This window comes from Eumetopias jubatus, unplaced genomic scaffold (genome assembly GCF_037043125.1).
Source record: "Eumetopias jubatus isolate StellerSeaLion01/CBP00866 unplaced genomic scaffold, mEumJub1_p1.0 scaffold_4, whole genome shotgun sequence".
Taxonomy (NCBI): domain Eukaryota; kingdom Metazoa; phylum Chordata; class Mammalia; order Carnivora; family Otariidae; genus Eumetopias; species Eumetopias jubatus.
In genome coordinates this window covers 76,314,072-76,457,705 of record NW_028274810.1, presented here as the reverse complement: position 1 = coordinate 76,457,705, position 143,634 = coordinate 76,314,072, and the positions used below count along the sequence as shown (strand labels likewise).

The window sequence follows — 143,634 nt, the reverse complement described above, 5'->3', positions numbered from 1 at the left end:
ACAGCAGTCCCCTGGCCCCCAGTACTGGCCCCTGGCCTTGGCGCCCCGACGCCATCTGCGGCTCCTCGGAGGCAGCCAGTTTGAACTCTCAGCTGGTTCTTTCGGTTTTTATCTCCGTTTTGGTAGATAAGAGATTTATGTTGCTATTTCCTGGTTTTTTTGTTTTAGACATCTGTTGGCTTCTCACTTCAGGAGATAAGGAATCAGCTGTTTAAATCCCTTTAGCTGCCCCTTCATCTTCCTCATAGAGTTACCATAAGTTTGCTTAGTCCAGAGGTTATTCTGACTATGTAAGCATCATACTAGGGTAACCTCCTTTCACGCACAGCATTTTGCCTTCCTGGGATTCGTAATTGTCTTGTTTTCACACAAGCTTAGTCTTCGGTGCATTTATTCCTGATGCTCACCCTAATTCTGCTGCCTGTGTAAATATCTCATCATGTTCACACACCCCAGATATTCTGTCAGTTTCCCTCTCCTGTAGAAGTTCCTCTTTGGAGCCTCTGACTCTTCTGCCTGGACCACGGCTTTCCAGGCCCACTGCACAGCGAGTGTCGTAGGGTCTCTTGTGTTCACCTCTTAGGTTGGACTCTGTTATCTTCTTTTTTGGTGCATTCCCTCATTTTAGTAGAAGACATCCTTCTGTAGCTTCTGCAGCAAAGAACTTGGGAAGTAAGTTTTTTGAGAGTGAAGACTAAATATATGTACCTTCCCACTTGATGGATAGTTGGGGTATAGAATTCTAGAGAAGTCGAATGTCATTCTGATTCTTGATCCTTTATATAAAACTTTTCTGTCTAGTCCTGAGGTGTCTAGTATAGTAGCCACTCACCATATGTGACTATTGAAATTTAAATTAAATAAAATTAAAATTCATTTACTCAGTTACACTAGCCAGGTGCTTAGGAGCTATTCCCAGCCCTGCCTAGATAGAGGCTTGCAGGGTATCTGTCCTGTGTCCTGAAACTGTATGCCTTTGGATAGACCTTACATGGATCTGGATATTCAGTGGGCCTCACTGTATTCGTTTTCTCTTGCTGTTGTCACAGATTACCACGAACTTAGTGGCTTATGACAACACAAATTTATTATCTCCCAATCTGCAGGCCAGAAGTCCTGTAGGCTACAATGAAGATGGTGGCCGGGTCACTGCCTTCCCTACTGGAAGCTCTAAGGGAGGATGTTTCCGGGGATATTCATGTTGTTGGCAGAATTCAGTTCCCTGTATCTGTAGGACTGAGGTACCCCATTTCCCTGCTGCTGTCAGCTGAGGGCTATTCCCAGCTTCTGGAGGCTCGCAGCCCCCCTTTTCCTCCACCTTCAGAGCCAACAGTGGTGGATCCAGTCTCTCCCACATTTTGAATCTCTCTTTCTAACCCTAGCTGGGAAAAATTCTGTCACAGGCTCATGATTATATTAGACCCATCTGGATAATTGGGGCTGCTTTCCCCATCTCGAGGTCCATCCATACCCCTAATCACGTCTGCAACAGCAAGGACGTCTTTAGGGGGCCGTTACTCTGTGTACCACACTCACAGGACAGTGTTTTATCCTCTGGTTGGGAAAATTTCTTTCAATTATTTCTTCACTTTTGTCCCCTCTTGATTTCTCTCTTCTTTCTGGAACCTTCCTAAGTGTTCTTTTTCTATAACACTCTGTGCTTATTTCCCAGAGGTAATATCATTTTATCTTTCCAGGGACATTAGTAAAGTTTTTTCTTCCTATAGTTTATGTCTCAAATCACTTTTTCCTGAGTTAGTTATGTTTTGCTTTGTGTTTGGTCTGTTTGTTTTGGTCTTTGCTTTTCACATTAGATGCTTTCCTCACCTAAGCAATGGTAAGGCTTGCTGGCTGTGGCTTCCGCGGTGGGGTGATTCGTTGGGGTCTTTCTCTGTCAGACCCCAGATGTCCGTTTCCCTGACTTCCCTTCTCTTGGACAGCTTGGAGTCCTCCGAGAAGAGTCTAGCCTCCTGCTGGAGGCTCTGCATCCAGTTATTAGCCATCGTGGCGGCGGTGGGAGTTGGGGGCAGTGTATAAACTTTCACTTAATCTCTGTTTGTCATTATGGTACCTCAGCCCCCGGCTATGTCTAGTATATCCCAGTCCAGAGACCTCTGCTTTAACCTACCAGAGAGCAGACCTCCAGCCGGCTGCCCGCGGGGGTCAGGGGAGGATCTGGGGGTTGGCTATTTTCTTAAATAGGCTTTCAACCAACTTTACTGTTTTTAGAACTACTTTCACCCTTGTACCTGAGCTTTTGGCATTTCTGCAACATAAAGTGAGTTGCTTCTCAGCTCTACCAGCTTAAGATTTAGCTTTCTTTTCTTTTGTCTTAAATGTTTCAAGTTTTTATTTAAATTCTAGTTAGTTAACATACAGTATAATAGTGGTTTCGGGAGTAGAATTTAGTGATTCATCACTTACGGTTTGCTTCCCTCTCTTTTTTTTTTTCTTTCCCCTTTGCTCATCTGTTTTGTTTTTTAAATTCCACATATGAGTGAAATCATGTGGTATTTGTCTTTCTCTGACTGACTTATTCTGCTTAGCGTAATACCCTCTAGTTCCATCCACGTCATTGCAGATGCAAGATTTCATTCCTTTCTATGAATGAGTGATATTCCATTGTATATATACACCACATCTTCTTTATCCATGCATCAGTCGGTGGACATCTGGGCTCCTTCCATAATTTGGCTATTGTTTTTTTTTTTTTTTTTTAAGATTTTATTTATTAGAGAGAGAGAATGAGAGATAGCAAGCATGAGAGGGAAGAGGGTCAGAGGGAGAAGCAGACTCCCTGCTGAGCAGGGAGCCCGACACGGGACTCGATCCCGGGACTCCAGGATCATGACCTGAGCCGAAGGCAGTCGCTTAACCAACTGAGCCACCCAGGCGCCCTTGGCTATTGTTGATAATGCTGCTGTAAGCATCAGGGTGTAGCTGCCGAGATTCAGCTTTCTCAAGTCTGCTACATCGCGTATGATTCATCTGTTTGTTTTCTAGCTTTCCAAACTTGTGTTGCTGTTGTATCCCCTCTCTCTTGCTCTCTTTTTTTCTGGCCTTTTTAACCTTTTTTTTTTTTTTAAGATTTTATTTATTTGAGTCAATTCCTGTCTCCCATCCTCCTGCCCGTCAGCACAGTTCAAATAGAGCAGTTCCTTGAGTCCTACTCAGCCTGTGGCAGAACAGAATTGCGGAGTTTTTAATCATTCAGAGGGAATCCTCCAGCTGGCCCTGCTTCTCCCTGAAGAGGGGACCCAGGACCAACAGTTAAGTGGGAAGACCCACTCCCTGGCGCCGCTCGTGGGGCGCCCAAGTCCTTCTGATCGAGGCCCAAAGGAAAAAAAAAGAAGAAAAGCTTGGTGTGAAGCAGGAGAGAGTGAGGATTAACTGGACATATACCAGGGTCTCACTGCCTACAATCTTGATGACATTAGATGAACAACAGAGGAAGCTAGTGTGCTTTCCTGCTGAATTTTACATATATCTGGCCCAGGAAGTGGAGAATAAAATAAAGGAAATCCAGTGTATGGAGACTCAACAGCATTAGTAGCTCTACTGAGAAGCCTGCAAATTGAGAGAATGAAACCTCTGGTCATAAACCACGTTAAGGAACTTGGAAGCAGATCCATCAATCCTTAAATGCAAAGACTGTTGTCTGGACTGACAGCTTGATTGAAACTTCATAAAAGACCCTGGAACAGAACCATCCAACTAAGCATCCACTCCCAGAATCTTGACCCTTAGAACTTGAGTAAATAAACGTTTGTTTTTTCAATCTGAAAAAGTATGGGATAGATTTTAATGCAGCACTAGTTGACTAGTATCAATGTTAGTATCTGGAAGTAGAGTGCTGTCACAACTACAACCTAAAATGAGGGAATGGTCTTGGAATGGACCGTGGGCTTTGAGGAGAATTTAGTGAAAACTTAGAGTACCTTTAACTTACCACCTGTAGAGGTTTGGACTTGGAGCGTGCTGTAGATAAGAACTCTCCAGAAGGTGAAGAATATTTTATTGGAAACTGGAGAAAAGGATATCTTTGTTATGTAGTGGCAGAAAGTTTAGCAATTCTGTTGCGTACAGAATTGGAAAGTAGAAAATATATATGCTATATGGAAAGTAGAAAATTAATAAACTGGGTGATCTGGGTAAGAAGATTTACAACCAAAGAAGTGCCACCTATTGTAGTCTTTTTTTTCTTGCTCTTTAGAGTGAAATGCAAGAGGACAGTGACAAACTGTTAAGAATGAACAAAGGAAAACTGTTAAACAGAAAGGGGTCAAAACATCACGATTTTGAAGTTTCTCAGCCTCTTCAGCAGGCAAATGATACTAAAATTAAGAAATTATTATGGAGCAAAGATTAAATCTAGGTTTAGCAAGACAAATAGGGTCTAAAGATGAAGCTGAGAGTATGATTACAAAATTTTTTATTAAGCCCTCAAAAAATTAAAGGTAATATCTTAGGGTACCTTTACATAAAACAAAAGCCCTTGTAAGGAAATTAAGTATACACCGCATAGATCCTCTCAATCAAATAATAGTGTTCCTAAGTAGCTTAAGGGTGTTCTATCATAACAGTCTCAGCAGTAGCCCAAGGAACAGAAGGGCTTAATCTTGAAGAGATATATGGTTTTACCCTTTGTCAAGGGAACTAACACCTAAAATGATCTAGAGGACACCCAAAATGTTTTTAGAGTTATATTGGAAGTACTGTCATTTTGGATTGAAACGGACAAGGAATACAAAGTGAAGGGTTTATTCCAATGCTAAAACTTTATCAGCGGGAAGCAAATAGAAAACTACTCAGATGTCAACATGTGATTGTTACCCTTCATGAAAAAGGCGGTGCAGAGGGCAGAGCCATGAGAACAGAGCACAGAACGAATGGTGAAATATTTCTATAAAGGAAACTTCCCCTGATCTACTATTTTATTACTCAGTATAGCTTATATAGGAAATACAGGATGAATGCATCACTCTTTCCCTCTACTTTCTAATTTTTTTAAAGAATGAGTTTATTCCCAATATGCAACAATTTCTGCATATTCTTCCTGAGCAGCATCATACGCTTCTTAAGTTCTTTCAATTTTTTTTCAGCGAGGTCATTGAAATGAGGAGTAAAGATCTCTGTTTTAGGAGTGTTTATTGGGCCTTGATCTACCCTTTGAATGTTTTAATATCAAATAGCAAGTCAGAATGTTCAAATCTACTTCCTGTTGTACTTTCCTCTACCCCCTCTCTGCCTCACATCCTGATTTTCAGCTGCCTTGTTGGAAAGAGAAGAGCCCTTCCTGCTGGTTGACAGTTCTGATAAATCATATAACTCTGCTGATAATGGTAAAAGTTTTAAGTTTAAGACTATGAGATCTGGTTTTCCTCATGAAAATGGGAATTTGGAAATTTGCAAAACCCTTTTTTCCCAATAAAGCTTGGATTTTGAAATAAAAAAAAAAAAGATTTTATTTATTTGACAGCACAAGCAGGCAGAGCGGCAGGCAGAGGGAGAGGGAGAAGCAGGCTCCCCATGGAGCAGGGAGCCCGATGTGGGGCTCGATCCCAGGACTCTGGGACCGTGACCTGAGCCGAAGGCAGATGCTTAACGACTGAGCCACCCAGGCGCCCCACTTTTTAACCAGTTTTAAGTGTATAGTCCAGCGGTGTTGATTGCATTCACAACACTGTACAACCATCACTGCTGTCTTCAGAATGTGCCCACCCCATACCGAGCTGTGGAGCCCATTAACCCTCTCCTCATTGTCTCCCTCCCGCCCTGGTGGCCTCTAATCTACTCCCCACCTCTGGATTTGCCTGTTCTAGACATGTCCTAGAAATAGAATCATACAATATGTGGCCTTTCCTTTGTAACTGGCTTTTTTTACTTAGTGTGTTTCAAGGTTCATCCGTGTTATAGTGTGTGTTGGGGTTCCACCCCTTTTTTATGGCTGAATAATATCCCATCGTCTGGATATGTGACATGTTGTTCGTTCATTTGTTGATGGATACGAGCATTGTTTCCACTTTCTGGCTATCATGAATAATGCTGCTGTGGACATTCGTGTACAAGTATGTGTTTGAATGCCTTTTGTCAGCTCTTTTGCATACATACCTAGGGGTGGAAATGTACTCACCTGGCAGTTCTGTGTTTACCTTTTTGAGAAATTGCCGAACTCTTTTCTAACGTGGCTGCACATTACATTCCCACCTCCAATGTATGAGGGTCTCAGTTTCTTCATATTCCTGCCAACACTCATTATTGTCTGTTGGTGATGGCCATCCTAATGGGTATGAAGCGGTATCTAATTAGGGAAATTGCATTTCCCTAATGACCAGTGGTGTTGAACATTGTTTCGTGTGCTTATGGGTCATTTGTAGCTCTTTGGAGAAATGTCTGTTCAAGTCTTTACCTATTTATCAACTGGGTTGTTCGTCTTTCTCTTACCGAGTTATAGGAGTTCATTGTTTATTCTGGATATTGAACTCTCACCAGATAAGATTTGCAAATACTTTCTCCTGTTCTGTGGGTTGCCTGTCTGTTGAGTGTCCTCTGATGCCCAAAGGTTTTTAGTTTTGATGAGGTCATTTATTTTTTCTCTTTTGTTATCTGTGCTTTGGGTGTCATATTTAAGAAACTGTTACCAAATCCAGAGTCGTGAAGATTTGCCCCTGTGTTCTTCTAAGGGATCTTCTAAGATCCTGTTTGGTTTTTCTTTAAAAAAAAAATCAGTTGCCCTCCATTTAGAGTGGAGCAGAGCTGGAATGCAGGTATTCAGTTTTCCTTCTTAATCAGAGTCCCTCTGGTCCTTCACAGTGTAAGGATCACAAAGGTTTGGAATACCCAGCATACTTTTCATTGAAGATACAAACACTAAACAAATATAGTTTATCAGAATCTAGCTACAGAGGTTTTGGGTTTTTTTGTTTTTTGGGGGGGGAGGGGTTGTTTTTGTTTTGTTGTTTGCTCAAAGACTTTTGTGTTATTAGAGTACATGGGCTAGGAGTGACGGGAGGGGGTAGCTCGTGGGCAGCCACTGTCCTGACCAGTATCAGATGCCCATCCCGATGGCCACCAATGTGCCAGAGGTGCCGCCACACTGCACGGCCTCACGGTTTTCCCGCCGCGGCCCACCAGCTCCCAGCCCTGCATCCCGATCCCGGCCCACATGCCCACTGTGCGGCCCATCCCAGAGCCCGTCTTCACATGGTCGAAACAGCTCGGTCGGGACTGTCCGTGGGGATCCACGGCCCCTGGCATCTCGCTCATGGCTTCAGTGGCTCCCTTCCATGTCTCCCGTGGCACACGAGGCAGAGCGTACCCACGGCCCGAGGAACGGCTGTTTTGTTTTCTGACCTCCGCACCTTTTCCTTTCTCCATGCCAGAGAATTTCCGATGCCTGTGCACCCACGAGAAGGGCTTCGGCTTTAAGGGAAGTAGCTTCCACCGCATCATCCCTCAGTTCATGTGCCAGGGCGGTGATTTCACGAACCACAACGGCACGGGGGGCAAGTCCATCTACGGGAAGAAGTTCGACGATGAGAACTTTATCCTCAAACACACGGGACCAGGTGGGAGCCGATGGGGTGCGGTGGTGGGGGGGGGGGGGGGGCGGGGAGACGGTGGCTCGGGTCTGCAGGCGAGCCAGCCGGTGAGCCAGCGGCAGCGTGCGGCGTGGCCGGAGTCGGGGAAGCAGCTTCCATCTGTCCACTCCTCACCCCCTGCACACCCCCTGGGGTCTAGCTCTAGTTCTGGGGCCTGCCATGGTGAGCTGGGTCCCTCAGCCCTGCTGCCTCGTCCTGTCAGACATACCCCTTTGTGAGTGGTCAGTTCCCCCCACGACTAGAGAAAGCTCTGTGCTGAGTGGTCATCTTGAAGTTTAGGATGCATTTCTTCTGGGGCCTGGCAGTGTTACTAGAGCCCCTCAGTTAATCATGCTCCGTCCCCGTCAGACGACGGTTGCTCGCTCCCTCCCTCCCGAAGCCTCCACGTCGCCCTCCAAGCTGATGCATGGCCCCCTGCGTCCCCCGCCACGTGCCCGCTCTGCCTTCCCTCCAAGGACAGGGCATGAGCTGTCTCCCTGCGGCCGGCCCTTCTGCTCGTGGCCTGGACCCCATCCCGTCTCTCCCACCTAGGAGTGTGGCTTCTGTAGCTGTCCCCCTGCTGCCTTGTGGCCGCATGCTCTGCTAGATCAGCCCAGTGGAGTAAAAGTGTGCGGTATCGATCTTTAAAAAAAAAAAATCATCCTTTGTGTGAGCTATCATCCATGCCTCTAACCCCTGGTAAGGAAAAGTTGTGTAGACTCCCCTGCCTTCTGTTCGGTCTGTCCCCCTTCAGCCAGACTTCGAGCCCCAGCCTGGCACTGAAGCCAGTCCTATCATTCATGGCAAGATGGATGCTGATGTGCCAACAGCATCTATCTTCCAGTGGCCAGTTCTCGGCCCGCATCCTGGGCTGGCTTCCGGCAGCATCTCCCTGGCTCCATCTCCGGCGCAGATGTCCCCCTGGGGGCCGGGAGCCGGCAGGAGGGGCTGACGTGCTCCTTCTCTCCCTCAGGCCTGCTCTCCATGGCCAACTCCGGCCCAAATACCAACGGCTCTCAGTTCTTCCTGACGTGTGACAAGACGGATTGGCTGGATGGCAAGCACGTGGTGTTTGGGGAGGTCACGGAAGGCCTGGATGTCCTGCAGCAGATTGAGGTGGGTGGCTGCCCAGGCCCTGGGTGCGCAGCCCTGCGGGAGAGCTGGAGGGGGGCCGCAGCTGCTCCTGGGCAGGGCTGCTTCTGCTCAGGTGGGGGCGGGCACCTGGGGAGGGTGTCCCTGAGCCGCTCCTTCCTTCCCACCCTCTTCCTCTTCTGTCCCCGCAAAGGCCCAGGGCAGCAAGGACGGGAAGCCAAAGCAGAAGGTGATCATCGCCGACTGCGGGGAGTACGTGTGAGTCTGCACACGCCGTCTCTGCACTGCCCCTGCCTATCCAGGAGCCGTCAGCCTGGGAACCAGCATGTGAGGGTGTCTGTCCCCTTTGTGGCAAGCAGCGGTGTGTGTCGTGGCCCTTCTTGGGGGTCAGCTTGGAGCAGCTCTTCTGCAGACACGGCCCGGGCTCCCTCTGGCTCTCTCCCAGGTGTGGCTGTGGGCCCAGGAGCTCGCAGAGGTCCCCACTGTGGACGGGCTGTGCGTGACCTTTTCCAGGCCTTTGCTGCCACGGCTTCTCCTGGGCCCACCAGCAGGGCTCCTGGACATCGCTTCTGGCAAAATAAATCCTAGTTCTTCTACTGTGAGTCCAGCTAGTTCCTAGGAGTTGTGCGAGATTGCATCTCTGCTGAATTAGGCTGGCAGAGGGATAGGGCATAGCTTTTCTTTCCTCCCTTGGGTGGATTCCCTGAGATGCCAGGTGGTATATCTTCAAGCCAGGTATGCTTGTCAGACCATGGTCAGGACAATGGAAATCAAAAATATCAAAGAAGTCTGTCTCCTGCTGCCTTCTACTCCTGAACTCCTGCTGGTCAGTCTTCGAGGCAGCAAGTGTACTTTATCACTCACAACGATTCATTTGTTTCTTCATATTCGTTCTACCGAATTTTTTTTAAGTAAGCTCTGTGCCCACTGTGGGGCTTGAACTCCTGACCCTGAGATCAAGAGTCGCATGCTCTACTGAGCCAGCCAGGCGCCCCCATTCTACAGAATTTGTAAATGCTGTTTTATAACTCAGAGTGCCTTCTCTGTGCCAGGTACTGTGCTTATTTGTCCGGAGGCAGGAGGTCACCCAGCTCTGTGGGCCTAATCCAACCTGCTGCTTTTTTTGTGAGTAAAAAGTTATTGGAATACAGCCACATCCATCCGTTTACATATCATCTGTGGCTGCTTCCATACCGCAGGGACAGATACTGTATGGTCCCTATGTTAGAGCTGTCCAGAGAAACAGAACCAGTAGGATGGGTGTAGATATGTATATAGAGAGAGATTTATTTTAAGGAGTTGGCTCCGTGATTGTGGGGGCTAGCAAGTTGGAATTCTGTAGGGCTGGCAGGCTGGAGACCCAGGGAAGAGTTGATATTGCAGTTCGGGTCCGAAGGCTGTCTGGAGGCAGAATTCCTCCTCCCTCGTGCAGTCTCAGTCTTCTCTCTCTTAACAGCCTTCCACTGATTGGATGAGGCCCACGCACATTGTGGAGGGTAATCTGCGCTACTTCCAGTCTGCTGCTTTACACATTAATCACATCTGAAAAGTACCTTCTCAGCAACATCTAGACTGGTGTTTGACCAAAAACCGGCTATCATGGCCTAGCTAAGTTGACACATAAAATGAACCAATACAGTCTCAAAGCCTAAAATACTACTTGAACCTTTGCAGGACGAGTTTGCTGATGGCTGAAACACATGGTCCCACCCTGTGCTGAGCTTGGTCCTTCTAATGCAGCCACTGCTCAAGTCAAGCTGGCTCCTCTTCTCCATTCCCTCTCCACATACTGCTCAGCCAGGTGGTTTTCAAGAATCCCTCACCTGCTGAAGGCCCTGAGCAGGGGCTGAGCCCCATGGTCACTAGACACCTCTCTGTGGTTGGGTTACCAGGACCATTCAGAATCCTTCGGGATGGGCTTTTTCATCTTGAGATCTGGACAAGCCAGACGTAGGAGAGGCCTGATGCCTCCTGGCCCTGGTGACCCCAGGAGCACTCCTGTGAGGGATGATAGCATTCTGCCCCTACCTCTGGCTTCTGTACCCAATGGACTCCCAGCCCTTGGCTGAGCTCCTGCTCAGGGTTCCTGTCTCCTTGTGGCTAGGATGTACCACATGGTTACCCTTGACCCTGTGGAGCTCCCAAAAGAGACCTTCCCTCAAAGCACAGGCCCCCACTCTGAGGGCAGACTCTGGCCATCACGGGTCAGTCACCAGGAAAGGAGGTGTAGAAAGGGTGTAGCATGGCCACCTCCCAAGAGGGGCCTGACTTCTGTGACAATGACCTTGTTACTTTCTGTTCTTCCCTGGTAGCACCCACTGGGCACCACTGCCCCTCCCGGTGCTCACAGGTGTTATCACTGTATCCACAGCAGAACCCTATACAGAGGGAAACCATGGCCCGGGTGACACGGCACAAAGTCACCCAGAATATGGCAGAGCTGGGACAGGAAGCTCGGCCTGCCTGCCCCTAGTTTAGTGGGGTCCTGGGAGGTTTACTGGGCTCTAGCCTCAGTCTATGGCAGGGGGCCCAAGGCCCTGGGGGAAGACACGGTCATGGTCCCTATAATTAGCCTGGACCCTTTGGGGAGACCCAAGGAAGCCAGGCTCTTCTCTGCCAGGCAGGAGGGGCCCAGAGCCCGGGGAGCAGTGGCCTGGCTGCCTGGTTCAGCTGTCACAGCACCAAACCTCTGTTGCATACGAGGACTGCACCGTTGGAAGTGGACCGGAGGGTGCCATGCGGCCTTTGCTGTGGCCCAAGGACAGAGTGCCTGCCTCAGTTGCCTGGCTCCCATCCAAGGTGGCCTCCTGGTCTGTGTGCGTGTTGCTCCGTTGCAGCAAACAGGGCTGGGTTTTGCCGGTGCGCAGACTCCTTTAGGCTGTGGCCCTGAGGTCAGTCCTGCGGCTGCTGGAGCTCCCTGTCGGATTCAGGCGCTGCGAGCTCTAGGCCCCTGTCACAACAGCCTGCAGCAACCCTCCCAGGAAGGCATTAGGGACCTACTTTTTAGTTGTGAACACTGAGTCTCATAGGCTTCGGGGGTTAAAAACCTAGAAGGCCATGTTTTCAAAAAATATTTATTAACAGGAAAATTTCTACTGCATAATAAAGTGGGAAAAGCATATTTCAAAGCAATTTATATGACAGTATGATCCTAATTTTGTAAAAATATCTGATATGTAAACATCTGTATGTGTATATCCTAAGATAAAGGCCTAGAAATAAATTCACCAAAATATTGTGTTTATGAGTCATACAACTATGGTGATTTCAGTTGTATTTTTCCAGTTTTTCCTCCAAAACTGCATTCTTTTTGTAATAAATGAAAAACCCATTTTTTAAAAGGGTGGGTGAAGCTTTGTACCTTCAGCAGGCTGGTGGGATCCCCTCGCCTCTGGGAACACAGGGAAAGCTTCATAGCCCTGGCCATAACCAGGCACTTTCCTTAGGCCTTGAAAGCAGGTGAGAATACAACGTTCTCCCTCCACGGATTGCAGGGTGTAGGTTTTTCAGGAAAAACCTCAGCTCTGAAATAAACACTCCCATCACCTACAGAACACTTCCTAGGAGGAGGTTTAGTGGACAAGTGTGGAAAGGACTAAGCAGATCAGCAAATTCTTTTGTAATAATGCCAACAGGTACCTGCTGCAAAGTGTTTATATGGCAGACGTTGTCCTACATGTGAATGTCCCTACTGATCTTTGTAATAGCTTGGAAGGAAAGAAGCAATATCCTGCTCCAGAGAAGAAAAACCAAGATTCAAACCCATTTGACTTCAAAATTCCTCTTGCTATGCTGCTTTCCTATTTCTTAGGGATTTTTCCAGAAGGGGTCACTTTACCACCTTAGAAAACCGTGAACACTAACGTGCTGCTTGGCCTCGAGGCCAGCCTTGCACTGCCCAAACCAAGGCTGACTGTCATGCGTCTGCCCTCAGCCCTTACCCACATGCCCTCCCTTCCTGGCAAGTCACTGACTCCTCGTCGCTCTCGGGTCTGACCAACTGCCCGTATTTATCCTTCCAGTCCCGTGCAACCAGATAAACAAGCCATGCCCTGAGTGAGAGAAAGGGAAACGGTGCCATCTGGGCCGCTCCCTGCAGCTGCCGTGCTTGGCTCAGCAAACTGATAACTGGGAATACAACACATGAAGCAAGTGCGTGCAATATCATGCATAAATGGGATAAAATGCATGGGCCTCATACCCATTCACAATTGTTTCGCTGCTCAGGGCTTTTTCTATGCGATCTCATTCAGTGACTGCGTGGATGGCAAAGGCTGCTGGAAGTCTGACCCAGGTAGGAAGGCAAAGGCTTATTTTTCAGCTGTTGGGCATGCAAAAGGAAGGTTATGACCTCCCGGCATCCGTGCCATGCTCAGCCTGACAGGTGAGGTGCGCTCCCAGTCTATAAACCTTGGGAGTGATTTGACAGACATTCCTGGTGCACCCCTAATTGTGCCAGGCTGTTGGCTGGGTACCAAAGGTACCAGGTGAATTTAAAAATTGTTCAAATAACTGGCTAATGTTAAATTTATACTTGCCCAAAAGACAGTCCTCGATGTTAGGAAGACAGTAGTGTCAAAGGATTAGAATGGCAAAGAGGTTCCCTATTACATACCAACTCTTACCTGTGACTGCCACCTGAACCGAGTTTGGGGTGCCGAGGCTGGATCTGGCTGGGCACAGTGTGAAAAAGTGCTGACAGACAGATTCCTGGCAGGAGGCTCTCTGGAGACCCGAAAAGCTCATTGCCTTCAGGTTCGGAAGGAAAATGAGGCCCAGACGGGGAAGCGACCTACAAATCCGGTCTCCTAACATCTACGCCAGAGTTCAGATCCCTGCACTGATGGGGAACTCTCCACCTTGCAGACAGTCTGGGCCCACCCTCTGTGTACCCGGGGAGGGTCTCTCCCTCTGCGCTCGCTCCAGAGTCCCTTCCCGGTCCCTGCAGAGGGGCCGCTGTCCTGCACCAGGGCCCCAGCATCCACACTCGCTGTCCCACCTGCTGTCCCGGGGCCCCTCCTCGGGGTGCCGAGTGACTGCTGAGAGGCGCATCCTGGGGCACATGGGGGGAGCGGGCCCCCAAGGTGCTTTGAATGACACAGTATTTCAGGGTTCAGGCAGCAGGACTCTGCCCCAGCAGGTAACTTACAGGCTTAGCGAGTCAGAAATCAAATGCTCCAGCGGCCTGTGGCGGTTTCCAGGACCCTCCTCACCCGGGGCCAGCCTGATTACTGCCTGTCACTCCCCAGGGACAGGTGACCTTGTCTCGGGCTCACAGGTCTTGCTCCCGGGCACACAGGGCGATGCAGATTATGACAGCCTGTTTCTGACAACTTCTGGACATGAGCGGGTGCTGGGAGGCCCTAGCCCCGGCCACAGGCTGCCCAGGGTCACAGAGGCACTGCTGTGGGTGAAGTGGGTTGCTCCTTAGCACGGCAGAAGATGGCAAACAGTTTTCACTTCACGTGTCAACTCTGATCTCTTGGCTGTGGCGGCGTGGAGTTCTAATATGGATTATTTTGAAATTCTATACAGATTTGGAAGGAAAAAATATCAAGATGGATGATTAATTTTTGCCATGCCAAAGGGAAAGGGAAAAGATGTCATCTCTGCTGAGCACTGTCATCCTGGGCCACCCAATGTATCCACCATGCTAGGCTCAAGAAAAAGATAACTTTTCCATGGAGCTGAGCTCCTCATGGTTCAATATGGTGACAGATAGATAGGCAAGTGAAACCTTCCAAATTTTTTGTTTCTACAAAGGCCAAATGTCCATGCCCTGCACCTCTCCTCCAGACAGCAGAGGCAGATCAAGGCAGGAAGATGGGGGGAAGATGGAAGGAGACGGATGCATTGCCCTTGGCCCTACATCATGTTGTTCATTCAGCTCGTTCTTGAGTTGACCCACATGCCTACCAGCAGGTTGATAATTCAGATCCACAACGACACAACGAGTGCGAGTTCACATTCTAACAAAAGTGCCCAGAAAATGCCTGGGAGGGGCAGGCAACCGAAAGTAGACCAGACCCTGTGTACACATATCCACGCCCTGGAATGCACAGCAAAGAGCCCGAGGGAGCCATTTTGGGCCCTAGGTGCCTCTCAGTTCACCCCATATTACCCCAGGCCTGGGCCAGCAATGGTCACGGATAGATCCTCAGACAGGACTTTTGTTCCAAACCCAAAATGTTGGTCAGCACATGCTTCTGGAGGAGGAGGCTGGGAGAGAACCTGCTTGATGACTCAGACACGAGGCCTGGAGGAAAGACTGTCACAAACCTCAGGCAGGGAAGGGGGCGGAGGGGCCTGGAGAAGACCCAGCCCTGGCAGGAAGGAGAGAGGAGCATAGATACATTGATCTCTGAGAGCCAACCCGGCTGAGGTCAGGCTGGGTTGGAGGGTTTCCTGCCTCTGGCAGCGGCGGGGGCAGGGCCTCAGTGGCAGCCGCAGGCCCTGACCACCATGTTGCGGTGCTTCCGCAGGATGACGTTGTTGCTGCTGTCATAGTAGAGCACGGAGGTGGCACTCAGCTTGGTGGGGGCGCAGCACGCCTTGGGGACCACATCTGGCTTCATCAGGTGCACCTGGCGGGGGGCAGAGGCGTGAACACGTGGCCTTCCCCTGGAACCCCTGCCTGCTCCATCCTCCCCCTGCAGCCCAGGCAGGTGCTCCCACGGAGACCCACCCCACCCCGTCCCCCTGCACCCCTGCCCCACCCCACTGCCCTCAGGGCACACCCGCTGCGCTCAGACGGGACGCCCCAGCACACGGTGTGCCCAGGAGCCCTCCAGGGTCCCCTCTGCTCCTCTCTGTGCTTCTGTGATGTCCCTGCTCATCTCTTGTCCCCGTTGGCCGTTTGCGGTCTGTCTCCCCTCCCAAATGTGGGCCGGTGAATGTTCACAGAACCGGACAAAGCCTAGAACTCTAGGCCCACCCTTGGGGTGTCCGATGCTGTTATTCCTCAAAGCACTTCCCACCCCTGGTAACAAGCTCTAAGGCAGTTCCTGTTCTGGGCAGACCGAGAACAAGGGCACAGAGGCCACGCGTGGTGCCGAGTCACGGGGCTGTCCACGGCGGGCCAGGGAACAGGTGCGGGGACCTGCGACCCTCCTAACCGCTGACTGCCAGCAAAGAGCCTGCCTGAGGGAGCGGCCTGTTCTCAGCCTCCTAAAAATAGTTCTCCCGAGCTGTGGCAGGAGGGGCTGCACTACCCGTGACTCCGGGTCTGGGGCCCCAACATGGAGGAGGCCAAGGTGGGGGGAGGCAGGAGAGAAGAGGAAGCCTACCATACCTGGGTACCTGGGGGTGGAGGTCGCCCCGCAGCCCAGGACTCCTGGCCCTCTTGGAGGCTGCCGAGTGGGACCAGACGAAGCTGGCTGGTGGGGGAACCTGTCTGGTAGCCTGGCCCCTGCCCTCCAGGGCCTGCCTTGTCCCTGCTGCCCCAGCTCTGAGCTAGCCTGCTGGAAGGACAATGGGTGGCTGGGGCCCTACAGCCTCTCAGAGGCCCAGGGGGAGGCTGAGGCCTCCATGCAGATGTCCAGCCAGGCGGGGACGTGGGTGCCGCTGCCCCCAGCTTCCCCAGCTCCACGTGTGGGGGCAGGGCTTGGTGTTTGTGGGCCCACGTAAAAGAAACCGGGGCCACCACTAACCTGTACCGGGCCATGGGACTCTATGTGGCTGGAAACCGGGGAGGGCCTTTCCTACATTGGGATGCTGGGGAGAAGTTGGGCACCACAGGGGTGCAGCCTGAGACAACCCCCACAGGAGAGCTTTGTCAGCTGAGTGACAGAAAGAAGGCCTTTTACCCTATCTGGCACCAAACAGAATGACCTGTGGAGGTTAATGTGCCATTCCATTCAGCTTGTCTTTGAGCTCCTGGGAGACCAAATTGGAGGGTCACTTACTGGCTGTGCATCAAATCACGCATCTGTGGGCCTCATTTTCTCCTCTGCCAAATGGGTATGATGGTTCTTTTCTCATTTCCAACATAAACATTATCTAGGGCACGTGCCTTGTGCCAGCCCTGGCAGGACAGGGCACAGAAATGTCCCAGACACGCTCGCTGCTCTCACAGACTCAGTGGGGAGGGAAGGGGAGACGGGGGACATTGCAGTAGACAAACAGGACCCACGGGCGGTGGCACAGCAAACAGGCCCTCAGCACTGGGAGCATAAGCATGGTGACTGCCCCTGGCAGGGAAGGGACACAGGCATGAGGCGTGCAAGTGAGCAGTGGTGGCTGGGCCCGAAGCAAAAGAGTAGGCCCTCCAGGTGGAGGGAACAGCAAGTGCAAAGGCAGAAAGGTGGGAAGGTCAGCCCATCCTGGCACTGAGCCTGCGCAGGGAAATAAGGGCACTGGGGTGAGTGGGGACGCTGGCGAGGTCGGCAGGGTGGCTCATGAGGGGTCCTGTGTCCCAGGCCAAGGTCTCAGCCTTCATCTGAGGAACGAAGGGAGGCAAGGCAAGTTTCTCAGCTGAGAACAAGGTGCTCAGTTGTGCTTTAGTGGGACCCCTGGCTGCTGCATGGAGAAGGGCTGGGGGGAGTGAGCCCAGAGGGAAACGTTTCCTTCTCTTGGCCCCCAGGACACCGCAAGACCCCCATCACTGCCCTGGCCTCCCAGGTGTAGCCACCTCTCCGGTGTCTGCGGTCTCCCCAGAGAAGCTCATCTGTTCTCAGGACTCGAAGCTCGGCCACATGCCACTCTCTCACAGAGCTTCGGCCTGACCAATCCTCTGACCTCAGACCTGTCGGTTCGGTTTACCACCGGTGGCCCCGCTTGAAGTCTAACTGGGCCTCAAACTTACGGTGCAGCTGGTGCAGAACTGCTGTTTCCCCCGTTCCACCACATCCCCCGGCAACAACTCTGCCCCTAGACAAGGCTCCCCATCCCTGTCCTCACGTGGCCCTCACCTGCAGCTTCCTGGGTTCCTACCACCCCGCAACCACACCCACAAGGAACCCGGCAGCCGGCCACCGCCCTCCACCAGGTGCCCCGACCCCTTGTCAGGGGACCTCAGCAGCCTCTCACTTGGCCCCGTCCATCTGTGCAATGCAGCCAGGCAGATACTTCTAGAGTAGATCATTGACCTACTATTGAAAAAACTCTACACCAGCTTCTCAGTTTCCTTAGAAATCAATCACCCACCTGGCACCTTAGGTGGGACCCTAAGGCCCTGCAAGCCGGCCCCTGCCCCAACCCCAGCATCACCTTCCCGGCCTCCCTGTACTGCCCTGCAGCCCAAGCCCATCCAGCCATCCTGACGTGGGAGCTGCAGCTGTGACCATCAGTCCACATGCCCTCCTGGGCCAGAGGAAGCACACGCATCTCATTGCTCCTGAGCTTCTCCCAAGAAAGGGGCTCCTAGGGGCAGCAAATCCCACTTGATCTGAGAAAGGCAGTGTTACCACAGGGTCAAAGCTGCTGTTGGTGATATGTTTACTCTTGTTCAGAGGCATCACTTAACCTATTACTAGATTAACATAGGGGCAGATTCTACCTAAATGTTCTAGAAAAAAATCTCAACCCTAGAATCAATAAACATTTAAAACACTAAGCGATTTTTCAGCATTTGAAGGTACCCCAGCCACAGCACTGGGAGCCATACCATCTGGGGAAAGCACAAAGGGCTAAAGAGCCAGGAAAGAGCGCCAACAGGGAGGTGAACAGAAGGGGAGACTGAAGCCCAGCAGCTCAGCTGGGCACACCTGCGCCCCGCCCCGTGCACACACGCAGCGGGCGGCTGAATGCACATGCGTGTCACTCACCCCACAGTCATCTGTGTCCCGGGAGCCAAGCGTGCCCGCGCACACGGTATGTGTGTGTTCAGAGCGCACGGGTCCCAGGAGGGACACACGTCTGCTACGTGTGTGCCGTGTGTCTGACCGCGAGCATGTCTTGTCAGTCTGGGGACCCACATACCGTCCGTGAAGGCCTTGCACATGCTTGTGCAGTGCACAGAGGGGGGCGTGCACCAGCAGTCAGGGTAAGTCGGGTACATGTGGGTACAGGCGCAGAGGAGTCTACACATCCAGCGAGCCATACAGGCACCAGTTTCTGTACTAGCGCCGGCCGTCACTGCTCGTGCGTGCAGGGAAGGTTCTGGGCAGAGAGAGCCCCCTGATCCCCAGCAGGGGCTTCCATCCCCCTGGCTGTGCCAAGCCCCTATCCCCATGGGCCCGGACCGACGGACGCAGTACTGACCAGGGACTGCAGGATGGCGTGGTTGGTGGCGTTCATGCACGAGTCCAGCGGGAAGGAACACTCTCCCTCACAGTAATAGGCTGAGTAGCCTTGGGGGGCAATGACCCAGTCCTGGGGGGGGTAATGGGAGAAGGTGAGTCCCATCCAGACACCCCCTCCTGAGCCCCTGAATCTAGCACCCGGCACAGGATGGCACAGGATGGCACAGGGCGGCCCCTCCCCCTCCCCCAACCCCAGGCCAGTCAGCACCCCCAGGGTCCCTCCAGGCAGACTCCCCCAAGAGGCTGGGCACCGCCGGGAGACCCTCAGCAGGGGGGGCTGGGCACAGCTCTGTCCCCCTCACGGGCAGTTGGCACTGGGCAGTGTCCTCCCCACCTGCCCCCACTGCCCACGTCTCCTAGAGTCGCAGGCCCAGCAGATGAGCATGAGTACTGCCCGCCCAGCCTCCCTTTCCCTGTTGCAGATCTGATGTGTTAGGGCTGAGGATTCAGACTATCCTATTTTCATGGTTGTTACCAAAAAGCACCTTCTCACAGGAAAAGTAAGACATTCTCCCTTCAAAAAACACAGAAGAACCTGATGCATGAGAAAATGAAAGTCACCCATAAATCTACCTCCTCCTGGAACTACACTTAGAACCTCTGGATGGGACTGTTATTTAAGAAGAAGGGGGAGAGTCAGAAATTACCAGCCAGCCGAGGTCCTGGAAGCTGACGTAGAGCTCATGCCGCCGGCAAACGTGCCGGCCGTTGGCACCGTGAACATCATCTGCATGGACAGAAGCAGGTCTTTTCTGGGGTTCCTGCTCAGGCAGCTACCCCAGGGAGCTCCCAGGGCAGGGACACCCCACTGGGCACATGTGTTGAACAAATGAATGAAGTGAAACTAACGCATCTGGTGTCATAAAGCCCATCCTACAGCTCTGCTGGTGCCATGACCCAGCTCGAGAAATGTCAATGGCTCCAGGTGGCTCCCGATAGCTACAGAGTAACCCTGCACTCAGCCCAGCCTCCCCTGACTTCCAGCCTGTGGCCCCCGATGCTCCAGTACACAGCCATGGGACCCTGGGCCATCAGGTGGCTCCTCCCTTTCTGCAGAGACACCTCCTGATCTCACCCCACCTCTCCTGCTGCACCCATTCCACCGGATTGAGTGGCTCCACGGAGGCCAAAGGGCTGACTCCCCGTGGAGGAATGGAGGGCAGGCGGGCAGGGCAGGCCCACCCCTGATCCTGAGGGGCTCAGTCTGGTGGGGAGACCCTCACATAAACAACTGTGGATCCTCAGTCCCCAGGGGAGACCTGAGAGGCACCAGTGCCTCGAGGAAGGGGCACCTGATGTTGACAGAGGCTTCTGGAAAAAGCCCTGGTGAGCCAGGGGAGGGCCGCGAAGGCGCTTCTGGGTGGCAGGGACGGAGAGGGCAGTGGCTGGTCCTCAGGGCACACGAGACAAAGGAGGGTGTCAGAAAAGTGCTGGAGGGTGAGCACAGGCTTGAAGATGCCCCGGATGGTTCTGTCCCCTGGAGCTGTTCTCGGGCCCAGCCCCAGGCCCGCCCCGGACCTCACCAAAGATCCCTGGGAGTCTGTTTGTGTGCGGCAGCTCATTGGTTTTCTTCGGCGGCCTCCTCTTCAGGGGCCTGGCTGCCCGAGGGGCTCGGACGGGACTGGGGCTCGCCCTGAAAAAAGTGACCAGGAAAGGCTGCTTGGAGCGCGGCGCCCGTCGCCCCAGCAGACCGGCCAGGCCAGGATCCACGCTGTGCCCTGGGACGGAGAGAGGAGAGAGGGCGGTCACTGGGGCACGGGGGACAGCGGGGACCCTTCTGACAGAGCCTGCGCGGGCCCCGGTGCACGGAGGCGGAGGGCCTCAGTCTCCTCATCTGGAGACCCGAGGGAGATGGTCTGAGGGAGACGGGGAGGGAGCCTTGCCAACACAGGGTCATCATTCGTGACAATGGTGAACACTGCCATCCTTGAAGCCCCTTACAGGTTCGAGCGACTCCCACTCGTGACCTCGTGTGTCTCCACAGTAACCTGGACCACACGCTTCACGGAGAAACTTCGGAGCCACACAGTCAGGGTCGCACAGAATGGTGGTTCCCACCCCCGTCTGAGGGCTCTGAGGCCCGAGTTCTCCCACCCCCCCCAAACTTTTGGGGAACTTGATGGATCGTTCCCCAGTGGATGGGAGCAGCCGCCAGGACGTAGCGAGGGCTTGTTCTGCCCACCACTGCCAAGAGTAGGGCCCTAAGTGTCCCCCGATGCCCACAAACAGGACACCGGGGGCAGTGGGGCAGAGACATCCGGACAAAGTCCCAGAGCTAGGGTTCAGCCCACGTCTAATTCCAGACCCCAAGTTCTTACTTAAGGCATTAACTCCAGGTTTGTGGGTCAAAAAAGAGAGAAAAGGCCATGGCCAGGGACCCATGGGGGCCTCTGGCTAGGAAGAGGAGCGCCCGTGAAAATGGGATTTGACCCCGAAGCTGCTTAAAGATGAGGATGTCTTGGGAAACACGCTCATGATCCCTGGAAATGTCGAGTCCACCAGTAAAACTAACTTCCTGTACTTCTTTGTATTTCCAAATGACCTCCTGATTTTTTAAAGATTTATTTATTTGAGGGGAGTGAAGGGCAGAGGGTGACGGAGAGAGAATCTCAAGCAGACTCCACGTTGAGCTCAGAGACCGACGCAGGGCTCGATCCCATGAGCCTGAGATCATGACCTGGGCTGAAACCAAGAGTGGGCCGTTCAACTGACTGAGCCACCCAGGCTCCCTGCCTCCTGATTTTTTAATTGTCAAAGTAATACAATAGCAACTATGACATTTGAGGAAAAAAAACATCACTCAGAAATCTCTCCACGCTCCAACACAGCATTTTCATTTTTCTGGAATATTTTCACGTCAGTTGAAGTTTTACACAATGGTGACCATAAGTGTCTGTATCTTTTCCAACTTTTTCATACAAACATGTTCACTGCTGTTAAAATGTCTCCACTATGAGCATTTCAAATGTATAAAATTCCTTTGAGAGAACACCGCATGGTACTTAGATATTAGCTTCACTTTAAACACGTCGGTTATTTCCCAGCTTTCTCTGTAAAGACGAGAACGCCGCAGACCCCTTCATGTTCTCTTCCTGTGGAATTTTCTTAAACGACGGAGAGGATTGGTAACTCAATTTTATGTTTCGTAACACACAGAGCCACCGTTCCCCTTCAGTGTCCATGTCCCCTCAGTGTGGCCACCCTGACGCAAGCACGCACACGTGTGTATAGAAACACATGCATTTATCTTACAGTATACAGACGCCCACATGTACAAATACCTATGTTTGCTCCGTTAGCGGGTCTACTATGACTCACTGGGACACACCACAGGTCAAGGGCACTGCCCGTCCCACCCACAGTCCTGCTCGGCTGGTAAAGGTCAGCCCTTAAACAGCTGTGCTGTAGGCCCGTGTCCTTGGGCCAAGTTGACTGAAGACAAGTCAATCCAGAGACTAAACTCTGACCTATGACGTCACCTGCCACACACAAATGCACTGGACCCATCGGAGGCTCCACTGGGGAACGATCCGGCTGGGACAGGAGGTCGTCAGCTGCAGGAGCGGACCCTGGAAGGAGCCCAGAGAGAAGCCACTCGGGAGAGTTTGGGTCATAGCAAGTCAGTCATGAGGAAGCAGCAGACCCATGAGGACCCCGAGCCACGAGCCACATACAAGCCCTGTGAGCAGAGCGACAAGGCCAGTGAGGCCACGAGGAGGACAGAGTGGATGGGAGCAGGAGGGTGACTGTCGTCCACAGGGCGCTGGAGTGCAACACCATGACCCTGGGCTGGGCAGCCCTCCACCCCTGCGGGTGCCGCTGCCCCACCCCTGTTCCCCGGAGAGAACCGTCCACCGAGGAGCCAGGGAGAGCCATCTGTCACCTGAGGCAGTGTTCACTGTTCGCTCTCCTTGTGCACCCGTCTGATCAAGGATCTTGCTGGGGTCTCCCGGGGGCAGAGAGAAGGGGCTGCAGGGAAGGCCCGAGCGGTCTAGGGGGTGGGGCCCGAGGCTGCCCGGCTCTGGAAGGCTGCTTTCTAGAAAGGCAGAGGTGGGCGTCTCTGGGGCCCAGGGTCCCTGGCTCTATACCTGACCCTGTGGGGTGCTGGCAGGCATGCCGTCCCCTTTGCACCTGATGGGGTACGTGCAGCCATGCCTTGAGAATGTGGGCCACACTGTGGCCTCTCCCCTTTGCCCTGGATGGAACATGCTGCTTCTCTGGGCCAGGGGGGACCCATGAAACCTCCAGCCTCACCCCACTTCTCAGTCTGCTCCATCAGTGCCCAGAGGTCTTGGCAGCTCACCTGCCACATCCTGTGCCAGGGCAGGTGGTCAAGGCCCAACTCACACCCCCACCCAACTGGGCCAGGCCAAGATCACTCCCGCCTCTCCCCCAGGCCTCCTCTTGCTCTGGGCACCACCTGACTCTTCCCCACAGACCCAGCCCCACCTCAGCCTGCGGCCATGGGTGTGACCCTGGTGCCACGCTGAAGGACCATCAGGGTGCCTGGCTGAACCCTCGGAGAGTCCAGCTGTGGACCCGGTCTGCCTTTGTCCCTGTGGCTAGGTTACTTCAGCCCATGAGAAGGAGGGACTCACCCTTCCTCCTGCTTCCTAGGTCTTATGCACCTCTCACTCTCTGCTCCTGGAAGCTCTGCCTGCCTCATGCTGGGAACTGACACCCAGGGCCGATCAGAGCCGCTCCCCAGAAGCCCCAGAAGGTGCCCCGCTATCCATCCACTTGATGACTTCCATTCTACCCCCAACCTGGTCATGGTCCCTGGCCACTTACCCCCAAACCCCAGGCTGCCCCCTCAGGGAGCAGTGTCTCCATCTCTCCGTTCCAGGACCTGGCCCTTCCTTCAGGGTGAAGCCCCAAGGAGGCCTCTCTGAAAGGCCTTCCTTCACAGCTAGAATCTCCAGTTCCTGCCCACGTGCTCCTGATGGTTGTGTGCCCCTCGAGCACTACACTGAGAGCGTGCATCGTGCTCCGTGTCAGGCTTTGTTTTTACCATCACACATACGCACACATTTGGACACGCACACATAACTCATTTTGTTCTTTTAAGGCTGTGAGACTGTGGGTTCAGGATGAAACACCTCACAGCCTCTCCTGTATTATAACAGAGTAGTGACAACAGGCCAGTCTAGGGCTCCACGACAGGCAGAAAGGGTCTGAGTGTCCTGGGAGACACAGGAACCCATGTCTGAAGATGAGAAAACCCATTAAGTCCGTCTTGGTTTCTAGAACCCTTCCTACCACAAGCCGCCACCTTTGACAGCACACGGGAGACTGTTTATCTACAGAGGAACCTCTCTCCCCGCCTATCACTGTGTTACCAGTGCTCTGGCCCAGCTAGACAGCCTTGCTGTCCTTCCAGACACATCTATTTAGCCATGAGAAGGAGGCCGTGCAGGGAGGAAGAGGGGAGGCTACAGAATTTAGCCCCAAGATGGAAGGCCCCAGAGGAAAAGTCAGAGGGGCCGCAGGAAGACAAGCACATGCAGACAGCATTCCTCCGGTCACGGTGCATGTTTGGCTTGTATATTTTTCACGGTGCTGGCAAAGTGGAGCCTTGGGTGTACGGAGGTGGTCACGTCTTCCTCCCACATTTCTTGGCTCATTCACGAGGGAAGGCCCTTCCGTGAAAGCTGTCCTGTGGGTTCATCCGAGCTGCAGAGAATTTCATGTAAACAGCACAGTGAGGAGGGTGTCCGTGTGCCCGACGATGGTACCAGACCGGTCTCAGGACGCACAGAACACAGAAGATAAATGGCTACATTCTCCTTTGGTTTTTAATTAAAGCCATATCCCTCTTGAGAGAATAGTCTGTCTGGCGGTAGGAAAGCTGGTCAGGCGGCCAGCACCTCGGACAGAGGTGATCACACCTCCTGTGGGTTCCAATGAAACCCACCCTCTGGGACCAGGGCTTCCTTCCCCACTCAGGCTGCCAGGGGCTGCATGGGTCTGAGGGTCGGTGACACGGCGAAGGGGGGCTGCCTGTGCTCTTTTTGACGTTGTCCTCCGTCAGGCTGTCCCAGAGCTCCATCCGTGTCAGGCCTCTCTTGTGCATGTCATCGAACCCGGCCTTCTCGGGGATGATTCGGTCCACACAGCGCTTCCCGGTCAGTGGCATGGTGCATTTCTCCACGATTTTGGGATCCTTGTCCTTGGTGCAGTGTTGCATGGTGACCACCACTCTGGTCTTGACGCTGGACCCCAAATCCATGGCTCCCCCCGTGCCTTTCACCTTCTTTCTGGGATCATCCAGTTAGCCAGGTACCGTACTGGGAAACCTGCATGACTCCCATCATGGTGAGGTGCGGGTGTCCCCCTCGAATTATGGCAGACGAGTCATGGCAGGAGAAAAAACAGCTCCCGGGGAAAACGGTGACCGTCTGCTCGTCTGCATTGATGAGATCCGCATCCACCTCCTCTTTTAATGGAAACAGACCCAAGCCCAGGATCCCATTTCACTGTGAAGATGAACAGTTATATCAGGGCTGACGTAGTTGCTGGCCAGGAGAGGGGATCCTATGCCCAAATCGGTGTACATGCCATCGTCAAATTCAAGAGCTGCCCGCGTGATGATCCGGGCCTTGAGGTCACCCACAGACTTGGCTTTTTCACCTTCCTCTGTCTGCACGGTTAGACACTCAATTCTTTTCTCATATTTTTCCCCCTGGATTATGGGGTCCACATCAATGTTAGGAATGTGGACGTCCTCGGGGGCAAACGTCCCCACATCCACAATGTCTTCGCCTCCACCACTGAGGTTTCTGCTGCTTTGCACATGGGCACGTTGAAATTCCTGGTGCTTCTTCTGAAGATGACGTTTCCTGCGCAGTTGGCCTTCCACCCTTTCACCAAAGCAAAGCGGGCCGAGCTGGCCTGCTCCAGAAGATAGTGGTCCCCCTGAAACTCCCTCACTTCTCGGGGCTGGCTCATGATGAGCGCGTGGCCATCAGCCGCCGGCGCCTCCCTCCTGCGCCAGGATCCCACAGGCCGTGGGCATGGAGAATGAGGGCACCCCAGCGCCCCCGCACGGATGTGATCGGCCAGGGTGGACTGGGGTGGCAGCTCCGGCTCCAGCTTGCCCGACAGATAGTGGTGCCCGCACAGCACGTTCCCCCCCACATGGGAGCCAATGATGTAGGGGATCTGCTTGGTCTCCAGTAAAAGGTCCAGCCCGAAGTTGTCCACCCCCACGTTGTTGCTGACCACGGTCAAGTCCTTGACATGTGTCTCCAGCAGCGCCTTTATCAGGTTCTCTGGAATCCCACAGAGCCCAAAGCTGCCGACCATGATCTTGGCCCTGTCAGAGATATCTTTCACAGCCTCCATGGAATCCATGTAGAATTTGGCGCAGGCACGAGTGTTGGTGGCCAGGCTGCGCACACTGCCCTGGGCCTCGGCCAGCACAGGCCCCGAATGGCCGGCAGGGATGCAGTGCCCAAGCACCATCACCAGCCACTGGAGGGCTGCCATTGTGCGTTCTGCCTCCAGGTTCCGGACCCGGTGGGGACAGACCGCTGTAGCCACCGTGTCCAGAACAGGGAGGGCATGCGGGTCTGTGATGCGGGGACCAGGTGGCCCCCCACAGCCTGGCCTCTCCACGCTCCAAGGGGCTCCAGAAGCACCACACCACCCGGCCCAGGGGACCCAAACCCTGTGACTGGATGGGGAAGGAGCAGTGCCCACAGAGGCCCCATGGTGGCATCACTGAGGGGAAGACCGACCCTGGGTGCAGGGGTTGGCGGGAAGGCCACTGTCTCCAGCCCCAAACCCCGTGGGTGGGAAGGATAGATCCTCCACAAAACCCCTCCTGTGCAGCCTTTTCCATATGGGAGGCCCCGGGGTTCTCGGTCGTCCCCTTCCTTCTCCACTGACACCTCCTGCCCGGGTGACCTGCTCAGGTCCCATGGCTCTCAAGCCACTTAGATGTCAGCTCTTCCCACGCCTGCGCCCCAGCAGTCACCTGTCCAAGCTGACATTCCATCTGGACGTCAACCAGGGCTCTCAATAACATCGTGGCCAAAAAAGGGACTCTTGGCTTGCTCTCTCAAGTCCTCCCCTCCTCTACTTTTACTTGGGCAGGAAAAAAAAGATTCTATTAAAAATGGCCACTGGCTCAATCTACGTTTTCCATGATTCCTCCACTACCCACTTTTCTCCATTTCTGCTGCTATCAACAAGCACCTCCCCACTCTCCCCTGCAGGCTGTGTGGCTCCCGGGCTTCTCTGACTTCGCTCTCGCCCCCACCCCAGACTACTGTCCCTGCTGATGTCAGGGGGCACGGCCTTTGTTGGATACATATGCTAAGTTTTTATTTTACAATAGTTGACATTTACAACAGAAAAACTGCAAGGACAGTACAGAGTTCCCAGACACCGAGGGCCAGTTTTCCTGGGAAATGTTAACATTGAAGTGAGCGCCGGACACTTGTCACAACCAATGAACCAACACTGGTGTCTGATGATAAACTAAACAGATGTATTCGGATCGCACGGGTCTTCCCCAATGTCCTTTTTCTCCTCCATGGTCCCATCCGGGATCCCACATCCCGTTGCTACAACTGCTTAGGCTCCTCTGGGCTGTTACAGTATCTCAGACTTTCTTTGTATTTGATGACCTGGACAGTTTTGAGCCGTCTTGTCAGGCATTCTGTAGCATGTCCTTCAATTTGGGTTTGTCTGATGTTTTCCTCATGGTTAGATGGGGTTCTGGGTTTTGGGGGGAAGATGACGAGATGAAGGGCCCTTCCCACCACAGCATGTACAGGGCATTCATATGAGCCTTGATCACCTGAGGTCATGCGGTCAGCTCTCTCCTCCGTGAACTTACCTCCCCCACCCCGTCCCCACTGTACTTTTGGGGAGCATAAGTCACTACGTGTAGTCACACCGGGGGTGAGTGTTGCCCTCCTTGAGGGGTGGCTCAGAGGGCTCTTTTCTAGAAACCTGACTCGGATCCTGACATCCTCCATTGCTATGCACTACAGGGAGCTACCCTCAACACTCCGACACCGGGCCCGGGTTCACCCACACTCAAGAGTGTGCCCTGCAGCTCTCAGTCTCCTCTGCCACCTCGCCTTGGCCTGCCCAGCTCCAGCCACAGCGGCCCCTTGCTGTAGCTCAGATCCACCCATCCTGTGCCCACCTTCGGCCTCTCCCTCCCCACTGCCTACCATGAAGGAGGCTCTCCCCCAGCTACCTGGGGAATGAACGAAGGTGTGAATCCTCTTCCTACAGAGGAGGACACTGAGGGTTAGAAGGTAAATATCCTGCCAAGGTCACTGGGTTAGAGTGCTGCCGAGCTGGGATTCAAACCCAGGCCTCCCTCTCTGATCTGAGTCTGAGGGTGTAACCATCTCCCCTCGGCCCTGCCCAGTATGGAAACACCCCACATACACAGCTGCTCTTGGGGAGGGACAACGCGGACTCCCTCTTAGTGACTGAAATGTTGGTTCTGCAAAAGGAGAGGAGGGAGACCACCATGGTAGGGGGCCTCCCGCTATGGGAACCTCGCCCTCTGCACCCCACTGAGCCCCCAAAGTGGGTAGGGGGTTATCGCTCCAGCCCCTGGGCTGACAGAGGCCAGGCCTCCAGGGCCAAATGAGGGGACTGTCGCTGGCTCTGTGCCAGCAGCGTGGAGGAGCCCCCAGGAGAAGGCCTGCTGCGCAACCCTGAGCCTTACCGTCTTCAGTCTCTACATAGAGGCGGAGCTCCAGGTCCTTGTTCCGGCTCAACAACCAGCGGTCACTGGCCGTTGTCACGTCCAGCACCAGCCAGCCCTCGTCCCCAGCTCGGAGCGTCTGAAGATCCAAAAAGAACAAGTCAGACTCCCTGTGGACACGAAAAAACAATTAACTGAGGGCTGGCACAGCTGCCTTTGTTTCCAGTGCCCGCCTGGGGGAGCACGTGTGGGGCACCTACCCCGCCTGGCTCGGCCTGGGCGCCCCGTGTGCCTTCTCTCACTGTATCTACTGTACAAAGGTGTTAACTGTGCCCAGTACAGATGTGGAAACTGAGTCCTGGGAACTCAGTGACCCGCCCAAGGTCCCACAGCCAGGACAGCAGGGCAGGGAGTGAGGCAGAACCGATGCTGGGCCTCTCCCCGCAGTGACACAAGGCCTCGGTCAAGTATCCTTCTGCCTCTGAGGGTGTGCTCCCCAGGGAGCTCCCCTTCTGTCCTCTGGGAAGTGTCCCCTCCCCGGCCAGGCTTCCTCGGGGGGCGGGGTGCAGGGTAGGCACCTGTTGGACTGCTCCCTGACCACCTGGAACATGCTGACGTGCAGGGTCCTGTTGAGCAGATGGGCGCTGGCCAGCTTGTAAATCCGGAACTCAGCGGCCGTGACCGCCTCGCCCTCCGGGATCTGGGCCAGGTCGAAGCTGAACTCCTTCCAGTGGGGCTCCTGGTGGCCCAGGGTGCGGTCACGCTCCACTACAAGACAGAGTGGGGCCGCCGGTCACTAATGCTCTGGGCAGAACCAGGGGGGAGCTGGGGGCCAAGGCAGCCTGGGTGGGGACGGCTCCGTCCTCTGCAAAGGGGCTTGCTCCCAGGCTCTGCCTCCTGGGTGCTGAGAGGGTGCGGCAGGGCCGTGTGCTGAGGTGTCCGGCACAGGGCCCGGCACACTGTGGTGTCAGCAAGAGCAGCCTCCGCTTCTGGCCCCCAAGCCCCAAACCCAGCCTGCCCCACCCATCCCCTGCTGGCTCTGGGACCCAAGGATGAGGCAGAGGGCAGGTCCCTCCTCTGGGAAGATTGACATCAGACCCAAGGCAGAAACGGGCCACGGGGGTGGGCAGGGACAGAACCGAGTACAGTCTGAGGCCAGGGCTGTCCAGAGTCTGCCAATGTGTCTGCTCAGGATCCTGGGGGAGAGGAAGCGTTTGCAGCTGACACTGGGGCTGGGCCTCGAGGGGTGAGAGTGGATGTGCCCCCATATCAAGGGAGGACACTGCAGAAGAAGGGCCAGCGTGAACAAAGGTCTAGGGTTGAGGGACAGATGGCACAGGCAGGGGAAACAACAGCCATAAAGACAGCAAAAGGTGAAAGGATGGCAGGTCCTGTTTGGGGACAAAGTGGAGGAGGAAGGAGGTCAGAGGGAGACTTGGAAAGGAATAAGAGGGAGCAAGGTAGCAGTGACAGCACCTGGTGACACCTGGTCAGGTCCCAGGGAAGCTGGACGATCCCGTGATGGGGTGCGATCTGAGCAGGCTTCCCAGGGGAGGTGCCACCTGAACTGGCCTTGAAGGATGGGAAACTGTCCTCTGGGGGGTGGGGGGGAGAAGGTGGCAGGGAAGCCATTCTAGGCAGAGGGGACCTCGGAGGCACAGGTGTGCAGTGCAGGGGCATCCACAGATCACCGCTGTGGGGGACTGGGGGGGAGTCTGGCTGTGGTCTGACTCTGGAGAGCGGAATTCTGGCCTAGGAGCGCGGGCTGTGCCTCTGGCCAGTGGGGTTCAGGGTTCTGGGCAGCAGGGGCGCGATGTGGTTTTGGGGGGGTGGAGGATAGGCGCGGAGGGGAAGATGATGCACAGGCTGGAGGGGGAGCTGAGGCGGGCCGGTGGCCGGGCCGGTCTGTCTGGGCAGGAGGCTGGGGTGGCGAATCAATCCCACATTTCCCCCGCTGCCCGGAAACGCCCAGGACAGTATATTTAGTACCGTCTCACTTTAGCCTCCTGTCACTTTCAAACGCCGCAAATCTGTGTTTCCGGAAAGCAGGGGCGGGAGCCGCCCAGCACCTTCCCCAAAACCCAACACTGAGATTTTAATTACATGTTTGTGAGTCTTTTTAAAAACTCTCTCTGGCTACTGGGCTCAGTGACCACAAGTCACCAGGCTGGTGGCGGAGGCGGATGTGGGGAGCGCTTCCTGTCCTCGCAGTGGGGACCGGGTCCAGCGAGGAACAGGCAAACAGCTGGGCTGGGCGGGGCCGGTGGACACACGCGCTGACAGGAGGAGGTGGGCTTTTCCTCCCCAGACCGCCGAGGAGAAATAGAACGTCCATGCGCTGACCAGGTGCTGGACACGCAGCGCATGCGCAGCCGGGAGCCAGGCTGCTTGGGAGGCAGTGTCGCGGGTGGGAGCCGTGTCCTCCCGCGCACGCGCAGAGAGCATGGGGGGGGGGGGCTCTGGACCCGCACCCAGGGATACGTGCCATGAATACTGACACGCACGTCCCCCTCCTCCCCACAGACACACTCCCACTCCCACACGCACAGCTTTGGTGACAATTTCTGTGGATTCAGGGGCCGCACAGACCACCTCTGTTCCGTGGCCGTGTAAGAATCCCGGATGTGCAGGACGCCATAGGTCTAGGCTGGTGGCTGTGACAGGGTTTGGCCCAGAGCATGAAGAAGAGTGGCTCAGAGCACAGAACACGGATCCGCACACATGGATCTGCTCCCAAGGCTGTGGGGCTGACGGGCCGGTAGTGGGGCCGCGGGCAATCTCTGTCTGCAGGTCTGCCGCTGATTTCCTGTCGGATCTGGGGGCCGAGGGAACAACCCACGAACCCGCCATCTCCACGGGAGGACCACGCTCTGCGGCCTCCCTCCCTTGCTGACCTGGGGGGCCCACGTGCGTGGGGTCAGGAGAGCCCTGTGCACCTGAACTGACCCCGGGTCCAAGCTTAGCCCCTGTGGGTTTGTGAATTCGATGAGCCACCCAGTAGAGCTCAGCACAGGAAACTACCCATCCTGCTGTTCCAGGCAAGCACTAGAAAGTGAGACACTGTTAGGAAAGTGATGCTTTTCATCAGAAATTAGTGATATTTCCTACAGTGTGGAACTGAGTAAAGAAAGCTCCTTCATCTGAGAGTCAGTTTCGGGAGGATGGGAAGAGGTAACCTAAAGATTTGCCCTCTTTTCAGTGGTTGTTGCTCTGAGTTAGGAGAAAGACGTTCTAAAAGTTGATGTTCTGGGAAAGCATTTTCTGGCACCTCTATGTCCTTGTTAACCAAGTGAAGGCCAAGCCTACTTCAGTCAAAGAGGCAGTTCAGGGCAGCACAGGGAGCTGTGGCAGTGGTCAGGCCAGACTCTGCACCAACCAGGTATGTACTTACCCTCGGCCTCATCTCCTTCTGGGGAGTAAGGGTGCGGTCCAGCCTTCCTCACAGGGCCATGGAAGGGCTTTGTAAACAGCCAGGCAATGGACTGGGAGGAGTAGCCATTCAACATGAGTTCTGGAGGAGCCTGACTTGCAATCTCCCTACATTGTGCCAAGATGTGATACCCTCAGAAGACCATGTCAGAAATTTCAAAGCCATGGGGAGATTTGGAATGATCTTTTTCTAAATAAATGTATTACTTTGCTCATTTAATTTTCATTAGTTTATCAAGTTCAATTTATAAACAAATATATTAAGTTCTTACTATATATGAGACTGTTCTGATGGAGTTTATGGTCTAATGGAGGAGACACAATATGAACACCACCACCAACAAAACAAGAAAGACAGGGGATGCCATTTACACTGAGAGTGGAATATGGAGGGTTAGGGGCTGAAAAGTAATAGGGGAGAGGGTACTTTATAGGGTGCTCAGTATGGCCTTTGAGAAATAGGTGAGAGCAGACAAGAACATTCTCCCAAATCGCTGGTAGGAATGTGTTGGAGAGGAATTTGGCAATATCCTTTTGCAGTACCCTGGCAAAATTACATATGAATTTAGTCTTCAACACAACAACCCCAAAGATACACTGGCAAGATATGAAGGGCCCCACACAAAGTATTCACTGGGCATAGGTAACAGACAAGGCTACACCTGGCTTAATAGGCACTTCTAAATGTTTATTTTCTACATAATTATAAAAGCTGCCAAAAACAATCAAACACTGAACCACCTTCTGTCTGGGGAAGAAGCAAACAAATTTACTTTCTGAATCACCATAATGTGGCTTCCGGAACAAGAAACAATCATGAATCACCAACGTGTGCTAATGGGACTCTCAGCCTTCTCCTCCAGTCCGATAAACCAACCTCCAGATCCCATGTTTGGGAAAGGCCCGCTGTGGGGAGGTGGTGGCCTCCACCCTCCGTGACCACCATCCACATTCTACCTTTCTGTCTCTGAGGCCCTGCACCACTCACAGGCTAAATCTCCAGATGCCACACCCTGAGTCCACCAGTCCTACACCAACAAAAGCTTTGGCTATTTTTGTGCCCTGGACAAAATTTAGAATCACTCAGAAGACCTAAATCTGTCTTGTTTCTGACCAAAAGTAAGCCACCCAGAGTGGCTGTTAAGAGAATAGAATCTTCTGTCTGCCCTCAAACTCTTTCCCAGACCCATAGGGCCCCCAGGAGGAGCCCAAGCTCTGGTTCCAGTTCCCCCCGAGCTGGCCAGGCCCAACCTCATGGCCTCCTGGGCCTTTTGGCTGCAAACGCCTCTCCCCTCCCCCGGAGGCCCTCCCTCTCCTGAGTTGCCCCCATGCCACCATATCTAAAGGCTACTTTCCTCTTAGTCCAGCTCTTACCTGCTGGCCTCTCCCTTCTCCTGTCCCAGGGGGTCCCCATCTCTGGTTCGTGTGCCCCTCTGGATGGTGAGCAACTGAGGGCAGGACCGCACCATGAGGGGTGGAAGCAGGAGGCTCTCAGTGGACTGTCGTTGAGCTCCTTTTTGTTCTGGGCGCCCAGAGAGGGGATGTGTCTGCACGTTCTTCCCAAGCTCCCCAGGACAGTGGGGCAGCCTGCTGGTCTGGGAATGGCTTCCACAGCACAGCGGGTCTCCACTAGAAGCCCTCACATTTTCACTTTGCTGTGGGACTGGCCCCCTTTCACGGCCAGGCTGCTGAGGTGGAGGGCAGGCTCCCCAGCATCCCAGAGGCAGAGGCACTGGTCCCATCTCGCTAGTCCTGCTAGTGACAAGGATGAGGGGCCCCCTTCAGACCTAAAGCAAGACCCAGGTCTCCGTGGCTGGTGCATGCCCAGGGAGGAACTGCAAAAACAATCACCTACCAATTCTGCATCTGAAGGGCTTCTTCCTCCCACCCAGAAATCTCAGTGCTGCCCAGAGGAGGCCAAGGCTTCATTTCTAAGGTATTTTTAGTCAGTTTTCATTACTGACTTTTTTCAAGAGCTGCTTCCATAAATGGCTCTGCACTCATGATTGCCGGCCCAGGCCTCAGATGGCTTTAGACCCCAAATTAAAAGGGAACACCCGCACACTCCACCACATCAAGTCGGTCAAGGCCAAAAATAGATCCAAGGAGATTGAGCAAGGATATGATTCCCCAGTGCAAATCCGGGGAAAGAACTGAACGGTGGGAGTTTTCCAGAAAGATGTGGTCACAGTGACACATCCCTCTCTCCCACGGGGAATGGGTTCCCATGAGGAGGTGGATTGGGTGTACCTCCCTGTCCTGGGCCTCAGCACTGGAGGAGCCCCCATCAGTGGGCAGGGGTGGGCACATTCTTTGGTCAGAGCACAAAGGCCTTCAGGGCAAACCTGAATAGATGGGGAAACTGAGGCTCAGAGGGGCAAAGACTTATCAGGGGTCACGTGTCAGGTTAGGGCCCTTTCAGTGGACCTTCAGACTTGATGATGTGACATGAGTGGCCCTAGATTCCCTCTAGGTGGTGATATTGGGATGGGGGGGTCACCTGTTAATGAGGTTCTCCTATCAATGCCCCCCCCTTCAGAATGCCTGCTGAAGCCACCTTCCTCCAGGCAGGGCCCTGGGAGGACTGGAGGTCCCAGGGAAGCCTCCAGGGAGATGCCCACCCATGGTGGGCCTCCACAAAGACAGGGAGGGCAGGCCCTGCTCTGGCCCGGCTGACCAGGCCCAGGCCTCCGCCCCTGCTCTCAGCCCCTGCCTCCCCGCTGTGTTCCTCCTCCCTTCACTTTGCTGGTCTGCCCTGTGCACCTGCCACACAGGGCCTGGGGTGCTCAGTGGGAGGGGGGATGCCATGAAGAGTCAGATGGGGCCCCTGTTCGCAGGTTGTTCACGGTTTCTCGGGGAGCAGGAGAAAGAGGGGCAAGCCATGGCTCTGAATGAGGCAGGCAGAAGGTGACTCAAATTCTAAGAGAAATACATAGGATGGGGGATGAGGGCTCTAATCATGGAGGGTGCCATGGGGAGAAGGGGTCAGAGAACACTTTTCTAGAAAATATATTTGAGAGTGGTGGGAGAATTTTGACAAGCAGAAATGGAAGAGAGTATTTGAGGCAAAGGTACAGGGGTGGGAAATAATGGGCCAGCTCCCATTTTTTAAGCACCGAACTGTGTCAGGCATCATACTAGGCATGTTACATATGCCATTTATTAATGCTTACCTAACTCTATTAGTCATCTATTGCTATTTGTAACACAGTAACCCCAATGTAGCAGCTTAGAACAAGAAACATTTATTATTTCACATATTTCTGAGGCTCACAAATCTAGGCACTCAGCGGGGTGGGTATGGCTCAGGGTCCCTCATGAGGTGAGAGTCAAGTTGCTGGCTGGGATGAACAAATCTACTTCTAAGCTCAATTATGTGGCTGTTGGTGGCAGGCTTCTGTTCCTCACTATGTCGGCCCCTCCCTGGGATAGCTCATGGCATTCACAGCATGACTTCCCCCAGAATCAGCAGTCTGGCAGGAGTGTGGAGAGTGGCGGGGTGTAGGACCCAAGATGGAAGCTGTAGTCTTTTATAACCTAATCTCAGAAGTGACATACCATCACTACTGTCATGTTCTATTGGTCACACAGAACAGCACTGGCACAGTGTGGAAGGGACCTACACAAGGGCATGAATACCAGGAGGCAGGGTCACTGAGAACCAGGCCGGAGGACACAACAACTCAGTGGAGGAGGCCTTATTCACCCCATTCTATAGATGAAAACACGGATGATCAGGGAAGGTAACTGATTTCCATGAGTTCACAGGAGCACCCAAGGTGGGATGAGAGTCTAGGTATGTCTGACTCCAAAGTGTGTATTTTCCCCTCATTCACAGCCTCACCACGCTGGGGACATGTCAAGGGAACACCGTGTGGTTCAGCTGGACTCGAACACTGGACATGGAGTACGAGACTCGAGGAACTTGAATGCCGGCATGAAGGGACACACAGAAGGAATCAGTGCAGGGAAAGTGTCTTGAGTGGACTTTCACTTGAGGCACCGGAGTTCCAACGCACGCCGAGAGCTTTATCACCTTCGTGCCTCCCCTCCGCCTAAACATCTCCTCTCACCTCCTTCTGACCAAATTCTACCCTTCTTCAAGGTCCAGCATGAATACTACCTCCTGCCAAGGCTTCTCAGTCCTCCATCCAGGAGCCCCTTCCTCCTCTTCTTCTGGCCTTGTCTGTCTCCCACAAAATGAGAGGAAGACCCCGTCTGTCTTCTGCTATAGTGAACCACCCTCCTCCTGTTTGTCAAGTGGGTGAGTGGCCATTCCTCCTGTTTTGCTATAATTTACACTGAGTTCTCAGAGTTGGGCCTATCTTTCCCACTATAACGAGCAGAACTTGGGCTGGGGCTGTACTTTGGAATAGGCCCCGAGATAACCAGGAAGGGGAACAGCACACAGTGGGTTCCTAGTAGTGTTTGTTAAGGAATGGCCACAGACCCAGCAATCCACCTTTCTCCATACCCAGGTCTTGTGGTCTTCGGCTTCCCCAGAACCCCTACTGTATCCAGAGCCCTTGGCTGCTTAGAATAAAAGGCCGCCGCTCAGGGCACAGAGCCAGCAGCTGAAGGAAATTACCGGGTTTTACTTCTGGTCTTGTTACTAACTAGCTGGCCTTGTTACTAACTAGCTGGCCTTGGGCTAAAAACAGACAAAACTAACATTTATGGAGTATTTACCAGGCACTGCTTTAGCAGTCATTTAGTACAGCAATCCTATGAGACAGGAACTATTATCTCTCCCATTTTACAGATGAGGAAACCAAGGCACAGAGCATTACATAATTTACACAAAAATCATATAAACAGTATCTGAGGTCAGGCTTCCTGAGCAAGTCTCTGAGTCCGGAGGTTTGGTGGGGACTTCTCTCTGTAGGGAATGGAGGGAGCGGGGCCGAGTGCAGCTGAACAGTGCTGCACCCCACAAAGGCCTCAGCCCACTCCGCCTGCAGGGGGAGCTCTGGGGCCGGGGGCCGTTCAGAGCTGTCCCTCCTTGAGACGAGAGGGCTGGACGTTTATACCCCCATAAACCAGTTGTTAAATGTGGGGTGCTGCCAAGGAGTGTGGCTAACCTGGCAGAAGCAGCTCCTGTGCACTAGCTGATGGGCACCCAGAGAAGGGCTCGGCGGTCAGCAGCCCACCCTCCAGGCGGCTCACTCCTGAAGAGAAGACGTGGGGAACACCATAGCAGCCACTACAAACAGCAAGCGGCAGAATGGAGATCTGAACCCAGGCAGCCTGATCCTGAAACGGTACTCCTTCCCACTCAGCCGCAGGGCCCGAAGTCGGTGGTCAGGCTGGGCAGGGAGGGTGTGGATCAACATGGCAGGCCCTTCCCACGTAAGGCTGGCCGCTCTTACTGAGCACTGCCAGGCATCTGCTAAGTGTTTAAATGCCTTAACCTATTTAAGTGTTGCACTACGACACAGGTACATTATCCCGATGTTAAAGGTGAGGAAACTGAGCTGTGGGGACTCTTAGTAACCTGTTCGACATCTCACAGCTCTCGAGTGGCAGCCCAGGATTGAAACCCGGTGTGTCCTCCTCCAAAGTGACCCACCACTCTGGCCTCCCAGCTGCAGGGCCGAGCCTCCTCACTGCTGTGATCCACTTTTCACATCTGCCCCTGTGAATCTGGGGACCCAGGAACGGGGCTGGTCACTTATACTCCCTGAGACTCCATTTCCTCCCCTGCTGGCTGGGGGTGGTAGTAGTCATTTGCCCCTGAAGGGTAAGAAAACACTGAGGAGATGGATGTGGGGAAGGAGGCAGTTATCAGGGATTCACAGGGGACACCATCCTGGTGGACCGACAGGGTTTTAGAGAAAGGGGAACCACCTTCAACTCTTGGAAAGAGAAACCTTTGAAAACCAACAAAATGCAAAAGTGACCTGTGAAATGAAAGACAATACTTGCAAACCACGTATCTGATAAGGAGCTAATATCCAAAATAGATAAGGAACTCATACAACTCAATAGCAAAAAAAAAAAAAAAAAATCCAATTTAAAAATGGGCAGAGAGGGGTGCCTGGGTGGCTCAGTCAGTTAAGCAACTGCCTTTGGCTCAGGTCATGATCCCAGAGTCAGGGGATGGAGCCCCACGTACGGCTCCCTACTTGGTGGGGAGCCTGCTTCTCCCTTGCCCTCTGCCTGCCACTCCCCCTGCTTGTGCTCTCTCTCTCTCTCGCTCTCTGTCAAATAAATAAATTTTTTAAAAATAGGCAGAGGAACTTAACAGACATTCTTCCAAAGAAGACATACAAATGGCCAACAGACAGATGAAAAGGTGCTCAACATCACTCATCATCAGAGACATGCAAATCAAATCCACAATAAGCTATACCTCACACCTGTTAGAATGGCTATCATCAAGAAGACAAGAGATAACAAGTGTTGGTGAGGATGCGGAGAAAAGGGAACACTTATCCACTGTTGGTAAGAATGTAAATTGGTACTGCCACTGTGGAAATCATTATGGAGGTTCCTTGAAAAACTGGAAACTATGATCCAGCAAGCATACTTCTGAGAATAGATCCAAAGGAGATAAAAATAGGATCCCGAAGAGATCTCTGCACTCCCATGTTCACTGCACATTATTCACAACAGCCACAATATGGAAACAACCTAAGTGTCCATCAACAGATACATGGACAAAAAAGATGCGGTATGTACATATGATGGAGTATTATTCAGTCATGAAAAAGAAGGCAACTGTGTCATTTGTGACAACACAGGCTGGACTTTGAGGGCATTATGCAAAGTGAAATAAGCCAGACAGAGAACGACAAATACTGCATGGTGAAATCACGCTATGCTAAGTGAAATCTTAAAAAAAAAAAAAAAAAGTCAGAATCATAGAGATAGAGAGTAGAAAAGTAGGTGCCATAGGTGCCAGGGGCTGGGGGGTGGGGGATATAGCAAGAGATTGGTAAAAGGGTACAAACTTTCAGCTATAAGAAGAATAAGGTCTGAGGACCTAATGTAAAATATAAGGACTAGAGTTGATAACACAGTAGTGCATAATTGAAATCTGAGGTGATGGATGTGGTAATTAACTAGCTGGGGAGAATCCTGTAACAATGCCTATATGTATCAGGTCACCACATAGTACACTGTAGATATCTAATAATTTTATATGTCAATTATACATCAATAAAGCTAAATTAATTTTTAGTAAGAGATGCCACCTTTGGGCATATGGTCACATTAATAGATTTTAAGATGGACAAAGGATTTACTGTTAAATGAAAAATGAAGTAGCAAGACAGTGGGCATTTATGTCCCATTTTGCAAAAAAAATATTATAAGGTCGCCTGGGTGGCTCAGTTGTTAACCTTCGGTTCAGGTCGTGATCCCAGGGTCCTGGGATCGAGCCCCGCATCGGGCTCCCTGCTCTGCTTCTCCTTCTCCCACTCTCCCTGCTTGTGTTCCCTCTCTCGCTGTGTCTCTCTATGTCAAATAAATAAATAAAATATTTTTAAAAAATAACAATAATAATAAAATATTAGTATCTGTATTGATAAAATGTCAGGGCTGGCTGGGGAAACTACACCAAAGGATTAAAATGCTGGTTTTCTCTGAAATGGAGAGAGGATTACAAGGGGCTTCCATATTATGTTTCTGAACATATGGTCTGATTTTCTATAATGAAATTCTACAATGAATCAATATGGTATGAATCTTTTACAATGAACATTCATGAGTTCTATAAAATCCCCAAATAAAGATATTTTTAAAATGAGATTCTCAGTTTACAACATACAGTCAAGACAGTCCAATTCAGCAACACTTAATGCACCTAATGATGGGCCAGGCCCCCACCTGGGTGGAGAGGCAGCTTCTATATAGAAGAGCAGAGGAGACAGGGAGCAGACCTGCTGGGTGGCCTTGGGAAAATCACCGAACTTCTCTGAGCTTCACTCTCCTCTTTTCAAAACATAGATGTGACCATAACTGTGATGCAGATGAAGGCACAGACCTGGAGGTTCTGGGCACGTGATCCTCACCTGGAACCATCTCACATGGTCCCTGAACAGTCCCGCTGGGTGGGTACCCTGAGTGCCTCCACTTTACAGAGGAAGAAACTGTGGCTCCTGGAGGTGGCCTGGAAGGCCCAGATCACACTCACAGCAGGCGGCAGCATCAAGATGCAGATTCTGTCTGAGTCCCAGGTCAGAACCCCCCACCCAGGTCCGCTCTGCCCTCCCCTTGTCCCTCCACTCCTGGCTTCCAGATAGGGGGTGTCACCGTCTAGACCACTCGACAACCATTTCTGTGGCTTACCCATTTACTATTTGCTCCCCCCAGAAGGCTGGTTCCACGAGGAGGGACTTGGTTAGGCTCACTGGCACATCCCAGTAACTAGAACTGTGCCTGGCACGGAGCGGCTACCACACGACTATTTGTTGAGCGAATTCATGAAAAATGAAAGAATTCCCTAGTAGAGAACCAAAGAGGGAAACCTGGGTGGCTCAGTCCGTTGAGCGTCTGCCTTCGGCTCAGGTCATGATCCCAGGGTCCTGGGATGGAGCCCTTCAGCTCCTTGCTCAGCAGGGAGGCTGCTTCTCCCTCTGCCGGCTCTGCCGGCTGCTCTCTCTGCTTGTGCTCGCTCACTCTCTCTGACAAATAAATTCTTTAAAAACAAATTTTTTTTAAATAGAGAAAAAAAAAGAATGAAAGAAAGGGACCCTGGGGTCATGGAGACCAAGCATTGCCCCTTCAAGGTCACAGGGCTGAGGAGGACGTGCACCAGGTCCCTCATTTCCACTAAGCCCTGCCGCTCCCCAGTCCAACACCTCAGCTCAACAGCCCCGTCCTCGGCTGCCCGAGGCTCGGGAGTAAGTCTGGTCAGAGAAGGGTCGGGACAACAGTGAAGACGGCTCTGTGCATTTCTGGCTAGACCTCTGCCTGCAGGGCTGTTTGTGCCTCCGTTTCTCAACCGGGAACACGGCACCTGCTGTCCCTCTGACTCAAGGTGGAGAAGGACCAGGAGGAACATGCAGAGCTGGCCATTCCTGCCTCATTCCTCCCTCACCACCGGCTGGACCGGCCCGAGGTGCCCGAGGTACAGCCAGTCAGACCCACGCTCCAGCCCAGGGCAGGGGGTGGTGCTGTGAGGAGCTGTCCCCAACACAGGGCCACGGGGTCAGGGCTGGGAGGCCCCTCATTTTCTGATACGTCACTGTGAACTGGACGAGAAAACAGAGGCCCAGGGAGGGAAGGGAGGTGACTCGGGACAGGAAGGAATCCGTGGCGGGTCCAGGCGGTATAAGAACGTGAGTGTTGCCTCCCAGCTCAGGGCTCTCCTCTCCCTGAGCACAGGAACACCCAGGACGGACCGCGTCTGCTCCACATGGGTACCGGCCCCCATTCTCGTGTCCTGACCAAGGGGAGCCAAGAGTGTACAGTCTGAGACTGACAGGCCAGGCAGGGGTCCCAGCTCTGACCACAGCCCTGGCCTCCGTACAGAGACACCGTCAGCCATGACACGGGCTTCCTTAAGCATCTGCTTGGGCACAGAGGCCTGACCCACAGGCCGGAGACCTGTGACAGGCCCGTGGGCTCTGGGTCCCACAGGCTGCCGTGGGTGGTCAGGGACCTAGCAGGTACCAGGTCTGGCTTCTCGGGAGCCAGATGGGGCCAGTAGGAGAGGTGGAGCTGGAGACACAGGTACCGGAGCTGGGGCGTGGGCGCGGATAGCGCAGCGACTCTACCATTAGACTCGTGGTGGTTCAAGGGCCTGGGCCTCCAAACAAGCAAAGAATCCTGCTAGGTGCCTAACCCGAAGGGGTTCGACCCGCCCCCACAGCCTAGGTAATTACCAGTTAAAACCACTCAAACTGAAAGAGTTCTACTAGTGCAATTAGCACATCAGAATAAAGAAGGCCCTTCTGACAGCTGGCTGGGCCCGCCCACAGACAGGGCTTCCGCTGAACAAAGATCTGCTTGTTAAGCCCACAGCGTCCAAGGCCTTAGATCTTAATGAAACACGCACAGACAGCGTGGGAAGAAGCTGGCATCTGGAATCCACAGGCCCTGGATGACGTCATGGATGTGCTGTGTGGCCCTGGGCTGGCCATTTAACCTCTCTGAGCCCATGAAAAGGGGGCTGGTAAGAGCTCACACGTTACTAGATGGATGAAACAAAGACTCTCTAGGCTATAGAACTTCAAGTGCTAGTTTTTATTCTAAAAACAGATATAGGGACGCCTGGGTGGCTCAGTTGGTTAAGCGGCTGCCTTCGGCTCAGGTCATGATCCCCGGGTCCTAGGATCGAGTCCCACATCGGGCTCCCTGCTCAGCGGGGAGCCTGCTTCTCCCTCTGCCTGCTGTTTGCCCCGCTTGTGCTCACTCTCTCTAATAAATAAAATCTTTTTAAAAAATTAAAAATAAATAAATAATAGAAATTGATATAGATACCTTTTGGTTTGCTTTTAAAATCTGTTTCTGGGTTGTACATAAGAAGTGTGGGACATTCCCAACACACCCAGCCAAGGCTGGGCAGCAGCTGGGAGGGACTGGGGTCAGCAGGGACCAGGCCAGGTGCACCTACAAGAAGGCTGACTTTCTGCTCCTCCCATCTATCAACCAATGACACAATAACCTTGACGATGTATTGATCTCTACGAGCCCCATTTTACAAGGAAGGATCTGTGACTCCAAGACGGCAAGGGACTTGCCTAAGGTCACACAGCAGAGGCAGGAGAGAAACCAGACTTGTCTGAGCTAAGGGTGCTGCTGGATTCACAATAGCTCCTACCAAGGCTGTGCATGCCTTGACCAAGGTGATACTGGGGAAGCAGGACATTGGCTGGGCAGTGACTCACTCTAATGGATGTTGCCCTTAGGAACATTCTCAGGATGACTGTGTCCACAACCCCCCTTGGTTCTGAGCCCCAGGTCAGCTTGTCCTGAGGACAGGGCTCTAGCCTCAGTTCCACACGTGGTCTCTTTTGTCCTGAGTCTCCACCCTGCCCTTAACCTGGAAGGTGGCATTCAGAACCCACTGACCAAGTCCTGTGCCTGGGACCTGGCTCTCAGCAGAGGTTAACAGCCACTTCCTGCTGCTCACACCCCACCTCAGCCACCCACCAGCTCTGGGGTGTGGGGGACAGAGGTCTCCTTGGCTGTCCACTCTGCCTGCCCTAGTAGAGGAAGCAAATGGCTGAAAACCCCACAAAACCTGCTGCTGCTCCATCCCCTGGGTTTCTCTGCCTAAACCCCTCTGGAAGCTCTCTCCACCCTGAAAGCCTGCCCTCCTGACAGTAGCAATACCGCCTCCTTGAGGACTGGATGTAGGGCCAAACAACCTGAGCCTGTCCTGTTGGGCTAGGGAGAGGCTGTGCTATCCTGGGCATGACATTGCCTCTCTGAGCTTCACCGTCCTCATCTGGGAGATGGGGATGAGTATCATTTCTGTTCCCAGGGTTGTGCGGAGGGGTAAGACTGTAGGTGAAGGGATGCTGGTGGCCTTGGCAAAGGTCCTGTCTCCACCTCAGCGTAAGCTGCAGTCCTTGAATCCCCAGATCCAGTCTGGTGTCTGCTCCAGCCCAGACCCCTGGCCCTCACTGGCCACAGACAGAAAGCAAAGCAGATAGGGGACGTTCACGACTGTAGATTAAAGAGCATTTAGTAATGGGAAAGACATCTTTGAGTACTCTAACCACAAATGGCTCCACGACTTGGAGAAAAAAATTCCGCAGAAAGGAAAGGCTGGGCTTTGTGTGGAAGAACGACGAGGGTCCAAGGGGCCTACTGGGTCCTTCCACCGGTCTGGACGCTCACTGCATGCCAGCCACGTCCCAGGTGCTAGGCCCAGGGTGACAAGATCAGGGACTGCCCCACTGAGCTCAGAGTGTACTCCTGCCCCGCCCGCTGCCCTGACAGCCACACCCTCACCTACAGGAGCTGGGGCTCTGGCCAGGGAACAGGCAGCTGTGCACTCACACCTGGGTTCTCAGCTCCGGTCACTTTGATGATGTGACCGGGGCTTTCCACACTGAACTTTGTCCTTCTCTCCAGTACCGCCCTTATCACTGTGACAGCATCCCGGCCTGTTTACTCATCTGTCTCCCCAGGACCAGACGGTCTTCCTGGCACTGCCCGGTCCACCCGACATGAGATGATGATTCCTACCCTTGGGTGTGTTCGGGAGCGGGACGAATGCGCACATCCCTGCGACTCACATTCGCGCCTCTGCCCCTGCCGGTCCCCCAACCCACGAGGCCCACAGTCCTTGGACTTGGTGGCCCTGAGCCCCACACTTCCCACCCTCTGTGGGGGCGTGGCCACGACCAGGGGGCACCTGTTCGCGGCAGCGGCGCACACAGGCCAAGTTGGTGCACCGGCCCCTGTCGCCCGTGCTGGGTCCCGGGGCCCCGTCCGCACCCGCGCGTCCACGCGGAGGCCGCACGGTCACCGGGGCCCCGGACGCCCACCCGGCGGCCGCACTCACCCATGTTGACGAAGCTCATGACCAGGTCGGCGCGGCCCGGGGGCCGTTCCGGGGGGCCGCCGTCCTCGTCGTCGTCGTCGGCCATGGCGTGGTACAGGTCCAGCATGAAGAGCGGCGCCGACGCGGGCAGCCGGGCGGCGGCGGGCGGCGCGCGGGGGCGGGGCCGGGGCCGCCCGGGCAGCCCCAGCACCGCCAGGATCTCGCGCTGCATGTCGCGGCGCTCGCGCGGGCCCAGGCGGCGGGCCGGGCAGCCGGCCGGGGGGCGCGGGCCGGGGCCGCCGCCGCTCAGCGCGCACAGGGCCAGGCCCACGAGCCACAGCGGTCCGGGACGCGCGGCCATGGCGGGCCGGGCGGGCGCTCAGCGGGCGCGCATCTGCTCCGCGGCCGAGCCGGGGCCGGGGCCGGGGCCGCCCCGACGGCGAGCGGCGGGCGAGGCTCGGGGTCGGCGGCTCGGGCGGGCTCGCCGGGGCCGCGGCGCTGTCTCGGCGCGCCTCCCGCGCCGCACCTGCTGGGCTCCCGGCGGCGTCGACGAGGCCTCCGCCGCCTCACGGTAGGAGCTCCTTCGGGGAGCGGGGACAGGAAGCCAATCTGTCTGTGGCCGCCGTGCCGTCAGGCCGCTGCTGCCGAGGCCGGCTCAGAGGCAGGGGCGGCGGGCAAGCTCCCGTCGGCGTCTCCTCAGTGGGACCAGCCGTCTGCGCCGCGCGCCCCGCCTCCGCCGCCCGTGGGGCCCGCGCGCCGCCGTCGGGCCCCGCCCCCTCCGGCTTCGACCAATGGGGGCGCGGGGCGGGGCCAAGGCCGCGGAACCCACGCCGCGGGAAGGGGCTGGGGATCTCGGTTGATGTCGCGGGTGCTGGCGACCCGGAGATGTGAGCCGCTTTTGGGAGCTGGACGGGTCGGGTGAGGGGTCCCCCGTCCAGCCGTCGGAACTTCGGGGCCGTGCTGGGCTCCTCTCCAAGCCACTGGGGGCGTCGTCGGGCGAGCGAGGGGCCCCGGCCTGGGGACCCCAGGGTAGCGGCGCTGTCCGGGGAAATCGGGGAGCTGCACTCCCGCGGGGCGCGTCCTCGAACCCTCTCGCCCGGGCGGGGATCTGGAGTCTCCGTCCCGCCTGCGGAGCGACCCGGCGGCAGTCCCGCCTGGTGCGCATTGTGTCGCTCCGGAACCTGAAAGGCCTCAGTAGGGTCTAGAGGTAGGGGGGCACCGCAGGTGCCAGTCGCGCCCGGGGAGTGGGACGCGTTCCCCTGCCAGCCGCCGCTTCCTCAGTTCCTCCCTGGCCACCCGGCGCCTTCCCCGCTGTCTCCTTGCACGCGCTGTTGGGGTCTTCTCCTTCCCCGACACCTGCTCAGTCTTTGCTCCCGGGCGCCCACACACCTGGCTCCCGTGTGCTCCCGGCCCGCGCCCCAGGCGGGCTCCCCACACTCCGCGATGTTCCCGTGACCGCATCGTCACCGCAAGCTCTCGCTGTGAGCCCTGCGGCCCCCGGTGCTGATCCCGCCGCGCACGGGAGACGCGCACCCGCCTCCAGCCGGGCCAAGGAGCTCTGCGGCCCTTCCGGAGCGCCCGGGAAGCTCCCTTTGTGCGTCTTAATTGTCAGGAACCCCAAGGGCTTGCAAGAGAAGGCTCTGCACGGAAACCCCTCCATTGACTCAGCCCCCTTCCGCACACTCTGCTCTTCCTGGGCGCCCTCTCGCTGCATTTATTCATTTATGGCTCAGGCGCTGCGCTGGGAGGAAGTGACACCTAGACTGAGCTCGGAAGGCTGGAAGGAATGGGCCTGGGATGACAGGAAAGGTCAGTGGGAGAAGAGCGTGCCAGGCAGAGGAAACTGCTGGTGTCGTGCGACTCCAGGGAGCGTAGTGCAGGTACCACTCCGCACTTAGCATGTGCCATGTGTGCCCTGCATCACCGCTTTAATGCTCGCACATATAGGGCAGACGCCATTTCAACCCCTTCTTTTAACAGACGAGGAAACTGAGGCACGCAGAGGTTAAGGGACTTCCCCTGTCACACAACAGTGGAGCTAGGCTCGGGCAGGTGAGCTGTTCAGTGGAACCTGGAGAGCTTGGGGGGCAATGGCCGGGGTGAAGGTGAGGCTGAGGGCCTGGCAAAAGATGGACCCAAAGGACCTTGCAGGAAGACTAGATGAGGGCCCTGGACAACAGATGATAACGTTATGGGGCCCCAGTGTGGATTCACTATTAAACTTCAAAATAAATTAAGAAGTCCACCAAAATTAAGAATTCTCCATGATCACTTCAAACTTTTTAAAAAGTATCAAAATTGGAGTGCTTAGCTGGCTCAGTTGGTAGAGTGTAGGACTCTTGATCTCAGCTCGTGAGTTTCAAAAAAAGTCTTTTAGGGGCACCTGGGTTGGTCAGTTGTTAAGTGTCTGCCTTTGGCTCTGTTCCTGATCCCAGGGTCCTGGGATCGAGCCCCGCATCGGGCTCCCTGCTCCGTGGGAAGCCTGCTTCTCCCTCTCCCACTCCCCCTGCTTGTGTCCCCTCTCTCGCTGTGTCTCTCTCTGTCAAATAAATAAAATCTTTAAAAAAAATCTTTTAAAAATAATCAGAACTTTGGGGTGCCTGGGTGGCTCAGTTGGTTAAGTGTCTGCCTTTGGCTCAGGTCGTGATCCCAGGGTCCTGGGATCTATCCAGGAGTCAGGCTCCTTGCTCAGTGGGAGAGTCTGCTTCTCCCCTTCCCTCTGCCTCTACCCCCATTCATGCTCGCTCTCTCGCTCGCTCTCAAGTAAATAAATCCTTAAAACAAACAAAAAATATCAGAACTTTTATATCAAATTTTAAATCTAAACAGTCACTTGTTGGGGCACCTGGCTGGCTCAGTCGGTAGAGCATGCGACTCTTAATCTTAGGGTCCTGAGTCCAAGCCCCATATTGGGTGTGGAGCCTACTGTACATAAAATAATAAACAAAGAAACAATCATTTGTTGGTGTCTTAGGCCCATGCTTAGTCTGCCTTTTACCCAACGGGTGAATTTCTACACTGTTTATAAGCCCCTTAAAGATGTTGCAGCTTAGCCACTGAAAATGCCTGAGACAGAGTCTGCTGCAGGGGCGAATACAGACTGGAGGGACGAAGATTAGAGTCAGGGCCCACAGTTGGGAGGCAGGTACAGTAATGAGGGCGGGTGGACAATGACCATGATCCTTTTTGGTGACAGGGTGGAGGGTGGACGAGAAAGCAGTCGAGGAGGCTGCATCCCCCAGGCTTGGTGACTGCATAGAGAGGCAGGGGCAGAGTCAAGGGGGCATCCCCGTGTCAGGCTTGTTCAGGGCCTCAGTCTCCTGTCCTCTTCACTGTCCTTCTCTGGGCATCCCTCTGTACTCCCCTTGGAGTCCACATCAACATCATCTGGAGCCTCAGGTCCTGCCTGTAATCCTCAGGTTGTGTATTGTACAACACTGGGCTTCCAGCTAGACTGTAAGCAGCCCAGTGCGGGCTGATTCTTAGAGCAGAAATCATTGATCTCCATTTAGGGTGAGCAGAGATAGCTGTGTTCTTTAAACAAGGGGCCTCACATTCCCATAAACCTAAACATCAGGTTTTAGCCATTCCAAAGGGTGTCAGCCCACAACTCAGTTCAACAGCAATCACCATGGGCCGCTCCATCCTCTGCCCTGAGCCAGGAATGAAGCCGACCAGTCCCTGCCCCCTCGTGGCCTGGACCCCCAACAGGGGTGATAGTCAAGCGAACAGTCAGAAGGCAGAACCGAAGCTGGGCTCCGAACCCGAGGGCTGGCAAAGCGCCTTCCCTTCTGGAAGGGCAGAGGACAAGGAGCTGGGACGTGGGGGTGGGGATGTGAGTGGAGTCCTAGAACTCAGGAACTGGAAGGGAACTGAGGTGGGGAAGGTCTCTTGGAGAAAGTAGTGTCAAACAAGGGCTTTCCCCAGCCACCTGGTGCGCTGTGACCTTGGGCAGTTTCTGAACCTCTCAGGCTGTTGCTCACCTGTGAATGGGGTCACGACGGTGGGGTTGTAGATTGAGTACTTAGCACAGTGACTGGCCTATGGCAAGTAGTCAGTAAATGTTAGCTGTTGTTATTATTAAAATATTATTATTACACTATTCAAAGTACTAAAAAAATAACTTGCTTATTGTAGAAACTTTTGAAAATATAGAGAGGTAAAAAGGAGAACAAAAATCATCCAAACCCATATTCCCGAGAGAAATACTGGTTAATATGTGGTATGTCTTTTTCTCATATACATCTGTATATTTTTAGTACAAAAAAAACCATAATCATGCTTGCTTTATTGATTTCATAATTTATTGCAATATTTCACCATGCTATTATTTATTTCACATATAGTATTTTATTGGTTTCATGATTTTTTATGACTATCCTAATGTATTTAACCAGTCCTATGTTATTGAATAATACATTTCTTTTTTAATATTACATGCAATGCTGTTATGAACAATCTTGTTCATCACCCTCCATGATGATTTCCTTAGGATAAGTTTGTAGAGATAGAATATTTGGATCAAAGGGCATACTTGGTTTATAAGGTTTTTGCTACATATTGTCTGTTACCCAAATCGTATGAGGGTGCCCATCTTCTTCCACCCTTGCCAAAACCAGGTATTATTGTTAAACACATGAATCAATATATCTCTGCTGATCTGACAAGTAAATACACCTCTCTGCTGTTGTAATTTGCACATCGGGGGATTACTAACTGCTCTGTTCTTGAAACACTCTCCTCCCTTGGCTTCCAGGACACCTGCTCTCCTGTTTCTTTCCTTCCTCAATTACTCCTTCCTGCCCATTCTTAAACACTGATGTTCCCCTGCTTCTGTCCACAGTCCGGTTCTCCCTCTTGGACTTTGAACCTGGTGATGATGAGCTCACCCACCTGAGACTCCATTGCTGTTACACGGTCATGCCTAACTCCAAATGTATCCCCTGCACAGACCCTCTCCTAAAACCAGGAGTTATATCCAAAAGGGATTAGACATGGATGAAGCCCGAAACCTGGGAGCCAATGTGTGTTCCTCCCTCCAAAGGCAGTTCAGTCTGTTGATTCTACCTTCTGATGCTTCCTGAATCCCCTGAGCCTTTCCATGCCCTTCTCCTATGCGGTTCTGGAGGGTCTTCCGCACCCTGCAGGGCTCTAACAGGCTTCCTTTCAACTGGTCTCCTGTTTCTCATTCCCTATCCCTCCCACACTCCTCATTCCCCAGGATGAATTTCTAAATGAAAATGGGATATCTGTAAATGGCTCAAAATCCTCCCATGGCCTTTCGTTTCTTACAGCAGGATTATCCAAACTGAGGTTGGTGAGGGGGTTCCTACAAAAAGGACTTTGGTAAAGGCTGCACACTACATTTCTCCCTTCCCCTGGGTAGGCTTCCTGTAACGGGCAGTAAGCTCTGGGAAGTCCTGCAGTGAAGAAACTACTTAGCTTTAATTCATTGTCTTCCAAATGCACTTGGCCACATTTGGGGGCTGGGGGGTTGAAGGCCACATCTTGGGGACCGGGAGGGCACAATGTGATCATGTGATCAAGTGCCCAGCACTCAGTGGTCTGGCCTCCATCACTGGGTCCCTGGTGGTGTTTCCTTTTTATAGTCTTATCTAGTCACCAGTGGCGTACATTTGCTGCAGTCATGTGGGACTACCTGTGGTCCCTTCACCTGTCCTGTTGCAGACATTTCTGCTCACCTGCTCCTGTGCTGTCAAATAAATAAATAAAATCTTAAAAAAAAAAAGCAGAACAGTTTTCCATAAGAAAGATACTACAGGAATGGAGATTATTCAATGTTCTGCCAACACATTTAACCTCTGCATTTTGTGATCTGAGGACCTGTTTAATCCTATCACAAGATCCTCTCCTGAGCTCCTATGTCGTGGCTGTGTCAGACACAGAGGCTGCCAAGGGCTAAGTGCACTATCCTGCCTCATTAAATGACTGCTAAGGGGCCCAGAGTGTGCCTCCCTCACCTTTCTGGCTGGCTGCATCTAGGAGGCTGGGAAAAGCCAGCTCATCATGTTCCCAAGGTATGCTTACATGCCAAGAACAAACAAACATAATGACACAGTTCCTGTCTTTGTGGGGAATCTCCAGCCAGTGGGTCAGCTCACCTCCTATTAATGGACTAAATGCTCCAATTATAAGTCAAAGATTGTCAGATGACTTAAGGGAGAAGAAAAAAAAAAGCAAAAGAGCAAAGGACAAGCTGTCTCTAGGAGATGCACTGTAAATATAACATACAGGTTGAAAGTAAATGGATGGAAAAACAACATATTATGCAAATAAAAGAGAAGGCTCGAGTAGCTTATTAATATCAGGAAAACTAGTCTCAAGATAAAGAATATTGGGGTGCCTGGCTGGCGACTCTTTTTTTTTTTAAGATTTTATTTATTTATTTGACAGAGACATAGCGAGAGAGGGAACACAAGCAGGGGGAGTTGGAGAGGGAGAAGCAGGCTTCCCGCGGAGCAGGGAGCCCGATGTGAGGCTTGATCCCAGGACCCTGGGATCAGGACCTGAGCCCAAGGCAGACACTTAATGACTGAGCCACCCAGGTGCCCCCTGGCTGGCGACTCTTGATCTCAGTGTTGTGAGTTCAAGCCCCATGTTCAGTGTAGCGATTAAAGAAAAATAAAATCTTAGAAAAAAAGATAAAGAGGGCGCCTGGGTGGCTCGGTCGGTTAAGGGTCTGCCTTTGGCTCAGGTCATGATCCTGGGGTCCTGGGATTGAGTCCCGCATTGGGCACCCCGCTCTGCGGGGAGCCTGCTTCTCCCTCTGCCTGTCGCTCCCCCTGTTTTCTCTCTCTCTCTCTCTGCCAAATAGGTGAATAAAATCTTAAAAAAAAAGATAAATAATATTAGCAGAGATAGTGCCCCCACATCAGAATCCATCCTGCTGAAACAGGAGGACATTATGCAGCTCACAATGACAGGCTCAGGCTACCCTAAATACTGCTGTGGATGGTTCAAAGTGCTTAAAAAGTTCTCACATTTATTTGGGGAGTCAGTGAAAATGGGTATGTTTGAACTTTCCCCCTGAAATTAAACCCATCTGTGACCCAAATGAAGGATGTGACCCAATGGAGGAAAGGACTGGGATTGGGTGGGGGTGGGGTGGGGGAAACCTCTCAAGGTGAAATTTACACATTGCCAAATCTGAATCAAAGTTGGGCGCCTGGGTGGCTCAGTGGGTTAAGCAGCTGCCTTCGGCTCAGGTCATGATCTCGGGGTCCTGGGATGGAGTCCCACGTGGGGCTTTTCCCTGCTCAGCGGGGAGCCTGCTTCTCCCTCTCCCTCTGCCTGCCTTTCTGCCCCCGCTTGTGCTCTCTCTGTCAAATAAATAAATAAAATCTTAAAAAAAAAAGAAAAGAAAAGAAATAGAGTAAAAAGTCATCAAGATGACACCCAAAGCACAGGCAACAAAAGAAAAAATAGATCAATTGCACTTTTGGACTTCATCAAAATTTAAAACTTTTGTGCATCAAAGGACACTATCGATAGAGCAAGAAGACCATGGATAGGGGCTCCTGAGTGGCTCAGTCGTTAGGTGTCTGCCTTTGGCTTGGGTCATGATCCCAGGGTCCTGGGTTGGAGTCCCACTTTGGGCTCCCCGCTCCACGGGAAGCCTGCTTCTCCCTCTCCCACTCCCCCTGCTTGTGTTCCCTCTCTCGCTGTGTCTCTGTCTGTCAAATAAATAAATAAAATCTTAAAAAAAAAGACCACGTATAGAATGGGAGAAAATATTTGCAAGTCATATATCCAACAATATCCAGAATATATAAAGAACTTTTACATCTCAACAACAATAAAACAGACAACCCATTTAGAAACGGGCAAAGGACTTAAATATTTACCCGAAGAAGATATAGAGATGACCAATAAGCACATGAAAAGATGTTCAGGGGTGCCTGGCTGGCTCAGCTGGTGGAGTGTGCAACTCTTGATCACAGGGTCGTCAGTTCAAGCCCCATGTTGGGTGCAGTGCTTACTTTAAAAAATAAATAAAATAAAATGGGTCTTAAAAAAATTTCAATATTCCTAATCGTTGGGAAAATGCAAATCAAAGCCACAATGAAATACTTTACATCCATTAGGATGTTTATTATTAAAAAAAAAAAACAAAAGCAAAACCCAAAGATAACCATTATAAAACAAACAAAACAAAACGGAAAATCACCAGTGTTGGTGAGGATGTGGAGAAATTGGAGCCCAGGTGTGCTGCCAGTGGGAATATAAGTGGGCAGCTGCTGTGGCACAGTATGGTGGTTCCTCAAAGAGCTAAACACAATTTCCGTAACATCCAGCTGTTCCACTATTGGTCATATACGCCAAAGAATTGAAGGCAGGGAGGTGAATAGATATTTGTATGCCGATGTCCACAGCAGTATTATTCACAATAGCCTAGAGATGGAAACAATCCAAATATCCATCAACAGATGAATGGATAAACAAAATGTGGAATATACATACAATGGAATATTATTCAGTTTAAAAAGGAAGGAAACTCTGACACATGCTACAACATGGATGAACCTGGAGAATATTTATGCTACCTGAAAGAAGCCAGACAAAGAAGGACAAAGATTGTATGATTCCACTTAAATGAGATACCTGGTGTAGTTAAATTCAGAGACAGAAAGTAGAAGGGTGGTTCTGAGGGGCTTGGGGGGAGAGGGAGGGATGAAGAGTTATTTTTTTAATAGGCACAGAGTTTCATTTTGGGATGGTGAGAAAGTTCGGGAGATGGATGGTAGTGATGATTGCACAACAGTGTGAACATACTTAATGCCACTGAACTATATGCCTAAAAATCATTAAAATGGTAATTTTAATGTTATATATATATAACATTAAATATATATATATTTATATATATATTTGTATATATATAACATTAAATATATATATATACTTTTTTTTTTTAGAGAGAGATTGAGAGCACAAGCAGGGGGAGAAGCAGGCTCCCCGCAGAGCAGGGAGCCTGATGCGGGACTCAATCCCAGGACCCTGGGATCGTGACCTGAGCCGAAGGCAGCCACTTAACCAACTGAGCCACCCAGGGGTCCCAATGTTATATATATATTTACCACAATTTAAAAAGTGACCGAAAGTAATATCTAGACATTTTTACCCAAACCACACTCTGCAAGCAGAGTGCAAGGGGCAGGGACAGAGTACCTCTGGCATCTTACAGTCCAAGGACTAGGTCCACAGACACACGCTAATGACAGAACGCCTGTCCTGATCATACTCTCCCACAGTAGAGGGTAGTGGTTGAGGCCAAGGAAGCAGTTTAGAACACAGGCTCTGGAATCCGACAGGCGATCCTATCAAAGTTCCACACCAGCCGTGTGACACTTAACCTCTCAACCTCTGACTTCTTGTGGGCAGGATGGGATCATGAATGTACCCACCGAGAGCGCTGTGGTCATGACCTGACAGCTGCCCCTCATTCACCCCAGATCCCCAGCTCTGGACCCTCGCCCTCACTTCCTCTTCTGTAGAACAGGCCTCAGAGACACCTGCTTCCCTTGGTTGCCAGGCGACCTGCTATTCATAATGAAATAGGAACAACAACAGTCATAGAGCCACCTCACCTCTTGAGAACTTCCTCTGGGTGAAGTGCTTTGCGTGAATCTTCACAACAGTCCTGTGAGGGAGGCGCTCTCCCCACGTTCCAAGGAACTCGGGAATGACTCCGTGATGATGAGCCTTGCTCAGGAAAAGGCAGCTGTATCCCTTCTGTGTGCCGCCATGGGTGTCTGTGGAGTTCCCAGCTGGGGTCAGAGCCCCGGCCACCGTCCGGAATCCAGGCCACCGTGTCTCCCCCCGGGTGCTGAGGGTCACCTGAGTCTAGGGCAGGGGTCCAAGCTGCTGGGAGGCTGGAGTCTTGGGCTCTGGTGCCACTTCTGCTCCTGATCGGCTCTGCCCCCCTCCCCCCTGGGTGCGTCCCTATCCTTCCCTGGCCTCAGTTTATCCCATTGTAAAGTGAGAAACAGAGGGCAGATCCCTTGATCACCAAGGTCTCTGACCACAAAGGAAGGCTAAGGGAAGTTCAGGAAAACATGGAGCCTGTGTCTGAATTCCTGGCTTCTCTCTGCCCCCTGGTGGACGCCAGCAGCCTAGCGCCCAGGGGAAAAACGCTCTGTGACCTCTTCCAAGGAGCCCAGCCCTGGGAGCCCCAGTCCCCATCTGTTAAATGGGGATAATAAGAGTACCTACCTCTTTGGACTGCTGAGAGGCTGCAAAGACATAATACATGAGAAGTGCTTGGGCAGAGGCGCGTACAGCCTAGTCAATCAACAGAAGCCAGATCCTACAATTGAGATGGCAAGTCCTGTCATCGATGAAGAACAGAATGCCTACAAGCTTATGACTTGTTTGTTATTGGAAACTGAAGTTGTTTACTTAAGCTGTAGGTGAACTCACTGTGATAATTAACCCACCTCTGGATATTATTTTACATATATTTTATTATATACATTTATATATTTTTTATACTTTTTACTTTTATATTTTATCAAATTTTTTTCAAAACACCAAATTTATTTTTCCTTCTTTTGTTTGTTTTATTTCCTTGGTTTCTGATTTTTTTAATTGTTTTCTTCCTTCCTGTTTTTGTTTTTATTTATTTTTTAAATGTTTATTTAAGTAATCTCTACACCCAACATGGGGCTCGAACTCACAACCCAGAGATCAAGAGTTGCATGCTCCTCCAAAGGAGCTGGCCAGGGGCCCCCTTCCTGCCTGTTTTTAGAGGTTTGCTTCATTGCTCATTTTTTACCATCTTAAATTGAATGCTTGCCTTGTTTATTTTTAATACTTGATTGAGGTGTAATTTCCACACCATAAAATTCACCTGTTTTAAGTGTACAATTGAATGATCTTTAGTAGTTATAGAGTTGTGCAACCATCACCACAATATAATTTTAGAATATTTCCATCACTGCCAAAAGTAAGAAATGTCATACCCATTTGCAGTTTATCCCTAATTCCACTCCCGGCCCTAGGCAACCAATAATCTACTTTCTTTTTTTATAGATTTGCTTTTTCTGGACACTTCACAAAAATGCAATCATAAATGCAAAGTATTTTGTGTCTGCTTTCTTTCACTCACTTAACATAATGTTTTTGAGATTCATCTATGTTGTAGCATGAGCAGTGCTTTGTTCTTTTTTTTACTGCCAAATAATATTCCCTTGTATGGACATACCATATTTTGTTTATCCATTCACCAGTTGATGAGCATTTGTATTGCTTCTATTTGGGAGCTATTTTAAACAGTTGTTGCTATGAACATTTGCTTAAAAGTGTTTGTGTGGATGTATGTTTTCATGTCTCTTGGGGGCTTAGTTTTATTTTTTATTTTTTATTTTTATTTTTTTGGGGGGGCTTAGTTTTATACCTGTACTGTTTCCCAATAAACATATTTAAAGATAAAAATTTGCCTCTAACTACTGCTTTAGCTGGGTCTCACAAACTTTGCCATGTGGTTTTTGTCATTATTACTCAGAGCTAAATACTTCTCAGATTTCTTTATGCTTTCCTTTTCTACCAAAAGTTGTCAATACAATAGTTCCCAAAGATATAAACCTATTATAATTTGTAATTTCACTGCATCATGAGAAACATAGACTATATGACATTAATCCTTTAGAATTTGTGGAGACTTCCTTTATGACCTTAAAATACATGCTCTATTTTTGTAAATGCTCCATCTGTGTTCCCTGCTAACGGCTTGAAATGAATAGTTTCTGTAAAAGATTCTAATGTAAACCCAATGTGAAATCTTGTTCTTCTATGAACTCCCCACACAAGTGCCACCAAGATCCTCTGAGAAGTGCCCGCCTACAGAGAAAGGCACAGGACCATCATCCATGACTCCACTCCCCCTGGCTTCTCGTTCCTTATCTCCTCCACCCCAGTGACCTCCTTCTGCACTTCACAGCACCCCTGATGTCCGGGACAACCCTGTGCACCCTGCAAAGCCCAGAATCACTGTAGCCCAGACTCATGTCTTTCCAACTTGCTTGCTCCACCAGTCAAGCCCCTCCTCTTCTTGGACCTCCTCAAGGCCTCCGATCCACAGAACGCTCCAACTTCTCCCTACCCACCAACTCTGATCTGCCTTCCTTTTGTACTTCAACCAACGTCAGTGTCATGTTCCATCATTTCGATCATTTCCTTGCAAACATCCTGAACTCCACTGCCTTCCACTACTCCTATCAAAACCCCAAACTCTAGATGAGCCCAACTATCCATCTCCTTCATGTCTGCATCCAGGTGGCAAGCATCGCTAAAGAGCATAAACCACGGGGCATAGGGGACACCATAAATTCACAGTCACCAACTTCAATGTTGCTAAATCCTTCTGGGTTCAGTTGTTTAGATACACTGTTCTCAGACTTCTATCTTCCCTTCTACTCCCTCCCTCTCAGCAGATGACCTAATGTTCTCCCCGAGAGAGAAAACAGAAGTTATCACACAGCTCCCTGACCCTCCCTCCCTCCCCTCCTGTCCAAGGACATTCCTTCTGTGCTCAGAAGTCCACCCCTGCTGGCCTCTCAGGAACTTCACACTATTCACTGCAGGGAAGTGAGACAGTGTGGAGGGAGAAAAATCAGCAGGTAGTTGCAGAGGTGCTTGTTTTAAAATGCAAATCTGTGGGATTTGCTCAGTCAGTGGAGCAGTGGAGCGTGTGACTCTTGATCTTGGGGTTGTAAGCTCAAGCCCCATGTTGGGTGTAGAGATTACTTAAAAATAAAATAAATTATATCCCTGGGCTGCAAGGTTGGTTCAACATCTGCAAATCAATCAACGTGATACAATACATTAACAGAAGAAAGAACAAGAATCATATGATCCTCCCAATAGATGCAGAAAAAGCATTTGACAAAGTACAGCATCCTTTCTTGATCAAAACTCTTCAGAGTATAGGGATAGAGGATACATACCTCAATATCATAAAAGCCATCTATGAAAAACCTACAGCGAATATCATTCTCAATGGGGAAAAGCTGAGAGCTTTTCCCCTAAGGTCAGGAACGCGGCAGGGATGTCCACTCTCACCACTGCTATTCAACATAGTATTAGAAGTCCTAGCCACAGCAATCAGACAACAAAAAGAAATCAAAGGCATCCAAATCGGCAAAGAGGAAGTCAAACTCTCACTCTTTGCAGATGATGTGATACTTTATGTGGAAAACCCAAAAGACTCCACCCCAAAACTGCTACAACTCATACAGGAATTCAGTCAAGTAGCAGGCTATAAAATCAATGCACAGAAATCAGTGGCATTCCTATACACCAACAACACAACAGAAGAGAGACAAATCAAGGAGTCGATCGCATTCACAATTGCACCCAAAACCATAAGATACCTAGGAATAAATTTAACCAAAGAGGCAAAGGATCTGTACTCAGAAAACTATAAAATACTCAGGAAAGAAATTGAAGAAGACACAAAGAAATGGAAAAACATTCCATGCTCATGGATCGGAAGAACAAACATTGTGAAGATGTCAATGCTACCTAGAGCAATCTACACACTCAATGCAATCCCCATCAAAATACCATCCACTTTTTTCAAAGAAATGGAACAAATAATCCTAAAATTTGTATGGAACCAGAAGAGACCCCGAATAGCCAGAGGAATGTTGAAAAAGAAAAGCAAAGCTGGCGGCATCACAATTCCGGACTTCCAGCTCTATTACAAAGCTGTCATCATCAAGACAGTATGGTACTGGCACAAAAACAGACCCATAGATCAATGGAACAGAATAGAGAGCCCAGAAATGGACCCTCAACTCTATGGTCAACTAATCTTTGACAAAGCAGGAAAGAATGTCCAATGGAAAAAAGACAGTCTCTTCAACAAATGGTGTTGGGAAAATGGGCAGCCACATGCAGAAGAATGAAACTGGACCATTTCCTTACACCACACACAAAAATAGACTCCAAATGGTTGAAAGACCTAAACGTGAGACAGGAGTCCATCAAAATCCTAAAGGAGAACACAGGCAGCAACCTCTTCGACCTCAGCCGCAGCAACTTCTTCCTAGAAACATCGCCAAAGGCAAGGGAAGCAAGGGCAAAAATGAACTATTGGGATTTCATCAAGATAAAAAGCTTTTGCACAGCAAAAGAAACAGTCCAGAAAACCAAAAGACAACCGACAAAATGGGAGAAAATATTTGCAAATGACATATCAGATAAAGGGCTAGTATCCAAAATCTATAAAGAACTTATCAAACTCAACACCCAAAGAACAAATAATCCAATCAAGAAATGGGCAGAAGACATGAACAGACATTTTTCCAAAGAAGACATCCAAATAGCCAACAGACACATGAAAAAGTGCTCAACATCGCTCGGCATCAGGGAAATCCAAATCAAAACCTCAATGAGATACCACCTCACACCAGTCAGAATGGCTAAAATTAAGAAGTCAGGAAACGACAGATGTTGGCGGGGACGAGGAGAAAGGGGAACCCTCCTACACTGTTGGTGGGAATGCAAGCTGGTGCGGCCACTCTGGAAAACACTATGGAGGTTCCTCAAACAGTTGAAAATAGAGCTACCATATGATCCAGCAATGGCACTACTGGGTATTTACCACAAAGATACAAATGTAGGGATCTGAAGGGGTATGTGCACCCCAATGTTTATAGCAGCAATGTCCACAATAGCCAAACTGTGGAAAGAGCCAAGATGTCCATCGACAGATGAATGGATAAAGAAGATGTGGTATATATACACAATGGAATATTATGCAGCCATCAAAAGGAATGAGATCTTGCCATTTGCAACAACGTGGGTGGAACTGGAGGGTGTTATGCTGAGTGAAATAAGTCAATCAGAGAAAGACATGTATCATATGACCTCACTGATATGAGGAATTCTTAATCTCAGGAAACAAACAGTGTTGCTGGAGTGGTGGGGGGTGGGAGGGATGGGGTGGCTGGGTGACAGACATTGGGTAGGGTATGTGCTATGGTGAGCGCTGTGAATTGTGCAAGACTGTTGAATCACAGATCTGTACTTCTGAAACAAATAATGCAACATATGTTAAGAAAAAAGAAAAAGAAGAAGATAGCAGGAGGGGAAGAATGAAGGGGAGTAAGTCAGAGGGGGAGACGAACCATGAGAGACGATGGACTCCGAAAAACAAACTGAGGGTTCTAGAGGGGAAGGGGGTGGGGGGATGGGTTAGCCTGGTGATGGGTATTAAAGAGGGCACGTTCTGCGTGGAGCACTGGGTGTTATGCACAAACAATGAATCATGGAACACTACATCAAAAACTAATGATGTAATGTATGGTGATTAACATAATAAAAAAATAAAAATAAGTAAATTAAATTAAATTAAATGCAAATCTACATATATTTGTTCCCAATAAGTAACCCTTTGACACCTGCCCATGGCTCTCAAGAGTAAAAACAAACAAAAAATTGCTTCACATGGTCCTCATCGACATACAGTTCACAAAACAGAAGATGAAAACAACCACTACATATTTTGAAATATGCCAATTTCACTCATTATAATAAAAGTACAAATTTAAATTATACAGAGCTAAAATTTCTCACGTATCAAAACAGCAAACAGCTAAAAAGGTTTTTTTAAAGATTTATTTATTTATTTTACAGAGAGGGAGAGAACACGAGTAGGGAGGAGCAGCAGGAGGAGAGAGAGAAGCAGGCTCCCCACCCAGGCACCACAAAATTTAAAAGTTTGACAACACAGACTGATGGTGAGGCTGTGAGGAAACAGGCACTCATAACTTCCTGATGGGAGTGCAAATATAGTACAGTCCCTATGGAGGGCAATTTAACAACATCAACCAAAATTTCAAATGCATTTACACTCTGACCCAGCAATCTGTCTTCTGAGAACTTATTGTATAGATATATCTCTGTACTAAGAAATGACATATGTATAAAGGTGATATTCAAAATACACATAAGTGGGGGGGCACCTGGGTGGCTCAGTGGTTGGGCGTCTGCCTTCAGCTCAGGTCATAATCTCAGGGTCCTGGGATCGAGTCCCACATCGGGGTCCCTGCTCCACGGGAAGCCTGCTTCTCCCTCTCCCACTCCCGCTGCTTGTGTCCTCTCTCTCGCTGTCTCTCTCTCTGTCAAATAAACAAACAAAATCTTAAAAAAAAATACGTAAGTAGATATGATCATTAAAATGTATAGGTATGTGTATGCACATCAATAATTTTATAATTATGTAATAAATTTTAAATTTTTAAATATTTCTTTTTATTCTCTAATTTATCTAAATTATCTAAATTTTACTTACATGATGCAACATATAAGTTGCATCTAACAAGTGATGCAAATTGTGGGTGCTAATCTACTCACCAAATTATTCTAATGATTTCCAAATCCTACGTTATGTTGGTTTTTAGAAACTGTTGGTATATCGTTTGTAATGCAGTCATCACTAGCTAAATGATAACCTGGTCTGAGCCATGATTTGACATTAAACTCTTCCAATGCCATGTCCATTAAATTGATCATCCTAGTGTGACTTGTACTCTTGAAAGGAAATTTTTTCTTATATTTGTCTGCTTTATTCTATCCATTACTGAGATGTATGTCAAAATTTTCCACTGTAATTTTAATTTAATTTTAGTTTTCTCTATTTCTTGTTCACATTCTGCTGATTTTTCCTATAAATATTTTGAGGTTATGTTATCAGAGAATATAAATTTATAATTATTTATCTTTCTGGTGAATTGAATTTTTTACTATGAAGTGTTCCTCTTTATCACTACTATTTTTTGCCTTAAATTCTTTTTCTGATATTGATTAGCCATAACAGATTTCTTTGGTTGATATTGGCATGATAGATCTTTTCTCATCCTTTCATTTTGTTTTTTTATAAACGTTTTAGTCTGAAATAACTTCAAACTTGCACAAAAGTCGTGAAAATTGTAGAAACCACCTATATACCCTTCACTCAGATTATCCATTTGCCTATCATTCCCAGTCTCCCTCTCTCTCTCTCTCTCTGGAAGATATATATGTTTTGTTTTTTGGTTTGTCTTTTGAGATATATATATATCCCTTCTCTCGCTGTGAGTCTCTCTGTCAAATAAATAAAATCTTAAAAAAAAAAGATTTTGTTTTTGGTTTTCAGCTGCTTTATACCCTGATGAGCATAAATGTGCTTTTCTTTGTATTTATTATTATTTTTTTATTTATTTATTTGACAGAGAGAGACAGTGAGAGCAGGAACACAAGCAGGGGGAGTGGGAGAGGGAGAAGCAGGCCTCCCGCCGAGCAAGGAGCCCGATGTGGGACTCGATCCCAGGACCCTGGGATCATGACCCAAGCTGAAGGCAGACACCCAACGACTGAGCCACCCAGGCGCCCTGTATTTATTATTTTTTTAAGATTTTATTTTTAGGTAATCTCTACACCCAATGTGGGGTTCGAACTCACAACCCCGAGATCAAGAGTTGCATGGTCTTCCAACTGAGCCAGCCAAGTGCCCCACATGCTTTGTTTTCTTTTCTTTTTTCTTTTTTTCAAAGATTTATTTATTTATTTTGGAGAGAGAGAGCATGCGCAGGGGAGGGGCAGAGGGAGAGGGAGAGAGAGAATCCCAAGCTGACCCCCAACTGAGCCTGGAGCCCCACGGGGGCTTGACTCCAAGATCCTGAGATCACGACCCGAGTGGAGATCACGGGTGGAAATCAGGAGTAGTCCAATTAACCAATTGAGCCACCCAGATGCCTAGTGATTTCTTTTTATAGTGTTTGGAGTTGTTATGCAATGAATGTGTCGCTCCAACAAATTCTTATGTTAAAGTCCTAACCCCTAGTGTGACTCTTATTTGAAGACAGGGCCTTTAAGGAGGCGATTAAAATCAAATGAGGTGATAAGGCTGGGGCTCTCATCCAATATGACTGATGAGCCTATTAGAAGAGGGCTACCCAGGATGCTCACATGTGGGCAGAAAAGGCCATGTGAGGACACAGCCAGAAGATAGCATCTTGGAGCCATGGGGAGAGGCCTCGGGGGAAACCAAACCTGCCGACACCTTGGGCTTGGACTTCCAGTCTCCAAAGCCGTGAGAAAATAAGTTCTTGTTGTTTAAGCCCCCCCAGTCTGTGGTACTACTGTTATGGCAGCAAAGTAGTACAGAATTTATAAGGCTTCTTGAGTGCCTGGGTGACTCAGATGGTTTAGTGTCTGCCTTCAGCTCCTGTCATGATCCCAGAGTCCTGGGATCGGGTCCCGCATCGGGCTCCCTGCTCCTTGGGAGCCTGCTTCTCCCTCTGCCTCTCTCTCTCATGAATAAATAAAATCTTTAAAAAAAAAAGAATTTATAAGGCTTCTTGAATGTGGCTTGATGTTTAACTGTGTCTTGATGATTTTTATCCGTTTTGGAAAACTATTAAACATTCTCTCCAAAGTATTGCTTCTGTCCCATTCCTGCTCTCCACCCGTGGAATACAAGCATGTGTGGGCTAAACCTCACAGAATCTCTCTCTGTTGGAAAGGCAGTCTGCCATGGGCCCTCAGCATCTGCATGTCCTTGCCAAGGATGTCAAACTTCAAGGTTCATTATTCCCTGACATTGAGCAGTTACTATAGCTAGTCATAGAGGATCAGCTATGGTGCAACCCACTGCCTGTATAGCTTCCAAATTGGCCCACTATGTCACCCCAAGGGACATATGTTTGGAGGGGGGAAGCCTGGGCCATGGAATTTCCATTAGAGATGGGGGTTGCTTTCTGGCTTACCTATCATCTTCTGTAATTATTAACAACTACACTGCCCCTTGGGTCATGTTTCCCTTGTCCGGTTCCCAGGTAAAGAGGTAGTCCTGCCTGGAGCAGACACTGACTCCTGGTTCCATATAGCTGTATGAGTCTTGGTGTCTCCCCACAGAGACCATGCTCCAGACACAATGATAAGAAACCTTCCCTTCACTTTAGCTACCATGGCCAAAGAGATGGCACAAGTCCCAGATTAGCAGACCGGTTTAAACTCTCTTGCTGGCTGTAATAGATAAGGGTCTGGCTTTATACTACATCCTCAACGAACAGAGAGGAGCATGGATGGTTGTCAACACCTCCTATTCTACTTGGACTAAGAGTACAGTTCAAGCATAGCAGTCCATCCACACCACAAGAAAGGAAGCTAGAAGGTCATCTGAAATAATTCCTACTGGTGTCCCCCTGGGACTCATCCATTTGGCTGAGTCAGAGATCCTGAGGTGTAGGAATGAGGTCAATACTGCCTCCTGCTGTTGATTGGGATTCTATCCCTAATAGTCTAATCAAGACTTACATGAGACAAACTGAATGGACTTGTCCCCGGGCCCAGTCAGTATGTCTAATCTGAGTTTCTGATAGGATGGCAGAGTCATGAGAAGATTCGAATTCACTTATGAACATGTAGGGTGCAGGGTGGATTGTTGGAAAGGCAGGCCGCCACAGGCCCCCGAGAGCCCCTTATATCCTTCTTGAGCTAAACTAAACTACCTGATACTGAGCGGTCTCTGTAGCTTATCACAAAGGTGACTAGGCAGGTCCAGGAGACCACAGGTGACTGCCTGCACCTCTTCACCCTCCAGAGGAGGGGGCTGGTTTGCCGCTTGCTGCAAAAAGTGCTAGGCCTTTGGGACGCCTGGGTGGCTCAGTCAGTTAAGCGGCCAGCTCTTGATCTCAGCTCAGGTCTTGATCTCAGGATCATGAGTTCAAGCCCTGCACTGGGCTCCACACGAGGCATGGAGCCTACTTAAACAAAAATAATAAATAAATAAATAAAAATAAAGTGCTAGGCCCTTGGCTCTGGGTTCCTTAGCTGTGGCTGGGGCACAACCCATTTCATGTGCTGTTTCCATCGTGTCACCCCCGTGACTTGGAGGCAAGAGAACAGACACCACTCTGCTGATGTTCCTGCCCTTGGCTGTGCTGTGAGTAATAACCTGTCTCACTCACACCTATCAGGGCCTGTTGTTTATGTTCAGCATCTATGCACTTGTGGCAGGTTGACTACCTGCCGCCCTCTATGAGGTTAGAGTTCTTCCCCGAGAGTTTTTTACTCCCTGTGTGTGTTCTCCATCCGTTTGTCTCTCTGTGCTTCATTCTGGGTACTTGTTTCTGACCAGTCTTCTGGTTCACTGATTCTCATCCACTGAGTTTTTGCTTCCAGTTATTGTATCTTTCAACTCTACGCTCTCTGGATTCATTTCGTAGGGCTGCAGGAACAGGGTATCACGAACTGGGTGGCTTAAAACAACAGAAATATACTTGCTCACAGTTCTGGAGACTTCTGGTCACTGCTGGCAATCCTTGGTATGTTTTGGCTTGTAGCATGCATCACTCCAATCTCTGCCTTGGTCCTCACATGGCCTTCTCTTCAGGTGTCTTCACATCCTCTTGTTTAAGAGTGCCAGTCGTACTGGACTAGGGGCCCACGCTACTCCAGTATGACCTCATCTGAACTTAACTAATTCTGTCTACAATGACCCTATTTCCAAATAAGTTCCCATTCTGAGGTGCTCAGGGGTTAGGACTTCAACATATCCTTTTGGAGGACACAACTTAACCCATACCACTTTCCTTTTGGTTCTTTTTTCTTTTTTTAAGATTTTATTTACTTACAGAGAGAGAGAGAGAGAGAGAGCACGTGTATGGGGGGGAGGGGCAGAGGGCGAGGGAGAAAGAATCTCAAGCAGACTCCACGCTGAGCACAGAGCCTGACGGGGACGCTCAACCCCCCAACTCCAAGATCACGACCCGAGCTGAAACCGAGAGTAAGTCGCTCAACAGACTGAGCCACCCAGGTGCCTCCCTTTCGGTTCTTTTTATGGTTTTCCGTTCTCCGCTGAAATTCAAGCTTGCTTTTTTTTTTTTTTAAGATTTATTTATTTGTTTGAGAGAGAAAGAGAAAGCGTGCAGGGGAAGGGGCAGAAGGAGAGGGAGAGAAAGTCCCAAGCAGACTCCGCACTCAGCATGGAGCCCTACACAGGCTCCATCTCAGGACCCCAAGATCGGGACCTGAGCTGAAACCAAGAGTCAGTTGCTTAACCGACTGTGCCACCCAGGCGCCCCGCCTTTTATATTTTTTAATGTAGAAAGTTATTTAAATGTCTGTGTCTATAATTCCAATATCTAAAACCTCTGAGGGTTCATTTTTCTTGTCTATTGATTCTATTTGCTTTGTTTTGTTCATGTTAACTGTTCATATGCTAGTTGCATGAATGTGCTGGGCATTGTATTTGCAAAGTTCTTTGTGGAAACACTTCAGGCTGAGCGTTGAGTCCAGAGAGGACTTACTTTGCTTCTGTCCAGCACCTGAGGGACTTGCAACCTGGGATCATCTTAATACAATTTCAGGGATTGTGATGGTACAGAGCTGCAGTGCATTCTTTGTGAAGATCTACCTACCCCCCACTCATCCTCACTTACTCCTAGAGTTTAGCCTCTCAGGGCCATAACTCAAAGCCAGGAGAGTTCACTAAGGAACTTTTCTTGATGGTCCTCGATTCCAAATCCTGTCCCACCTGCCCTGGTAGTTTGTGGAAGTACTATCGAGCCTCCCGGCTGCCCTCTCTCATCCCCAAACATAAGGCTCACCTCTCTGAGCCTATAAAGTCCCAAGGGTCTTGACCCGGTTGATAGTTCCTCACTAACTTGTGAGCACTCCACTGGCTTTATGTGATTCATCTATTGCCGAATAACAAATTACTACTAAACTTAGCATCTGAAAGTAATAAATGTTTATTATCCTACACAGGTTCTGAGAGTCAGGATCCAGGAGTGGCTTCACTGGGTGGTTCTGGCTTCATAAGTTTGCAGTAAAGCTGTCAGCTGGGAGGACTGTGTTCATCTGAAAGCTTGATGGGCTGGGGGATCCACTTCCAAGATGATGCACTCACACCTGGCAAGATAGTGCTGCTTGTTGGCAGGAGGCCTCAGTGTCTTCACCTTGTAGACCTCTCCATACGGATGCCTAGGTGTCCTCATGACATGGCAGTTGGCTTATCCCAGACTGAGTGATCCAGGAGAGAGAGCAAGGAGGAAACCACAATCTCTTTAATGATCCAGCTGCTCACTGTCATGTCCACTTTATTCTCTTCATCAGAAACGAGTCATGAGGTCCAATTCACATGCAAGGGAAGGGGAACTGGGCTCTACCTCTTGAAAAGAGTATTAAGGACTAAAAGGACACATTGAAAACCCACCACAGCTGTTAAAGTAAGACTTTTAAGTGATTTTGTTCAGCGTTTCTAGTTGTTCTCGGGAATACAATTGATTAAAATTACCCAGTTCATCACAACCTGAAGTACAAGTCTGTAAATTTGTTTTTTATTCTAGAAATATAAATTATTTGCCTTATTTTGTGCTGATTCTTTTTCTTTTTTTTTTTTTAAAGGAGAAGGCAGCCTTTTTTTTTTTTTAAAGATTTTATTTATTTATTTGTCAGGTGGAGCACACAAGCAGGGGGAGTGGCAGGCAGAGGGAGAAGCAGGCTCCCCGCAGAGGAGCGGGGAGCCCGATGCAGGACTTGATCCCAGGACCCCGGGACCATGACCTGAGCCAAAGGCAGATGCTTAAAGACTGAACCACCCAGGCGCCCCAAGATTCATGTTTACAATAGTTAAAAGAAATCTTAAGAACACCAAATTTTCTCATCTCTGTTTATTTCTAATATTTTATTATAAATCTTAAATTTTCAAATATCAAAGCACTGCATTCCTCCTACTTAACAAGAATGAAAACGAACCAGTGAAAAGCCCCGTGGAAACAAATATTTAAGAGCAGCACCAGCAGGTACATAACTAGAGGACAATGATAAACCGGTGACTCTTCTAAGATACAGACTGTCCTGTAACAAACACTCAGTGTGGTCCCGCAGTCAGGCAGTTCCACGGCTCCTCTGGCTTAGGTGGAAGTCCCGCCGCCCTCATGTTTCTAACCGTCTAGATGAATGTATGGCAGGTGGTCCACTGAACGAGCCCTGACGTCCCACAGCCATAGCTTGAATTTAAGAGTTTATAACAGAATTCACAACCTTAATTATGTTTATCAATGGTTATAGTTGCAATTGTACTATTTACCAAGCACTAGGAAAGTATTTCAATATTTTAACAACTGAGACAGCCATGCCTTTGATACCCCTGCCTAATCATCAGCCCTGAAAAGGGAAGATTATTCATTACAGTTTTGTTTGTGATAGCAAAAACCCAAGTGCCCCTTAATAAGGAAGGAACTGGCTAAATAAACAAACAATGGTAGATGCCCACTATGGAATACTAGACAGCTGAAGAAAAAAAGAACAAGGAGGCTCTCTATGGATTGATTAAGCTGTGAAATACACTGTTAAGTAAAGCAGGTAAGATGCAGAACACTGGATGCCCTCCTTTGAGTAAAAAGGGGATGTGAACGAGTAAGAATGCATATTTACATTTGGTTATATTTATTCACATGAAAAGGCTACATAAGAAACTAATAAAATCAAATACTTATCTTTCCATATATGGTTTCTTGGATGTTGTGAACGTATTACCTAGCCAAAACATTGAATAGAATAAAAATGTGTTGGGATGCCTGGGTGGCTCAGTCGTTTAAGCATCTGCCTTCAGCTCAGCTCATGATCCTGGGGTCCCAGGATCAAGCCCCACGATGGGCTCTCTGCTCAGGGGGGTGTCTGCTTCTCTCTGCCCCTCTGCCTCCCCCTGCTTGTGCTCTCTCTCTTTATTGCTCCAGCTCTCTCTCTCCTGCTCTTTTTCTCGCTCATGCTCTCTCTCAAATAAATAAAATATTTTTAAAAATGTGTTGAATTACTGAATGCTCAATATAACCCTAAGAAATTTATTTCCCCTGATACTGATCTCAGTTTCCACGGGTAGCCTGGGGGACTGCTGAGGGCCTCCCCCTCATCGGCTCCCCACCCCCACCCCCGCCCCGGGCCCCACTTTCCATACAGGCTCCAGGACCCTGGTCCGCTGCTCCCTCCGCAGCCCTGGCAGCCCTTGCCTCTGCCCAAGCACTTCTCATGTATTATGTCTTTGCAGCCTCTCAGCAGTCCAAAGAGGTAGGTACTCTTATTATCCCCATTTAACAGATGGGGACTGGGGCTCCCAGGGCTGGGCTCCTTGGAAGAGGTCACAAAGCAAGTTTTTCCCCTGGGCGCTAGGCTGCTGGCGTCCACCAGGGGGCAGAGAGAAGCCAGGAATTCAGACACAGGCTCCATGTTTTCCTGAACTTCCCTTAGCCTTCCTTTGTGGTCAGAGACCTTGGTGATCAAGGGATCTGCCCTCTGTTTCTCACTTTACAATGGGATAAACTGAGGCCAGGGAAGGATAGGGACGCACCCAGGGGGGAGGGGGGCAGAGCCGATCAGGAGCAGAAGTGGCACCAGAGCCCAAGACTCCAGCCTCCCAGCAGCTTGGACCTCTGCCCTAGACTCAGGTGACCCTCAGCACCCGGGGGGAGACACGGTGGCCTGGATTCCGGACGGTGGCCGGGGCTCTGACCCCAGCTGGGAACTCCACAGACACCCATGGCGGCACACAGAAGGGATACAGCTGCCTTTTCCTGAGCAAGGCTCATCATCACGGAGTCATTCCCGAGTTCCTTGGAACGTGGGGAGAGCGCCTCCCTCACAGGACTGTTGTGAGGATTCACGCAAAGCACTTCACCCAGAGGAAGTTCTCAAGAGGTGAGGTGGCTCTATGACTGTTGTTGTTCCTATTTCATTATGAATAGCAGGTCGCCTGGCAACCAAGGGAAGCAGGTGTCTCTGAGGCCTGTTCTACAGAAGAGGAAGTGAGGGTGAGGGTCCAGAGCTGGGGAGCCTGGGACTCCAGGCCCTGGTGCCCACACTTGCCTCGGGAAGGCCTCTTTCTTTGGACTATTACTCATTCATTCATCTGACTGAGTGTGTAGGATGCTCTGTGAACCTGGTCCTGTGCTGGGCGCAGGGTGCCATGCCCTGGGCCCAGAGCCTTCAGGCTCCCTGGGTCTGGGCACTGAGTGTGGGCCCCGGGGGAACAGAAAGCCAGGCTGGAGGGCGCAGCTCCATGCCACCTCTGCCTGACTAGGGCTTGTTTACCTTCCATACAGAATCACACATTGCGGGGCAGAGCATGAACTGGACAGCATTCTGCCCTGAGACTAGCCTCAAGGTTATACCCACAGCTTCCTCGTCCAGGGGCTACCCCAAGGCCAGAGGGTTCTGCCTGGGAAGAAGCCTCCCGCCCGTGGTTATTGGGAGTTGCTTCTAGGGAACCCCTCCTGAGTCCCTGCCCCATTGTCTAAAGTGGGTTTGTACCGGTGAAAAGAAGTCACCTCTGAAATGGCCTCCTTTTGCCCAGCCCAGGGAAGATCCCAGCCAGGAGGATAGGATTTAGCCTGGGAATCAGGGGTCCAGGGTCACAGTTTGGGGATCGCCCTGCAAATGGCAGCATAGGTTGAGTCTGCACCAACTCACAGAGATGCACAGCAAGTGTGGGCTGAAGTCCAGCTCCACTTAGCATGGCTGGGGGCCCTGGTGGAGGGTGGTGCCCACCTGCAGGAAACAGTCTCTTTTTCTGAATCACCATAGGGCACCACATGGGCTGGAAGGGGCCCTGACGACAGCAGTCACTACAGCCTAGGGTTGGGGGGGAGGCTTAAGGCTGGCCTGGGGCTGGGAGTTGGGCCTGGGGCTCCGGGGCCTATCCCTCTTTGAACGAAAGAGCTGAAGTGAGGCGGTCTCTTGTCCAGATCCATGCCCCTCTGGTCTTGCTCATGAGAAGGGGGGAAGGAAGGAGAAGGAACTGGTCATAGGCTGGCCACCCTTTCAGGAGGCCAGCCCTTACCTCTGAGGAGCTGCTATGCTTCGCTCAAGAGTCCAAGGAGTAGGAGGCGCCTGGCTGGCTCAGTCGGTGGAGCAAGCGACTCTCCATCTCGGGGCTATGAGTTCGAGCCCCACGGTGGGTGTAGAGATTACTTAAAAAAAAAAAGAGTTGTCCAAGGAGAACCATACCACTACCCTCAGGGTCTCAGTCTTTGCTTTTCATTCTCCCAGGCCTCTAGTCCAGATCTGCTCCCCAAATGCCTGCTGTTGATAATGCCGAAATTCCCTTACGGGGCCCCTGGTTCAGCAGAGACACACATCCGTCCACTCTGCACCTGACGAGCCATTGCTATGAGACTGTCCTCCTGGTTGGGGATTCCAGGCCCAGCGCTCTGAAGCCACCTGCCCTGGACACCATGGGGGAGGGTGGCCCCAAGGGGAAGTTCGGGCAGCCCAGCAGAGCCCCTGGGTGGGAATCAGCCTGGAAGCCTCTGGAACGCCCACCCCTTAACCAGGGGGCAGCCAGGAAGGTGTTCCCAGCGGGGCCCTGAAGCCTCACTGTAGCCTCCTGAAGCCATGTAAGGACCTGGCCTGGCCTGGCCTGGAGGTCAGATTCCTCAGCCAAGGAGCTGCGGGCACAAGGAGAGGCGGCCAGTCGTGGCGGGAGGACTCCTTTGTTCCAGGTATTTTCTCAACGGTGAGGCTGGGCCACCTGCCAGGTGCCAGGGCGCGGCTCCGGCCTCCCGCCCCACAAGCAGCTTTGTTGCCAAGCCCTGGCCCTGGCCTGGCCGCTCCTTCCCGCGCTTCCCCCACCAGGCCCGGCAAGCAAGAGGCAGGACTGGTGGGGCAGACAGAGGGGGCCGGCCTCCTGGCCCACCCAGCCTCATTTCAGGAAAAGGGACTCAGCCAGGGCTTCTCATGTGTTTGGCATGTAGAACTACATTCTTCTAGGACAATAGGTTAAAAACATAAAAATACAGACTTGCTTGACAAAATATGGTAAAACCGCAATGTTGGATATAGGCTCAGTCTGGATTTGAATCCCACCACTTACCAGCTGTATGACCATGGCAAGTTACGGAACTTCTCTGTGCCTCAGTTTCTTCATCTAAAAACTAAGGGTGATTGCTGTACCTACCTCATAGGAATGTTATGAGGATTTAACAAGTTCTGACATGTAAAGCTCTAAGAATAGAGTCTGGGGCACTGTAAGCACTGTACAGGTATTTGCTCTGATCATGGTGTGACATCAATGAGGATAATGTTAGTCAAGACACTTTGGCTGCAGACAACAGAAACCACTCAGGCAAGCTTAAGCAAGAGAAGAATTTAATACAAATTTTCAGAGGTATCAAATGGAGCCAAAGGGTAGGGGGCAACCAGGCCTCAGCAGCAACAAGAACCAGGATCTTAAAAGTCATTGAGCAGGGGCACCCTGGTGGCTCAGTCGGTTAAGCATCCAACTCTTGATTTCAGCTCAGGTCATGATCTCAGGGTCCTGGGATCAAGCCCCATGTCAGGCTCCCCGCTCAGCGGGGAGTCTCCTTGTCTCCCTCTCCCTCTGCTCACTGTCTTTCAAATAAATAAATAGATCTTTAAAAAAAAAAAAAGTCACTGAGCAGCCAGGAAGCTGGCTCCCTCTCTCTCTGAGCCTCATCATTGTCCACTTCTCTGAACACATGGCCAAACATGGCCAGCTCTCAGTCTCCTGGTCAAGGGCCAGCAGAAATGGACCAGCATCTCAGAATCCCAATAGCAAAATCATGGGAGGGAGAACCTATTGCCCTATTTGGGTCATGTATCAAGAGTCCGTCAACTGTGGCCAGGGGGACTGCCTGCTCACGTTCTCTGTCTCTCAAATATGTATGTATGTATGTATGTATGTATTTATTTATTTATTTATTTATTTATTTATTTATCTGAGAGAGCAGGGAAGTGAGAGAGATCACAGAGGGAGAGGGAGAAGCAGACTCACTGCTGAGCAGGGAGCCCGACTCAGGGCTCCATCCCAGGACCCTGCGATCATGACCTGAGCCGAAGGCAGCTGCTTCACCAACCGAGCCACCCAAGGGTCCCATGGGCAGAGATTCCTAGGAGCATCTCTCCACTCCAATGGTGCTCTGGAGTGAGGGTCACAAGACCTGTGCACCAGTCCTGCTGTCGCCCCAGAAAATCCCCTATGTCTCTGGACCCTTTCCCTCTTCTGTTCATTCAGTGCTTTCTGCAGTCCTTTGTCGCAGAACTTAGGTTGTATTATAATTATTTGTTTATGTATCTGTCTTTCTCACTACACAGTGATTTTCATTCATTCTTTCAATGTAATAAATATCTACCAAGGTGTGCCTGGGTGGCTCAGTCGGTTAAGCATCTGCCTTCCACTTAGGTCGGGGATCCCAGGGTCCTGGGATCGACTGCTTCTCCCTCTCCCCCTGCTCATGCTCTCTTGAGCACGTTCTCTCTCTCTCTCAAATAAATAAAATCCTTATTTTATAAGGATTTTATTTATATATTATGTATTATGTATTTATTTGAGAGAAATTTATTATGTATTTATTTATTGAGAGAGATTTATTATTTTATTTATTTGAGAGAGAGGGAAAGCAAGACAGATCACAGAGGGAGAGGAAGAAGCATGACCTGAGCGGAAGGCAGACGCTTCACCGACTGAGCCACCCAGACGCCCCAAATAAAATCTTTAAAAAGAAAAATCTACCAAGCACCAGCCATGTGTTAGGGACAGAGAGAGGAATCCAACAAAGCTTGCTGCCTTCTGGGAGGCTTGGTCTATGCCCCAGAGGCATAGAGTCACATGAAACAGGTCAGCCTCATTGTCCAGCTCCTCCCAAGTTCAGGTGCTGGGGACTCTCTTTCCCACACCACTGATACTCAGTGTCAAGATCCTACCTTTCTGGGCACCTAGCTGACCGGTCGGTAGAGTATGCAACTCTAGATCTTGCAGTCATGAGCTCGAGCCCGACATTGGGTACAGAGCTTACTAAAAACAGAGAGAGAGAGAGAGAGAAGGAGGGAGATTTTGCTTTTTGTTTTATGAGGCTTACAAGGTTCCTGAGCTGTTATGAAAAGTGGGGCCCACAAATGGCTCACACGTGGGGCATGGCACGGGTGGGCCCCATTTCTGCTGAGTGACTCAAGGGCAACTGCAGGCGGCTGACAAGAGAAGGACTTCATCAGCAAGTGAGGAGCAGAACAGTGACTGTGGCCCCTCAGCACAGGTGACGGCAGTGCTGATCCAGGGGGCCAAGGATGGGGCCACAGTCGGGTACCATGTGGGCTCGGCCGCCACCACGCCACCTGGCTCTGCCGCTGGGCAGTCAGTTGGTGTGGACTCTACTCCTCTCTGATCTCCAAGTTCAACTCCTGTCCCCATTCGCTACCTAGGTGACCCCTCCCCAGCCTTCCCGTGAGCAGGATGGGCCAGGCACTTCGCTGGTTTAGTCCACAACAAAGGCGCACCCAGGACACCCTGCTGCCTTCAGGACCACGCCTCTGGGTTCTCAAAATCTCTCCATAAAGCCCACTGCTTGGCTTTCAAAACTGCTCATGTGGGTGTCCACATCGAACCGTACTTTGGAAGTTGAAAAACTAAACATCATCTTTTCCTTTCTCCTTGCCTTCTTGTTATAAGGACTAATTCTTGAAGACGGCCTCTGACTGACTGGGAGGGTCACATACGAGGAAGTGTGGAAAAGAAAAACACAAATATTAGTATTTCAGGATGTTCCCTCTTACACGTCATGAAATGATTGTAAATACGTGATAGGGCCTCTGGTTCAGGTCACAGAGTTCCCAGAGTGCCAACATGTGGTGGGAGGAGACAGCAGGAAGGCCTGCACCCAGGAGCTGATACTGAGGGGAGCCTTGAAGGGATGGGTAAGAACTTCCAGGGAAAGAGGGTCCTGGGCAGAGCATTCCAGACAGCGTCAATAGGGCTGAGAACATGGAATGATGGAGGAAACTGTGCCAAGCACTGTTCTAATAAGTACTTTATTATTTTTTTTTAAGATTTTATTTTAGGGACACCTGGGTGGCTCAGTTGGTTGAGCGTGCAACTCTTGATTTTGACTCAGGTCACGATCTTAGGGTCGTGGGATCAAGCTCCATGTCAGATCCCCACATCTGGCTCTGTGCTCAGCAGGGAGTCCGCTTGAGGATTCTCTCTCCCTCTGCCCCTCCCCCTGCTTGTGTGCTCTCTAAATAGATAAATAAAATCTCACCCCCCCAAAATATATATATTTTATTTTAAATTAATCTCCACACCCAACATGGGGCTCGAACTCACAACCCCAAGATCAAGAGTTGGATGCTCTTCCAACAGAGCCAGTCAGGTGCCCTTCTAAGAATTACTTTAAGAAATTTAATTAATGTAATCAATTTAATCATCACAACAATCTTTGAGGGTCAAAGTTTTAAAAAGATGAAACTGAGGCCCAGAGCTATTATGTTACTGGCAGAAGAATTCATATTTGGCAAGTGGTAGAGCTGGGATTCACAGCTGAGGAGGATGGCTTCAGAAGCTCTGTAATCCACACTGTTCTGTCTTGAGAAGTTCCAAGTAGCTTTGTAATGGTTTGTAGGAGATTTGGCTGAAAGAGTGAGCCGAAGAAAGGCCACAGAAGACCTCGTATGCCATCTCAGGAGCTGTGACTTTATCCTGAGAGTAAAGGGGAGTCCGTAGAAACTTTTAACTAAGAGAGAGACAAACGAGACGCAATTAGAAGCATAATGGATTAGGGACGCCTGGGTGGCTTAGTCAGTTGAGCATCTGATTCTTGATTTTGGCTCAGGTCATGATCTCAGGATCGTGAGATCGAGGCCCACATCAGGTTCCCCACTCAGCGTGGCGTCTACTTGTCCCCCTCCCTATGCTCCTCCCCCCTGCCCCACTTACGTGCTCTTTCTCTCTCTCAAATAAAGTCAGTCTTAAAAAAAAAAAAAAGCATAGGGGCGTCTGGGTGGCTCAGTCATTAAGCGTCTGCCTTCGGCTCAGGTCATGATCCCAAGGTCCTGGGATCGAGCCCCGCGTTGGGCTCCCTGCTCCGCGGGAAGCCTGCTTCTCCCTCCTCCACTCCCCCTGCTTGTGTTCCCTCTCTCGCTGTGTCTCTCTATCAAATGGATGAATAAAATCTTTAATAAGAAAAAAGAGAAAAGCATAATGGATTGGAGGGGGGCAGGACCAGAAGCAAAGAACCCACTGCACAATTTGGGTCATGCATCAAGAGCTCATCGACTAGGAGGTGGTTTTAACAACCTAGATGAGAGACAATGTGCTCTGAAGAGCGACAGTTGGAACCCATGGGTTCCAGGAATGTTGGGTGGGTAAGGATGGTGTGTAAGACATCCACATCCTAATACCTGGAACCTGTGAATGTCACCTTATTGGGATTATCTTGGTTATCTGGATGGGCCCTATGTCGATCTCAAGGGTCCCTGTTAGAGAAGGAGAGATCAGAGGAGTGGGAAGAAGGCAAGTGAGAGGAAGGGAGAGACTGAGGTGGTGAGCCCAGGAATGCGGGTGGCCTCTAGAGGCTGAGACAAGGAACGGATTTTCCTTTAGAAGCTCCAGAAGGAACCAGCCCGGCTGACACCTTGATTTTAGCCTCATAAAACTCATTTCAAACTGTCAGATAATAAATTTGTGTTGTTTTAAGCCAGTAAGTTTGTAGTTATTTATTTTATCAGCAGTAGGAAATAAATACAGAGGATAAAACCTGGTGACCAGGTAATTACTGTGGGGTGTCCCAGTTGGATGGGGGGCCACCAAATGTGGGGTGCCCTGATCCGGTGGAGGCCAGCTTCGCAGATGGTGACAGAATTCACCCAACGCAGAACAGAAGAGAAGTGTGTTGAATACACAAGGAAGCAGTGGACAGGCCGGCAGAGGAGAGACTGTTCACCCTGAGGCGGTGGCGAGGGGCCGCAGTTATAAGGTGTATGAGGACATACGGAATTTTTCCCTTTTGGGGGATCTTAGGAACTATGCCTGCTCGTAACTGGTCAGTGAGGGTCTATGTCTATTTAGAGGTGGGTCACTTTAGGAGCCTGTTTGCATTAAGCTCAGTGGTCACTGGGGGCCCTGCTGCATTGCTCCACAGTTCCAAAAGAAGGAAAGGGAAGGGTCACAGAAAGGGTGGAGGATGACAGCCAGGATCTTGGCTTGGGTAATGGGGCTGGTGGCGAGAGCGTTACAGTCAGAATTGAGACTAGCAAGGAAAGGGCAGTTTGGGGAATAGTGGAAGAACGGTGGCATGTTCAGTCTGGAATGTATGTTTAAAGTGCCATGGGATGCCTGGGGAGACGTCCAGGAGAAAGGTCTGGAGCCTCGGACAGAGCTAACAGCCACCTGTGTGCACAGGCTTTGGTCTGACACTTTTAGGGAGACCCTTGCAGCCACAGACGTGGGTTTCCTTTTCCAGCTCATACCCTGTGCTGTGGGGTTGAAAGTCACTCCTAGAGATGCCTGGGTGGCTCAGTCGATTAAGCATCTGCCTTTTGCTCCGCAGGCTCCTGGGATCAAGTCCGGAGTCAGGCTCCCTGCTTGACAGCCTGCCTGCCGCTCCCCCTGCTTGTGCTCTCTCGCTCTCTCTCTCTGACAAAAAAGAAGACGACGACGACGACGACGACGAAGAAGAAGAAGAAGAAAGTCTCTCCTAAATGCAGTTGTTGACCACTGACACACCTGTCCTCACATCCTCCTCACACCCCAGTTTGGACTGCGTGGCAAACTGACTCCAGATAGGAGAAGTCAAACAGACTCTTCCAAAGAGGTGCCCCGTGTGTCCTCATGGCCGCCAGGGCCTTGCAGGGCAGCCACGGGGCAAAGGTCCAAGCAGGTCCGCTCTGCTGAGTTGCTTCTGGGTGAGCGCCCCCCTGTCCCATTGTCCACTTGAAGATGCAGTTTAGTGGATAAGCCAGTTTAACTCAAGGTACACCTGTGGACAGCACCAACGTGTTTCCGACAGTGACAAATATCTCAGTGGAGTTTTCCATGGGTCAAACTAAACATTCAAACACTGAATACAAAGTGCATGGGGTAGAAATCACGTTATCAGTTAAAAAAAGAAAAAGCCTGCTCATCCTGCAGAACGGGTGTGAGCTAAGGCCTGGGAGCAGATGAGATCATTCAGGGAGGGCTTGTGGCCTGAGAGAGAGGAGGGCCAGGGAAACCAACTTCTAGGGGGTGGGCAAAAGAAGGGCGGGGGGTGGGGGGGACCCTGACATACTCATCTTGCGTATATACCTATATAGTGGGAATTCAGAGGCTGCTTGGTGAATGGATTAATTTGTATCTTATCCTCCGTAGACTATAAAAAGGAAAGGGAAACCACGTAGGCCAAAACCAAACACCCAGATACACATTTAGCATCTGAATAACTGAATAACTACATTAACTGTAACACTGGCGTCCAGTCAGAGAGACCTTAATATGCAAACAATATGAATATGAAGTTATCTCAGGAAAATGTTGAGTCTTACCAGTGAATAAAATAAAAGCAAATTCAATTAACTTAAGATAGTATTACAGGCCCATGAAACTAGAAAAAACAGAAATAGGCAACCAAGCCCTGAGTGGGTGAGGCCCTGAGATACAGGGGTGTGTGCTAGCCACAAATGTGACCGATGTGGCCATGAAGGACAGGAGCTTTAACGACGTGCTCACCCTGGACTGGGGTTCCTTGAGTTGCACATAAAAGAAATCCACAAAGGCAAAAATAAAACCTCCATTTTATTAAGTAAACAAGGTCCCCAGGAACCCAAGGAAGCACCTTAGGCCTCAGGAGGATGAGAAACCAGGAACCAAACTGGGAACCAGGGAGTGAGTCAGCAGGAACTTCTCTCCCCTCGTACACCTGCATCCTTTCTCCTCTGCAGATCTTTTTGGCCATGCACCTATTCATACAACAAATATTTATTTTGTGCGTGTGCCAAAAAATTACATGTCCATGTTTAAGGGTACCCAGCAAAGACGGAGTTGCAGTTTGAAATTCTCAGGAGTCTGATTGGCCCAGGCTTGGGTCCTCCACTGGGCTATTGCTGCCCGCTAAGGGTATTTGGGTCTCTGATCTTTTTTTTCCACGGGAGGATCCTCATCTCTCAGTAAGGGACTGTGATTAGATAAACTGGGGAGGGGATGCCCCAGGGCAGAGAGACAGCTAGCATTAACCATTAACGTACCAAAAACTCCTGAGCTCTAGGCCCTGCTTCCAGCCAGAACATCCGTTAAACTTTTTCCTGCTTCCTCATTCCACATCTTTATCACCTTACAGTCTATTCTTCGCATAGCAGCTAGACTAATCTTTTAACACGCACATCAGGCTATATTCTTCCCCTGCTAAAAACAGACAAAACAAAACAAAATCCAAAACCTAAAACATAACAACAGAAAACCCTCTTCAATTCCTTCAGTTGCAATTAGAATAAAATCTCAAATCTTTACTGTGGCCCATCAGGCCTTACCTGATCTAGCCCCTGGTTATTTCTCTTTTACACATGTCCCTCTCATTCACTCTGCTACAGGTACAATGGCCTTCTTGCTGGTCTTCGAATATGCTAAATGCAATCCCAACTCAGGACCTTTGCACTTGCTGTTACCTCTTGCTCCAAGGCTGACTCCACATCATTCTCAACTCAGGTGATGTCATCTCTTCCGAGGATCTTCCTGGTCATCCCACCTAAAGTAGTAACACCTACTCAACACACACATAATTAGTGACTCTCTACCTTGTTTTTCAGTTTTTTCTTCATAGGACTTAACACTTACTGACATTCTCTTAATTGTTTGTTTACTAGTGTAGTGTAGTAGAATGCAAGCTCTATTTGAGCAGGGATCTACTGTCTTGGTCTTTGATATTTTCCCAGCAGCAGAACTCGGCTGGCACTCAGAGGAAACACCAAAAAACCCCTAAATCACTTCGTTTGGCCTTGTAGGCCTGGCGGCTCAACACTTTATAGAGTGAAGGCTTTGAAGCTGGACTGCCTGGATTTACCAGCTCCCTCACTTCCTACCCGTGTAAAATGGCACAAGTGTTTTTTGTTGTTGTTGTTTTTAAAGATTTTATTTATTTGACAGAGAGAGATAGCAAGAGCAGGAACACAAGCAGGGGGAGCGGGAGAGGGAGAAGCAGGCTTCCCGCTGAGCAGGGAGCCCAATGCGGGGCTCAATCCCAGGACCCTGGGATCATGACCTGAGCTGAAGGCAGACACTTAAACGACTGAGCCACCCAGGCGTCCCAACTTGCGCAAGTGTTGAACCTACTTGTGCACCGGTCTCCCCATATGCAAAATGGGGAGGATAATAGTACCCATGGTGTTGAGCAATAAGTGTTCACACATGTGAATGGCTTACAAAGTGCTTGTCACAGAATAAGCACTCAATGCCTTTTCATTTATTTTATTCATTATTAATCATGAGTCCATTCATTTGAATTCTTTTTTAAATTTTTATTTATTTATTTTTTTTAAAGATTTTATTTATTTATTTGAGAGAGAGAGAGAGAATGAGAGATAGAAAGCATGAGAGGGAAGAGGGTCAGAGGGAGAAGCAGACTCCCTGCTGAGCAGGAAGCCCGATGCGGGACTCGATCCCGGGACTCCAGGATCATGACCTGAGCCGAAGGCAGTCGCTTAACCAACTGAGCCACCCAGGCACCCTAAATTTTTATTTATTTTTGAAATATTTTTAATTTATTTTTAAATTTTTAAATTGAAAAATTTTTTTAACTTTTACATTCATTTGAATTCTTAAAATCCCTTTCATTGTTCTGCCCTCCGGATCTCGTCTTTTATTTTCCGACCTTCATCGGTTTCATCTGTGCTCTAGGAGATCATCTGAAGTCCATTTCCTGTATTTAGTAGACCTATTGTGCTCAAGCTGGCATGCTTCCATTCAGTTTTTAATTCAAGAGCCACAGTTGTAATCTCCTCCTCCCTCTTTATCTCAGATTATTCCATTTGCAGGATTGCAGTTTCTAAGTTCATGGTGTACTTTTTGAAGTTGACTGGAATATCAATCAGGTACTGCCTACCTTCCTACCTTTTCTTCTGTTCCTTGCAATAGGTCTTCTTTGAAGGTAGGTAGCTCCTCTAAATCTTCAGAGAAATGATAGAGCATGCTCTGGGCAACTACAGAATATTTCTGGTTTATCCTTATGGAGCATCCTGGTTTGCCCAGACTGAGGGGGTTTCCCAGGACATGGGGCTTTCAATGATAACACCAGGAAAGTCCCAGATGAACTGGCCGAGTGGGTCACCTCCAGCTGCAGGAGCATCAAGAAGGAGCTCTGTTGTATTGGTATAGACATTCCCCCAAATCTATTTTATTTATTTATTTACTTACTTACTTAAGATCCTTTTTTTTTTTTTAAGTAATGTCTACACCCAGTATGGGGTTCGAACTCACTATCCTGAGATCCTAAGCATGCAAAAGGAAAACAACTTCCTTCAACCCTAAACCACTAGCAGCCACCCTCTCTCCTTTCATTCATTACTTAAGGAGCCGACAACCCTCACTATCGCCGGCCACTCTCCTCCCATTCACTTCAAACCACGGAGATGTGGCTTCCACGTTCTAACCATGGGCTGGGCCTTCTCTTACCAAGGTTACCACAATGTCCTCATCACTAAAAGCCACTGAATGCGTCTTATTCCTTATCAGACATGGCTTCTCTACACATTCTTCCCTGCTGACTACTCCACTCTCAAAGCTCTTTCCACTCGGCCTCTGCGACCCCAGCTTCCTGGTTTCTCCCCTGCTCTCTCACTACACTTCCATTTCTGATACAAGCTCCCCTTCTCCAATTGTCACTATTCCACAAGCTCTGTTCTAGACCTTTCTCTTCTCACTACAGACCCAGTGACCTCATCTTCCACAGCTTCAAATACCACCAAACCTGATGACTTCGAGATCTCTATCTCCAGCCCAGAGTGCTCACTGTGCTCAACCTGAATATCCAGTTCCTCACAATTTTCCATTAGGCTTCTCCGCAGACACTTCTATCTCAAGTCCCAAAGTGAACTCATCCTCTGCCCTGGGCCCAATCCTGTTCTTCCTCCGGTGCTCTCCATCTTGGCCAAAGGAACCACCAACAATCAATTGCTCGGATGAGAAAGCCTTCCTCCTGACCCCTTCCCTCTCCTTCACCACCCATATTTAACCAACCATCAAGTCCTGTGAGTTCTACCTGCTCTACTTTACCATCCCCCTGCCTCTTGGCTGTCTCCAGCCAATTCATTCTCCGAATTGCACCAGAATCATCTCTCCTGTAAGTACATGTGATGTTGTTATCTTCGGGTTGAAGGTTTGCAGGCTCTTCTATGACCTGGTTCCTGCAGAATCCTCCAGCTTTTTTTTCCTACACTCCCCTACCTGGCTCACTCCCGTTACTTTTTCTGGTGTTTTCTTAGATGCCATTTCCTCAGAAAGCCTTCCCAGATGCGTCTGAACTGGGTCAGGTACGGTCATTCATGTTTCCTGAACATCTCTATAACAGTATTTATCACATCCCTTGAAACAGCATGGAAGACTCGATCTCTCTGAAGACAGGAATTGTCTTGTTCACTGATACATCTCTAGCACCTGGAAAGGTGAATAGTAAGCACTCATTAAGTCTGCTGAATAAAATAACAAACAGAAGTTCCTAATTATAAAGCTCTTATCTGTTTATTAGATTAGGCTCCCAAAGTCCCCTACTTGCCTTCGTGTTAGTCCAGTTCCTGCACCTGAACAAAGTATCGTGCACCTGAAGTAAAACACAACTACTTGGTTGGAGTGCTCTTTCAAAATAGCTAAAAGCAGCATGATATGGTAGAAAGAGCCTGACTCCTGAGCTAGGAGACCAGGGCACCAGTCGGCTCTGCCACCATTGGTGCTCTTGTGGGTGACCCACTTAACCTTTCTGGGCCTTAATTTCTCCATCTGCAAAATAAAATAGCTAATCTAGATCAGTGATTTTCAAAGTGTGAAGAGACTTGAATCAGAGGGTCCAGAGGCCCCTGTGACCCACCAAGACCCCAAGCCACTCTGCTTCAATCTATGTTATGTGTTAGGAGTTTTGGTAAGGTTTTACTTGGGGGGAGAAAAAGGATCCATAGCCAAAGCTAGTTTGAAAACAACTGAACCAAATGACTACTGAATTCTGTGCACCCTTTACCTGCTGACATTTAAAACAATTGAAAGCCATGAGTGTCAGTATCAAGAAGGTAGTTTCTAAAAGCATGTGAAGATTCTGTGGAAGGCTGGAGAGGGTAGGCTGGCCCTTCCGTCTGCTGTCAAGAAACCACTGTTTTCATGCGACACTACCTCATTATGCACATCTAGGAGGACACAGAGGCATTTCTGAATTCACAAAAATAAGTTACATAAAGGTCTTTATCCCTCAATCCCCTGATAGTAACAAGGAAGCTCAGGCAGAAGGCATAGGTCTAAATGGTTTTCCGTAAGTCTCGCTTCACCCCATGTCTGGTGACTCAGAGGCTGATCCACCCTCACACCTGAGAATGCATTGTCCTGGGGCCTTGCACAGATAGGGCCTTCCTTTTGTGTGGGAAGTACTCAGTAGTTAGTGTGTGCCCAGGACTATATTCAGACCTGGGCATCTCCTAATATGCCACTTGCTTGCCCTGGGTCTCAGTTGGGGGACACCTATTGTTTGGTCTATCAGCATCAATCCCACACCCACCCTTTTCTTAAAAACTGTTTTTCCCCCAGCCCCATTCTTTCTAATCATAGTTTTTTTGTTTGTTTGTCTGTTTTTTAAGATTTTTAAGAAATCTCTACTCCCAACATGGGGCTCAAACTTACAACCCTGAGATCAAGAGTCGTGTACTTTACCGACTGAGCTAGCCAGGAGCCCCACTAGTCATATATTTCAATGGGGAGTAGCTATATTCTTAGGTGACCGACTCTCCTTCTTAATCCCGTGGTAAGAACAGAATTCAGCTCTACTAGCAGTCCTTCCTCCTTCCTTGGGATTGTTAAGCTTGCGAGTCAGGTGTCCTTTGCCGGGGAGCAAAGCTCTAAGATGTGAGGTGTGGAAGCTTCCAGTGACCATGTGAGGAAAAACTTGTTGGCGTGGAGAAAAAAGCAAAGTCAGCAGGCAGAGAAGAGAAGGGGGCAGACACAGTGCTGGTCGTGTGGAGTCCCTGATGGCAGCTCTTCCCGATGCCCACCTGCATCCTACCTGCTCCTCAGTGGGGCTCAGTTGTTCAATGTGTCCTTGGATCCCATGAGCCAGCAGATCTTTCTTTCTACCTAAATTAATTCACATTGGCTTTTAGTCCCCTACAACTGAACTGACCCCAACTCTACATTAAGTCACTTAAATAGTGGGAGTCTGTTTCACTTGCAGAACCTACTTGAAAGATTTTTGGCAAGGACGAAGGAGATATGTAACTTTGTTAAAACTGTCCTAAGCTATAAATATGTAAGGATTAACCATGACATGTCTGATGATGAATATGATGGCAAGTGCTACCCAGGTGGAGTTAGCACAAATCACCTGCTGCTAGAAAGACAAGTGTCTTGTTGACTAGAAGGCAGGAACTCGGTGGTGGATACCCACTGCCTGTCTGTCCAGTTGCCCTCCCCTCCCAACTCACACACCCTACTTCTGGGAATCACTCTACCTCCACTCCATCCATTTGGTTTCCATGGGAGCTGCCCTATTCTTTCAAAACTCCATCCCTAGCCTGGTTGATTGATGGGCCTCAGGATAAGCACCAGACCCAATCGAGGATAATGAATCCCTTTCCTGGGACTCTTTTTTTCAAATTGTGGTAAAATATATATAACATAAAATTTATGATTTTTAAAAAGACTTTATTAGAGTAGGGGAAGGGGCAGAGGGAGAGTGAGAGAGAGAATCTCAAGCAGACTCCCCGCTTCACATGGAGTCCCATGCAGGGCTTGACCCCGGGACCCAGAGAACATGACCTGAGCTGAAACCAAGAGTCGGACACTTAACCGACTGAGCCACCAAGGCGCCTCTAAAATCTATGATCTTAAACCATTTTCAAGTGTATAGTTCAGTAGTGTTGAGCATTTCATACTATTGCACAACTAATCTCCAGAACTTTTTTGTCTTGCAAACTTGAAACTCTATACCCATTAAAAAATTCCCCATTTCCTCCACTCTCCAGGCCTTGGCAGCCACCATTCTACTCTCTATCTCTATGAATTTGACTACTTTAGATCTCTCATATATGTGGAATCATACACTATTTGTCCTTTTTGTGACTGGCTTATTTTATTTAGCATAATATCCTCAAGGTTCATCCATGTTGGACCATGTGTCAGAATTTCCTTCCTTCTTAAGGCTGAATAACATTCCATTGTATGTATATACCATATTTTGTTTATCCATTTATCTGTTCATGGACACTTGAGGGTTATTTCCATTTTTTTGGCTGCTGTGAATAATGCTGCTATGAACATGGGTGTACAAAAATCTCTTCAAGACCCTGCTTTTGGGGGTGCCTGGGTGGTTCAGTCGTTAAGCATCTGCCTTCGGCTCAGGTCATGATCCCAGGGTCCTGAGATCGAGCCCCACATCGGGCTCCCTGCTCAGTGGAAAGCCTGCTTCTCCCTCTCCTACTCCCCCTGCTTGTGTTCCCTCTCTCGCTCTCTCTGTCAAATAAATAAATCTTAAAAAAAAAAAAAAAGAAAAAAGGACCCTGCTTTTCAGTTCTTTTGGGTACACACCCAGAAGTGGTTAACTGCTGGATCATTTGGCAATTCTACTTTTGATTTCTTGAGGAACCACCATACTGTTTTCCATAGCAGCTGTACCATTTTGCATTCCCACCAACATTGCACAAGGGTTTCAATTTCTCCACATCTTCATCCACATCTGTTATTTCCTGGTTTTTGATAGGAGCCATCCTAATGGGTATAAGATATCCCGGCACTTTTGAACTTTAGAGAAAGAATCAGCACAATCTCTCTGATGTAAAAGCTCTAAGAGGTAGAGCTTAGGTGCTACATGGCAGCCTTGTCTCCCACCATATAGAAAAAGCCTGTTTGCAATGAGAGAAGAGACAGGCGTCTCCACAGCATCATATTAGATAGTACTGGTTGTGCCTGGGGCTTTTCCGTGCTTGAATCTGATGAGACACCTAAGTAACCCTATCATAAATTCACCTTTTTGCTTCAGAGTTTGGCTTATTTCATTTTTTTTTTTTTAAGTAGGCTCCAAGCTGGGTGCCCCAATGTGGGGCTCGATCTCACGACCCTGAGATCAAGATCTGAGGTGAGATCAAGAGTTGAACGCTTAACCAACTGAGCCACCCAGGCATCCCAGGGTTTGGCTTATTTCATTGGTAACCATGAATCTTAACTAAAATAAACATCTTGGTAAAAGGGTTAGTTCTTCGGGAAACCTTTTTGCTATTTCTTGATTCCTTCTTACAAGTAGTTGGGATATAAGTAAATTGTATATTTAAAAAGCCCTAAAGGAATGCCCTTAATGAAGTAGCGCAACGGTTAGAGCATGGGTTTGGAGTCAGCCCAAACCGGCTTCAAATCCTAGCTCAACAAATATCTAGTGAGTGCCTTGCAAGCTGCAGGCCCCCAGCAGGTGCCAGGGATAAAGCAGTTAACAATGGACAAAAACCCCTGCCCTCACAGAACTTTCTTTCTAGTACTCAGCAAATATTTGTGTGTCAACTATGTGCCCGTCACCAGTAAGCACTCTGAATATATATGCCTGTTTATAAAGGGGGGGTCATAAGTTACCTTGTCCGTTTGTTCAAAGGAATCATTATAAGGTATGCATGTGTTTAACACACAAGGCCTGCCTGACACATGGCAAGCACTCAATGAAAAGCAGCCATGTTTATGTTTAGACACAGAGTCATGCCTTGCAGGAACTAGCCTCAGTATCTGTTGGATGCCCAATGTATGTCCTACATTTGTCTCAAAACAGGACTGACATCTTGACAGAATTTCCACTCCAACTGGAGCCAGAGATAGTTATAGGTGATATGCGCTGTAGCAGAATAATGAGGCAAAAGAAGATGGTGAGTAAGAACACAGACTTTAGAGTCACTCGCCTGGTTTCAAACCCCAGCTCGCGCTCAGGAAAATCACTTAACTCTTCCACTCAGTTTCCTCAACTGAAAAATAGGACTAACAACAACGATGATGATATTACTTCACAGAGCTGTTGTGAGGACCAAATGAGTTATTATATGTAAAGTACTGAAAACCTGTCTGGTACAGACTGCTATGTAAGTACATCCTAATGTTACTTATAAACTGCTGTGGAGGGGCACCTGGCTGGACTTGATCTTGGGATCGTTGAGTTCAAGCCCCACATTGGCCAAAGATTACTTAAAAACAAAAACAAAAAACTGCCATGGGAACACACAGAGAGGGGATACTAAGCCTCCTTAGAGTGCCAATGAAGCTCTAAGGAGAGGACATCAGATCTGGGCCCTCAAGGATATATAGGAATTCACTAGGTAAAAAGTAGCAGAGAGCATTTCAGATGAAGAAAACAGTTTAAGCAAATGAGCTAAGCCATGAAGAAATCATATGCATTAAAAACAATAGGGGCCCTGGCTGGTTCATTCAGTGGAGCATTCGACTCTTGATCTCAGGGTCGTGAGTTCAAGCTCCACGTTGGGTATAGAGTTTACTTAAAAAAAAATTAAAAAAAAAATAACATCGAATAGGTGGTAGATAATGCATGAGGCACTGTTTTTGGCCATTAGCATTGTGGACCACCAAACTAATCAGTTTTAAGTCAGAGCTTGACCTGATATTTTTGGGAACTGACACTACACCATAAACTAACACTTCAATGGCATTAACAATTTTTCCACATGAAGCAAATAAATCCAATTTATACCTACCATTTACTAGGCACTTCATTGCCAGTAAATGGCAACAACTATGCTGTTTTCAAAAGGACCTCATTTAATCCTTACGATGTCCCCTGGAATGGAGACAATAACTCCATTTTATATATAAGGAAACTCGGGCTGCCTGAGCAATTTTCCCAAGGTCACAGAGACAGTATACTAGATAGGAAAGTGTTCAGCTGCAAGTATAAATAGCGGTTTTGGTTGTTTGTTTTTCACATAAACATAAGTCCGCCGGTAGGTAGTTACAGCCCTTAGTTCAGTGATTCCACAATGCCACCAAAATACCTAGGGTTCCTCCCCACTATTTTGGCCCTATGGCTCCCACAGTCTCATGTTCCTTATGATACTTTTTTAAACCCATCTTTAAAAATCTCACCAGTCAAGATTTTGTCCAGCTTTACTTTTTGAAGTATTTCAGCAGTCAGCTCATACAGCTCATTGATTTCACAGATGGGGAAATAGATTTGCCCCTAGCAAGATATCAGAGCTAATTAGTTACACCAGCCTGGAGTCCGGTGCTCTTTCCATGATACAAGTATTTAGTGGAGACTGCAAGTTGCCCACCAAAATCTGCTCTCCCATTTTTTCTTGGCACATGGCTGGACTACATTTCTCAGCCTCCTTTGCAGGTAGGTGTGGATGGCCATATGACTAAGTTCTTGCCAATGGAAAGTGCAAGGTATGTGTGCCACTGCAGGGTCCAGGTCTTAAAGCTCTGGGTGTCTCCTCTGGATTTGTTTCCCCCTTCCCACTGGCTGGAAGCAGTGATGACCCAGCTTCACTCATGCAGATGATAAAATGACAATGCCCTCCCCCCCCAGAGGATGGAAAAGCAACATGATATGAGGAACCCGTCTGTGTCCCTGAATAACTGCTTGGAGCACAGCTGCCCCACTGAGCTGGACCACTCACTTCAGAAATGTTAACTCCCCCTCAGAGTTGTTATGTGAGAAAGAAACAAACTTCTTTGTTCCTTAAGCCACTGTATTGTTGAGCCTCTTTGTTATAGCAGCTTAGCCTTTTATCCTAACTAATACAACCATGCAGCTTCCTTTGTACGTATTCAGAACAGCTTCACAAGTGACCAGTGAGCCATCTTTTTAGAAAATAGCCCTAACCGCCCAAGCAGGTGATAAATACTGAAATTCCTTCCTGTGGTTACTATCTCAAGATTTCTTCATCCTGGTTAAAGTTATTTAATAATTAAAACAGATCATTTATGTGGAGACCCACTTAGCTTTTATGCTTTCATGTAATTATTTCAACAAATACTTGATTTTCTAGATGTTGGGGATATATAGACAGGTTACTGCCTTCAAAGATAAAAGCTTGCCTTCTGGCGTTTTTTTGTTGGTGGTGTTTTTAATGTGTTTTAAGCAGAAAAATCTCTTTGTAGGAACTGAGGCTAAGAATACAGTTACTGAGGGTTACAAAGGATCAAACCATGTACCTAGACTATAGATGAAGTTTTCCTGCTTAGCCCCAAAAATCAAGCAAAATATTTTAAAGACTAAGAATCCAGCTCTCTGATTTTCAGAGTCAAAGTATTTCCTACCCACTTAAAAATAGCATTGCCTGAACTACAAGAATTGTAAAGCTAGTTAAGATTTTTACTTTCTATGTCAACTTTATCTCAATAAAACTGGAGCAAAAAAATTTTTACTGACAGAGGTAGATGGACCAAATAGCTTGCTGGGTGCTGGAATTAATTACCAAAGCCATTCAGAAAGCACTGCTGTGGACTGGAGACTCTTGAGCACCTGGACCAAAGGGCTCGGCTTGTCTAGGGATTAGCTGAGGCCAGATGGTACAAAATGGCACTCTTCATCCTCCCTCCAGGCTGAACAAATAGCCCAGAGTTGATCTCCATGGTCCTTTCCAGCTCTCAAATGAGATCTGGAATGAGATATTTAGTAGTAGTAACAGAGGGAAGCAGAGGTTTGTCCTGGCTTTGCCACAACCTGCTCTATGGCTATGGAATATCCATGTTTTGGGCCTCAGTCTCCCCATCTGCACAAGAAGGTGCTAAGGATCCTTTCATCTCCACATTTCCGACAGTCACTAGGAAGAACTACTTCCCTTCCCTACACTCAACAGCAAGGTCATTCAGAAGGCAGCAGGCGGAGAAGGGGAGATCTACCTCAGTGCAGGGCCTCAGACTGGGGCTCCAAGCTGATTTCGAGTGTTCCTCTTCTCTAGGCTCCCTGCTCATGGTGAAGGAAGTTCATCTTGTTGACTTTAAATTTTCTAAGAATGGGGCAGTGGGCACAACCACAGTGCCTTAAATTTCGTAGGTACTTCATAAATATTAGGCACTTGGATTTCTTTCTTTCAGGAAACTCCTGATTTCCAATTGCCATTGAGATAGCAGTGAGTTCAATGAGAAGTTGCTGCTCCAGGGAGTTCAGATGAAAGGATTAAAGGTTTTTTGAGGTAGGATTATTAAAACTAGTTTTTCCTGCTTCTCCGCTGAAACTTTTTTTAAAGCTTTAAAATATATTCAGTGTCTTGAGTGAAGAGCATTTGAGAGACTAAGGCTCCTCCTAAAATTACAGCCAGCTTAATAGTGCCTCAGCGCCTGCACTGCTGCTCACCAGCTGTTCTCCCGTGCGGAGTCCCTCTGCCCACTGGTTAATGGGAAGAGAAACAGCATCTCCCTCCCAGGACTACGTGAGAAGAGAAAGTATATAAAGCGCTCCGTCCTGTTTGACTCACAGTTAAATATTTATCCCCACTTCCAGTGGGAAGGTGTGACTTTCTGCTCTGTTAGCTCCTGAAGTAGTTAATGTAAAACTGATTGGGAAAACTCTATTATGTTTCATGTAAAGAACAACGTGGGGTGGATACAAAGATAATTTCTTCTTTGACTTAGAAAATCTTTATTCTTGAAATTCAAAGTCATTAAAATTGGGTAAAGCTCAATAAAACTCAAGAGGTCCAGGATATCCCACAGAGTGGGGAAGGAGGGAGGAGAAGCCACTGAAGTCATACTGAGAACCTCAGCCTTCAGGTCACGTGGTACAATATCTACAGACCTGGCTCCAAACTCCTGCCCTAGCATCATGCTGTGCCATGTTACGTGCCTTCCCCCAACACATGCACACTCTCACACACTCGGGTGGGTGGGGTGGGGTGGCGGCAGGTCCTCGGATTACTTGCTCTTATAGCAAGTGTGATTTCTTTGCAGCCTTATTACAGCTATAATTCTGTAATTATTCAATCAGTGTGGACTTTCTGGATCACCCCTGTATCCTCTGAGTCTAGCAAAGCACCAAGCACATGGTAAGTTCTGAGGTATCTGCTGGCTGAATGAATGGGCTGGCCATAGCTTAAGAATTCGTCAGAGACTGGTTTTTGGCCTAAACCCTAGCATCTGAATGAAGTTCAGTATATGAGGTAAGTGAACCCTGCTGGGGTAAATGGTTAAAGCCCAAAACAAGAGACCTGACAGAGGTGGCAGGAGAAATCCACGCACACCCAGATGCTGCTAACAGGAGAGGTGACAGATGAAGATAGTATGTGCTAAATGCTCTTTTGGGTAAGGGGGGGGAGGGGGAAAGAATATATATTTCTATTTGTTCATTTTTGCATTAAAACACTCTTGAGAGAGATATAAAAAACTAGTAAGTATCTATTTGGGGAGAACGGGATAGAGACGGGAGCGAGATTTCTCAAAGAATGTCTTTTTTTTTTTTTTAAGATTTTATTTAGGGGCACCCGGGTGGCTCAGTTGGTTGGGTGTCTGCCTTCCGCTCAGGTCATGATCCCTCAGGTCCTGGGATGGAGCCCCACGTCAGGCTCTCTGCTGGGTGGGGAGTCTGCTTCTCCCTCTGCCTCCACCCCTGCCGCCCCCTGCTGTGCTTTCTCTCTCAAATACATAACATTTTTTTTTAAGATTTTATTTATTTATTTGACAGAGAGAGAGAGAGAGACAGGGAGAGGGAACACAAGCCAGGGGAGTGGAGGAGGGAGAAGTAGGCTTCCCGCAGAGCAGAGAGCCTGATGCAGGGCTCGATCCCAGGACCCTGGGATCATGACCTGAGCCGAAGGCAGATGCTTAACGACTGAGCCACCCAGGCGCCCCTCAAATACATAACACATTTTTTAAAAAATAAAGATTTTATTTATTTCAGAGAGAGAGCGAGAGAGCCACCCAGGCACCCCTTAATGAATATCTTTGATATCATTTTGATTTTTGAACTACGTAAACAAATTCTGAACTATGTAAACAAAAAAATAAAACTTTTAAAAAATGCTAGAAGGAAAAAGAAAAAAAAGGTAAAGCTATGGAATTCAGCACTGTTTAAAAAAGGTCAACCAAGATTGATAGTTCTTTACCCTCTCCTCCTACACACAGCTAACCAAGAACTGCTTTTTATTTATTTATTTTTAAAGATTTTATTTATTTATTTGATAGAGAGAGACAGAGAGAGAGAAGGAACACAAGCAGGGGGAGTGGGAGAGGGAGAAACAGGCTTCCCGCCGAGCAGGGAGCCCGATGCGGGGCTCAATCCCAGCTCACGACCTGAGCCGAAGGCAGACGCTTAATGACTGAGCCACCGAGGCACCCCAAGAACTGCTTTTTAAAGTCCAGCAGAAATGCTCCTTCTTCCAAGATCCTCTCCCCCCACTTCCCTCCCCTCCAAAGTACAATTCTACACACCTCTTATGGCCTTTAGATATTCTCCTCCCTAGACTGGCTGTTTGTACAGTATGAACAAAGCTCCCTGAAAACAAGAACGACATCTCATTTTATCTCTGTTTTTCCCTCTAGCCTGTCATCTAGTAGATTCTGAACAAATAAAGTATTACTTGAGTGAGGTTATGGCTTAATGGATACACCCCGTTTGGGGTGATGAAAAAGTTTTGGAAATAGAGGTGATAGTTGCATAGCACTATGAATGTAATTAATGCCGAACTGTAAACACAAAAATGCTTAATTTTATGCTAAATACATACATATACTCAACATTGCTGGAAATCACACATCTCCAAACACCCTCTATGTCTTCCAGGAATATAACAAGTGCTCAATAAACATTTGCTAAATAATGACCAAACAGTATGATCATATGAAGAATGTCAAGTTTGAGAAAAGGCTAACATGTTTTTGTTTCGTGATTGTTGTTTTTTTTTTTTTTTAAGTAGGCTCCAAGCCCAGTGTGGAGCCCAACACAGGACCTGAACTCAGGACCCTGAGATCAAGACCCGAGCTGAGATCAAGAGTAGGATACTTAACCGACTGAGCCACCCAGATGCCCCAAAGCTATTATGTATGTTGATAACAGAGCCTACTGTGTATAAACTAGACACGGAATATACATTTTTTTAAGGACTAAAGAGACTCTTGGAAACTTTTTCTTTATTTAACTTTTAATAAAAATATAGACTCCTAACTCAATAGAAAGACAGCAGTGATAGTAATTATCACACAGGAGGACCTCAACAAATGTTAAAGTCTTGTTTTCAAGTGCCACGTCATGACCACCTCCTTCTCTCCTTCTCAGTGGAATTCCAAGAACTGGTTGAGGTCACTTACTCATCTCACTGGGGCTGGGGCTTTCCTGTCATTCACCCAAATCCAGAACTCCTGATTTGTGGCTCACAATACTTCAGTCATCTTTTATAAAAGTATCTGAAAATGAGATATTTTTAGCCAGAGTCAGGGACATAAAACTTTTTTAAGGGATATAGGAATTTCAGGTATTCATTACCAAAAAGATCCTCAAGTATTAAAAAGTGCAATCTGTGCCTCTTTCAAAAATAGAACCTTTAAGGTTGAAAGAAAAAAAATTCCTTCCCCAAATCATCATTACCAGGCACATGAGCCAAACAAGAAGCTAACAAGACCTGCTGTTCCCGTGACAGAGAGCACGAGACTTTAAAACTATACCACCAAAGAAAGAAAATGGTGGGGGCTTTCTGCATAGCACTCCTCAGTCCAGACGGGGATACAGACATAACCCTCCCTCCTGAACTGGGTCCCTACCTGTGCAAAGGCTACTGGACTTGTCTCTTTAAACACCAGATTTCAGCTCTTTTTCATTCTGCCCTGGGGATCCTTTCTCTTTAAGCTCTTTGTCACGGTCTGGAGAAATACTCTGATTTTCTACGGTAGCTACAGCATCCAAGTCCAATCTTCTTCTCTTCTTCAGTTGGTGCAAGTGGGATTTGGATTTTATATGTGCTAAGACAAAACAAAACAAAAACAACTCATTAGAACTTTCTAGAATCAATCCTAGAAGCATACAAAATTAACTATACAATCCTTTTCTTTAACAATAACAGGATCAACATGTACTGGTATAGCTGCTTAGCATTTTTAAGGGAAGGCAAAGTTATATGGCCAACAAGCTACCATGCATTAAGTGTACCCTGCTGGGTGCTTTATATCACTAATCCTCACAGCCAACTTGCAGGACAGTATTATTCAGCTCATTTTATACAGAAGGAAACCGAAGTTCACTAAGGACTTCGATTTTGTCCAAGGACACACAGCAGGTTAAGTTCTTTAGCTCACCTATAGTTCAAAAAGAGACCAAATTTTCCAGAATCAAGGCTCTAGACTCAATTTTCCAGTACGGGGCTTCTTGTTACAGATAGATTACCTTTCAACTCACTCAGCTAAAAAGTTACAAATCCAAATCCTTGTCTGTATTGCAGGACAGATGCTCTGTCCCACATGAGACCTAGAGCTGTCCTGGCACTTCTTCCTGCTCACACAGGTTGCCCCTGCTGATCTGACATCCCTCTGCCTGGGTTAGACAAGCCATCTGAATGACTAACCCACAAGGTTCACATTCTCCAAGCACACAATGCTCCAGGGAGATAACAGGAAGCATTCTTCTTTGTCGATCCTTTTTGAGGGTCCACAGAAGCCATAAAGCTGAAGGGTCACTGTTGCCTGATACTAATTTCTTTTTTTTTTTTTCTAAGATTTTATTTATTTATTTGACAGAGGGAGACACAGCGAGAGAGGGAGCACAAGTAGGGGGCGTGGGAGAGGGAGAAGCAGGCTTCCCGCTGAGCAGGGAGCCCGATCCAGGGCTCGATCCCAGGACCCTGGGATCATGACATGAGCCGAAGGCAGACACTTAAATGACTGAGCCACCTAGGCACCCCTGCCTTATACCAATTTCTGAACTCTCACCCCAAAGACTGTTCCCACCCTCTAACTCATACTAGCTTCTTTTTACTTATTCTTTTTCAAGGAAATTCTCTTTGGAAGCCTCTAATGAGATAGATGACTAGATTAAATGATCTTTGATATCTATTAAAAACATCATTTTAAGGGTTTCAAAGCAAAAAACAAGTAAGGAAGAGGTTAGAAGTCAAAGAAAAGTTTACTTGGGGGAAAAAAGTCAGCTTTATTCTCCAGCTAGAGCCTAAGGCAAAAAAGGGCTTCTGGCCTGGCTCTCCATGGCAGCAGGAGATGGGAGCAAGGACTTGACAGATGGCACTATAGAAGGGTTCACACAAGCTAAGCTCACAAAGGCTCACAAATGTTGTTTCTTTAAGGCTATCCCTGAAGGACATTCGACAAATTGAACCACTAAGTTTCCTTTAGAAAAAACAATCAGACACTCTCTTTCTCTTCCCCTTTCATCATTATAAACCAATGACAATCGAGGCTTCTTCTGCTGCTTGGGCAAATCACAGCCATCCCCAGTCTCTGACAATGGAGTTCATTTTGCCAGCGTTACCAGTTAACAGAACTAATCATTCTATTGGTTTGTATGGGAAGAAAACTCTATTTCTAGGAAAATCCCATGCAAGGCAGTACTCTGAACAGGATTCCAGCCACTGGGTCCCTACAAGCCTTACTGTGCTCAAAAGGAGTGAGACTTAAACAAGTTTCCAAATACAATGTAAATTCAAGACTTGGGAGGCCCTGGCCCTTTTTGGGCTTTGACTAGAGGACTACAAGAATCTGACAGGGGAGTTCAGTATGACTGTGGTAGAGGCAGATCCAGGCTCTAAAAGAGCGAAAGAGAGAATTAGGTCAGGACCCATGCTGGTTGCTCAGGAGTACCTTTAAAGAAGACATCACCCTTTGGCCACCTTCTTTATACAAGTCTGACAGCTTTGCTTTCACAGCTTCTTTTTTTTTTTTTTTAAGATTTATTTACTTGAAAGAAAGAGTGCATGCGTGGGGGAGGGGGGTGCTTAGAGCAGGGTTCAATGGGGGGCTCCTTCCCACAACACTGAGATCATGACCTGAGCTGAAACCAAGAGTCGGACGCTTAACCTACTGAGACACCCAGCGCCCCTGTTTTCACAACTTCTCTTAACACTTTTCATCATAGCTTTAGCAATCACCACCATTTCAATATATTACCTTAAAAATTACCAAAGAGACCCCACTTTCAAAGAATGTACTTGGGAGGAGTAACTGCACTTCCTCCCACTCTCCCAGCTGTTTCTGCTTCTTTGGTGTCTTGGGTGAGGTGGCTGGTATCCCTTACAATCCCACCTCACCTACACTGCATTCTAAACATGAAAGGCCAAGAAACTCCTAGAAGGTAGGATCAGGAAAATCAAAGGAGCTCTGGAAAGTTAACTGCAGACCTCTCAGTACAAAATATCTACTTTAGGGGTGCCTGAGTGGCTCAGTTGGTTAAGCGTCAGCCCTCAGCTCAGGTCATAATCCCTGGGTCCTGGGATGGAGCCCTGCATTGGGATCCTTGCTCAGTGGGGAGCCTGCTTCTCCCTCTCCCTCTGCTGCTCCCCTGCTTGTGCTTGTGCTCTCTCTCCTCTCTGTCAAAAAATAAATAAAATCTTTAAAAAAAAAAAAAAAGCAGACTCCAGCATTCAACCTACTGAAGACCTTAAAGTTCACAAAGTCACTGTGAGCCACCCTTACAGATTTCTCCATGCCCTTCCCCAGATTCTACCTGCCCATTCACGGTCCCCAATGATGATTCGATCACAGAGGTCACATATGTGATAACTTCTCTTGTTCTCCGTTTCATTGTATGGCATCTTTACTGGAGCAGCTGCAGGCTTGTGGCCCTGAAAGAATGGGGCGGGGGGGGGGGGGGCGGTGGGAGAGAAGCAATCAACTCAAAGAGATTTGGATCTCATTCTCTGATATTAATAAGGAGACTGGGATTTTCCCAAGATTCCTTTTTCTCATCCCAGAGAAACAGGTGGACTACCAACAGATTTTAGCAACAACCTTTCTAAATGTGAAAGTAGAAACACAGCCTCCAGGGATCTAAAAGCAGCCAGCTCTTCTGCTCTATTCCATAGAAAAGAAAGCTTGGTTCCCTACTAACAACGGTGCCGGCTAAAGAAAGCTCTCTGAAAGCCAGACAATACGCAGTACTATGATTAATAATCACCTGGATGAAACTTTGCACGATTTCAAGAGCAGGTTCAAGAACAGACTCTTCCCACTTCGAGACATCAGACACTTCTAAGCCATACACTGGGGGGACACTGGGACCAGGTCCTAATGATGACAAAGAGAAGTTGTTAGAAGTCAGCCTCCAAGACTCCAATCAATTCTGCTCCCAGGACTCCAAAATCCTCAAAGGAAATATATGGGGGCCAAAGGAATAAACATTCTGATCATGCCATTCATTCTAACTAGAAATATGAACCAAACAACTACATACAATCCAAGAATGACCTAGAAGGTTCACTGATCTGTAGCCAACAAGTCTAGCTGTATAATCCAGAGACTTCTAGAGACAGGATCCTCCAGATCAGTCAGAAAAACAGAACGGAGTAACGGCTCTAGTGACTACCACATGGGCTACAATATGAAGATAGCATATCATAGGAGTAAATAAATTAACAGCTTGAAGTAAATGCCTATTCTAAGTTGCCTATCATCTTACAGTGATGTTGCGCTTGTGGCAAAAGAGTTCAGGGCTTTCTTTAGGAGCAGACACTAGTCTCAGGTTTGTATATATCCCTTCCGCAGTATGGCATTCATGAAACTTGTTGATACCATACGGATATTCAGGGACTGGGAACAGAATAATATCAATCAATGAGCCACTAAATCTGAGAACTAGAAAGAAGCCTTGAAATTGAACTAGTTGAGCCCCTTCTTTTAGGAAACAGATCTAGAGGAGTGTTCAAGAAACACCCTTTGGTAGATACTTCTGAGTGGAGAGGTGACTGGGGATAGCCCAGGGTACAGCCACAGACGTTCTGTCCATTGGAGCCAGCCCTGTTTAGTCTCTCCTGGTAGCTTCCCATCTACGGACACACTAAATTGCCTCCCACAGCTAGGTCAAGTCAGCTGCCTAAAGGCAAAGAGCATCTCCCCATGGACAAAAACATCAAAGTCCTTAGGATGCCAACGGCTGGCAGGTGCTGGCCTTTTGATTGTGCCAACCACAAGTAAGATTCTTCATAAAATGGACTGGGCTGCACCTGCCACCACGCGGAAAGGTGAGACTGGGAGGGTGTAGGCAGCATCCACAGCACACCTGGCCTTGGCTAAGCTCTGCACCTGTTTCCAGGCCACCCTATATTTTCCTTTCCCCTCTGAGTCCTTTGTTGGGCTTCTGTGCCCTGTCTAAGCACCTTTCAACAAGTTCTCGGCTCCCAGCTGCTATTTCTGGCATGGGTCCAAGGCCAAGTTGGGGCGGGGAAGTCCCTCTGGCTTCTTGCCAGAGCCATGTCCCAGCAGACTAGCCCTGGCCAATCACACACGGCTCCTGGTTTACAAGGCAGCTGTGCCTTTCACTCTAGCACCAGAACTGAGCCGGCAGCATACACATGAATGAGGAATGGGCAGATGATGCACTGTGTGCCATCAATCCCTCCTGACTCAGAGATGGGGGAGTTATTGTGGCTTTACAACAGGAGGAAGTTTCAAATCATTACAAAAAACATCTTTTGTTACAGACTAATTGTTAGCCCTGGGGAGAAGAGAAGCTGCATTAGAAATCTGTAGTAGTGAATTTCAGTCAATGCAATTCAATTTCGATTTTAGCTGAAGCCACAAACTCTTGACAGGACATGCCAAGAAAGCAGGGTAAGTAGAAGGAAGTATAAAGAGCCCCTTGGTGCCAGAACTACCCCAGAGAGGTCTGGCAGAGAGCGAGCATGGGAGAGAGAACTTCAGCAATCAGTGGTCAACAACATGGATCGAGGTGTTCCTGTTCAGAGACCGTGAAGAGCAGAGTGGAGGCCTCAGCTGTCCTTATCTATAACTGAAAGCAGAAGTCTAACAGCAAAAGGCAAACAGGACTATTTAAAAAGTGCCTATAAGATAAAGTTGGTGTTTCACTTAATCTCCTTGAAATTGATCTCCTTTTAGCTCATAACCACACAATTTCTCACCCGAGGCCCAATATCAACGCTGTCTAGCTAAGGTGATAGCTCCAGGAAACAAGAAGAGTGCTATAAAGTACAGTGTGGGGGGTGGGGGTGGGGGATCAGGCCTGCATTCAATACTGCTTATTCAGCTGGCAGATTTTTGGCAAGATATTTAACTTCTTGAAATCTCCATTGCCTTATCTGCAAAAATAAATAACACCTACCTTGCAGGCTCAGTAATATATATATAGCACCAAATCTAGTGTCAAAGACATAGAATAAGGTCAAATGAAGGAGAATTTCCTTCCGTTTCCTTAAAAGTCCTGTTCAATTGAAGGCAAAGCTGCAGCGCTCGAAAGCACCACGTACCTGAATGTGAAGGCAATGCTGGGAGAACTGGTGTAGGTTTGACTTTTTATACTGTTCATCTGGCCTAAGAACCATTTTCTTTCCTTTTCTCTTTCTTTTTTTTTTATTAATCTCCACATCCAACATGGGGCCCAAACTCACAACCCCCGAGATCAAGAGTCACATACTCTTCCAACTGAGCCAGCCAGACACCCGAGAACCATTTTAATTAGGAAAGCCTCCCTACAGAAATCGGACTGCACTTCAGGTACAAAATCTGAAGCTAAAGTCAACCTTAAACACTGACGCTGCAAAGATATTGCTAGTATGCTCTTACCTGTTTGCAGCCAGCACCCATGTGTTCAACTCCTGATTGGAAAGATTTCATTTGTTTTCTAAGACATTACAAAGAAGCATCCCTGCATAGTCATTTATGCAGTAGACCCTCTCCCAGATCAGGTCCCCAAAGCTTAGGACAGGTCCAGAAACTAAAGTTCCTTTTCTGGGTGAGCTAAGGACATCTATATTCTACTGGAAACAGACCCAGGGATTAAGGAAAAACATAAGACTTACTGCTCAAAAAACGGTTTTTAACCCATCGGTTTTGCTTCCGGGCATATCTCTTAGTCACTTGTTTCAGAGACTCAATACCTGAAAGACAAGGTATATCTAAGAACCTCTAAATTCTGACCAAGCCGAAAGGCAAGTCCCCCCAGCCCAGCAGAGGAGAAAATCAACAATAGCAGCACACTAGAGTACACTTGGTAGACAAAAATCTTAATTCTGAGTTGAAGGCCATTTGGGACTCTTCTGGCCTCAACTCGTTCTCAGACCATACCAGCGGGGTACTCTGCCACCCAAGAATGTCCAAGGCTAGGTTAGATGGAGGAATTCACACCTTTCTTTAGGAGCTGGTTACTAGTCTCTGGTGTGCATTTTCCCTCCGTGACCAGGTACTCGTGAAATTCCTTGAAGCCAATGGATTGGAAGATACCATGTTGATAGTCCTGGCTGGGAAAAGGAGAGCATCAGCAGATGAGCCATTGCATCAGAGAGCTAGAAGGGGCCTTAGAGAAGATCTAGCTGGGCCATTTCATCTCACAGATGAGAAATTGAGATCCGGAGCAGTTACTGCCTCTCTAAACTTCCTCCACCAGCCCCCACCAGCTCCCTGGTTATTTCCCTTGAAAATTAACTCCTGGGAATGTCTGAGATTAGAAAAGTGCAACTGTAACGAGTACACCAGACCTCCTTCCAACAAGCCTTGCCAATGCCAAGGACAATGGCTAATAAACAAGTAGATCCAAAGCCAGTATTACATTTATGATCTTTTGATCATAAGCAAGGGAGGGAGAGTAGGTCAAAGAAATGGCCAAATCCTCACCTATTTTCTGCAACTTTCTTCTGATTATAGCGTCTGTGAAAATCTCTTAGTTCATCCAAGAGCCCAGCAGCAAGCATGTCATCCACCCTCTTATCCAAGCGCTCATCTAGAACTTCAATCACATTAGCCCATCAACCAGCAAGCCTGTCATAGGTGCCCACTAGACACTTACATGATGAATGGACAGGCTGCCACAAGAAGAACAGCTGTAGAAGAACAGCTGCCACAAGAACAGCCAGACAAAGGAGCAAAGAGTCAGGGGTCATAATCATTCAGATGTGATGGCCAAACTTGATTATGACCAAAGGTGGTGGTCAGCTTTATTATGAATCAGATTCCATTATTTTATGATGAATTGCAATATGTTTTCAGTCACAAAAATTTCATTTAAAAAATTCCCTTTTTCTATAAACTTGCACCTGAGATTTATTTTAACAAATTTTCACCATTTCAACCATGCTCTACATTATCTGCCATTGCTACTTCTCAGCCTGCAGTAACAGTAACCTTTTATCCTATCTTCCTAAAAAGTTTGTATTTATTAAAGACTCACCACATGTTATGCACATTCTGAGCACTTTGTATGTTGTAACTCATCTAATCCTCAGTACATATACATATTATTATTATCATCAATTCCAATTTACAGAAGAGAAAATTGGGGCACTGGGAGGTTAACTAACTTGCCTTGAAACTCACATAGCTAGAAGATGGTGGAGCAGGAGTATGAATCCAGACGGTTTGGCTCAGAGACCGTGTTCTTAATCATTCACATACAGACCTAGCTCATAGGTTACCCTTAAAAATGGGTATCCCAGGGGCGCCTGGGTGGCTCAGATGGTTAAGTGTCTGCCTTCAGCTCAGGTCATGATCCCAGGGTCCTGGGATTGAGCCCCGCATCGGGCTCCCTGCTCCGCAGGAAGCCTGCTTCTCCCTCTCCCACTCCCCCTGCTTGTGTTCCCTCTCTTGCTGTATCTCTCTGTCAAATAAATAAAATCTTTAAAAAAAAAAATGGGTATCCCTTCTCTGTGGCCTCACAGTACTACTTTCTAGCCCAGCATTTATCACAATGTAGTATCTGTATTTGTTTGCTGCCCTAGACTGGGAGCTCCTAAAAACCAGGCACAGTCTCACATTCATCTCTGAAATCCAGGAAATTACGCAGCATACTTGGCACTTCATTGAATGCTTACTGAATGTTAGCTGGATGAAGAAGTTGTTAGCACTATCACAGGGCATTATCAGACTTTACAAAAAAAACCACAATCAGGCTAGCTAACTAACCATCATACCCATTTCTGAGGCCTGCTGCTTCTGGAATAATCAATGATGCAGCCTCCACCCAGCCAATCCAGGGAATCAGACCTCCTTCCACAGAGCCTTCCTTCTCCTTCTCTTGAGACCTTCCCCGGCCGGCAGTCTCTTACTCATGCCACCCATCTCCCTCTTATCCCATCCTTGGTATCTTACCCTAGTGCCAGGGCCACCCTTCTTCCCCTTCCAGACAGATACCTAGGGGAAAGGCACTGTGCCTTACTAAGTTAATGAGTAACAGCAATTATAAAATTAAAAGCTAACACTTATTTAGTGCTTATTATGAGCTACTCATGGTTCTGGGCAGGCTCTATCTCAGATGTATTCTAAGGCATCAAAGGGCTTTTACCTGTCTGGTCAGCATGAAGCCAGAGGATGCATAGGTTAGGGAACTTCAGAGGGCCTCCAAGGGGACCACCACCTTCCTCTGCATGTTGACGATGAAGAAATTCACTATGAGAGATTCCCGTTTCTTCAAACACTTGCAAGCTCCTAAGTCATTTAAAGGGGTGGGGGGGGACACCCAAAAAAAAATTAGAAAATTTGACTCTCCAATGAAACAAGGAGAGAGCCTATTTATTATAGAACACCTCTTTCTCATCTTCACTGTATAAGCTCCTGAAGACATGAAGGTCTGGGGTTACTCCAATCCTATAGCTACTCAGAAAACAGTCCCAAAGAAAATTTTAGGTAAAGTAAGAATAACACTATTCTTCTAAACATATATTAATTTTTCTAAACTCAGGTTCAGAAACAGCAGGCTTCTTCCACACAAATAGAATGGGACTCACTCACCTTCAGGTAAGCAGTAAAAGAGCTTATTTGGGAGACTGTTACAAGCCAGCAAGTCCAGTCTCGCTGGAACGCCTTTCCCACAGTACAAAAGTATGCTGTATATCCAGCTCATCAACTTTTTTTTTTTACATAGGTCTAGAATTAAGGAAGAACACTTCTGACTGATCTGGTACTCCACCAGCACAAAAACCACTGCAGAAAGAATTCACATACTTATTCTTCAGCCACCCTCGGCTCTGTCTGCCTCTATCAGTTATGCAGCCCTAGGTAATGTAACTCTCAAATCTACACTCCACCACTCTGGGTGACTGCAGCTCATCAGACTGAAAGTGATCTTTCCCTCCCTGACCCAATTCTACTTCCTGAAACCCTAACACAAGAGTAGAGACCCCTTGTCTTTCCGTACTGCTGATCACTCAAAGAGGACCTGTGAGGAAAAATCATAGTAATAGACAATCTTAATTATCTGGAGATTGGGATACAGTCTTAAACTAAAAGAAAGATGAGGGACGCCTGGGTGGCTCAGTCAGTTAAGCGTCCGCCTTCAGCTCAGGTCATGATCCCGGGATCCTGGGATCAAGCCCTGCATCGGGCTCCCTGTTCTGTGGGGAGTCTGCTTCTCCCTCAGCCCCTCCACCCCCGTCCCCTGCTTGTGCTCTCTCTTTCTCTCTCAAATGAAAATAAATAAAAACCTTTAAAAAGAAAAGAAAAGAAACATGAACAAAGTCCTCCAGTCCTCTCTAAAGAAGAGACTCTGGAACTTGCTTAGAAGCCACTGACTCTTACTAAGACACAATTCTTGACTCATTACTAGTTTAGAAGTAGCAAAATGAAGAGAGGTGATAAGAAAAAACTCATCAATAAAAAGAGAGGATAATAAAGACCAAGCTCTAGAATTACATCATAAAACAACATAAAAATGAATGTTCATCATTAATGTCCCTGTTTTTCAAAAATTTTTGAAAGATCTCTATTAAAATGTTTTAAAATAAAATGTCTGGATACTGAAAGTATAAATTTCATTTATCTAGAATGTGCATTATCACCTGAGATGATACTGCTCTCAAGGAGGCAAAAAAACTTAGACATTACAATGGTGTATGACACTCCAAGGGCCAACCATACCCAAAGAAATATTATTCTTTAGTACTAAATTGCATGAAGGACAGGGAGGGAGGGAGGCACAATTAGGAAAAAAATTTCTAAAAAGTCTCTGGGTGTGTGTGGGGTGGTGGGAGATAATGAAAAAGGATTAAGAAACACTGATCTAGAACATTCATTTGAGTGGAATACTTTATAATCCCTATCAATACCAGATGGTGCTATAATATTTAATCTGTGTAATCAACCGTCCTTTATTAGATCCTCTACTCTGCTAGATATGGTATCACTCCCAACACTGCAGAAGAATAAACTTAACACACGAGGCTGCAATTTCAAAACACCCTAAGAAAACATGACCTTATGAGTTCATTCACCACCTCTGTCTTCCCTTCAAGAAAGCCTCCATATGTGAAGGTGAGTTGGTCTATGAGACAGTTTATAAAATCTACCTCCCACTGGGAAAGCTGCTGGGGCAGAACTCAGCATTGCGCCATCAATTATAAAACTCAAATCACAATGTAAACCAATTGCATGCCAGAAAAAATTTATATGAAAACTGTTATACAAGCAAAGATCAAATAGGAAATGAAGCGCAATTACCTAGGCCCTAGGGAAAACTCTATTGTATTATACATTTTGAAATAACAAAGTTGGGTGCAATTATTTATTGAGGGAGGTGGACTGAGGCAGTACCTCAGGGCCTTGCAACCTGTGTGCTGGGAATATACCAATCTGCACCAACTGCTATTACCAAACCCCTCTCATTACCTAGGCACACTGAAGAACTGACGGCCCAACTCCAGAGGGACTCAGGCTCAGTGGGCCCAGGCTTTCTTACCTGGCCACTTTGCGCTTGTCATGTGGGTGCAATTTGGCAGCCATTTCTGGGTCCACTTGGCTGAGGCGTTTGTGGAGTACATGGCCATCTTCCTTTTCAAGCTCTACTTTCCGGTCAATCACCTTCTCAGTGCCCACCTCCTGGGGCTATTAAAAGAAGGTTTAGAAGTAAATTTAATTCAACAGTTCAACAGGCATTGCAACAGTGTATATGCCAGGCACTTTGCTAGGAGTTAGAAATACAGAACAGAGAGAAATCAGAAGGTCTTGCCATATAGTGAGAGAGAGACCACAGAAAATTCCAATACACTGTGGTAGTGTTGTGAGGCCACAGCACACAAAGGAGGACTTACTGCTCAGGGAAGTACTCAGGTACCTGCTTCCTTGTCAGAAGTATAAACAGGAACCAGGGCTAACACATCTGTATTAACATATCCAGAAGTCCAGTCTTCTCAGCAAGTGACCAGTGTGGACCAGGATTGCCCACACATTACAGTTTGCAAACTCTCACCCTATGCAATAGCATCTCCGTAAGAAAGGTTAGTGTTGGACATCTCACTGATGTACAGATTGTAATAGCCAAGAAATGCTGAGTCAGACTGATGAACTGTTAACCTACATGGAGTTGCTAATTAATTCACAGGGAGCATTTTTCCCACACACGGCCCCTGCCCTCAGGCCACCCTGGAGGAGCACACTTCACATATGGAGGTGGCATTTGCTTCAGAATATTAAGTAAGAAAATTACAGTTGCTGAGTTTAAGAAACAGACAAGAGTCAACCTTCCTCCCACTAAAATTAGCTGGCAAGAAAGAGGAACCCATTTCCTCAGTGACTTGTAAGTGAACTAAACATACCTTAGTATTGACAAGAACTTTCCAGAGCAGAGACTCAATGTAATAATTGGTTCCTCCCACGACAATAGGAATTTTGTCTCGGGCAAATATATCTTCAATGTGAATGTTAAGAAAGACATCACAATATTTAATATCAAGAAGAGCATCCTGACTCACTTGGGAAGGAGGTATTAGCAAGAAACCACACTCATTTACTCGTCTGGAGAACAGAGGAGAAAGGGTGGAAACCAAGATGAACTGATAATCAGTCTTCACCGTTTCCCATGAGTTCTCAGAAGCATTTCCTATTAGTTCTGGAAGGACCTGCATAAACCAGATACAGATGCATGATGATAATTCCTTCCAGTTCTAGAAATTTCTAGGCCTTGCTGCTAAAATTCAAAGATTGCTTGGTATTCCAAATCAGTTTAACCAGCACAAGCCTAAGGGCTCTCAGAGAACCAAGTGTCAGCTGCTCAGGAAGCCACCAAGGTGATGTCCATTGTGTGACTGCCTTCTAAGACAAAATACAAACTGGTTTTGGGCGCCTGGGTGGCTCAGTTGGTTGAGCGACTGCCTTCGGCTCAGGTCATGATCCTGGAGTCCCGGGATCGAGTCCCGCATCAGGCTCCCTGCTCAGCAGTGAGTCTGCTTCTCCCTCGGACCCTCCCCCCTCTCATGGTCTCTCTCTCTCTATCTCATTCTCTCTCTCAAATAAATAAATAAAATCTTTAAAAATAAATAAATAAATAAATAAATAAATAAATAAATAAATAAATAAATAAATAAAATACAAACTGGTTTCTCTATGCCATGGTTCTTAGACTCAGTCAGTCCTTACCATTATGTGGTAGTACTGCACATTTCAGCCCCATATGAGACTTCGCCAGATAAACTGAGAAGCACAGGTTCCAAAGACAAACAGATCTCAATTACCACTCCAACTCTCTGATAAGTTATTCAGCCTGAGCTTCAGTTTTCTCACCTGTAAAATTCTCCTGAATTCTAAGGAGCATTAAATGTGACAAAGCATATAAATCCCCTACCATGATGCCTGAAATATTTGCTTTCAATTGAGTAAGTACTGAATTTACTTGAGCCACTATTGTTTTTATATCCCTGCTACTTTGAATTCTTCTCTTTAGAATCCCTGTTGAACAGATAATTATCTGCTTTATGAAGGGCTTTGCTTCTGAGGATAATTGATAAAAAGAGACTTTCAACCTAGACAAAGACTCATTTACATACTTCTTCCCCTTTCTAGCCTGTCTGTGGGCACAGAGATAGATGACCTCTTTTCTACCAGAAGCACACGAACCCAAGAAGTTGGGGTGGGGTGGAAAGAAAGCTGTTACCAATCAAGGATCTTAAAGAAGAAACATTGTTTCTCCATTTGTTTTTTTTTTAAGATTTTATTTATTTATTTGAGAGCGAGATTGAGAGAGCGAGAGCAAGGGAGAGCAGGATGAGGGGCAGAGGGAGAAGCCGACTCCTAGCTGAGCAGAAAGCCCGATGCAGGGCTCCATCCCAGGATTCTGGGACCATGACCTAAGCCAAAGGCAGACACTTTTAATCAACTGAGCCACCCAGGCAACCCCTCTCTACTGGTTTTTTAAAAAAGAGAAATACTATATTCCCCCTATTAAGTATAGGGAGCATACAATTACAGCAAATGTAATGAAAATTCAAATATATACTATGATTGACAAAGAGAAAGGAAGCAAGCAAAGTAAAAAGGGAAGGGGAAAATGGTGAGATGCCAAAGAGAGAGAGAGTGGAAAAGAAGGAAGGAGATGGGATAGGAGATACTTGGTGGGAAAAGGTTTAACTTGTTTGCCCAAGCCATGAAACAACTGTGATCCTGGGCAAAACCCTTCTCTCTGGGCCTCTGTTATCTAATACCTTACTTAGCCTGTCAAATCAAGAAGGTTAACTGGATACTTCTTAAGGTACTTTCAGTTCTGACATTCTGATTTTGGGTTCATACCTAAACTCAGAAATCTCTAATTTCTTAGAGAAATTAGACTTAATCACATGATTAAGTCATCCCTACTGCCCTCTGAAAACTCTATTTTCTATCAGCTTTTTCTGAACAACCAAAGTGTCTTAAAACAACAACATACATTTGGTGATATGTTCTAATTTGCCAAGGGCTTTCATATACATTATCTCATCTGATACAACTGTCCCATAAAGCAGGTAGGGTAAGAATTATCTGCATTTTAATCTCTGCCTATTTGACAGGCAAAAAAATATGATTTCATTATTTTGATTTGCATGGCCTTAACAGCAAGGGTAAACCCTTCTTCATGTTTACCATCATTTAGATTTCTTCCTTTGTGAATTACTACTCAGGCCCTTTAAGTATTTTTCATATTGATTCATATGAGTTCTTTATATACTAAGGATATTAACCATCTGCCTTTCCTATGTTACAAATATTTTTTTCCCTCTGGCTTGCAGTACGTTTTTTAATTTTGTTTATAGTGGGCTAATTTTTAAAATTATAAAATATTCAATATATACAAAAGAACATACGTAAATTATGAAGCCTTATAATAAACATATATTCATGAAGCCAATGTAAGAAAAGGAGTGTTATCAATTCTTTTGAAGCTTCCTGTGTATTCATTCCCATCCCAACCCCCTACTTCCCCTCTCTGTGGGGAAACCTGAGATTTGCTATCCTGAATTGTTTGGTTTTTCTTGTTATCATTCCCTTGCTTTCCTTTACCTTATTCCTTAGGTATATGTAACCCCCTAAAAAATATATTGATTAGTTTTGTTTGCTTTTTAACTTTTATAATAAATGGTATGAATGTGTATGGTATGAATGTCTATAATTTCTCACATTTTACATTGTTTCTGAGATTCTTCTACATTGCTGCATGTAGCTACAATTTATTCATTTTCACTGCGGAAAAAGTACTTATATGAACAAAGCAAATTTTATACATTCTCCTGTAAGTAAGAATTCAGGTATTTATGTTTTTGCCATTAAGAGCAATGCCGCTATGAATGAGATCTACCACCTATCTCATACGTGTGGCAAGCTTACTCTAGGGTGGATACCTAGTTCTGGTTGATATACATTCTTGCTGACACAAATTCTTAATTCATACATACTCAAAGCTAGCTACTTTCCTTAAAAAAAAGGGGGGGTGCCTAGGTGTACAGTCAGTTGAGCATCTGACTCTTGGTTTTCAGCTTAGGTCATGATCTCAGGGTCCTGGGATGAAGCCCCATAGAGTACATGGAGTCTGTTTGGGATTCTCTCTCCCTCTCCCTCTGCCCCTCCCACTCGTGCTCTCACTCTCTCTCAAATAAATAAATCTTTAAAAACAAATACAAATCTGAAGGTTATGGGGATGGATGGTGGTGATGGTTGCGCCACTATATGAATGTATTTGATACAACTGAACTGTACACTTAAAAAATGGTTAAGTGGTAAATTTTGTGTGTATTTAACACAGTAAAATAAAGGAAAAATTTGAGTTTAAAAAAATCCATTAAGATAACTTTTTTAGAAACTATGTATCTATAAAGTCCTTCCCTACTCTAAAATCACATAACTACTCAATCATATATTATCCCATTTGTCTTAGTTTTCAAAATACATGTACTTAACTCTGAAATCCATCTGTAATTTATGTCATACATAATGAGATCGTGATTTTATTTTTTTCCAAAAAAATTAGCTGTCCCAAGAATATTAACTACGGCATTATTTCTCTATTGTTTTAAATGCCACCTTGATCATAAGGTAAATATATACATCCATTTTAATTTGTATCTGAATTTTCTATTCTGTGTCATAAATTTGTCTGGTATAAGTTCTATACTATGATAATTATTATGAATTTTCCTTACATTTTATTATCTGGCAGTCCAAAAATTTTTTAAAGCAATCTCTATACCCAACATGAGGCTTGAACTCACAACCCGGAGATCAAGAGTTGCATGCTCATTCCACTGAGCCAGCCAGGCACCCCATCTGGAAGTCTGGACAATTAAAATATAAGGACAGTCCCCCTTATATTATTCTTTTTTCAAAATGTACTGGTGTTGAAACTAATATAACACTATATGTTAACTATACTAGAATTAAAATTTTAAAAAATAAACAAGGGGCACCTGGGTGGCTCAGTCAGTTAAGTGTATGACTTGATCTCAGCTCAGGTCTTGATTTCAGGATTTTGAGTTTAAGCCCCATGTTGGACTCCATGCTGGGCGTAGAGCTTACTTAATCAATCAAAGATCGCTGATCACAGAAAAAAAATTTACTGTTTTTGCAGTCCTCCCTCACCCAACAATCCCTATTAAACTCTAACTCCATATTTATAAATTGATTTTGTATCCCCATTTAAAGGGTGGGAAACTGAAGCTGAGTTGGGTAAATGCTCTACCCAATAAAATTCACTTGGTCCAAAGAGGCAGTTCTGGGACTAGAACACAGATTTTCTAGTTCCTAAATCAGTGTTCTCTCCACTAAAACAGTTTCTCAAATTTTAATATGCATATGAATCACCTGGGACTCTTGTGAAATGTAGATTCTGATTCAGTAGTTCTGGAGTGAGGCCCAAATTCAGCATTTCTTATAAGCGCCCAAGGGATGGCTGATGCTAGTCTGACAAGACTCTGAGAAGCAAGGGCACTGTATCTTTTGATCCGTATAGTTCTGATGGGGGTGCTGCCTATTGGCTGCTAAGTCTTGGGTGCCCCTGCTTAGAAGAAATTGTCACTGAAACAAAAACTTCTTTCTTGTCTTGGACTGCCTTATACCCACCAAGCCTAGTCGCTGTCTTTCCTAAGGATATCAGAGCAGTTGCCTTGTTCCTGAAGTCCACAACTGTGTAATTTGTCACGAGAGGATCCACAAAGCTGATCATGTGATGCTGGCATATTCTCTGCTCTTGGGCAGAAACCTTGTTGGTGATGATGTCCAGGCCTTCATAAACCTAGGGGAAAGAAAATTAGCATGAGAAAATCACCTGCCTCCATAAAAGGCACACTTGCCCTCCAGCCAAACATGTGATTGACCCAAAGCACCAGACTAGATGTGTTCTTCTCTTTTTTTAGAGTAGATGTGTTCTAAGCATATGTGTTCAGAGCACAGCAGACCCACAAAAACCTAAGACAAAGGAAGTAGAAGAAAAGAGAGCACTGGTTTTCTTATCAAATCATGGTTATTAGCTTAGACTTCAAGATAAAAAGTGTATGTTGGGCGCCTGGGTGGCTCAGTTGGTTAAGCGACTGCCTTCGGCTCAGGTCATGATCCTGGAGTCCTGGGATCGAGTCCCGCATCGGGCTCCCTGCTCAGCGGGGATTCTGCTTCTCCCTCTGACCCTCTTCCCTCTCATGCTCTCTATCTCTCATTCTCTCTCTCTCAAATAAATAAAATCTTTAAAAAAAAAAAAGATAAAAAGTGTATGTAAATCAATGCTCAAGTGAGAACTAATTCTGCAAAATTAACTGGAGGTTCTTTAGGTTCTTTAAGCATTTAAAAATGGGCAGGTTGTTTTATTTATTTTACTTATCACAAGTCTCCAGAAAGGTAACATTTTGCATTGCTCATAGTTCTACTTCAAATGCTTAGGTATTTCTTGGATTTAAATGGCTCTGAAAGATATTTAGAATCTTGGTTCCATTTGTAAAGAAGTGGCCTATTTACAAAGATACATATAAAACACACACATACACACTTTGAAGTTAGAACCCCTAATACTGCTGTACTCTAATGGAAACATTGTGATCTAACCAAATTACTGCTTCAGGGGGTCAGCACATACAGTCTAAATACTCAAAGGCAATATCCTGTCTGTAAGCTCTTGATCTGCCAATTCAACTAAAAAGTTCAAATGTACTTTTTCTAAATGCAAGGTCTCAGATGGAGAACAGATCTGAAAATACTAGTTTGAAAATAGGGATGAATGCTTTGAGATTAAATGTTCTCTCTGTAATCACTGATTCTACAGGGAGCACTGAATGAACAAATAATAAGTTCCATAGAGCCCACAAAGATGTTAAAAGCATTTTTTATCTCACATTTCCCTTTACTTACATGAGTGTCGATTAAGTACAGTACAGTATAATAGTTGGGAGGAAGGACACTGGCGCCAGGCTGCTCAGATCAATTCCTAGCTCTGCTGCTTACCAGTTGTTTGTACTTACGGAGTAGTCAGTTACTAACCTCTCTCTGCCTCAATCCCTCATCAGTAAAATGAGGATAATAGTATCTATTTCGTGGGGTTGTTCTGTGGATTAAGTGAGTTAGTACATGTAAAGCACTTAGTTTTTGCCTAACACACTGCATATGCTATACAGGGTCATTATATAACTACCTATATTACGACCACTACTACTATCACAAAGGCAAGGAGAATGGGAAATAAGTTTAGTGTCATTATCACTCGGGAGCTTCTGTGCTCTTAACTACTGAGGTTATTTACCCAAAAGCATATAAGCTATCTTCAAGTAAAAGAAAACCGTTAATTAGTAAAATAGTACAAAGAAATATAAAGAGCCACAGGGAAAGAACCAGCTCTGCTCTTAACTCATTTAATCTGTGCCTGACAACTGACTTGCATTCTTCCACCTGAATACTGATGGAATCTTAAATCATAGGGTGTTTTGTGTGTGTGTGTGTGTATCTTGAACAAGATGTCTTTCTGACATTATAAAGTGCCGTAGCATATACTGCACACTGCAGTCTTCTGCACAAATTAAGAAAACTAAAGGAGGGAAAGGAGTTAGTAATTGTGTGTTCTGGGTGCCTGGGTGGCTCAGTTGGTTAAGCGTCTGCCTTCAGCTCAGGTCATGATCCCAGGGTCCTGGGATTGAGTCCCATGTCGGGCTCCCTGCTCCACAGGGAGTCTGGTTCTCCCTCTGCCCCTCCTCACACTTGTTCTTTCAATCTCTCTCTCTCAAATAAATAAATAAATAAAATCTTAAAATAAAAAAAAGGAAAGGCATAGTTGCAAATGCACAATTACCATCCCCCACCTCCAAAAAAGCCAAAATGTAAACATCTCTACCAGTAAATTCTATCAGATATATAAATTTGTAGATAAAATTTCATCTTGTGTCCTGCCTTTATGTGTATCTTCTAGAACTCTTAAAACTGGTAAGTTTAAATAAACACATCAACATAAATCAAACAGAAGGTAACCCCAGAACAAGGCTCACCTTATTTATTAAAGGAAGTGGCCTACTGTACTGTTTATGGTATATACAAATGCCAACAAATATCAGAAAGAAGAAAAGAGTATTAATGGTTTAAGGAAAGTAGACATCTTGCTTACAGAGTTAACAAACTAAAAACTGTAATACATCCAAAAGTACTATATCCTGGTTACCAGTGTAAATTGTCATCTTTGAGTGATTTGTCAACTTTTCATTTCCTGTACCACTGAATTAAAAGAAACTGGGGCGGGGGGCGCCTGGGTGGCTCAGATGGTTGGGCGTCTGCCTTCGGCTCAGGTCATGATCTCCAGGTTCTGGGATCGAGCCCCATTGGGGGGGGGGGGTCCCGGCTCGGCAGGGGGTCTGCTTCTCCCTCTTCTTCTGCCTCTCCCCCTGCTTGTGCTCTCTCTGTGTCTCTCTCTCTCCCTCAAATAATCTTTAAAAAATAAAAAATAAAAGAAACTGGGCATAGAGATATGGGTGATACTAACTGGATATCTGATGATAAAAGGGTTGTTTATTTTTAGGTATCATATGGTTTTATGGTTATGCTTTTTTTAAAAAAGGAATCCTTAACTTTGAGGTATACAATATATTGAGGTACACTTGAATGAAAGTATATCTTTTTTTAAAGAGATTAGAGCTGATCCAAGGTTATGTCTATAATAATATTGTTTCAGTCTTCCATTCTAATATGACTTCTTTCAACAGTTACTGATGTGCTGTCACAGTTGAGTGTACAAATGACAGCAACTTGTGATCACGGCTATTGTGTATTTTTTCATTTTACCCATGAATACATTTTTTTTAAAGATTTTATTTATTGAGGCACCTGGGTGGCTCAGTCGTTAAGCGTCTGCCTTCGGCTCAGGTCATGATCCCAGGATCCTGGGATCAAGCCCCATGTCAGGCTCCCTGCTTCTCCCTCTCCCACTCTCCCTGCTTGTGTCCCCTCTCTTGCTGTGTCTCTCTCTGTCAAATAAATAAATATTTATTTATAAATATTTATTTTTTTAATTTATAAATATTTATAAATAATTATAAATATAAAATAAAGATTTTATTTATTTATTTGACAGAGAGAGAGCACAAGCAGGGGGAGTGAGGCAGAGCAGGCAGAAGGAGAAGCAGGCTCCCAGCTAATCAAGGAGCCCGATGCGGTACTTGATCTCAAGACCCTGGGATCATGACCTGAGCTGAAGGCAGACGCTTAACCGACTAAGCCACCCAGGGGTCCCCCATGAATAAATTTTTAAACAAGCAAGAAGGCAAGGGCAGATGAAGGGTATACGTAAAGTACATCTATATCTGCATTATATGAGAGCAAGGATGCTGAAAAGATATCTGTTAATAATGACAAAAGAATTATAATCACTGGGGCACCTGGCTGGCTCAGTCAGTAGGGCATCCAACTCTTTATTTTTTTTTAATTCAATTAGCCAACACACAGTACATCATTAGTTTTTGATGTAGTGTTCATTGATTATTAGGTGCATATAACGCTCAGTGCTCATCACATCACATGCCCTCCTTAATGCCCATCACCCAGTTACCCCATTCCCCCACCCACATCACCTTCTACAACCCTCTGTTTCCCAGAGTCAAGAGTCTCTCATGGCCTGTCTCCCTCTCTAATTTCTTCCCAGTTTTCCCTCCCCTCCCTTGTGGTCCCCTGTGCTACTTCTTATATTCCGTATATGAGTGAAACCACATGATGATTGTCTCTCTCTGATTGACGAGCATCTGACTCTTGATCTTGGGATGGTGAATGTGAGCCCCATGTTGGGTGCAGAGATTACTTCAGGGAAAAAAAAAAAAGAATTATGATCACTGAATGAAAGGCAGAACAATGATGCAAGTAAAATTTACAATAATATTCATAACATTAAAATTTCATGTTTATAGGGGCACCTGGGTGAACCAGTTGGTTGAGTGATCGACTCTTCATTTTGGCTCAGGTCATGATCTCAAGATCCCGGGATCAAGCCCTGTCTTGGGCTCTGTGCTCAGCGGGGAGTCTGCTTGAGGATTCTCTCTCCCTCTCCCTCTGCCCCTCCCCCTGCTCTCACATTCTAAGAAATAAATAAATCTTTTTAGAAAAATTTTATGTTTATTTTCTGCTTTTAACAATAGGGGGGAAAAGCATATGAAGACTGGGATTCATATTCCAATAATGGGGTAGGAAGGTCAGACTAACTGAACTAAGATCAGCCAAGTGTTCCTAACTACTGAAGTGAGGAGAGACACACAGCAGTTCAACTGGCATTCGCTCTTATTTTTTTTATATTTGGGAAATTTCCCTAACAAAAAGTTTCTCTTAGAAAATTTAGATGCACTTCACACCCACTAAGATGCCTATTGTCAAAAAGCAGAAAATAATAAATGTTGGTACAGATGTAGAGACATTAGAACCCCTGTGCATTGCTGGTGGGAATATAAAATGACACAGCTATGGACTGAAAACAGTATGATGATTCATCAAAACACAAAAAATAGTGGGGTGCCTGGTGGGCTCAGTCTGTAGAGCATGTGACTCTTGATCTCAAGATTGTGAGTTCAAGCCCCATAAAAATATAAAAAATAGGGGCACCTGGGTGGCCCAGTCAGTTGAGCATCTGCCTTTGGCTTGGGTCATGGTCCCGGGTTCCTGGGATGGAGTCCCGCATCAGGCTCCCTGCTCTGCGGGGAGCCTGCTTCTCCTTCTGCCTCTGCCTCTCTGTCTCTCACGAATAAATAATTTATATGTGTGTGTGTGTGTGTGTATAAAAAATAGAACTTTATATAGAAACTGATATATATATATATATACATATATATATATATAATAGAATTACCATATGATCCAGCAACTCCACTTCTGGGTACATACCCAAAAGAACTGAAAGCAGGGAGTTGAACAGATACTTATACACCCATGTTTATAGCAGCATTATTCACAGAAGCCAAAAGGTGGAAGCCATCCATATCCATCATGAACAAATGGATAAACAAAATGTGCTGTATACATATAATGGAATATTATTCAGCCTTAAAAAGGAAGGAAATTCTGACACATACTATAGAAGAACCTTGAAGATATCATGCTAAGTGAAATAACCCACTAACAAAACGACAAATATTGTATGATTCTACTAACATAACTAAAGTAGTCAAATTCAAAGACAGAAAGGAGAATGGTGGTTGCCAGGGGCTGGGACAGAGAAGAATGGGGAATTAGTATAAAACAGGTACAGAATTCCAGTTTGGGAAGATGAAAAAAGTTCTGGAGATGGAGGGTGATGACAGCTGCAGAACAATGTGAATGTGCTTAATGTATGGTAAAATAGTAAATTTTATGTCATGTATATTTTACCATGTATGGTTTACCATAACAAAAGAGTTGGATAACAGACTTTTGGTACAATGAGAAACCTGTGAATATTAGCAATGAAATGAAATTTTCAAAAATTTGTTGAATTTTTCAATTCTTTTTCTTTTTAATTTTTTTAAGAGGTTTTATTTATTTCTTTGAGAGGGAAAAAGAACACACAAGCAGGGGGAGCAGGAGAGGGAGAGGGAGAAGCAGACTACCCACCTGAGCAGGGAGCCCGATACGGGATTTGATTCCAAGTTGCTGGGATCATGACCTGAGCAGAAGGCAGACATTCAATGGACTGAGCCACCCAGGTATCCCTTGAATTTTTCAATTTTTTTCAATATGTACCCAGAAATGGAATTGCTGGATCATATCATAACTTTCAAAATTATTGAGAGGACTGGTAATGTTCTATTTCTTGAACTGAGTTTTGATTACACAGGTATTTTCACTTTTTTGATAACTTACTGAACTGTACAGTTATGAATTATGCATTTTTTTAGATTTTATTTTTAAGTAATCTCTACACCCAACATGGGGCTTGAACCTATATCCCCAAGAACAAGAGTCGCACACTCCACCAAATAAGTCAGCAAGGAGACCCATGAATTACGCATTTTATGATATACATTATTTATCAATTAAAATCATACCACCCAGCCAAAAAGCAAAAATACAACACATTTTACACATTTGCACAAAGGATAAATATCTAAACAAATTTAGAAACCAATCAATTTTGTAAATGTCACATTTGGTCCATACAGGTATTTATATTGTAAATCCCACAACTGGGCTTATTTTACCTGCCCAGAAAACATCATCCTACCAGAGTAAGTTAGGTTTGTAGCTGATTGCCTTATATTTTCCAGCTTCGATTATAGTTTCAGCGTGATTCCACTTATAAAACGGTCAGCCCTGGGTGGTAGGAAGAGCTTAAAGGATCTGTTTTATCTTCTAAAGGCAGCATGTCACTCTGTTCCATTTCCTATTCTCCCAGAGGACACCTGTGATCTGTGTACACAGAAATGACTGGATAAATAATGCTTCTCTCTGCACAAATCAGATTTTGTCAATAGTAAGGGAACTCTGACCTCTTTGTGAGGTCTGACAACTGAAATACTCTGAAAAATTACAGGTTTAACCTACTTAGCCAATTACCAACATAACTGACTTATCTCAGCAAACATTTACTGAGAGTCTACTACGTGCCAGGTACTCTGCAAGATGTTAGGCATTCAAAGATTAATAAAGGGTCCCTGTCCTCTAGGAGTCCAGGCCAGCAAGAGACACAGATACAAATACCTGTACTATAAAGAGATAAATGACATAAAAGTTTCTGAGAGACAATAAAGTTTGTAACCATCTTCTTTAAATCTCATAACCACTAAACATTTAATGTTCTAGGTATTTAAGTGGGTACTAGAAGGAAATATGCTTCTGTCTCACCTCTACTGAGAGTTTATTTCCAGACTGAAAAGGTTTTGGGAAAAGGCCATAAAACTGAAATATCCCGAACTCTCCAAACCAACAGAGCTAAAGTGCCCAGAGGTGCTAGTCAAAGTGAGTGAAACTTACAACAGAGACCTGGAGGAAAACCAGCAGAATCTAGAGCTGTGCTATCAACCAGAAGTGAACTGTCCACCAGGGGACATTTGGCAATGTCTAGAAACATTTTTGGCTGTCACAATTGCAAGGGTGGAGGTGCTGCTGGTATTTAGTGGGTGGAGGTCAGGGATGCTGCTAAACATCCTACAATGCAAGGACAACTCACCACCACCACCACCACCACCACCACCACCACCACCACCACCACCACACACACACAAAATTATCCGGCCCAAAAATGTCAACAGTCCTGAGGTTGAGAAACCCTAATCCAAAGAAATTCTACCTTGGAGAAACTCCCCCAAATCTTTAAGTGTACAGCTAAGGATCCACTCATGTAAGGCTCCATCACTTTATGGCTGTCACACTGTAGGGTGGTCCTACTGAGTGTGTTAATCAGCAAGATCCTGGGCACTGGGCAGATCATGGAGCTCTGAGTGCAGGTTGGCTATGATTGCCCAACACTGCTGTCTACAAGCATGAGGAAAAGCTGCCCCCCAACTTGTTTGTTTTCTTTCCTTCCCCCTTTTGACTTAATTTCCTTCCCAATCCAAATTAGATACTGAAGTCCTTCAATCACTTCCTTGCCTCTATGGATTACATCTGCTTTGAAAACCACAATTACAGATTATGAATCAATACAATCACCTACCTTCTCTGCTGGCTGCTACCCACTGCTCTATGGACATCTCACTCTCTGAGATCACTAATGAACCCTGACTGCCAAATATTAACACTTTTCTACTAAGCTTTCAAAACACGTTTAATGGAAAAACCAACAATCTGATACTACTCGTGTCTCTCCATAATTCATTCTCCTTTGGAGTTTCAATGGCAGCAATCTCTCTAGTTTTTCTTCCTATCTCACTGGCCCTTCCTCAGTTTCCCTACTAAAGCCAACCACTGATGTATTAGCAATATCTCTCATGGTAACAATATTGAGAAATGTCCATCTCTATGGTATCTACCTGCCATTTCTATACTATGAACTGTCTGACACTCATGGCTTCTATAACCATTTTTGTGCTAACTCCCAAAATCCATATCTACAATCTAGTTCTATATTGATGCCAGACCTGTATATTTAACTGCCTACTGGACATTTTCATCATCAATGAGAGGCATTTAATATAGTGAAGTTGTGAACAGTAAAGACTCTGGAGCCAGGTTGCCTGGATTTAAGTCCTAGCTCCACTACTTATTAGCTATGTAACCTTGGGCAAGTTATTTAACCTCTCTGTGCCTCAGATTTCTTATTTATAAAGTGAGGACCATCTTAAACCCAACCTCAAAGGGTTATGGTGAGAATTAAATGGTATATGCAAAGCATATGGAATAGGGCCTGCCCTATAGGAAGCAGTCAATAAATGTTAGCTATCATTCTTATCAGCAGCATCATCACTCCAGATACCTGTAACCTGCGATGTCCAAAACTGAACTCCTTATCTTTCCAGCCATACTTGAGTGAACCATGAGATAATCACACCAAAAACCTTGAAGTGGTCCTAGTATCTCTGTATCCCTCTCTCTCCCCACATTTCCAATCTCTCAACTTTTATCCATACTAGTTCCTAAAATGATCTCAAAGCTCACCATCATCATTTCACTGTCATTACACCAACTAAAGGCTTCATGATTTCCCAATGAGACTGTTCATTCCATCAGCTTCCTCATTGGTCTTCCTACCTTTACAGTATAACTCCTCCAATTTATGTCCACACTGTAGCCAGGGAGCTTTCTAAAATGAAAATCTGATCTCATCCAGTCCCAACTCTTCACCTCCTGATGAAAGTCTGCCTTGAGATCACTCCTCATTCCTACCCCATGTGTGCTTCTCCTCTGTGCCCCCACAGTACCCTGCATTTACCTTTATCACAGAAATATTTTAAAGTCACATACAGTAAGTTCTATCTCCATTAGTCTGTAAGTTCCAAGGGAAGAAACTGGGTATTTTATCCCTAGCCCCAACACCTAACACAGTACCTAATGATACATGGAGTTTACTCAATAAATACTCTGTGCCTGAGGTAAAGTGCTAAATCCTATGTTAAAAATTTCATACCCTATGAAGTTATGTTGGCCTCCATTTTACCAATGAGGAAATGAAGACTTAGATATGTTAAGTAACCTGCCCAAAGTCACACAGCAAGTTAGTGGCAGAGGCAAACTTTGAATCCATGTCTTCTGACTTCATATTGTTCTTTCCCACCATGTTCCTAAAATCTCCGTTCTATACAAATCAGCTCTGTGACTTTGGGAAGTCAGATTTCTTTCCTGGAACCTCAAGTTCCTCATTTCTAACACCCCCTTTAATTCTAATAGTCCAAACTTCAGAAAAAAAAGAATCTTGGCATAGAAGGGTAAAAGGAAAAATTATTTTTTTTAAAGGATGTTGGCACTTACCAGAAAGCTGATTTTCCTTTTTGATTAAGGGAATTTCAATTTGAATTTGATTATTCAACTGAAGAGATGTGGAAAAGTAGGGAAAAGGTCAATCTCTTGCCTAACTTTTCTTTCTTAATAAAAGGATGACTTTTTAAAAATTTTATACTTAAGAAAGAATGAGTTAGTTGCAGGAGCATCATGGCAGGCAACTACTCCTTTTAGCTTTGTTTGGCAGAAGTTCAACTGCAGACATGCTGACTAAATCAGACAGATTAAGGTGCTCAGAAAGCAAGAGAACCTGTACCTGACCCGTTCAGTCAGTCTGGTGAGAGGAGTGGCTTGGAGACTGTAGTGCAGATCATGACTTTTATTCTTCCAATGGCTATCCCTATTTGAGAGAAAAGGGGGGTGTGCCTCGCTGGCTCAGTTGGTGGAGCATGCGACTCCTGATCTCGGGGTTGTAAGTTCAAGCCCCACGTACGGTGTGGAGATTACTTAAAAACAAAATCTTAAAAAAAAAGAAAAGAAGGAAAGAGGACTAGAATCTTAATAGAAGGCCATGCTTCTCAAACTGAGAGGTGCATATATAATAAGTATACTATGCATTCTTCAAAGGCATCAATCTTACTAAATGGTAAAAAGAATTTGAAACATTTTTACATCCAAATAAATATAGACAGATCAGGGCAGAGAATACAAAACTGGCACGTACTTTTAAGTTAAAGCATAAGAAACTGCAATGGAGAGCCTCTGCCATGGCTGTTTCGAGGTCCACCTGCAAGCCCTGGAGAAGCATGGACATAAGGAAATTCAGAGATCATGCACCCAGTCCGATCACCTGAAATTTTATACTTGAGAATATGGAGGCTCAGAGAGCTTCCCTGAACATATAATTAACTGGCAGCAGAGACACAACTAAAGCCTGGATGCTCTGCCCATAACAAGCTGTTTCTGCTGCCTCTTACCAGCAGAATTTTATTCCCATTTGACTCTGGTCTGTTTGTTTGAAGTAATGAATTCTTACTAAGGTGAAATTAAATTTCAGAAACTGAGAAGACTGCTTCCATACACTGAACCCCTTCACGGTTCTGAAGAGTAAATATGATAGAAAGCTAAAAATATACACAAAGACAATGTCATGTGACTATAATGCTGGGACAGAAACAAAAGGGGACTTTTGAGAAAATAAAATTAATAATAAAGTTCCTCTCTGGGGGGGTGCCTGGGTGGCTCAGTCATTAAGCGTCTGCCTTCAGCTCAGGTCATGATCCCAGGGTCCTGGGATCGAGTCCCTCATCGGGATCCCTGCTCCGTGGGAAGCCTGCTTCTCCCTCTGACCCTCCCCCTGCTTGTGTTCCCTCTCTCACTGTGTCTCTCTCTGTCAAATAAATAAAATATTTTAAAATAACAATAATAATAAAGTTCCTCTCTGTGGTCACTTTTACAGCCTCAAGATTGGCCCACTTTTTAGGGTTTCAGTGATATTTTATTTTAAGATCCCTATGATAGAGTATGTATTATTTGGAGGTCTATGTCTAAGTTAGGGAGAGGAGTAGAGTAAAATGGAGCCAGAATGCCTAGGTTCAAATTCTGGCCCTACTACCCAACTTCATGTTGCAGATTATTTAAGTATCTATTTTTCTTTGCCTCAGGTTTCCCAATCTATAAAATGGGGATAATAATAGCACCTATACTCCTCACTGGGTTATTCTGAAGATCAGAGTTAATATAGGTAAAATATTTAGAATAGTGGTGGCAAATGGTAAGCACTATATAAGTGCTTGATACTATCTATATTTAACTGGTGGTGGTTAAACAAGATTTTCCTTGGTTCTGGGGGAGACCTCTGGCTAGGGTTTGAAAGAAAACCACAAAATGCCAGAGCTAAAAGGAGCTTTAGACACTGTGACAGACAGACACTGTATGACCCACAAAGCCTAAAATATTTACTATCTGGACCTTAACAGAAAAAGGCTGCCCATTCCTGATCTAATCAGCTCTCCTCTCTAATATAGCCAGAGAGGACACTAAAGCCCAGAGAGGGCAGTATCTTGTCCCAGGTTATAGATACAGTGAGTTAGTGGCAAAGCTGGGACTAAAACTGTTTTCCCAGTAAATAAAACTGCCCACCAGGCTAACGAGGCTCAGTGAAGACCTCAGAATAAAGCTGTAAATCAGGAAAGAATAACGGCACTTGAAGAGTTAGACAAATCATCTAATTCTAATCAACAGACACTTAACTGAATACTGTAAGCCTGGGCATCAGTGGTTTTTTTAGTGCTCTCCAGGCAATTGCAGTGTGCACCTGAGAGTGAGAGCCACTGCTATAAGTACCATGCAAGGCACTAGCCAGATGTAAACCCAAAAAGGAGAGTAAGGAAACTGATGGGACAGCTGGGTAGCTCACCACCAGTACCAGCCTGAACAATGTAGAATCCCCTGTTTCCTAGGCAATTACCTATGTGTAGGGGACTGCAAGGGAAGAACAACAGGCACAGTGAGGGCAAAGGCGTCTTGGATATACCTTCATTCACACTAGAGCATCAACAATATTTTTTATTCCCATCTGTAAGTTCCCAGAGTTCAATAAATTATAAATCTATTATAACATTCTCACTTTTTAAAAACAAGCTCTAAGGGGCGGGGCGGGGGGGGATAAATAAATAAATAAAAACAAGCTCTATGCCCAACCTGGGGCGCGAACTCACAACTCTGAGATCAAAAGTCGCACTCTCTACCAACTGAGCCAGCCAGGCATCCCTATAACATTATCTTTCCAAAAAAATGTTAAAACCAACTTGTACTTCTAAAAAGTGTACAAGAATATACAAATTTAAAACATTTATGACAGGACGCTTGGGTGGCTCAGTCAGTTAAGCATCTGCCTTCAGCTCAGGTCGTGATTCCAGGGTCCTGGGGCCGAGTCCTGCGTGGGGGTCCTTGCCCAGCTGGGAGCCTGCTTCTCCCTCTGCCTGCCTCTCTCCCTGCTTGTGCTCTCCCCACCTCTCTCTGATAAATAAATAAATAAAACCTTAAAAAAAAAGATTAAAAAATAAAACATTTATGACAAAAAAAACATACAAAAGACAAATGACCAACTGAAAAAATACTTCCAACACGAGACTGCACAAAGGATTAAAACCTCCAATACACAAAACTCTTACAAATCAATAAACACAAAAATGAAAACCATTATATAGAAGTGGACACAACACAGGTATGATCAAGACATTCAAAAAAGAAAAACGACAAATGGCCAATGCACCCCTGACAAGAAAATTAACCTAAGAAATGAAATTAAAATGAAATCCATTTCTCATTTACCAAACTAACAACAATGAAAAGATAGGTAATACACAGAATTGCAAGGGTGAAGGAAAACAGACATACCACAGGTACACATTTCTTGAAAACAGTCTGACAATATGCATCAAAATGCAATGTGTACCTACCCAACAACAAAAAGACAACCAACCTAATTTAAAAATGAGCACAGGACCGGGCGTCTGGGTGGCTCAATTGATTAATCTTGGGGTCCTGGGATCCCCGCTCAGCGGGGAGTCTGCTTGTCTCTGCCCCCCTCCCCTGCTTGTGCATGTGTGTGCACCCGTGCTTGCGCTCTCTCTCAAATAAATAAAATCTTTAAAATCTTTAAAAAAATAAAAATGAGCACAGGACCTAAATAGGTATTTCTCCAAAGAAGATATACAAATGACCACTAGGAAAATGTAAATCAAAACTACAAAGTGATACCACTTTTACACCCAGTGGGATAGCTCTATTAAAAAAACGGGGAGGATAACATATTGGAGAAGAGGTAGAGAAACTGGTACCCTTATACATTGCTGGTGGGAATCTAAAATAGTAGAGCCATTAAGTAAAACAGTTTGGCACTCCTCAAAAAGTTAGACACAATTACCATATGGCCCAGAAATTCTACTCCTATATATATACCCAAAATAAGTGAAAACAAGTGTGTACATGTTCACAGCAGCACTATTCATAACAGCCTAAAGTACTAATGCCCATCAACAGATGGGACAAATTGTGATCTATTCACACAATGGAAAATTATTCAACCATAAAAAGGAATAAAGTACCAACAACACATGCTACAAGTGTAAGTGAGAGAAGCCAGACACAAAGGTCACAGATTCTATGATCCCATTTATATGAAATATTCAGAACAGGTAAAATCTCTAGAGACAGAAAGCAGACTGGTGACTGCCAGGGGCTTGGGGGTGGGGGGAGTAACTGCTTAGGGAAATGCAGAATAGATGCTTAATGGGTATGGGGTTTTCTTTTGGGATGGTGGAAATATTTTGGAACTAGATAGAGGTGGTGGCTGTACACCACCATGAATATACTAAATGCCACTGAATCATTTTATTTTTAAGTAATCTCTACACCCAACATGGGGCTCAAACTTATAACCCTGAGATCAAGAGTCACATGTTCTGATTAAACCAGCCAGATGCCCCTGAATCATTCACTTTAAAATGGCTGATGTTGGGCGCCTGGGTGGCTCAGTTGGTTAAGCGACTGCCTTCGGCTCAGGTCATGATCCCAGGGTCCTGGGATCGAGTCCCACATCAGGCTCCCCCTGCTCTGCAGGGAGCCTGCTTCTCCCTCTGCCTCTGCCTGCCACTCCCCCTGCTTGTGCTCTCTAATAAATAAATAAAATCTTTAAAAAAAATAAAAATAAAATGGCTGATGCTGGGGCACCTAGGTGGCTCAGTCAGTTAAGCATCTGCCTTCAGCTCAGGTCATGATCCCAGGGTCCTGGGATCAGCCCTGCATGGGGGTCTCTGCTCAACAGGGAGCCTGCTTCTCCTCTCCCTCTGTCTGCCGCTCTGCCTACTTGTGCTCACTCTCTATCAAATCAATAAATAAAATCTTTAGAAAAATAAAAAAATAAAAAATAAAATAAAATGGCTGATGTTATGTGGATTTCACCTCAATAAGAAAAATAATGTAAGTATAACCTCTAATAATCTTAGAAAATTGGAAGAAGGCCGGGGAGAGAAAGATAATGTGTGCATCTTCTCATCCAGTATTCCCATTCTAGGAATTTATCCTAAAGAGAGAATCACACAGTCCAAAAAGATGTGTGAAGATGTTCATCTCAGCATCATTTATTATAGCAAAAAACAACCCTCTAAATGTCCTTTAGTAGAAACCTAGCTAATTGCAATACACCTATAAAATAGACTACACAGAGATTAAAAACAAGTAGAAAGTTGGAGAGCTTACACTATCCAATTTCAAGACTTATTATAAAGCCACAGTAATCAAGATAATGCAATATTGGCAAAAGAATAGACACATAGATCAATGGAACAGAATGCAGCCCAGAAACAGACCTGCACAAATATAAACCAGCTTTTGACAAAAGTACAAAGGCAATTTAATGGAGAAAGGATAGCCTTTCAAAAAGTGCTGGCACAACTGGACATCCATAATATCCCACACTTTATACAAAAATTTTTTCAAAATAGTTCACAGACCTAAATGTAAAATGCAAAACTATAAAACTTTTCTTTTTTAAATAAAACTTCTTTAAAAAAATGGTGAGAAAATCTGCATCACTTTGGGTTTGGCAATTTTAGGATAGGAAATCAAAGATACAATCCATTTAAAAAAAAGATAAATTGGACTTTATGAAAAATTTAAAACTTCTGTTCTGTGAAAGACACTGTGAAGAAAATGAAAAAATAAGCCACAAAGTAGGAGAAAATATGTGCAAATAACATATCTGATAAAGGATTTGTACCCAGGATATATAAAGAACTCTTAAAAGTCAGTAAGACAAACAGACCCCCAAAAGATCTGACACACTTTAGATACACAGATGGCAAATAAGCATATGAAAAGATGCTCAACATCATTAGCCTTTAGGGAAATGTAAATTGACCACCATGAGATACCAGTACACGACTATTAGAATTGCTAAAATTAAAAAACAAAAACAAAAACAAATCCTGGAGAGAATACAGAAGAACAGAAATTCTTATTCACTGCTGGGTGGAATGCAAAATGGCATAGCCATTTTGGAAAAAACTTTATAATTTTTAAAGTTAAACCACTGGCACACGAATGTCTGTAATAGCACAAAGTAAGTGCTAAAAACTGGAAACCCAGATGTCCTCTCAAAGGTGAATGGACATACTAGGGTACATCCATACAATGGAATTGCACTCAGCAATAAAGAGTAATGGACTCATGCAACAACATGGGAGAAAATTTAAAATGTACTTTGCGGGGCGTCTGGGTGGCTCAGTCGGTTGGGCATCTGCCTTTGACTCAGGTCATGATCCCAGGGTCCTGGGATCAAGTCCTGCAACAGGCTCCTTGCTCAGCAGGGAGCCTGCTTCTCCCTCTCCCTCTGCCTGCGGCTCCCCGGCTTGTGCTCTCTCTCTGTGTCAAATAAATAAATAAAATCTTTAAAAATAATAATAAAAATAAATAATAATAAAATGTACTCTGCTAAGGGAAAAAGTCACTTAGGCTGCATATTGTATGACTCCAAGTACATTACACTCTGGAAAAGGCAAAACCATGGGGATAGAAAACAAATCAGTGGTTGCTGAAAGTTGAGGTAGGTGGAAGAGCTGACTACGGAGGCCATGCAAGGCAATTTTTAGAGTGATGGAACTATTCAGGATGGTACTGTAAAGGTGGATACCTGACTGTATTGGTCAAAACCAATAAAACTGTACTCAACAAAGAATGCACTTTACTGTAGGCAATTCTTAAAAAAACAACCAGAATGTCTGGGGAACCCAGGATAGAATGCCGATTGCAACAAATGAATCTACCTGTATTACAAATGTATAGCATAACCTCACTGAAGGACAGTGGAAGGGAAAAAAAGGAGCTTACTTATGTAACTGTGTAAAACATCGTTATGACTGGATACTATAAGGCTAAAATGAACAAAAAGAACTGCACACAAACATCATACCTAATTGGTAAATTTGTTTCTCACATAAGTAACTACTGAAACTATTATACAGGTTGTACAAATCGGTAAATATGTTATAGACAATGAGAACCGAATTTCTTACGCTCTGAGAAAGAAGTCACAAATAGGCAAGGAGAGGAACACTACTACAATGAACCTTGTGGTGCCAGAGTAGAGTCAGAGATATCCGTATAAACCCATGTTTATTTTCATATATATGCAGATACAAAGACATAGATATTTGTGTATACATGGAATAGTGTACATGTATATGTTTCCTAGCTTAAATCTCCTCCCCTTCAATGTGGGCTGAATTTAGCAACTCATTTCTAACAAACAGTACAATAAGGGACTGCACAGTGGCAAAATTTGGCAGATACATCCCAAACTAAATGATCAAGGTTAACATCACCAGAAATAAGTCATATTGCCATCATACCCTGATATAATGTAATGAGAAGGGTACTTCACCTCTGCTGTATGCTTTCCCAAAATCTGTAATGCTAGTGTCATCATGAGAAACCATCAGACAAACCCAAATTGAGAAACATTCTACAGAAGAGCTGACCAGTAGTACCCTTCAAAAGTATCAAAGTCACAGACTGGAAGAACCTGAGTAACTATTACAGATTGGAGGAGCCGAAGGAGACATGACGACTAAAGGCAATGTGGGACCCTAGATGGGATCCCAAAAACAGAAGATATTAGCAGAGGGTGGGGGGATGGGTTAGCCTGGTGATGGGTATTAAAGAGGGCACAGTCTGCGTGGAGCACTGGGTGTTATGCACAAACAACGAATCATGGAACACTACATCAAGAACTAATGATGTAATGTGTGGTAATTAACATAACAATAGAAAATTTTTTTAAAAGAAGGTATTAGCAGAAAAACTGGTGAAATCCAAATAAAGTCTACAGTTAACAGTACTACAACTGGTCTCTTGCTGCAGCAATGCGAGTGGGAGCACCAGGCGCTGGGCTCGGAGCAGAACTCCACGGATCACTTTAAGAAAATGGCAGACAAGCCAGACATGGGGGAAATCGCCAGCTTCGATAAGGCCAAGCTGAAGGAAACGGAGACGCAGGAGAAGAACACCCTGCCAACCAAAGAGACCATTGAGCAGGAGAAGCGGAGTGAAATTTCCTAAGAACCTAGAGGATTCCCCACCCCCATCATCTTCAAGACACCCCAGTCGTGATGTGGAGGAAGAAGAGCCACCTGTAAGATGGACACGAGCAACAAGCCGCACTGGGAACCCGGGCACTCTGTGCCGACGCCACCGGCCTGCAGGTCTCTGAGGGGACCCCCCCCAATCGGACTGCCAAATTCTCCGATTTGCCCTGGGATATTATAGCAAATTATTTGTATGTTTAATGAAAATAAAACACACCTCGTGGCAAAAAAAAAAAGTACTACAACTATGTCAATTTCTTAATTTTGGAAATGTACCAAGATGATATAAGATGCTAATTGTAGGAGAAGTTGGGTAAAGGGTATACAAGAACCCTGTGCACTATCTTTGAAACTCTTGTGTAAATCTACAATTACTTCAAAATTTAACAAACAAGAATAATGTAGAACAGTTTCTTAACCTTGGTACAATATACTGATATTTTGGGCCAGATAATTCTTTGTCATGAGGAGCTGTTTTATGCATAGTAGGATCTTTAGCAGCACTCCTGGTCTCTACCCACTAGATGTCAGGAACCCACCTCCCCAGTTGTTACAACCAAAAATGTCTCCAAAAATTGCAAATGTCCCGGGGGGGGGGACAAAATGACCCCAGATTGAGAACACTGATGTACAGTAACATACATTAACACATAAAGATATCCACAACATATTGGGGGGGAGAGGCAAGCAGGATACAGAAGAATATGGAATGTACGAGTCAATTTATGTAAAAACATATACACATGGATGAACCTTGAGGACATTATGCTAAGTGAAATAAGCCAGTCACAAAAGAGACAGATATTTTTGATTCCACTTATGTGAATTATGTGTTTTTATGTACTTAAAAACAGTCAAAATCATAGACATAGAAAGTAGAATGGTGGTTACCAAGGGCTAGGAGAAAGGAGGAATGGGGAGGTATTGTTTAATGAGTAGAGTTTCAGTTTTACAAGATGAAAAGAGTTACGGAGATAGATGATGATGATGGTTACACAGCATTATGAATGTATTTAATACCACTGAGCTGTACACTTAAAAATGGTTAAGATGGAGGTGCCTGGCCGACTTAGTTGGTACAGCATGTGACTCCTGATCTCAGGGTCAGAATTTGAGCCTATCATTGGGCATAGAATTTACTTAAAAAAAAAAAAAAAGGTTAAGGTGGTAAATTTTATGTGTATTTTACCACAATAAATAAATCGGGGGAAAAAAACACATAAACACATGTGCATAAATACACAGACAAATAACTGAAATGATGTGCACCAACGTATTAAAATGGTTACCTCTGGATGCTAAGAGGTAATATGGTGATATTTCCTTTGTACTTTTCTGTGTTAATTTGGATTTTTTTCAGGAAGCATGTCTCTTTTTTCTAAATACAAAAAGGCTTTGTTCTCCATCATTTTTTCTCATAATATTTCCAGTTCAATAACCAAAATCCTACTGATTCTGTCTCCAAAATGTCAAAATGGTTACCTCTTCTCCCCAGCCACAGTCCAATGCCAGCCCCTCTCATCCAGGCTAATGTAACGGAATCCTAAGCTGTTTATCCCTCTCTAACCCACTCTCCACTTAGCCATCAGAGTTACCCAATGAAACAGATTTACTATCACTTCCATGTTTAAAACCCCACACCTCCTGGCATTTGCCTTTCAAGGGCCTCTACAATTTGTTCATGGGGTCCTATATTTTTAGTTTCACCTCCTACTAGTATCCTTCAAGTATCCTCTATGCCAGATAATTGTTGGTCACTCCTTGAAAACAGACCATACACTTTTATTCTTCCTTTATTTTGCTCATGCTGTTCTTTTGTCAGGAACAGTCTTCCTCCTCTGCCCGATAAAATGTATACTGTGGTACAGAGGAAAAGAATGGGTTGTAGGGGGCGCCTTGGTAGCTCAGTCGGTTAGGCGGCTGCCTTAGGCTCAGGTCATGATCTCGGGGTCCTGAGACTGAGCCCCACGTCGGGCTCCCTGCTCAGCAGGGAGTCTGCTTCTCCCTCTGCCTCTGCTGCTCCTCCTGCTTGTGCGCTCTTGCTTGTATGCTCTCTCTCAAATAAATGGATAAAATCTTAAAAAAAAAAAAAAAAGAATGGGATAGAGGATGGATAAATAAGAAGAGGTGGAGGAAAAAACATAGAAAAGCACAGAGATGAGGGTTCAAGAAAGTAATTTTCTGTAGGGCTGAGATAATAATGGTGCCTACCTCACAAGGCTGTGGTGAAGAGATTAAATGAGATAATATATGTCAAATTTTTAGAACATTACCTGGCATATATATTATTATTGTTTTCTACATTGTGATGATGATGATGATGATGATGATGATGATGATTCATGGTATTGTGGTAAGACCTTGAACTGTGAATGACACAATGAGGAAGGAGCAGTGAAGCTCTAGCTCAGAACCAGGGTCCCAAAGGTAAGCAAGGAAGCAAACAGGACCCTAGTCTTACTCAAATTTATCTGAAGAATTCAAACTACAAGAAATCAAAACCAACTTGGCTAAGCCACACACAAGAACATAAAAATCACATAGGTGAATTCCTATTTACCCCAAATAACTTTTACCCCTTGAATATATATTCCTTTTGAAGAGCTGTTTCAACGCCCTGCCCCAGGCACTGAAGCATCAGGGCAGCACTTCATCCTCACAGATCGGAACCTGCAGGTCCCATCTGTGCTCTCCTATGGTTTCTCATTTGGCCAGTGGTAACTTCTCTTTCCTTACGTAACATAGGAGGTTCGATTCCAGAGTGCTTCCCATAGTTGCAAAAAAGTGAATATACAGTATATGAACAACCCACCCAGGTTTAATACTGTACGCAAAGGAAAACTAAACTCAGTCACAATGGAGGTGATCTAAGGGATCTAGAAACTCATTCAGATTTTTTAGATGAGTCAAAAATTTTGAGATTTCCTTCTTAGCCTCTTGTCAGGCTCGTTTTTTTTTTTTTTTTTAAAGACCGCCTCTGTCAGTCGTGGCAAACAGCCTCCAAGATAGCTCCCATCTCTCCTGGTTAACAGGTTTTTGTGACTTTTATTTCATGTCCTACTAAGCCACTGTGGTCCACTCTCCCATCTCTCTTTCATAGCCCTCCCCCATGTATCCCAGATCTTCCTTGAGCACTATCAGACAAACAGTCCTTTGGTTAAAAAAAAAAAAAAAAAAAATACTGCCCCTAAATTATGTCCCAAAGCAAACAAAAAGAACACAGAACTCCGCATCTATTAGATGACACATAGCCTGCTCACTAGTCAGACTGCCAAAAATCATTTGCTTCTCCTCTTGTAGGTTTAGACAAACACAAAGGGAACTGTGCTCCTATGTATGACTACTGCTTCTCCACAGGACTTGAAGAACTAAGGCATTAGAGATACTTCCTCTCTATAAACCCAAATAGAACACTTTGTTTATTTTTCTCTTGGCATATAGTTGGCAGTCTGTATTTCCAGGCAGTCACTGTACATCTTTTGGCAAGTGCCTTCATGTTTCTCAGTACAATGTTTCATCCAGTGACTGAAGGCAATGCATTGTACCTTGAATTTACATGCCAAGAAAAAGACTCAGACTGAAAGGAAGACCTTCAGTATCATCTTCCTGCAATATATCAGACACTACACAGGAGTCAGAAGACCCAGATCCAATTCCCAGGTGTACCAGTGTCTTGCACTGCGATCTCTAGTGTGCTCTTTAATATTCTGGGCCTCAGTTTTTCCATCCTGGAAAACAGGGATTGCATTACCTGTCCCTCCCTAAATGTAGACTCTTACTGCTGACTAACAATATTTAGTTTCTATAATTTGTGAAATTGGGGTTTGGAAAACTCAGGAAATTAAGCACAAATATTGTTTCTCATTTTTGTCACACCTGCCACGCAGAAATCCAAAGTAGAAGCCAGCAGGAGTCCCTAAGCAAGTAGTTCCTCAGAGAGTGTTTCTGATGTCCCACTCAACAAATTAAGTACGTGAGAATGGGAAGCAAGAAGCCAGGCAGGACCTTCAGGTGCTACATGGCTAAAGAGGTAAGTCATTATCAGGCTCCATGACAATATTATCATGCTAGATATACCATCCTTAACATTCCATTGTGCTTTTCCCTCAAAGACTTAAATACCTCAATACTTAAAGCACTTACTTATTCAATGTTTACAAAAATAATTACTTTCCCTGGATGGGAACTGCCCCAACAGGGATCACCCTAACAGTTAAGGTAGGACAAAGGGATGGCCCTACAGTTAAGGTAGGACAAAGGGATGACAAGGTAAGTATGAGGTGCAAGACAATTTAAGTTCTAAGACAATATTTTGCAATCCTTTTTGAATTACTAGTACACTTATGAAATGCAAAATTCTGGACATCATTCCAAAAGGGATTATTAAAATGCAAATATTTGTTTTTTAAAAGATCAACTTGGAACCTTAAAAGAATTTTCTAATTATCACACTTTCCATTTGGTCACCCTTTGGTCTGTGTGGCTGTACAACAAAGTTTACTGCTCCATCTAGGCTCTCCACAAGGGCAAGTTTCCCCTTGGTTTCAGCAAACATTCTCTCCAGGTATCATTAAATTACTGACATTAAATTATATCTCTTAGTTGCAGCAAGTTTTATCCCCTTAAGCAACACATCATGTGGCCACCACTAAGCTCAACACTCCACTGGACAGACATCACTACAAATTCACACTATCACAATATGAATTCTAAAATACATTTTAAATCCTGATCAAAATGTAGCACACTCCTGGGAAAGAAAAGTGGCACACAAGTTAAGAAATATTCTCTAATGACTGAGCACTACTGCTCCTGCCTCATCTAAAGGGTATGGCTTTGTGTGGACAAGGCAGCGGGCATGGAAAGTAAACACCTATGTTCAAGTCCAGGTTTGCTACTTACTCTAAGACCTTACTGCAAAGCCTGTTTCCTTGACCTGTGAAATGACAATATCTACCTTACAAGGTTATAGTGAGAATAAAAAGGAACTCTAAGTATTTTATAAACAAATTTGCTATACAAATTTATTATCATTCTGCCTGTGTACTTATTTGAAATTGAAAATATTCTTTCAAGGAACTGGTAATTCAACATTAAGAATGTCATTTTTTTTTAAGAATGTCATTTTGTACACCTGAAACTAATGTAACATGTGTATCAACTATACTTCAATTCTTTTTTTAAATGTCATTTTGTTCACATGCTTACCAAAAATTTTGAGTCAACATCAAGTCACTGAAAAGTACCATCCCCCTCCTCTGGGTAAAAAACAAGGGGAACAGGTAACAGGGGCATGTAAGCAAAAGAAGAAATGAAGAACTGTGTATAGCCACGTAAATGGGGCAGAGATACTTTATATCATTATTTGGACTGAAAAGTAAAATCAAAGGTCAAAGTCTTCCAATGGGGACCAAGAGGAAATGTTACAAATATCCATGATATAATCAAAACTAAATACAACCTATAGCCAGTTCAGAAAGCTCAATAATCTTCAAGTGTTTTCATACATTAATTAACCCTCATGGCATCTCTAGGATGAAAGAAATTTAAGTCTCATATCCTACTTATATAACCACAGGAAAAATCTGAATGGATCAAGATGTGCCGTTTTAAGACACGTGAAAGTGTTCAACATCACTTGGCATCAGGGAAATACAAATCAAAATCTCAATGAGATACCACCTCACACCAGTGAGAATGGCTAAAATTAGCAAATCAGGAAACAACAGATGTTGGCGAGGATGCGGAGAAAGGGGAACCCTCCTACACTATTGGTGGGAATGCAAGCTGGTGCCTCCACTCTGGAAAATAGTATGGAGGTTCCTCAAAAAGTTGAAAATAGAGCTACCCTATGACCCAGCAATTGCATTACTGGGTATTTACCCCAAAGATACAAATGTAGTGATCCGAAGGGGTATGTGCACCCCAATATTTATAGCAGCAATGTCCACAATAGCCAAACTATGGAAAGAGCCAAGATGTCCAACAACAGATGAATGGATAAAGAAGATGTGGTGTATATATATATATACAATGGAATATTATGCAGCCATCAAAAAACAAACAAACAAAAAAAAACAACCACAAAATCTTGCCATTTGCAACGACGTGGATGGAACTACAGGGTATTATGCTAAGTGAAATAAGTCAATCAGAGAAAGACAAGTATCATATGATCTCACTGATATGAGGAATTTAAGAAACAAGACAGAGGAGCATGTGGGAAGGGAGGAAAAAATGAAACAAGATGAAACCAGAGAGGAAAACAAACCATAAGAGACTCTTAATCTCAGGAAACAAACTGAGGGTTGCTGGAGTGGTGGGGGGTGGGAGGGATGGGGTGGCTGGGTGATGGACATTGGTGAGGGTATGTGCTATGGTGAGCGCTGTGAATTGTCTAAGACTGATGAATCACAGACCTGTACCTCTGAAACAAATATATTTTATGTTAAAAAAAAAAGATAGTAGGAAGGGAAAAATGAAGGGCGGGAAATCGGAGGGGAAGACAAACCATGAGAGATTATGGACTCTGAGAAACAAACTGAGGGTTTTGGTGGGGGGGGGGGTGGCTGGTGATGGGTATTAAGGAGGGCACATATTGCATGGAGCACTGGGTGTTATACGCAAACAATGAATCATGGAACACTACATCAAAAACTAATGATGAATGTATTGTGACTAACAAAATAAAATTTTAAAAAAAGATGCGCCATTTTAATAAGGCAAGTCAACAAATATTTCATCAAATATTAAGGGTCTACCATATCATCAGCACGATACGAGGCACACTGACATGACCTATTTTACACCCAAAAAGACCTCTGGCAACCTCAACCTTATGGTACATAGCCATGAGTAAAGAAACACTTCTGAGAAATGGATAATAGCTATTACAGAGCTATATACAACACTCATGGCCAGAACCCACTAACTTACTTAAAAATAGATGTAAAATTGGGGCGCCTGGGTGTCTCAGTCAGTTAAGCATCTCCCTTCAGCTCAGGTCATGATCCCAGGGTCCTGGGATGGGGCCCCATGTCAGGCCTTCTGCTCAGTGGGAGTCTGCTTTGCCCTCTCCCTTTGCCCCTCCCCCTGCTCATGCTGGTGCGCTCTCTCTCAAATAAATAAATAAAACCTAAAAAAAAAAAAAAAGATGTAAAATTAAGATGATTTACTGGGAACATTCCCCTGACAAAGACTATGTTTACTATATGAGAAAGATGGGGAACAGGGAACAGTGGTGTGTTATTTTTAATGGGATGATCAGAGAAGGCCTCAGTAAGGTGACATCTTAGTAAAGACGTGAATGAAGAGAGAAAGCAAGCCACACGGTTAAATAGAGGAAGAAGTGCCACCAGGCAGAGGCTAATAAGTACAAGAGTCCTGAAGTGGGGTCATACCTGCCGCACTCTCCACCCACCCATAGACTTTCCCCTTGGATGTCCTGTTGCTACTCCCCCTGTGCCCTGCCAAATCTTCCTGACTTCAGGCTCACCATACTCTCCCAGGCATACAAACCTGAATCCTGAGTCATATTATGTGCATTCTTCTTCTTTCAGCAATCAGTGACCAACTCACTTTAACATGATAATACCTTCAAAAATGTTACACCTTGGGGCGCCTGAGTGGTTCAGTCAGTTAAGCCTCCGACTCTTGATTTCATCTCAGATCATTATCTCAGGGTCCCGGGATCAAGCCCCATGGTGGGCTCTGCACTCAGAATCTGCTTGAGATGCTCTCCCTCTCCCTCTACCCTCCCCTGGCTCGCTCAAGCACACTCTCTCTCTCAAATAAATATATCTTTAAAAAAAAAAAGTTACATCTTTCCTTTCCCCTGCATTCCTAACACCCACCCCCAAATCCAATTCATCATGCATACTGTTCACAAACGAACGCTTCTTACACATTGCCTTCGTCATGCTACTCATTCCCCATTCCATCCACAGTATCTGCAATACCTAATGAACATCCTCCTTTCATTGTCCTACATACACACTATGCCCAGTTCACCTTCTAAATCTTCATTCATGTTCCTTCTTTGACATACCTTTTCTTCTTTCTTATCTATCCAAACTTCACCTTTCAAGTCCCTTTTCAGAGAGCTTTCCATGACTATACCAGTCTTCATTGATTTCTCCCTTCTCAGGAATTGTACGGTTTAGTATAAAATCTAACACTTGTAGTTTCTCTCCTTCCTACCCCATCCACCTTGCAAAGAGCATCATTAATATTACAGTTCAAACACCAACTGCTTTATTTCATGTTTAGCTGGACTAAAACTCCCTGAGGGCAGGGATTATGACTTTCTCTCTCCAAAAGGGCCTTGGAGAAAATAGCACCTATCATATTTTTAGCACTATGTGCCATACATTGTATTAAGTGCTTTACATACTTTATCACGTCAATCATCACAATTATATTGTGTTATTGATATTCTTCTTCCTATTTTACAGAAGAAACAAAGGCACAAAGAGGTCAGGCTGAAGTCACACATCTTAGAAGACAGGGCTGGGATTTGAGGTAAAGTCTTCTCTCGAAGCTGACACAAAATAGAGGTTGCAAACCAACACTTGTTGATTATACTAATCATTTCATGTGTGTTGATGGTCATGTCACTCCAAACGAACTAATAAAGGTAGAAACCATGCCCAGAGGTTTATGGGGTGCAACAGTGAGAAGGAATGCTCTTCCTTGCTGAGTACCCATCAGGTAGATGCCAGACTCAGTGCCTCATTTACTCTGTAAAAACTCATTAACTGAAAATTATCTTCAATAAATAGTGTTTATAATTCCTCCATCACAGATTTACCCAAAATGTCACCCACTCTCAACCCGAGCCCAAATGCACCCAGGTGCCAGGTGTATTACACTCCTCGGCTTCCCTCTAACTCAAGGAAGAGGACAAAGCCTCCTGACTCCCATCAGCCAGTAGGGAGTTAAAAATCTCAGCTTAAACATAACGTTTACCAGGTGCCTGGCCCTGGCCTTCTTCAGGACCCTGCTCTTCATTCTAAAACTCATGCTCTCACTTATTAAGCACTACAGCCCTGTGAGGTAGGTGGCATTTTTTCCACTTTACAGATACATTAAGCTCCCGTGGCCGACGGCAGATTCGGAACTAGAATGCAGGTCTCCTGAATATCCACCCTGTTCCATTCCCTCAGGAGCTACTACTCATAGACGGTAACCGATTTATACCGGTGTCGCTGAGTCCTCTAAATAGCAAAAGCTCTGCAATAATTTTCATTCAACAGGTATTTATTGGACGCCTGTCAACCCTATAGGTTCAAATGCCATCTCCTTCACTTATTCGCTATGTGACACGGAGAAAGCCGTTTCGTCTCCCTAGGTGAATTCCCTCAAGTGTCAATGGAGATGGTATCTACCAACAGCAACGTCGTGAGAAGTAAATGAGATGAGAAAACTAAATCAATCGCCTGACATTATGTCTGGCATCTAGTAATTATGGGTTCCCTTCACCGATCCACTCCGCCCCACAGGCCTCGGCGTTCACCCACTACCACCATGCGACAGGGCATCCACTCGGCCAGAGGCCCGCAGGCGGCCTCTGGGTTTCGCAGGCCCAGGGCCAGCCGCACTGTCATACCTGCATGGAGTCAGCGCTGACGATTTCGCCACCGAGCCGTTGGCCTAGCTGCAACGCCAGGGTGGATTTGCCGGTGCCCGTGGCCCCGAGAATCACTACAAGAGGTAGTGTTCGTGGCAGGGCCCGGAGCCCGGACCCTACAGAAACTGCTCGTGCAGCCGCTGCCGCCGCCGCCATCTTGAAGATATCTGCGCTTGCGCGGGAGCAGCTGTCCCCATGGCAACCGTCAGTGCGCCTGCGCATACCTAGGCTCCGTGAGGAGGATGAGAGGAGGGGTGGGAGGGGCGAGACCACGGTTTCCAAGCTTGAGAAACTCCCGACGTGACTGTCATCAACTAGCTGGTGTCAGAGCCTCGACGATCTCCTCTCTCCTTTTTGTTTTTTTAACAACTGATAATCAATTTATTAAAGAGATCGATTTTTAAAAACTATCTCCTCCCTTAAATGAGGGATGGCAGTCCTATCTCAAGTCTATCCCCGTTATTCTTTCTTTCATGGCACCTAGTTCTTTTCTTCATACCACTAACTACAATATAAAAATATATACTGATTTCTTGTGTATTGCCTGACTTCCAATCCAGGCTGTTAGTTCCATAAAAGCAAGGAACAGATTCTGCCTAGGTCATTGCTGTATCCCAGTGCCTAGCACAGTGCCTGATACAGAACAGACATCCAATAATTGTTAAATGGAGAGGAGAATGGTTTGCCTATCTAGTGCTGGAGCCAGTAAACTAAATGTGTGGGGTTCTCCATGATCTGATCTGCCCAGTGCTCAGGCAAGGGTGACTGCTCTAACATTTTTATCCCAAAACACAAACCCAGACACAATCAGAAGGCAGGACAAAATTTTCCATCTCTTTGGTGAAAGGATGCAAGAAATAGGTTGAGAGCAGAGAAAAGCAAGTAAACAATCCACAAAATATGAAGAGGAAAAATAAGGAAGGCAGAAAGGATAAAGGAGTAGTAACCCTCAGATTAAAGTGCAGACCAGAGGACTGAAATTCAGGAAACCCCACAACCTTTAAGAAAGGGCTTTGGGGTGCCTTGGTGGCTCAGTCGGCAAGCGTCTGCCTTCAACTCAGGTCATGATCCTGGGGTCCTGGGATTGAACCCCACAAACAGGTTCCCTGCTCAGTGGGGAGTCTGCTTCTTGCTCTTCCTCTCCCTCCACCCCTCTCCCCCCCTCAGGTTCTCTCTCTCTCTCTCTCAAATAAATAAAATAAAATCTAAAAAAGAAAGAAAGAAAGAAAGAAAGAAAGAAAGAAAGAAAGAAAGAAAGAAAGAAAGAAAAGAAAAGAAAAGAAAAGAAAAGAAAAGAAAAGAAAAGAAAAGAGAAAAGAAAAGAAAGAAAGAAAGAAAAAAGGGCTTTGAAATCAGAGAGACCTGGGTTCAAATCCCAGCTCTGCTACTTATTAGCTGTTGCCTGACCTCACACAATTAACTTTACCTCTTAGCCTCAGTTTTATCATGAAATACCTCTCAGGGTTGTCATAAGGATAAATTTAAGTTATATCCAAAAAGTACCTGCTACAATATCCTAGCACAGAACGACCACCATTTGTAATGGTAACACCCCATCTGCCTCACTAAAGCGGTAAGAGCAGGGGCGCCTGGGTGGCTCAGTGGTTAAGCGTCTGCCTTCGGCTCAGGTCATGATCCCAGGGTCCTGGGATCGAGCCCTCCATCGAGCCCCGCATCGAGCCCCGCATCGAGCCCCGCATCGAGCCCCGCATCGAGCCCCGCATCGAGCCCCGCATCGGGCTCCCTGCTCTCTGGGAAACCTGCTTCTCCCACTCCCCCTGCTTGTGTTCCCTCTCTCATTGTCAAATAAATAAATAAAATCATAAAAAAAAAAGAGATAAGAGCAGAGAAATTTTCGGTACTATGTAAAAGTACCTAAATATATATTATACTAACCCCTTGTTAGACAATTTAAGGGTTAATTTCTTTCTCCCTGAGATTACTTGGCTCTGCCTAGCTCTCAGGTCATATCACCCGATCCCTTGGGCCCAAGAAATTACCCCTGGAAGTTTAGAGCATACGATAGGCCTGCCTGGAATAACTGCCAATACATTTCTCAATCGCTTGGATCACTGGTGGCATAATGGTCACTCTTTTGCAGACCCAGCCTAAACCTTGTGGCTACATGTATTGTTTGGAGAACATCAGAACCCAGGGTACTCTGTACCTCCTTTTCTCAACCCAGTCTGCTTTGATCAAAAGCCTGTTCTCTCCAATTTGTGGTACCCGCCTGGGGCTGGTTTTAAAATCGAGATGTGTGGCCGTATATTGGCAGACACTCTCACATGATGGTTGTTAACTGTAGAGCCTTTGCCTGGAGACTTTCAGAGGGTACGGTTGCTATGACAACCACTAGAAAGATGGCAGGCAGGAGAAATGATGCAAATAAAGCAAAAGGGAGGCTAATTTCATGATGACAATCTGACCATGACAGAGTATGCCCACTCACAGATGGGAAAGCACTGTCCAAGTCATGAGCAGGTGACTGTTACTAGAGAGAGAAAAAAAGAGGGGAGTGGAATTTACCACTGAGAGACCCAAAGAGGGAGAAGCTGGTTACCAAGGCAACTGGGGAGAAAGGAATGAAAAAAATGGGGCTTCACCACAGCAGCAGAAAATTGCTTCTAGCCAAGCAACACGGGACTGTTGCTATAGAAACAAAGAGAACAGGGATCCTATAGACCATGGGGAGAATTATCACTGAAATGCTGAGCAGGAAAGACTCCTAAATCAGAATGGAGCCCATGGTCCAAAACAAATCAGGAGAAGTGGGAAAAACATCATACCATTTCCATTTGTTTTAATTCTACCAGTCCTACCAAAAGAGAATAGGAACATATTTTTAAAATACCTTTAGGCTATTTCATTTGTAACTGTTTGTCTCCCCAATGATCTTCTGAACTCCAAATTATACTAAGAATAATTCCTTCAAGATAATCTGTAACTTGAAATCCTCATTGGAGTGTTTAAGTTCAAGGGAAAATTGAGAAATTGAAGTCTATGTCCAAGAATTAATAAGAATTTATTTTAAAGACAATATAAAATCCTCTAATGGGAAGCTTTACACAGTAATAAGGAGACAAAAGGTGACAAAATGTTGCCGAGAAAGCTATTTGGGGGCTCCTGGGTGGCTCAGTCGGTTGAGTGACCAGTTTTTGATTTCTGCTCAGATCATGATCTCAGGGTTGTGGGATTGAGTCCTGTGTTGGGCTCCTTGCTCAGCAGGGAGTCTGCTAGAGATTCTCTCTCTCTCTTTCTCCGTCTCCCTCTGCTCCTCCCTCCCCCCTCCCTCCCTCTCTCTCTCTCTAAAATAAATTAATTAAGAAAAAAGAAAAAAGAAAAGAAAGCTATTTGTAGTCATGCCCTGACCCCTCTCCCCCTTCTCTGAGGCCGGATGGGAAGTAGCTCAATTTATTCTGAAAGATAATTCAAGAGGAAAGGGAGTCTTTCACTTAAAGTATATTGTATACCTAGAGGTGGAGGTTGCAGAAGACTACTTCCCATACTCCAATGCTTACAGATTATTTGGGGGTAAAGAAATTCTAGTTGAAAAGGCAAAAATGCTGGGATGGCTTCAGTCCAGAACATATCTAAACTATAAGAATAAGGAACTAAGGACACTCAGATTACTTGGAGGGTAATAATTCTTTGCCTCCCCTTCTGAAAGTCCACAGCCAGCCACCTAATCATCATCCCCAGTGTGTGCGTGTGTTGTAGAGTGTCTGTCTGTAGGACAGATGTATAGTCAGGCTGGGCAACCTCTGCACCTGCCTCACTTTCTCTAGAAAACTGAGTGCTGTGTACAGGGTGGGATGGGCATGGGAACATGGCAAAAAAGGAGAAAGGAGGAAGTGTGGAGAGGTAGAGGGGATATCTGGGTGATGACCCACTAGTGTTCATTATATTATTTCCTGTCCTCTATATTTTAAATGATGTATTTAAACATTTATTTTAGAAATAAGAAGAAGCATAGGGACGAGGCTAAAGGTGAAGCCATTAGAGTGGAAAGGCCCTTCAAAGGGAAGCATCCAGAAAGCTCAAATGTTCAACATGGAAATCTAGAGGATGCTGTGAGAGGACAGAAGGAGGAACATGCCATGGGAGGTCTGAAGCCTCTGTTTCCAAGGCCAGAGAACACTAGCTTTTTCTATAACCCTAGGTGCCTTTTCAGCCTGACCCCCATACTAATTAGGTATCCCAAATAAAAAATATATCTTGTGGGATTATTTCATGACACACTCGGTGCCTGTATTGGTCTCCTAGGGCTGCCATAACACATTACCACAAACTGTGTGGCTCAAAACAACAGAAATGTATTCTTTCACAGTTCTGGACCCCAGAAGCCCAAAATCAAGGGGTGGCAGGGCCATGGTCCGAAGCCTCCCTCTAAGGAAGAATCCTTCTTTGCCTCTTCTAACTTCTAGCTTCTAGCATTCTTTGGTTTGTGGCAGCATGACTCCAATCCTGTGTCTGTCTTCATATGGCCATCTTTTCTGTGTGTGTCTCTGTCCACATTTCTCCCTCCCTAGGACACCAGTCCTTGAATCAGAGACCATCTTAATCCACTATGACATCATCTTAACTTGATTACATCTGCAGACACCCTATTTCCAAACAAGGTCACATTCGTGGGTTCTGGATAGACATGAGATTGGTGGGGGACAAAAATACAACCCAGTAGAGGGCCTGTGAGTAATCACAGTAATTTTCATCTGTTGCTGTTTCCATTGGCGAATTGTCGATTCAAATTTGGGAGCTCGGAATTGCTCAAAACAAGTGAGGTTCCCCTAACAAGAGAGTGGAGCTCACCATGTTATAGGGTTTATGTTATACCTAAAGTTAAGTTATGGGGTTTTCTCCGGAGCTCACCAGAATGTTCTCAGAGGGAGCTCACTTCCAGTATTCTGTGGCTGTCTAAGAGGGCCTGCACACCCACAGTGAAGCCCCGAGGGCCTGGAAGATCAGAGTAGGGTAAGTGCAAAAGGGAAAAAGATGCTCCTTTCCAGTCCTGAGCTCATGGCTCTTTCAAGCCCTCTCCTCTGTGTCTCTGGCCCCTTCTCTTTCTCATGGCTTGGCAGGTTGGGCCTTCATCATCTTTATATCCTGATGAGTCTCAAATCTGTACCTTCCTTGCAAACCCCTTCCTAAAGCTTTAGTATCACATCCTCAACTTCCTGTTGGGTGCCCTATTTCGTATGACACCATCACCTCAAACCTCATGGTGTCCCAAACCACAATCAGTTTCTTTCCCTGACTTCCCTATTTCAAAGAATCACTGAGGATGTTGGCTATCAAAAGGGTCCTTTTAGGGGCGCCTGGGTGGCTCAGTTGGTTAAGCGACTGCCTTCGGCTCAGGTCATGATCCTGGAGTCCTGGGATCGAGTCCCACATCGGGCTCCCTGCTCAGCAGGGAGCCTGCTTCTCCCTCTGACCCTCCCCCCTCTCATGCTCTCTCTCCCTCTCATTCTCTTTCTCAAATAAATAAAATCTTTAAAAAAAAAAAAAAGGGTCCTTTTAGAAATCCAGCGCAACTCTTGTTTTGTAAAAATGTGACCACCCAGCCAGCACATCAAACCAGATTCTTCCCCATTCCCCAGACTCCATACAACCTTCCCAATCCCCTCTTCCCCCCAAACTATTCCCTCCGCCTAGAACACCTTCCTCCTCTTCACTTGGCTACAGGCCGCAGGGACTTCCAGTTCCAGTTATAGTCAGTGTCTCCACCAAGAACTTTCTTGATGACTCCAAACAGAGTGCTCTCTTCCCCTTCTGAGGCTTGTAGCCCTCGTCTGAGATATATCCTGCCTTATCTTGTGGTCGTGTTCACATGCTCATGAACTTCCACAAGGAGCCTAGCTTTATAGATCACTGCTCTCACTCTGTGGCGGGCACTGTTCGAAGTGTTTTACATATAACTACCTGTTGAATCTTTACAACAGCTCTGTGAGGTAGGTGTTAATATTATATCCATTTCAGAGAAGAAGGAAACTTCTAGGACTCAGGGAGGTTAAGGGATTTGCCCAACATCACACAGGTAGTAACTCCAAATCCCTGTTCTTAACCATCATACTATGCCATCTACACCACCTTCTGTGGCTACTTTTTTTTTTTTTTTTTGTTAAATCTCCACAGGACCTGGCTCCAATTCCTCATTCCAATGTTCTTCTAAGTGTGACCTCAGGATTCCACCTTCCTGCTTGCTTGTCAGCAGCGTAGATTCCTGGCTCTGACCTAGTGCATCAGGTGGGGGCGGGGAGTAGGTTCTTAACACACGT

General features: G+C 46.7%; 4 protein-coding genes and 2 pseudogenes across 5 annotated transcripts in view; 2 read left to right on the top strand and 4 right to left on the bottom strand.

Moving 5' to 3' along the window:
- The window catches only part of PPIE (peptidylprolyl isomerase E), a 17,957-nt gene extending 8,683 nt beyond the window's left edge, over positions 1-9,274 (top strand). Inside the window, exons 8-10 of the mRNA XM_028123383.2 lie at positions 7,383-7,568; positions 8,554-8,696; positions 8,866-9,274. Coding sequence (XP_027979184.1) covers positions 7,383-7,568; positions 8,554-8,696; positions 8,866-8,934 — 398 coding nt within the window. The 3' untranslated portion in view covers positions 8,935-9,274. The remainder of the gene's footprint in view (positions 1-7,382; positions 7,569-8,553; positions 8,697-8,865) is intronic.
- LOC114224257 (reactive oxygen species modulator 1 pseudogene) lies at positions 7,049-7,257 on the bottom strand (annotated as a pseudogene).
- A 5,832-nt stretch (positions 9,275-15,106) lies between the features above and the next one.
- On the bottom strand, positions 15,107-44,821 carry LOC114203553 (bone morphogenetic protein 8B). The gene is made up of 7 exons (XM_088023008.1): positions 44,482-44,821; positions 29,168-29,357; positions 28,611-28,759; positions 20,437-20,631; positions 19,561-19,640; positions 18,873-18,983; positions 15,107-15,256 (listed from the first exon to the last, which is right to left on the bottom strand). Exons 1-7 carry the CDS (start codon positions 44,819-44,821, stop codon positions 15,107-15,109), a joined length of 1,215 nt encoding a protein of 404 aa, XP_087879134.1.
- Positions 24,856-26,401, bottom strand: OXCT2 (3-oxoacid CoA-transferase 2). Its single transcript, XM_088022235.1, is given in 8 exon segments — positions 24,856-24,906; positions 24,909-25,171; positions 25,174-25,194; positions 25,197-25,388; positions 25,391-25,675; positions 25,678-25,886; positions 25,888-25,957; positions 25,960-26,401. Coding segments are annotated over 8 exon segments (1,533 nt in total).
- Positions 44,822-79,936: 35,115 nt separating the features above from the next.
- TRIT1 (tRNA isopentenyltransferase 1) lies at positions 79,937-137,532 on the bottom strand. Of its 2 annotated transcripts, XR_003612339.2 has the most exons (13): positions 137,339-137,532; positions 109,881-110,021; positions 105,085-105,183; positions 104,229-104,374; positions 101,841-101,983; positions 100,178-100,289; positions 99,692-99,804; positions 99,367-99,444; positions 96,510-96,619; positions 96,060-96,177; positions 93,155-93,352; positions 92,705-92,800; positions 79,937-81,877 (listed from the first exon to the last, which is right to left on the bottom strand). XR_003612339.2 is itself a non-coding variant. In XM_028123433.2 (12 exons), exons 1-11 carry the CDS (start codon positions 137,513-137,515, stop codon positions 93,183-93,185), a joined length of 1,407 nt encoding a protein of 468 aa, XP_027979234.2. In that variant the 5' UTR covers positions 137,516-137,532; the 3' UTR covers positions 92,498-92,800; positions 93,155-93,182. The 2 variants fall into 2 exon arrangements, 1 of the variants encoding a protein (XP_027979234.2); XM_028123433.2 differs by lacking the exon at positions 79,937-81,877 and having other exon boundaries at positions 92,498-92,800.
- LOC114224289 (thymosin beta-10 pseudogene) lies at positions 127,571-127,769 on the top strand (annotated as a pseudogene).
- Positions 137,533-143,634: the final 6,102 nt, after the last annotated feature.

Bases quoted from the DNA above. Each gene is read 5' to 3' on its own strand.
- TRIT1 (XM_028123433.2), bottom strand. From the start codon at position 137,515: ATGGCGGCGGCGGCAGCGGCTGCACGAGCAGTTTCTGTAGGGTCCGGG. The intron at 105,184-109,880 runs ATATCCTTAGGA...CTTAACATTCAC, and splicing joins GGAACAAGGCAACTGCTCTG to ATTGAAGATATATTTGCCCG. The intron at 93,353-96,059 runs GTAGAATCTGGG...GTTTTGTCTTAG, and splicing joins TGGGGACCGTGAATGGGCAG to CACATATAAAATCCAAATCC.
- LOC114203553 (XM_088023008.1), bottom strand. From the start codon at position 44,821: ATGGCCGCGCGTCCCGGACCGCTGTGGCTCGTGGGCCTGGCCCTGTGC. The intron at 18,984-19,560 runs GTAATTTCTGAC...TACCCCCCCCAG, and splicing joins TCCAGGACCTCGGCTGGCTG to GACTGGGTCATTGCCCCCCA. The intron at 15,257-18,872 runs GTCAGTACTGCG...GCCCCCCGCCAG, and splicing joins ACGCCATCCTGCAGTCCCTG to GTGCACCTGATGAAGCCAGA.